The sequence below is a fragment of the Trachemys scripta genome, chromosome 6, assembly GCF_013100865.1.
Source record: "Trachemys scripta elegans isolate TJP31775 chromosome 6, CAS_Tse_1.0, whole genome shotgun sequence".
In the NCBI taxonomy this organism is placed as follows: Eukaryota; Metazoa; Chordata; order Testudines; family Emydidae; genus Trachemys; species Trachemys scripta.
In genome coordinates this window covers 128,091,440-128,235,618 of record NC_048303.1, presented here as the reverse complement: position 1 = coordinate 128,235,618, position 144,179 = coordinate 128,091,440, and positions in this window count along the sequence as shown.

Sequence of the window (144,179 nt, the reverse complement as noted above, 5' to 3'; positions counted from 1 at the left end):
TAACCTGTTCTTTCACTACTGAAATAGGTATGAACTTAAGCACATGCTTAAGTGTTTTTCTGAATTGCAGCCCTGATTCATAGCTTGTTGCATGGGAATCTTTTCACTGTGATGAGTGGGTTTTAGATCAGGCCCTAAACTCTGAATTTTTTGGCTTTTGTGGGATTAAATTTTTAATTTCACGCATATACAATTTAGTGACTTTCTTTCCTTTATGGTGTTCTATTTAAGTCTTTAGAATCTGGGTCTTAAAACTCCCAAACAGTTATTTATCCAAAAGCTTTCTAAGGTTCTAGCTGAGCAGAAGGTTAAACTGTAGGTGGGCTTTTTCCATTCAGCCCTATAAGGCAGTGTTTCCCAAACTTGGGACGCTGCTTGTGTAGGAAAAGTCCCTGGCAGGTCGTGCTGGTTTGTTTACCTGCCCCGTCCACAGGTCTGGCCGATCGCAGCTCCCACTGGCCGCGGTTCGCTGATCCAGGACAATGCGAGCTGCTGGAAGTGGCACTGCCCTTCCCGCAGCCCCCATTGACCTGAAGTGGCGAACCGCAGCCAGTGGGAGCCGCGATTGATCGGACCTGCGGACGCGGCAGATACACAAACTGGCCTGGTCTGCTAGGAGCTTTCCCTGAACAAGCGGTATCCCAAGTTTGGGAAACACTGCTATAAGGAAACAAAAGGAGATTTTTTATACAAATACCTTGGTGTCTTTTCAGTTTTTTAAAGGTGTACTGTCATCACACATTTTTGTAATTGTAAAGTATATGTGCACCTATACTAGGGTATATTTAAAAATCTGGATAATTACAGCAATCTTTCAAATATATATTTGAGAATTTTTTAAATCCATGTATTATTGACCCAATGGACCAAGCCGAAATACAGACGTGAGAGCTTCTCATCCTGTGAATTTGCCTATGGCAGACTGGGCGGTATAATAGAAACAGATGCATGAGCAGGCTTCCTCTACTTGCTTTGCCAGATTGTTAGCCTATATAGATAGTACTAGGCCTATTTGTGTACAGGCCAAGTACGTCGGGAAGAAGGATGCCAGATGTCTATTATTATTTGCAACATAAAGTGATTTTGTGATGTAGCCCCACTCGGAACTAAGGATGATGAACTCAGTTTACTTAGTATTCTCTAGAGGCATAACCATAGTATCATGTGGGCCCGTGTGCATGAGAATACTAACGAAGCAGAGCTCTGAGAAGATCCCCTCAGGAGAAGAGACAGCTCAGCATGTGCATGAGAAGCAACAGCCGGTTTGTTTCAAACTGGGGTAGGCAGCTTTTTCCAGAGAATATTACTTTCTCTTGCAGGAGAGTGTGTGTGTATGTCCGTGTTAAGACATTTGGACACTCAATTCCAAGCTTGTTTGGGTGCCTTAACTGTGCATTTTCATACCTCAGCATATTTTGATTTTTATTACATTTAATCATAGCTCTGAAATTCCTGGGTTTGTAATGGTTGTTTTAGGGTTAATGATAATATTCTTGCTCTATTTTATACTCTTAAATTACTAATATGAACCTCTCAACATTAATTCTAGTTTAACTTACTTTTTGGTACACGAATACATAGGTGTATTCATGTGTGATTGATATATATCATTCCTTCATTTTCTGAAATATGCCTAAAGGAAGATTATGGGGATCAGGTTGTTCCATGGTATGGAGGTCAGGTTGTTCCAGAAATGTATTATTAAATTATAATATTCAAAGTCCTTGGAAGCAGTGATAAGGAAACAGTTGCATTCCCAATGTTCTGACTCACTACTTTATGCTGATGCATTCTATCTATGTCTCAATTGATTGTTTTAGACAGTGAATGTATGAGAAATCTAGCTAAAGGGCACACCATAAAGATTCCTGCTGAGGACTGTACCAAGCATTGAAGCATCTGTGCTATATCACATTAAAGAAATACACCTTGAAAAAATTATTTTAAGCCAATGTGGGCTGATTGAAGCCCATCTTGGCTACTTTCACAGCTACTTTTCTTTATAACAGCCTGGATAGCTGATATTAAAGTGAGTGATGGCCAAGATCTCTCTGAATTTCTGAAAATGTTATGCTGAATGGTATATACATTATATACCATAGATTGATTATCATTTATTGTTACTATCACAGAAGCACTGACAAGCCCAACCCACATCAGGGACCCATTGTGTAAGGCCCTGTACAACTAGACAACTTCCAGTCCAAATGGACAATGGATGGGAAGGGAAACAGTGGCACAAAGAGGTGAAGTGACTTACCTAAGGCAAAGCCTGAAATAGGACTCCCAAGCCAGTGCCCTGTCCACTAGGTCACAAATAGTGCCTTCCCAACAAGCTTAATCCCACCGTATCTCCAAGATTGAAAACCAGCTACTTCCTTACATGAGCATAATCTTAAAAATCTCCAATGTGAACTGACAAAACTACTTTTCCAGCTCTTAATTCTGGCATGTACAGAACACAACCAGTCACTCTTCACTAGGGGTGAGATACTGGGGTGAGGGCAGACACTGGAGAGTTATAATCCAACTCCTGATATAGAGAAATGACATGGAACTGCAGCCCACATGTTCCTGTGGACACCACCCCTTCCATTGGGCTGGAATAGCCACCACAGCCCTAAGGATGAGTTGCACAAGGTGCTAGCGTCACTGGATCCACAGAACAACAGATGCCACAGTCCCTCCTCTGACCCCTTCCTGGCCTGTCCCCAATGATTACCTGAATCTCCAGAGCAGCTGCTTTGCAGCAACCCTGTGTATATAGGAAGCTTCCCCCTTCTCCCTAGGTTCTGCTAGCCAGAAGCAGAACCTATGTGTTATTATTTTGCCAAGGTTCTCATAGGAGTTCTGCTGACAGAGGCTACTGAGGGTGTGCTCTGAATCTGAGCATCCTTTGGCCATTTTACTCAGGCTCTCCCCCAGGCCAGAAACACCCACTCTTGTGACTCTGCTAGATAACGCCTACAGACCTTCCGAATGGCGAGAAGGTGGCAGGTGTCTTGTGCCACCAAAGTCTCTCCTGACCCACCTCCATGGTTTTATCACCCTGGTGAATTTGCCTCCTCATCGCTCTCCACTCAAAATCCATGATTCTAATCAACAGAAACAAAGTCCTCGTGGTGCTCCTCATTCACACATATAGATCAAAGAATCTGAAAGCTGGCTGTATAGTACCATCCATATTACAGGGTATTTCTAAAATCCTATCAGTGCTGAAAGCATCACATAGAACAACCATTCCTTGTATTACCCATTGAGGTTCATTGGTCCCCAGTACCAATACCTCTTGCACAATTCCCCACACATAGACACCTTCATGGAACAAGACAAATTCCCAGGGCAGATGTCTAGGGCAAATTTGGCAACTTCACTTGACATTTTCCCCTTTTGCCTATCATGAAACATTTCTTTGTTCCCATCCATTTTTTTTGTCCTCAGAAGCCACTGGCATCAGCCACTGTCAGTTGCAGGATGAGATGAACCACTCGTCTACTCCATTGGATATGGGAATTCCTAGAATGGCTTCTGGTAGGTGAGAGATATGCTGTGTGGAGACACGTTTGTTTGCAGAAAGGCTGATTCACTGCTGCTAAACCAACAAGAAGTTGCTTCTTCAAGAAAGGATGAATCAAGTGTGGAAAGGGGCACAGCCTCGCCCAGAGGGCAGGTAATGGAATAGATAAACATACATCTCTCTTACCGGTGGCTATTTCCACAGTACTTATAGTATTCCTATATCTGACAGTCTCCAAATCTCTACAGGCATGTCTGATGAATTCCTACTCCCAAGTATACAAAGGTGTGGTGTGACTCTGAACTGTGCTTGAACCAGACCTAAGATGACAACTAATGCTTGGGGTGAATCATTTGGCATTTCAAGTTTTAAGAATGTTCCCTTTCCCTGTCATCTCAGCCAGTGGGGAAGATGTTTAATCAAACATGCAGGGGAAAGACAGCTCCTGAACTCCCGAGAGGAGTGGGTAAGGAGTAGTATGCTTTGTTCTGTGGGGCTTTCCCCATTCCCAGAATACACATGGAGATCATGTCTGATCTGGGGGGGAAGGAAGGGGGGAGGAGAGGAGACAACTTCCTCCTTCTCCTTCCTGCTATTGGCTGGGGTGCGGGGGTGAGGGAAGAAAGGAAGAGTTAATTGTCTCTCACACCCACCTCCTGTGTGGAAAGTCCTCAGGGCGTGTAGTTGCTGCCCTGAGCTCCCTAACCTATAAAGTAGGTATAGTTTGAGCTGGATTTCCAAGATACTGTGGGACTAACTGAGCTCTAGTTTTTGGGATCAGGAAGGAATTTTTCCCTTGGTACACAACTGACAAAGTGTCCGGTGGTTTTTTTTGCCTTCTTCAAGGCATCTGGGAGATGTTAAACAGCTTTAGGTTAATAAGCAGAAAGGAGAGGATTTTAAAGTTGTATGTTTATACGTGAATTAATCATCTTGTTGCTGATCCCAGTGCAGGTGAAAAGCACAAAGGAGCTCTCTTCCAGAAGTAAACATGAGACCTGGGAGATATCTGTTGGACTCTGTTACTCTGGAGGAAGAAGGGGAGATCTTAAGTCTTCATAGGCTGAGGTACCCTACATGTGTCCTCTCATTTCCCCTCACTGGGGAGTGTAAGAGGAATTGGACGTGGGCTGAATCCTAGGAGTTTGGATGAAGGAGGCCAACACTGAATATTAATTATTTAGTACAGAGGCCATTTAACAGAACAGTGGACCCAAATAAATACCTGGTATTTGCAGGTGGGGCACCTTAGCTCTCCTAAAAGAAAATTAAAAGTTATAAAATTGCTTTTTAAAAGCCATCCCTGTGTCTGTATTTCATTCTCATGATCAGCCTCTCATACTATTTTATTGGGGGTGCAGAACTAGTCAGAATTTGCTAATCTGTCATTTAAACCTCTCTCTCTTTTTAAAGGGTGATTCAACTACAAAAAATAGCAGAGAAAAACATGTGTTCTGTTTTAGACAGAGAAAGATTCCCATCGCCACCAATCCCACCCACAAGCAAAGCCAATCAGATCATTTCCCACATCTTTATGGAAACCAGAAAAAATATTGTACAAAATTTTTCACAAATTTCCCCCCCAATAATTTACCAGATTACTGAAAGGCTAGGTTAAGTGCTGGTGGCTTCCCAATGTATGGTGTATAGGATACACTGTAATATGCTAGGCCAGATCCTCAGCTGGTGTAAATTAGCATAGTTCCATTGACCTCAGTGCAGCCACATCAATTTACGCCCGCTGAGGAACTTGGCCATATTTGTTTTTTATCTGCATGCTGATCTCTTCCATCTCTGCTTCTTTCCCCCAGCCACTCTGGTTAGTTCTCAAGCTGCCCCTTTTCTTCAATTTTCATTGGATTTTTTTCTCCCTGACTGCTTTTTTCCTACCTCTCCCATGTCCTCCCACAATCTTTCCTAGTAGAATGCAACCAAAATACAATTTACATTCGAGTCAAATGCAGCGGGAACATATGAAAATTACAAGTGAAAAAGTCTACAGAGTTCAAACAAAGCCTTGTCCATATTTAATACAAAAATTTATATTATGTAGTTTATCTTGGAAGTAAGAGAAAACTTACTATGTTCACATGTTTTATCTTAGCTGAGTTGATAAAGAACAGGATTTTTCTTACATTTTACCAAGAGTCTCATTAAAAAGGTTTATTTTTCTGCTGTGGCTGTAAAATAATACCACAAGAATAAAGTCCATGACTGATCATTCATTCACCCAGTGAAATACCAGGCCCCTTTTAAGTATCTCAAACTTAGCACTTAATAACTGAGGCAACCCAAAATCATTATTCACTTTTGAAAATGTGGGTCCATGTTCTTGATATTGTCAGGGAAATAACCCAGATTCCATAGCAAGTCTGAACTTACATAAATAACTATAATCAGGCTTTTTGTTTTCCCCTGATTTGGGGCAAAACTTGCATTGTCTCCAGGAGGAGTTGGCTTTTGTCCTTAGTTTGAGTCAGCGCTGTAACTTTAATTTAAAGTTGCATGGAATTGACATCAAAATGTGTGCAGGGAACAGAGTAGTAATATTCTGAGTGTGATTGCAAGCAACCTCAAAGAACACATATTTGGAATGATCATAAAACACATAAAAATAAGTGTGGTGTGACAATGGTGAAAAACCACAGAAATCACACTTCCTTCTAGCCATGAACAAGGAAAAACAGTAATATCCCTAAAGCTATTCTTCCTCTGTCTTTGCTTCACAAGTAGACGTTCTTCCTACAACATTCCTCAGCCTCTCTCTCTCTTACTACAAGCTTAAAGGACTAGTACTCATATTCTCAGATTCATATACTATTATCTTCTCTAACGAGATAAAGGAGATATTTACACTATCCAACTTCTGAATAAAAGGTTAGTTCATGACCTTCCCAAAACTAAAAAACAATATTAAGTGAGCACGATACAATAGGACTCCTCTGCATCCAAACATGCCTTAAATAGCTAATAACCTTATTACCATTAAAAGTTCCAAATCTCTATTTCCCACAAATGAATCAGGCCACCTCCTGATTCTTATGAGAAAAGAAAAAGAACTTGGGTTGAAGCATGATAAATTACAAATCTCTCCATGTTAAGAAAGTCTCAGGATGACAAATGTAAAATGTGAACTGACCTGAATCCATCCTTCAATGCTGGTTTAATAATCATACTAAATAAAGAAACTTCAGTGTTTTAAAATTAAAGGTTTGTTTTTTAATATTCAGCACTGAATGTTTTCCTAATGCTTGTCTATCCAATGTTACAAGTGGGAGACATTTTTCAGCCTGGCCCTTGTAGTCTGAGACCCAAAAACATAATTCAGCAGAGAGGGGCAAAGGAAGCAATGTCCAGATGCAGATCATCTTAGTCTTGGGGTTTAGGACTGAAGCAAGTTAAGGTGAAGTTTCAGATTTGATAATATTGAAATCTCATATGTTGTTCCTGTGAGATTTTAGCCCCAAGTGGTAAGAATCTCCTCAGTTCAGATGACTTCATGAGACTCAATCAGGGCCGGCTCCAGACACCAGAGCAGAAAGCAGGTGCTTGGGGCAGCCAATGGAAAGGGGCGGCACATCTCTCAGTCCCACTCGGAGGGAAAAACCGGCCGCCGAATTATGAAGTGGTGCGGTAGAGCTGCCGCCGATCGCTTGGGGTGGCAAAAAAGCTGGAGCTGGCCCTGGACTCAATCATCTTGAACTACATGCAAACCAGAACTAAAGAATGAGACCAGACCTGATATGGATCCAACCATGAACTGTAGGGGTAGGTTCAGATATGACTGGGTTCAAATCAGTGGTTCTAATTCAGATATTTCTTGGGGGGAGCAAATTATGGTCACTCCATCTCCTGGCAGGGACTGTATTTCAGTTCCCGCTTGTTCCCCTTCCTTCCCTAGGGTCCCCAAGTCTCCCTCAGCCAGGGAGTTTCCCCTCTCTCTTACCCACAAGGTGCATGAGCTGGTGTTTCCAGGAGTCAAGTTCTCGGCGGACTCCCCTGCACTCCGCTGTACAGGAACAGCGTTCCCATGCATCAGGTCACAATGCCATTTGACTCTGCTGCCCCTCTGTCTGTATGGAGGAACAGCCTGGTCAAATGTTAGTAGTGTGACTGGAGTGTATCTAGTTAAAAAAAGAACTAGATAAATTCCTGGAGGATAGGTCCATCAATGGCTATTAGCTATTAGCCAGGGAATAGGCGACAGGGGACGGATCACTTGATGATTCCCTGTTCTGTTCATTCCCTCAGGGGCACCTGGCTTTGGCCACTGTCGGAAGACAGGATACTGGGCTAGATAGACCTTTGGTCTGACCCAGTGTGGCCGTTCTGATGTTCTTATGTTCCATGGCCTATGGAACTTTGAGAAAATGCAAAAACCTTGGGGAGGGACATTCCCCCTCTGTCCTATTTCCCTGCTGGAAACATTAAGTACAACATCCCAGGAGTGTGTTTTACCCAGTACTCATGTATTTCATCATGTTCACTGTAATCAAGATGGTTTAATTGATGCCTTATGATTCTGTTAGGCCTTGCTCATTTTTAAATTCTTATTGGGTTCAGTTTATTCTCATTCAAGTTTTAGGGAATAAATAATTGAGTTTCTGGTTGGGAACCCCATAATTTATTTGAAGAGCATTTGGCATGCATATATTTTTCATGTATTTGTTTTTTGTGTGTCTGTCTTATTTCCAGCCTACACACATGCATGCACTTGAGGTAATAGCTTTTATAACATCTACCAATGCTGTCAACAGTGTTGGGGGACCTGCCAGGAAGAAAATACCTTTCTATTATGTGACCTATTTCCTCCTCTGCAATAATCTCTCTTTAATTGCACACTGCGTTTAGCCTCTATGCAGCCTCAATGAGTCACAAGAGTAAACCTTGGCTTGAGCTTGTGCCTCCAGGGTCCATCTCAATTATCATCTGGCACCCTCTAGTCTTGCCAACTTTACAGAAACTTTTGTCTCTCAAAGCATGTCAGGCCCAGCGTGAATCATTTTATTATTTTTTTCTGACCAGTGTCAGTAACATCATCTACTTTTCCATGTAAAACCATTTTACTCTCATACCATTGAACATAACACACGCCTTATTGTGACATTAGGAATAGAGATGGCTATAGTTGAGGTCGCAAAGTGATTTCCCTTCTAACTCCTTTTCTTTAGTCCCTCATGATTTTTTGAAACTTTCACTTTCAGGCTGAAATGTTCCCGGCATTGTCTTTGCCCACAGGACTATTTTAAAAGTTTGAATAAAATTGATGTGGAGTGGAAACCTCGGCTCCCTTTGTTCCCCAATATGCAAAACAAACATAGGATGTTGTCCTCAAGATATCTAGTGGCAAAGTAGAGAGGTAGAATGATGACATTTTGCATGGAAAAAACTCTAGAGGTGGAATAATTTCAGGTGTTCTGATAAAAACTGGTCTTGGTCTGGCTGTGTCATAGTTCTTTGAAAATCTCACTGTGCACATGCACATGACATTTTGTCTTACCATGTTTTTTTTGCTAAGCTCAGTAAGAACATAGCTGAGGAATACAAGACTGCTCATGCAAATGTATCTGCTGTAGACCCTGATTCAGCAAAGAACTTAAGCACGTGCATAAGCCGAGAATGTATTTATGTCCAATTGACTTCAATGGGATTTATGTGAATGCTCAAAGTTATGCACATGCTTAGATACTTTGCCGAATAGAGATGCTTTTAAGAAATTGCTTAGGTGCTTTGCCTTTACCGTGCTGTAAAAAATATAGTGACCAGTGAATAAAGGCGATCTTATTCAATCCCTACATGTATTGCAAGGTGCCCTATTTATTGCATCTTTTCATAGGGAGTACATAATATTTTCCATGTGAAGTAATGGATCCTAAGCTGTTGTTTGCTTTTCCCTCAACATCATCCTTCCCTTGACAGTAGCCAGCAAACCACAGCCCTAAACAAACCTATTGTTTTCTTACTCAAGGTCCTATAAGTACTTTATGAGAAGTTTGACGGACACTGCGTAAGTCTCCCTATGCCAAATGGTCTCACCTCCTAGGGAGACTCCTGGCAGTTACTGACCTGATGCAGCTCGCATGGACATCAACAGAAAATATCCCATTGACTTTAATGGCAAGCAGAGCAAGGCCTAAATCAGCATGCTGAGAGGAGAATAAAGGGAGAACGGTATTATATTGTATCATCTCAGCTATCCTGTATGATTTTGCAGTTAATGAATTGGGGTGACAAGTGCATTCCTTCCCCCCTCCCCACTAAAATGACAGACTATTGCCAGCGGAAAGGACCCACACTACATGCTAAAGTGAAAAGTTCCTTTTGCTCCGTTGTTATTTTATCTCTTGTTCTGCTTGGAGGAGAATGGAAGAGCTAGATTGAGCTAGATGAGTTCTGATCAATATCTATTTCCCATTCTATTAATTAAACGAATTCTCATTCAAACTGTCCGGCATGCCTCCAAGTCTGTTGAAGGCCATAACAAGGTTCTCACTGATTTGAATAAGCATTGGATTAGGTGCTCAAAGGGCAGGCTGTAGTGTGAAGCACTCCTGAGGAATTAGCTTGACCAGGTTTTGATCTAGGCTAGTGTGATTCTCGTCAGAACCAGAGCTAATGGAGGTTAGATGAGGACAGACAGTAATGAGACAAGCTGGGCTCTGTATTATATACTTCCTGTGCGGCCCTATTGACTTCATCTGGTTGCACAAGGTGCAAGCAAAGGCGTAATTTATCCCGACAGCTTTGCACTCCAACTCAGCTTTCAGAGGATGTTTCAGAGTCTGATGTCTAGAACAGGTCACCTCTTGTGTTTCCTAATATTCTGTTGTTCCCCTCGTTCCATTTACCACTGGGGAATATAGCTCTGGGGAGAATATACAGGCATGGCTAGAAGAATCAGAAAACACAGAACACCAAAAAAGGAGAGACAAAGCAAGAAACATCAGAACTTTGAAAACAAATAAAGCAATCCAAAAATATGTTTCTATTAGTTGTATAGATAAGAAATGTACATTTGCTAGCCTGGCATTTTTCCAGTGCAGCTTGTCAAACCAGGTTACATTTGAAACGTGCCTAGAGCAAAGTATGTGAAAGATCGGCATAAAGATGTGCTGAACTATGCACAGGCTTGTTTGATTTGGGGTGATTTTCACTTTTCATCAAAGGAACCACCTGATCCTCTTTCATGGGTAATGTCTAAGTTCATTACTATTCCTCTGTTTGCTTTGGTTACTGGGGCTCATTAGCGAAAACTTCTTATTTAATTTCTTATTTCTCCATTAAGAGCCATTTCTTATAAAGATAAAATGTTCCACTTTGTTCTCTTGACTTCTAATCCACAAATCCCTCCCTGCCTGTGCTGTGTTTATTTACACCCAAGGGAATCTGTACTGCATAACATGTCACTCCAGGTTATTTTTTCATTTCCCAAGTTTTATCTTTTCTAGGGGAAAAAAATACCCCCAGACCTAGGAAAATATAATTCCTTTCATGCACGGAAGGGGAAAGCATATATGTACAACATGACGGACTTCAGCATGTGTAGGTCGCAAAGCATACTCAACTGCCTTGCCTAAGGCGGATCAGCAGATTCAAAGAAAGGTGGATGCATGACCTGCTAAATACACGGGCCAAAGCAGTCACAAGTGGGTCCCTACATTTAAGTTAATGATTGCACACTAGGCTCCTGAATAATAGAGACCTGCTTTTCCAGGTGCTGAGCATCTGCCGCTCCCCTTGACTTCTGGGCAAGTGGTGGTTAATTGGCACCTTTGAAAGTCAGGCCAGTTTTATTGAGGGGCCTAAATAAGGATTTAGGAGCTTGATCCAAGTCCACTGAAGTCAACCAGGGTTCTTCCACTGACTTCATTTGGAGTTGGGTTAGCTCCAAGGTGCCTAACTTCGAACCCCCCCCCACTCCCACCCCCACACACTGTAGGGGGGTTATGCTGCTGTCTGACCCTTGGTCTTCAGCTTTGTCATTGCTTACCCTACAAGGCTAACAGAAACCAGGAACTGGAATGTATTGCTTCTCTGAGCAGCATTCTGTGATGTTTTTGATGCAAATGTTGTTGGTTTTGGGGGGCTGGTGAGGGCAGGTTTTAGGTTTGCTCATCCTAGCTGTGAGCACAAAGAAAGGTGCCTATTGTGAGAAATATATTTATAAGAAACAGAGAGAAAGCTACATGCTTATTATCACCTGATACTCCAAGTATTTACATGCATGAGTGGGCAACTGAACTTGTGTATTTGCAGGATTGAGACCCTGTAAACCTATCCATGAAAAATGGAAAAAAAAAAAAACTACTAACACAAAACTGACTCACGGGAAAGAGACAAAACTGCCTACCCAAGCTGCTGTTCCTTCAAAATGGCTGCATGTTTCCTGCGACATGATTAAAGGGCAATGTTGTTCTCCTGGGAGTGATACCAGCTCATAGGAAAAGGCGGATTGGCAGATACTATAATGTCTCTCAGGAAAGTCTGTCATAGATTTTAAAGCCAGAAGGCCCCACCAGATCATCTCTCTGACCTCCTGTATATCATAGGCCACCAACACCAACCAGCCACCTGCACACTGAACCCTACAACCAGATATAGCCAAAATATAACTCTCAGGCAGAGAACAGGAGGGACTGAGGTGCATCAGTGCTTGAGGGACCTACAGTGGCAGGGAACTGATTAAGTGAGATATAACTACAGTACTTCTTTTCCATTGTGCACTAGTAGACACAGTAGGTAGTGACTTCGATACCTAAAGTATCCATTGGCATGCTAGATATTTTTGAGATATGTGGAGTACCCACTGTTACTCTGCTATGTTATATACCCACTACCTGCTCATAATAAATGATAGGGACTTAATTCTGATCCCAGCCACATGATACCAGTATAACTCCGTTGACTTTAATGGTGCTACCTTGATTGACACAGAGAGGATCCCAGGTATTTCATAACTTCATGCAGGTAAAGATCTCAAATTAAAAATATCCTGGAAATCCAAAATTTCAGGCTATCACACAATCCATAACTTTGACTAACATTTTGTTTCACAAGCTTAAAATATTGAAAACTAGTTGGTTGCAGTTAATTTCCTTGCTTTGAAAAGATTAATAGAATGTTGGAAAAAGTCATCCAGGTCTCTCAGACTAGCTTTGTGAATTAAATATGTATTTAGGCTCAACTGCATTAATATGTTTGTGTATCATCTAGTGTTGATTCTTTTCCTTCTGAGTTCCAAACTCTTGCATCATTCGTCTTCCCTTTCATCACTCATTATTTATTAATCTCTATGCGCCAGTCTTTCCTTCCTCATTCAAGCAAGCTTTACCTCTTCTAACCTCAACAACATCAAGATCTCTTGGCCTCTGTACCACTTCTCAATGACTGTAACCCAATCTCTCTTCTCCTTTTATCCTCAAAATTTTGAAGCACATTGTTCATTCACAGCTTTCAAGATTCCTCTCCCTCTTTCTCCTTCACACTCTTTCTCCTCTTTTGAATAGAACTCCATCCAACTGCTTTCTCCTTTTTCCTTCCATGTTGCTGTCATTGACCATCCACCCAAGTTCTCCCCCTCAGCCGTCCTGTCTGATTTTGACTCCTGGTTCTCTCTCTTCCTGTTCTCACAATCTTCCACATTCATTCTTGGCAACTCCAGCTTCCATGCTGAAAATCCATCTGACCCTTTAGCTGCACTTTCCCTCACCCTCACCATTCCATTCAACCTGCCACCCTAGTTCAGCTCCCCCACTCACCAAAAGGGCCACTCACTGGACTAGGTCTTCCCCAAGCATTGCTCTCTCTGTTTCCGAGTCCCCCTTCTCCGACCATCACCTGCTCTCTTTTAGCATCACCCATCAGCTCTATCCTTCATACTCTGTCACTCAACCGTACTTCTTGTTCACTCTCAGTCTCTCCTCCCTGCCGTCTCTTCCCTTTCTTCCATTAACATGATTCTTGACTCTTCCTGTACGTCACTCTCCTCTACCCTTGACTCTTTTGTCTTTCTCTCCTATTTCAAGGTTCGGCCAAAAATCACACCTGCCTCCCCCATCATCTGCTTCTGTCGTGCTGAGGAGCATCCCTGGCAGAAATCCTGTCACTAGGTTGATTACCTCCACTACAAATTTGTTCTCCTGCTTCAGCTCTTCCATCTTTCTTGCTAAACACCTCTAATTTTCCAACTTAACTGAGTCTCATGCCTGCAATTCCAATTGCCTTTTTGCTGCCTTTGGCTCATGCCTCAAACCCTCCCTTCTTCTTGATTCCAGTTCTCTTTCCACAGAAGGACTGACCAATTTCTTCCAAGAGAAAATTGACAAGATATGACATGAACTTCCCTGTCCTATCAGCTTGCCTTCCCTTTCCCCCACAACTCCTGTCTCCTTCTCCTCTGTCACAAACACATCTTCTCTCCTCCTGTAATCCCTCCACTTCCCTTGGTAACCCCATCCCATCTCCGTCATACCCCCTCTCATGTTCTCCCTTACTCTTCTCCTTAACCTATCACTCTCCCCTCTTTCCTCTCATAGTAAAAAATATGATCTAGTCTATCCCATCTTAAAAAACGCCTTTGACCCCACTTGCCTTTCCAACTACCACACCTTCTTCCTTTTCATCTCTAAGCTAACTGAATGTACTCTCTACAATTGCTGCCTGGAGTTCCTCTCTTCCAATTTCATCCTAGATCCACTTCAGTCTGGCTTCTGTTCCTTGCACTCCACTATGACTGCTCTCATCACTTGTTCTGAGGTCCCAAAGGAGGTGAAAGGCAGACCAATTTAAAGTTTTGGAAGGAAGATAAAAGGAGATAACATCAGGGGTGATGTCATGATAGGGATTCATTATAGATGACCAAATCAGGAGGAGGAGGTGGATGAGGCATTTCTACAGCAGGTAAAATAAATATCCAAAACATAAACCTGATAGTAATGGGGGACTTTAACTGCCCAGAGATCTGTTGGAAAAGTCATATGGCAAAACACAAAATCTCCAGTAAGTTCTTGGAATGTGTTGGGGACAACTTTTTGGTTCATAAAGTGAGGAAGTATCTAGGGGGACAGCCATCTTAGACTTGATTCTGAATAACAGGGAGGAATTGGTTTTAAATCTGAAGGTGAAAGGCAATTTGGATTGAAAGTGATCATGAAATCATGATTTCATGATTCTGAGGAAAGAAAGATGTGAAAGCATCAGTATAAGAACAATGGACTTCAAAAAGCACACTTTAACAAACTCAGAGAACTGGTAGGTAAGGTCCCATGGGGAAAAAATTAAGGGAAAAAGGAGTTGAGTTGAGCTGGTAGACAGCAAAACATCCTGATGAGAAGGAAAGACAGGAAGAATAATAAAAGGCCAATATGGCTCCATCAGGAGCTCTTTAATGACCTGAAAACAATAAAGGAATCCTGCAAAAAGTGTAAACAGGATGAATTCCTAAGGAAAAATAGAAAACAATAGTGCTAGAATTTTGGGACAGAATCAAAAAGACTGAGGCATAAAATGAGTTACACCTAATAAGAGACAAAAGGCAATAAGAAGAGGGTCTACAAATACATTGGGATCAAAAGAAAGATGAAGGAAAGTGTAGGTCAAATACTTAGTGGGAAAGGAGAGCTAATAACGGATGGCATCAAGAAGGCTGAGGAGTTTAATGCCTTTATTGCGTCAATCTTCATTAAAAAATATTAAGTGCAACCAGATGCTTAACACAATTAATATTAACAACAAGGGGGAAGGAACACAAGCCAGAATAGGGAAAGATCAGATTAAAGAATATTTAGCTAAATTAGATGTTTTCAAGTCATCAGGGCCTGATACAATTCGCCCTAGGGTACTTAAGGAACTAGCTGAAGCAATCTCAACCATTAGTGATTATCTTTGAGATCTCATGGGGGATGGGTGAGGTCTCAGAGGACTGGAGAAGAGCAAACCTAGTTTCTATCTTTAAAAAGGGGAACAAAGAGGATCCAGGGAATTATATGCCAGTCAATCTAACTTCAATAACTAGAAAGATACTGGAACAAATTATTAAACAATTGATTTGCAAGCATCAAGAAGATAATTGGGTTATAAGGAATAGCCAACATGGATTTGTTCAGAACAAATCAAGCCAAACCAACCCTAATTTCCATCTTTGACAGGTTACTGGCTTAGTGGATGCAGGGGAAGCAGTAGATTTTCTATAGCTGGATTTTAGTAAGGCTTCTGAGACAGTCTCACATGACATGCTCATAAGCAGACTAGGGAAATGTAGTCTAGAAGAAATTACCAAGAGGTGGGTGTACAACTGGTTGAAAAAACATACTCAAAGAGTACTTATTAATGATTTGCTATCAAACTGGGAGGAGGCAACTAATGCAGTCCTGCAGCGGTCTGGTACTATTCAGCATTTTTATTAACAAAGTGGATAATGGAGTGGAAAATACGCTTATAAAATTTGCAGATGACATCAAGCTGGGAAGTGTTGCAAGCTCTTTGGAGGACAGGATAAAAATTCAAAGTGACCTGGACAAATTGGAGAATTAGAGAGACAAGGTGGGTGAGGTAATATCTTTTATTTGACCAACTTCCGTTGGTGAGAGAGACAAGCTTTTGAGCTTACACAGAGCTCTTCATGTCTGAAAGCTTGTCTCTCTCACCAATGGAAGTTGGTCTAATAAAAGATATTACCTCACCCACCATGTCTCTGTAATATCCTGGGACCAACATGGCTGCAACAACACTGCATACAGATTGAAGAACTGTCATGAAGTCCATAAGAGGAAATTCAATAAATACAAGCACAAAAGACTATACTTTGGAAGGAAAAATCAATGACAACTACACAATGCGGAAAAACTGTGGTAGTACTGCTGAAAAGGATTTGGGGGTTATAGTGGACCACAAACTGAATATGAATTGTCAATGTGCTACAGCTACAAAAAAGGCTAATACGATTCTGGGGTACATTAACAGGATTGTTGTATGTAATATATGCAGGTAATTGTCCTGATCTATGCAGCACTGGTGAGGCTTTAGATGAAGTATTGTGTTCAGTTTGGGGCATCATACGTTAGGAAAGATGTGCTTAAATTGGAGACAGTCCAGAGGAAAGCAACAAAAATGATAAAGGTTTAGAAAACCTGTCCTCTGAGGCATATTTGGTCTTGAGAAAGGAAGACTGAGGGAGCACCTGATAACAGTCTTCAAATATGTTAAGGCCTGTTATAAAGGGATCAATTGTTCTGCATGTCCACTGAAGGCAGTACAAGAAATAATCAGCTTTATCTGCAGGAAAGGAAATTAAGGTTAGATATTACAAAAAGCTTTCTAACTATCAGGATGGTTAAACTCTGGAATAGGCTCACTGGAGGTTTTTAAGAACAGGTTGGACAAAAAAACACCTGTCTGGGTTTGTCCTTCCTCAACATATAAGGCTGGACTAGATGACATCTCAAGGTCCCTTCCACCCTCACATTTCTTCCTAACTGTTCTTGCTATTCTTCTGGGTTGTCTTCTCTCTGTCATCATTCTTTCACAAAGATTCACTTCTCAATCTTTTTCTCTTTTACAAAACTTGGTAAATACAAGGTTAGCTATTTGGTACAATGTCTGTGTATTTCATTATGTATTTTTGTTTTGACCGTAAAAAACCAAAGCTGGGATTTAGTCACTCTGCTCAACACTGGGTAGTTATTTAGTAGAGTGTCATGCATTTGAAAATCACAGCCCGGGGTCCTGGTTCAACTTTAGAGCTGGTTGAAAAAAAAATTAAAACTTTTATATCGTAAAAAATAGCTTTTTGACAAAACTATTTTAAGTATGATAAAGTTTCATTTTCACTGCATTGTTTTTTATCTGAAAACCTAAAACATTTTTGAGGAAAACATTAAACAAAAACAAAAATGTTTATTTTCATCCACATTATTTTCAGAAAAAAATAATCATTTCCTGACCAGCTCCATTTATCATTGCTAGTCAGTTTTATGCTGGTATAAATCCACTGATGTCAATGCAGTTGTAATCAGTGAAGTTTCATAAACTTAAAGCTGGAGTATTGTAGTGGTGAATCAGACCATTTGGCTTATGCACAGCTAAGGTTATTTTCTTTGAGAATGGATTTACTATGCACAATCCTTCATAAATGTATAGCCTGCTGTAACATAAACTCCTTAAAAGCTTTGTTTGTCACTCATAACTTCCCTTGGACCCAAAGATACTCCCATTAAAGCACCCAGAATCAAGCCCATTAGGAGGAATAGTTCTTATTTTAACCACACTGGGTAGTTATTTAGTAGAGTGTTATCTAATTTTCGTTTGTATGTTGAAAATGGTTTGATTTCTTGGGCAATGCTGAATTCTCATGACAGCAAGGCCACAGACAATAGGCATAGTAGGCCCTCCAACAGTCTCATGCATAACAATTTGGACCAATGTTATTTATGTTAAAGAAATCAGTACACAAGTGATACCTTTGTGCTTTATGTTTTGGCTATTTATCCCCCAAATAGATGTCTTGGCAGTTTCAATCTACGTCATAAATATTCTAAAGACTTGAAACCAAATTCAAGAAGGGTGGGAGACCACCTAGATAGGAAATCCTGGAGAAAACAAATGATGTACTTTTCAGCTATAGCCACTGAGTATTTGCAGAGCCCATGTTTGCAGATCAGATGCGGATACAAATTTTGTATCCACGCAGGGCTCTAAGTATTTACACTGAGATTCAGGCTCTTTATGGATTTCACACAAAGGATGAGTTTGTGATGCCATTATGTTGAACAGTATCTTACTCCACAAGTACAGACGCTCCCCGGGTTGCACAAACCTGACTTATGGAAATCCGGATTTACGGAAAAAGTTCCGTAAGTGCCTTTTTTGTGTGTGTGTAATTGTTGCGTAAAACTCGATTTACGCAAGGCTTTCCGAAACAGAACGCTTGCGTAAGTTGGGGAACTTCTGTAGTCCCATTAGTGTTAATGGGTCTATTTATAGAGTGCCAGTCAATCTATGTAAGGGTGTCACAGTCTAGCCCAAAGGAATCACAACCTTGCCCTCACGATTGGTTAGGGCTCTAGTCTGGGAGATGGGAAAGCCAGGTTTAATTTTCAGCTCCTTCACAGACTTCCTGTGTGACCTTTGGCAAATCACTTAGGCTCTCTGTGTTTGTTTACAATCTGTAAAATGGGGATAATAGCACTACCCTACCTCACAAGGGTGTTTGTGGGATAAATATATTAAGGATTGTGAGGAGTTCAGGGCAAGTCTACACTACATCTGGGAGTAAGCCACCCAGCCTGGGTCCACAGACTTTAGGAGCAGGGCTTGTGCTAGTGCTCTAAAAATAGATGTGTAGACAATGCTTGGATGCTGCGTGGCTGGAGCTGGAGCTCTTAAGCTCCCCCTGGTCCAGGCTTTGGAGCCTGAGCCGCAGTGTCTACACAGCTATTTTTAGAGTGCTAGCGCAAACTTCACCAACGTGAGTCTGTGGACCTGGCTGAGAGACTCCCTCCCCCATGCAGTGTAGACATACCCAGATACTAGAGTGATGGGGACCAAATAAGAACCTGGCACAGGATTATGCTTGGAGCTGTCCAACCTTAACTTTTTAGCTAACCAAATTTCAACTAGATTTGATGATACCACCAGCAGCTTGCTGCTTGGAGAGCTGATCCAATGCAAATATGTCCCGATTCTGCCAGCTTTCCTCACAGCAAGTAGTAACGTATTCTGTACATAGTCCCGCTGAAATCAGTAGTGCTAGCACAATGTTGGCCGCTACCCAGAGTCAAGGTAAAACTAAAAGCGTTCTGCCCTACTGGAGAAAAAACACTAACACCCATCCAAAGAAGCCAAACTGGGGACAGATGCTATTTGGAGTAGTAACAGTGCAAAATAGATGAGAATGATCCCTTGATACAGGAATCTCAGACAGCATCATGTTATTTCCAAGGAGTACATCATTTTACATAGTTATAACCTACAATTATTTCTCCCCAAGTAAACATCTTTTACGACAGCCCTTAATGTTGGCACCCGGCCAGTCACATTTAAGAGCAAGGTGCAAGTGTTACAAAGGCTAGAACAATCATTCCTCCATGAGGGAGATTATGTTCTCTGAGGTCAGTGGATAGGCTAGGGTAGAACATTAAAGAGCAAGCAAACAAGGATAGCATTATCACACTCAAAGCCCTTTTGTGTTTGGCAAGAGGACGAGGACTCGTCATGAGAACGGTGCCCAATGTGGTGCCCTCTGCAAACTAATCCGCGCAGTTCAGATTAAGAGGAACTCTTTGCAATAAGAGGCTTACGGCCCAGTGCCAAGCCTCACCTAGGATTGGATGACTCAGAACTTCCCACACATGCACGGAAATTATGCCAATACTTTCTTCTATGATAGCCATGTCCTTGGAGCCACACAACAAACCTAAATTCTTCTCTTAAATAAACGTTGCTCGGGTGCTTCCAAAAAAACAAATATTGCAGCTAAACTGCGGGGTTGGAAGGCAGGTTACCAAAGTGATCAGAGAGACGATGGAGAAACATAGCTAACGAGGAGTTTTGACTGAAAACACATTTTTTGTTTTCTTGGCTCAGTAGGATCCTTTCCCCCCGGCACTGGGCAATGCATTCCAATATTATTTCAATATGTAACTAATATCATGTGGTTTAGGTTTCACTCTTTCTTCCTTGAATAAACACAAACTAAATTTTGACTCCACACACTGAGAAATTAAAAACAATGTTATGTTCCCATCACAGAGGGCTGATTTGAAAGTTGCTGGTGGAAAGAAAAATGACAGAAGATTGTTGAGATGACAGGAGTGCTAATGGCACCTGAACAAATGAATGTGTTCTCTTTCTCTAGTGGTAGATTTTCTGCCAGTTTATACCTTGTATAGACATTTCTAGTAGTGCAAAGTTGGTGTAAAGTGCTACCAAATCCAAATGGAAGTGATTTGCACATATTATGCACTTATATAGCTGACAATGCAACATGCAAAACAATCAAACTTTCATTCTTTAAACACACAGACAAGAGGAACTAGATATTTTCAGAGTTGTTAGCACGTAGAAGTTATAATCCTCTCTGTAGCTACTCCAAAATCCAATGCAGTCCTTTGCCATTACTAAGAGAACAGTGTATGTACTTTTGTGGTCCCATCATTCTGTAAGCACAGAGACAGGGCAGTTGAGTTGATCTAAAAGGCAGTAATATAAGTATTCATGCAATTTTAGCACTGGAGAGAACTAAGGCAAATATACTTGGCAAAAGCAGTCATGACAATACTCTGGATAGCCACTCAGAAATGATGTCCCAGATGTGTTAAATTTCCACCACAAAGAAAGGGCCATATTGTGCCAGATTTTCATATGGATGCAGCATTAAGATGGCACCTGGAGTGCTCCCTGTCTTGTGCATGAAGTGTAAAGGCTCCTGTTAAAGCTTCTGTGTTCTCTCCCCAACTGCCCCGAGGGTACCCAGCATCTTAGTCATTGGGCACGTGAATGTTTTAAAAAAATAAATCATGATTGGGATTTACCAAGAATCCTAAGGGAGTTAGGTACCCAACTAGAATTGAATTTCATTGGGAACTGGGCACTGTTGTAATAATTGGGGCCTAGCAGGCTTCCTGTAATTGTGAGCCTAACTGGCGAAAAGTGGGTAAAGGTTCACGAATTGTCACAATGAATTATTATATAAAATTGTATAAGAAAAGCTCTAAGAAGGAGACATTTAAACAAAGAGGTCTACTGATTCCACCCAAGGACTGTGTTAAGATCATGTCTGGTAAACAAGAGGAGTGTGGGACCAGAAATTAGGCCTAACTGGTGGATAAAATAATGAGGAGATAAGCTGTTCTGCTCACCACTCCTTTGGGAGGCCTTTAAAAAGAGACTCAAGGGAAATAAATGACTACTACCATCACTACGACAGCCACTGCTAAGGCATTTTTCATTGTGACACCCAGACCTTGGCACAACTCACCATCACCACTGCACCAGCAAGAACGCCTCCCTTGTGCATCCCTTTCTGTCCTCCAGTAGCTTGCTTCTGTCCTAACTCTCTCTGTCAGCTTTTCACCTGATCCTGAAATCAACTTCACCGCACAGCACCAGCATTACAAGATGAGACCACCCATCCAGTTATGCTCGGCCTGAAAAGAATTAATGAAGGGGAAGGACCTACCGGACCAACCAGATGACGTGTCTCACCGGGTAGAATCATAGAATCTCAGGGTTGGAAGGGACCTCAGAGGTCATCTAGTCCAACCCCCTGCTCAAAGCAGGACCAACCCCCAACTAAATCATCCCAGTCAGGGCTTTGTCAAGCCTGACCTTAAAAACCTCTAAGGAAGGAGATTCCACCACCTCCCAAGGTAATCCATTCCAGTGCTTCACCACCCTCCTAGTGAAATAGTGTTTCTTACTATTCAACCTCGACCTCTCCAATGCAATTTGAGACCATTGCTTCTTGTTCTGTTGTCTACCACCACTGAGAACACCCTAGCTCCATTCTCTTTGGAACCCCCATAGGTGAAGCCTGCTATCAAATCCGCCCTCACTCTTCTCTTCTGCAGACTAAATAACCCCAGATCCCTCAGTCTCTCCTCGTAAATCATGTGCCCCCACCAATCATTTTTGTTGCCCTCCGCTGGACCCTTTCCAAATTGTCCACATCCCTTCTGTAGTGGGGGGACCAAAACTGAACGCAATACTCCAGGTGTGGCCTCACCAGTGCTGAATAGAGGGGAATAATCACTTCCCTCAATCTCCTGGCAATGCTCCTACTAATACAGCCCAATATGCCGATGGCCTTCTTGGCAACGAGGGCACACTGCTGACTCTTATCCAGCTACTCGTCCACGGTAATTCCCAGGTCCTTTTCTGCAGAATTGCTGCATAGCCAGTTGGTCCCCAGCCTGTAGCGGTGCATGGGATTCTTCCTTCCTAAGTGCAGGATTCTGCACTTGTCCTTGTTGAACCTCATCAGATTTCTTTTGGCCCAATCCTCTAATTTGTCTACGTCACGCTGGACCCTATCCCTACCCTCCAGCATATCTACCTCTCCCCTCAGTTTAGTGTCATCTATGAACTTGCTGAGGGTGCAATAAACCCATCATCCAGATCAGGGGTCGGCAACCTTTCAGAAGTGGTGTGCCAAGTCTTCATTTATTCACTCTAATATAAGTTTTGCATGCCGGTAATACATTTGAACATTTTCAGAAGGTCTCTTTCTATAAGTCTATAATATATAATTAAACTATTGTTGTATACAGAGTAAAGTAAATAAGGTTTTTAAAATGTTTAAAAAGCTTCATTTAAAATTAAATTAAAATGCAGAGTCCCCAGGACCCGGGCAGTGTGAATGCCACTGAAAATCACGCGTGCCATAGGTTGCCTACCCCCGATCAAGATCATTAATAAAGATGTTGAACAAAACCGGTCCCAGGACCGACCCTTGGGGCACTCCGCTTGATACCAGCTGCCAACTAGACATCGAGCCGTTGATCGCTATCCGTTGAGCCCGATGACCTAGCCAGCTTTCTATCAACGTATAGTCCATTTATCCAATCCATACTTCTTTAACTTGCTGGCAAGAATACTGTGGGAGACCGTATGAAAAGCTTTGCTAAAGTCAAGATATATCACATCCACTGCTTTCCCCATATCCACCGAGCCAGGTGTACTGGGGTACAGAGCAACGCTGTCATGTCTGACCTGCCACCCCAAAGCATCCATCCTTACTGACTAGCTGCCCTCTATCCTGAAAACATTGACATAAGCTATACTTCCCCCTATCTTTACTATCTTATCTCTTCTCTCTCTTCTTCATCTATCTGTTTTGTCAAAAGCAGGAAAGTGACTGTTATTCCTGACTCAAAACTGAAGAACAGAACTAATCTTTCTTCCCCAACAATAAGGATCAGTTGGCAGAATAAGAGTCTCTAACCAACATTCACCCTCTCTTTAAAAAGAGACTTTGATAGGTTTTGATTGTTGCTTTTGCATAATCATTCAATTTCAGTTTCACTGCTTTTTGTCTTGTCTTGATTCTTTTCCTTTTTTTTTGTTTTTCAGTCTATAAATTGGTAGCCGTTGGTATGAATGTCCTCGTGTATTTCCCATGGTAGTAAGTAGGCTGAGGTCTCTGTATACCAAACCCCAAACTTTGTTTAACACTGGTTAATGTTAAACTGTGACAAGGTCATATTAAGAACTTCGACTCTCACCTCACTCCATTTGGCTTCTTAGAAAATCAAGGCACTAATTTCTTTTGAAATATTAATGTACAGCATCTGCTTTCACTTTCCTCAATACTGTATTTATCGATGCTTAAGCGCTGTAAAAATATATTTAAAAGAAAAATGAAGTGACCCTTTCCAGGATAGCCATGTTTGTACTCCTGGAGAGAGAGAGAAAGAGAGAGAGAGATCTTTGGGTGTAGGCATTGTCCTGTTCTATACATTTGCAATATGCCTTATGCAATGGGTCCCATATCTGGTTGGCCTGTAGGTGCTATCACAATATAATAAATACATAAAATCTCTCTCTCCTTTTCCTTCTCCATTGACATAATTCAGTAGTAGAGTTGCATTATACACATCTTTTAAAATGTCCTAAAGCAAACAGTGATCTCATCCTGAATGTTACCTCTCATTTCTGCTGCTTTCCAGGCTCCCTTGATTACAATACTTGGAAATTCCAGTCAGGGTTCAGTGGATTCAACAAGACTCCCAAGCTCATCCTGCTGAAGAACGAGTTTAAGGGCTATGGATGGCAGTTCGTGGGATTTCCTTTGAAGCTTTGGCAATTTGTTCCCAGCAACTCAAATTGTGTCATGTTTTATCATCATGGCACCATATCTATTATTTTCAGTCCACACTGTAAAGCTGGGTAGAGTATATATGTTTGTGTCAAACAGTTCATCCACTGTGAGGTGTCTTATTCTTCAGATCTAGCTCACCCTTTCATACAGTTAATAGACCTCCACTTCAAACATCTTGGTATTTCATGGTGGCCATTTCATCAGGGTCGTTCAAGGAATAAAACATTGACTGTCATATATATTTCATCGTGGCATCAATAAATCTTGACTCGTACAAGTACAAAATAAGACTGTCGATTTCCAGTTCCAAATTGCACAGATGTGTATATGTAGAGAGTCAAATAATAATTAATTGAATAATGTATTCAATGAATTTCACAATGTTTATCAAAGAAATTACTCAACAAGGCTGAGATTCAGGAAGCATTTAATCATGGGCTTAAATTTCATTGACGTCAATATGAGATATATATTATCAACCAGGACCCATAAGATAGGCAAATGGAACATATAGGTGTAGGCGTGTGTATCTATATCTAAATCTATATAATTTGCTTATTTTATGGAGCAGGGCTGATAATTCAATGACTATAGTCATAAATTATTTATTCTGTGAATTTTGAAACATTTTTGAATCAATTATATATTAGAGTTGGTTGAAATTTTTTTGATTGAACAATTTTCCATAGAAAAATGTAGTTTTGTTGAAATTGAAACATTTTGTGGGAATAATTTTGATGAAATTTTCAATGGGAAAAAGTCAAAATGGTTTGATTAATTTTGTTTTGACTTTTATATTAAATTAGAATATTAATTTAACATTATTTACATATAATAGTTAACATGATATATATACAATATATATTATATTTATCATTTGAATATATAAAAAGTCAAAAAGAAACATTTTTTTTAATTTTAATTCAACTTTTTTGGAATTTTTTCCCTAAAGGAAATTTCTAAATTTCAGTTTTTCAATTACATTTTAGATTTTTTTAAAATGTCATAATTTCCTAGAAAATGGAAATTCCCATACCTGACTAATTCTAATATAAATATAACTATTTGCCCAATTCTACTAATAGGAACAGATTTTACTTTGCAGGATGTGTTCATATAATTTAGTACTTTACCAGCAGTTGAACATTTTTCAGTAGGTCTATTTTCATGCCTGCTATAATTAACCAGGGCCAAATTCTCTAACCCGCATCCTAACTTGATATTTAATGATCTGAAAAGAAGTGTCCAGGTTTTGTGCAGCTCACATGGACTTCAGTGGGAGCTGGGGCTGCTTAGCATCTTTGAAAATCAGCCCATTTCTAATTAGGCAGCAAATATTTAGGAGCCTAACTTTAGGCACTCGTGCTTAAAAATACTGGCAAACGTCTCAGTGAGAAAATATTCCCAATAAGCTCTTACAAGACCAACTTCATTGATAAACATGGGCCAGAGTGTTTCAGCCCAAAATAAAAGGAATACAGTGAGATCATTTGGCACCCCTTTTCCTATTTAAGTCATTAGAAAGCATTTGCTGAAAAGGTTTGATTAGATAAATCCATTGCATAGTGATAACATGGTTGTTGCTGATGAAAGACAGAGCTGCTGTACTGTGAGTACAAAAGGCCAGATTAGAGCTGAATTAGAGACATATTATTTGGATCCCAATCCTGATCTCAAGCACCACAAAGTTTGAGGGATGGTTTGACCTAAGGTTTGATTCGGTCCACAATGGAGGCCATTAGAAAAATTCAGATATGGCTTCAGATTTCAAACACGCTCGAGATGGGTTTTTGGTTCAACCCATGTCTAGTCTGGACATTTGTGATTTACCATCATTTCCTGATATAGTCCTGTTGAGTCCTGTTCAAAACCTTCTTAGTTAGTTTTATTCCTTTTTAATATACATGTTGGCAAGTTATGTCTTGCAAATCAATCCCTCTATTTCCTCTGGCAATATGTACTATAAATATCATAGAACGTACTGAAATAGTGTGAGAACAAAGCACTTATTCCTTTCCAGCGCATGATGTGGGAAACAACTATTGCTATTAATTATATTCAATTGTATCTGAATTCAGTAGGTGCTCTACTTTACAATCTCCATAAACCCATGTGGTTGTTATCCAGTACTGAGATTAACTTTTCATTGCGAGCCTTTAGAGATGACTGCCTAGTAAATCTATGCCACAGTCGGTGTAATTTTTGCTGGTGACAATGATACTTTGTCTCCCCACTGAGTTTACATCCTCTGCATTTGGCAGGTAACCCTTAAATGACAGGAAGAGCTTTGTTGTGGTCCGTGATTCATTTCACTTATCCATCTACCACTCCCTGGGTGTAGTTTTATATGATCTAGTTGTTTCACAACGAGAGCCAGTGCATCTCCGTAACAATGTGGCACTGCATGCAACGTAAAAGAAAATCTAGTGATTCAGCAGCTCTAAAATGAGGCAAAAGCAACATTCATTTACAAGTCTTCTACCGCCTGAGCCACCCTGAAACAAGTCTGACAAACTAAAATGCTTTCAGTACACACCTCTCATGTATCTTTCGAGAGGTGTCATTCCTTTTAGACCCAGAGTTACGTGCACTCCATGAAGATTTGGCGTCCACTCACTTTTATTGTTGCAAATGATTTACATCAGATATAATGAGTCCTGAAATGGAGATTTTAGAAAGAGTTATTTACACGAAAGGAATTAACACTGCAGCACTTGCAGTGGGAGCATGCTCTAGGGTAGGGGTTCTTGAACGGCCACAACAACTGGTTTTCTGCATATAAAAGCCACAGCTGACATTAGGGGGTAGCAAGCCGGGCAGTCGCCTGGGACCCCACGCCATAGGGGCTGCTGTGAAGCTACATTGCTCAGGCTTCAGCTTCAGCCCCAGGCAGTGGGGCTCAGGGCCCTGGGCTTCAGCCCTATGTGGTGGGGCTTCAGCTTTCTGCCCTGGGCCCCAGCAAGTCTAACACTGGCCCTGCTTGGAGACCCCCCCCCAAAACCTGCTTGCAGCCCTCCCACCCCCAGGAACCCGTACCCCTGGTTGAGAACCACGGCTCTAGTGGATAGGGCACTGGACTGGAAGTCAGGGAATTTGCTTCTTTTTCCAGATCTGCCACAGACCTGCTGCCTGGCCTGGGACAAGTTATTTCACCTCTCTATGACTCTATTTCCCCAGTCCACCCTTGTCTATTTAAACTGTAAGCTCTTTGGAGCAGAGATTGTCTCTCATTCTTTCTTTATATAGTATTTAATGTAATGGGGCCCTAATCTTGGCTGGGACCCCTAGGCCTTGCTATAATATATAAAAACAATTATTTTAAGTATCCTGAATAAATATTTTTGGGTCCCTCCTTATTGGGGTTTGTCCATACATTGCGTCACACATCTGGGCCCTGTCAGGTTGAGAAGTATGTGTCGAATGGGGCATCAATTAATGCATAGATGTTATAGGTAGCAACTCTGATCAAATTTGGGAACCTCTTTTTTTTTGGGGGGGGTGCACTACTGACTACTGCAAAAAAAGGTGTGTTTTTTACCAGGAATTAGTTAGCCCAGGTTAAAATCTTAGTAAAGATACAGCAATATGGGTTTTAACCCTATGCTCCCCTACAAGCTTTAACTCAAGCTGCTAACCTCAGTTAAAAGCTGAGTTGGTGTGTCTTCACTGCTATTTTAACTTGAATTAGCTAATGTGAGTTAAGGTTACGCTCCCCCCGCCCAAGTGAAGAGGTGGAGGTACCATAGAAAGGATTCTAACCCAGAGTTCCAATCCTCTAGGTGAGCGCTAAGCCCATTTTGCAAGAGGATTGCCCTTGTCTTTGCAACAGACACCCTAATTTGCATGATTCTGTTACAAAACCAATAGTGAAATGAGTAAAGTATGACTCAAGAGCAATTTGAGGGGTAGGGCTTATGTTGACATTAGCACCACTGCATGGATCAGGGGTGAGCATACAGGTTACAGAACAGTAGATGTGACTCCGTGAGCACCTTTCCTTATTGTTTTGGGTTTTTTTGTAAGTGCAGTCTGGGCTTGTGAAAGGTTCCAGGCCTGTTCACAGTCACTCTACAGACCACAAATTATTTGTAAAAAGTTATTTGGCTATAAATTTTGAATGTTGAAAAATAATCTGAAAACACTGTAAGCTGTTTGTGAACAAAAGAAGAGGCTAATTTCATTGAATGGTTTATTTGCTACGAGTTACTTGATCAGCATGAAGGACATTATTTTGCTTTCTGTTTGAATGTGCCAGCCACCTCTTGGGTGACCTCAGGCAAATCACTTCACCTCTCAGCGCCACAGTTTGCCCATCTATAAAGGGGTGGGGGGTAATACTACTGACTTCCCTTGTGAAGTGCTTTGAGATCTTATTGATGAAATGTACTATATAAGAACTTGGTAGTATTAATTCAATCTGTCACTCAATCAATGAAAAATTAGCTCATGATGGATATAAAATCTAAATTCAAGCATTTCTTGTGCCATTATACTTCATAATAGTAGTGGTAGCCTTTCTGGAGAATGGCAAGGGAAAATGGGAAGCCAGTTATGTATAATCATACAGAGAACTTAAAAATCATGCGTTGGTTCAAGGTTTTCCATATTTGTTTTAAACGTGTATAGGATCTTGCAATGTACTTGGGTTTAAAAATATAATTCAATCATCATCAATAATAATAGGAATAAAAATTGGTTTACTTTTATCTTTGTAGCACATTGCACTCCATTTAATCAGATATCCCCAAACTGCTAGAAGGCAGCCAGTATTCACACAGAATTTCTATTCTTTAACTCTGCACAAATACTGAACCGTACTCATCCGAAAAATCCAAAGACAAACAATCATTTGTAAAGCACTCTTGGGCACACTGCACAGCAGCAAGGTGTATTTGCCTGATTCTCCAGACACACCCCTTTGGATGGGTCACGTGTCTTAGTGTCACGAGATAATTATGCAGAACTTAGTACATCCTAAGAACGGAAGTTGGCTTTACTTGGTGCTTCATGCCACATTTGAACTTTTTCCCACCAGCTTCTTAATTCAAACAAATATAGTTGCCCCAGACTTAAATTCATTTAATACTATAGGCTTCAATTATTTTCCTGAATAATTTAGTCCCTACTGTATGGCTGATTTAGGAAGGTACTTACATATATGTAGAATTTTAAGCATGAGTTATCCCATTGATTTCAACAGGATTACACATTCCGATTGAGTCAGAGTTCGTATAAGCAACAAACCCCAAGGAAGCCATGTACATAGATATGGACATTTTGGGGTGGTTGTCTTACTAAAATAGCCAATTATTTCATGCCATTTTGGCCCATGTGCACTCAAACAGTTCAGTAGTTTATCTAATACAGGCCATAAATTATTCCTTATTTATTCTGATCACCTGCATTTCTATAGCTGCTGTTTATTTATTCCACCATAGATTTGACATACATGTTTTGGAGGCAGTTATAAGAATTCTAAACAGGTGTCTTTATGGATTAAATGCCAGTTTTCTTTAATCAAAGGTTATTAACTAAGCACATGTGTAAGCGGTATCAGGCCCTAACTTTATTTTCATAAGTATCCCGTAGGCTTTAGAAGGACTACTCAAATGAGTACACTTAAGCATCTGACAGGATCAGGGCCTAAAGGAAGCAGTTATTTCTTCCTGTGCATAGAAGAATATTCCCAGTGGGTGTTTAGTTCCCCTCTTCAGATCACAGCTGTTACTCCTACCCAGGCAGTAATTAATATGGCCACTAGATGACAGTACTGCATGATTAAAACAAGGTTCTGCTTTTAACAGATTGAATATTTCTCTGAAGGTCAACAACTTGTAAAGAAAACTTCAGAGCTTCTTGTAAATTAAATCTTCCCCAAGCCACCTTTACAACAGGCTCCAAAGAGCAGCAGGAGATTACAGTGATCAAATCAGAAATATCTGTAGTATTTTTGCATTTGTACTTAATACGTATAATTGATAACTGGATAAATTCTAATACTAATAAAACAAACATTTTTAGCTGTAAGTAGCATGTATGGAGATTTTAAAGTTAAAAGGACTATATACTATTTTAGGCATCCTAAAGTGTTCATCACTGTAGTGCCTTGCTCGTAAGGTCTCTAAAACGTTAAGAGAGACAGTAAGAGAGTACACCAAAGTACACCGGGGTTGGACATTTTCAAGAGTGCTGAAATTTTCCATTGAAATTTTGAATTTCTATGGGGAAAAAGGCAACGTTTTCATGATTTTTTCCCCTCTAAAATGTCCGTATGTTTTTCAGACCAGCTCTACTCCCAAGTCACTGAAACTGGTGTGGAAGAGAGCAGGATTGGCTTGCCATGAATTAATTGAACTCTGAAAAGATCAAAATAGTGCAGCACTCATCTTTCTTATTTAGCATGATGGAAAAACTTCTTTACCCCTAACAGAAATAGTCACAGGAAGTTGTAAAATAGAAAAACATTCTAATAATTAGAACACATTTTCACTGCAAATCTAGTAATCCAATCCTGTCTGAATACCGTATTTTGTTTGGTAGAAGATGCCTCCAAATTGCTTTAAGACAAGAACTACACTGACTTCTGTAAAGAGGGGAATGAAACTCCTAGAGGATAGAAATGACAAGCCTGGACCAGTGCATGACAGCAGGCTGGAATCACTCTGTTTTCTGCTTGTAAGCGTGCTGGAGACTGTGTGTGTGTTTCTTCCATCCGTAGAATGTCAGAGACACGTAAAGCCCACTACGGGCATTGTACGTGGCTTTTGCGACTTCTGTCCCACTTTTATTGGGGAGGGGGAAGAGAGTTTACAAAGTTATTCAAACATTGCAGGACACAGAATCCTCCTATTAGGACAGTGCACTGCCAGCAAAGCTACTCCACAGCCTCTGCACCCCTTTCCTCCCCAAATTACACACAGAGAGAGTTTGTCATGTGGGTACATGTAGTCACTGGTGCAGTGGATGTGATCCCATGTTACCCCTTTTCTCCAGGCACCCACTCTGGCCCTGATTCAACATCTATTGGAGTGAATGGACAGAACATACTCCACTGAGCACTGAATTAGGACCTCTGAGAGCTTGCTGCAGAGATTACCTTGAGACCATGCTTCAGGGAGTTGAGGGAGGTATGGGAGCTCCCCCCAAAACTTTCCATACAAGTCCCATGCCTACTATATTGGAGTCACACTGGCTTCGTGGGCTCTGTACATTCTGTAACCCTTATTTGGACCAGATGATTTGGGCCTCTGTTTTTCACAATACAGATCAAATATATAACTGCCCTCAACCTAATCGATCCCAAAGGCTAAAGTATCATTGCAAATCCAGCAGGTTTCCTCATGCAGAACTGCCTTTGAAATCAAAGGGAGCTCGGCGCATGGCTCAACCACGGGATTGGATCTTTAAACCACCCGTTTAATGTTTACGGGCGTGGCACTCAAAACACTTCTGTCTCCTAAAGCAGAGTAAAAAAAAAAATAGTCCTTTTTTTCTGATCCCCTTCCAAGAAAAAGATACATCACAAAACAATAAAAAACAAGAGAAGCAAGATCATCCACCTGTCCGTAACAAACACTGAGATTAAAAGCACAGTGAAGCACTCTTGTTTTTGGTTTGATTGATTCATGTTCTGCTCCTTATATTGCATTTGACCTAGCAGATGACAGCTCTTGCTGCGACCGAGGTAGTGTCCTTTCTCAGATTAATAAAGGGGGGAAATGAATTGCAAAGAGCTTGCAGCACTATTCAGCAGGCAACATCTGATTCTCTGAGGATCCAAAGTGATAGTCTCACTGACAGTGTTTACTCTGGAAATCATCCAATGCAAAGGAACAGTCAGCACGAAAGGAGGCAATGCACAGTGCGATCAGATACATCGCAGAGCATGGTTAAGCTCTAATTGAGAAAAATGCATTGCTTTGCAATGGCTAATATGAAGAGATATATGGATGTTGGCGAGGGAGGAGGAGGGGGCTATTTTGTTATTAAGTTTTGGCTAGGGGGAATAGGCTGAAGCAATCCAATTGGTTTAGAGGACCCATAACAATAGCTACAATAGCAGGCGGCTATCTGTTGTCTAATGCATGTGATGATGTGATAATCACAGGGCGCAAGGATTTATGCACTGCATAGTAAGTAAAGTGTCATCTTAATCACGTTCATACAATCACACTCTCCTTTGACTGCTTGCCCATTTCTGAAAGATTTAGGGCCATCTTTTCTTCCTACAATGTTAGTTCATCTACTGGCTCTGTGCATCTCTAACACATTCTGCACTGGATAGAAATAAGAGGCGAAAGACTTATCAGAACATCTGGTTCATCTCTGCAGATTATCCCATTCCATTGATGGCAATGGAAGTACCATCCACGGAATAAGGCTCTGAGCCTCGGGTTTGGCAGAACTGTCACTGAGGCAGAGCCACAGCTGGAGGAGAGAGGAGGCCAAAGTGGCTTTAAATCACATTTGAGCTCCTCAGTCCCTGGGTCTGCTTTAGCCCCGGTGCAATTTAGAGTGGACTCAGAGTTACTCTAATTTGTGTTGGCCTCCAAGGGGCTGTCAATGACAGAGAACCATAGAGTACAGCCGGGGTCGGCAGCCTTTCAGAAGTGCTGTGCTGAGTCTTCATTTCTTCATTCTGATTTAAGGTTTCGCGTGCCAGTCATACATTTTAACGTTTTTAGAAGGTCTCTTTCTATGTCTATAATATAGAACTAAACTATTGTTGTATGTAAAGTAAATAAGGTTTTTAAAATGTTTAAGAAGCTTCATTTAAAATTAAATTAAAATGCAGAGCCCTGCCTACCCCTGGAGTACAGTAACACTCCACCTTGCCAGCCTCTGGCCACAACTCTGGCATTCCCTCTGTGCTGGGGGGTCCAGAGGGATGACTATGTTGCTTCCTTCCCTAGTAGGGCAATAGCCAGCTGCTTGATTAGAGACACAAGAGACCTATTGAGGGTGAGGTTCTGGTTCCAAGTGGACAATATGAGATAGAGATTCATGCTGCAGGTAAAAGAACCACAGTGCAGCCAGGAGAGGGGGATCTATCACTTTCAGGAGGTTAGTCATTCACCAAGTGCCTAGTTATTCATTGATTATCACATTGATATGCCGACCTCTATTACAATTAGAGATTTATGGAAACCAGAATTTCCTTCCTGTAGAAAATTTAACATTAAAAAAAAAAAGTTTCCCCCCAGAATCTTTTGATTCTATCGAATCATCATTTTCCAACAGAAAACTGACCAGAAAATTTTTGACCGGCTCTAGTTACAATCTTTAAATCCTCCTGAGATAGAATATAGTTAATGGGATTCATTCACTTTAGAAAACAAAAGTCCGTCAGTGGGCAATACCAGTGCCTCGCACAAAGGAATCCTGAGTAGAGCGAGGCAGGAAATAGTTTTCATGTCTTGAGAGAATTTTTGAGACTTCAAAAGAAATCTCATGACCCAAATTGTGTCAAAAAGTCAAACTCTCAAAAATCTTTGCAAAACAAAACAAAACAAAAAAGTGTTAGGTCAGTCAAAATCTTTCAATTTTGTAAGTTTAAAATATTTTATCTAGATTTCAAGCTTTAATTTTTAATTATTTACTTACTATAAGTTAACTTCAGTTTCTAAACAAAAGTCATTTTTACCCAGAATTGAAAATTTTGAAACTTTTTTCCAAAATTTTGGGGAAATGTGAAATTTGCCAAAACTAGTTTCAATGAATCAGCATTTTCCAGCAAACACTTTGCCGAAATGTTCAAGTCCTGGTCCAATAAATAATTATTCATGGAGGCGAAGGTGTGTTAAATGGAGGAGAAAGAGCTGAAAACAATCAAAAGTACTGTTTTTTTTTCATAGAATGCAATGATTCCGTTGGCCAACGAGGATAATTCCTGAACAATTTGCTAAAATCAATATCTTTGTCAATGTAAACTAACATCCCCAGTTCCCAATAGTTTTCCAATTTGTTTTTAGTAATTGACCTTAAAATTACCGTCCACATCCGCACATAAAGAAACCCCACCTCCAGACTACATGCACAAACATATGTTGCCTATGCCTTGATTTTCAGCAACCACATATTAAGGTGACATCATAGAAGTGCAAATCTTTGTAATGGTTCTTTGCTTCTAGGAAAAGGCTTAAGGAAAGTACACAAGCTCACCCATGCATTTTAAAAACTAAGCAGAAATGTCATGACGGGCTGCCTTGAGTTGGTTCCAAAAAAGCTTTACAAATTATAACCATCAGCACATATTCTGCCAAGAGCAGAGAATGAAACACCATTAAGACTAGCTGCTCCTCCTTTCTCTCATGCAGAGTTTAGTGTCCATCATAGAAATACTTCCTTTTAAATGCAATGCACTAACTGTAATTACCATGATTATGCTGCAAAGCCAAAGTGGTTCTTTCTCTTCTCACTGTGACCATATCTCTTCCCAAATCCAATTTTGGTAATTTACTAAACATGTCCATAAGCTGAAAACTCTTATTAGAATCACTTTGAATAGGAAGTGGGGGTGGGGAGGGTGTCAGCTTTAAAACCCCAGGTCAACATTCTTCATTTGTTCCAGCCTGGATCCAGGCCTGATTTAGAAAGAGCTGAAGCATTGCAAGAATAGGCATTCTTGTGAGATTTTCACTCAAGATGGCAGAAATGTCAGTAAATCAGCTGATCTCTTGAGATTTTACTCTACTTTGGGACAAAATCTTGCAAGAATAGTTCACAAGATTTTATCTCTAGGGTAAAGCTGACAAGTTTTGAGGACAAAGGCGTCAGCTAGGGATGACAACAATACAAGGGAAATACTATATTTGATACTAAATGACAGGAGAGAAATTACATCTCTAAGCCAGATCCCTGACCCAGTTCTCTGCCCACCTGCTTTGTGCCTCATCAGTAGAAACAGATCTGATAGGCTGGGTATTTCCCTATCTAGGTGAATATGAGATGACAGGGACACAGACGCTTCTCTGAAGGAATATTGTGCCTCCAATCAACTAAAGTTCTCAGAGCATGTCAGCACCAGAGTGGATCAAGGGCAACTGGGTTGAATAATTTAGTTGGACTTTGAGAACGAATCTTTTCAAGAGGCTATTAGGAAACTGAGTAGTCATGAGGTGAGGGGACAAAGTGGATCAGAAACTGTCTGAGAAACAGAAAACGGAGTAGGAATAAATGGTCAGTTTTCATCATGACAAAAGGTTAACGTTGGAAACCACTAGGACAGTTTGATGGCAACAATGTTACTTGCCAATAAATCCACAGCAGCACATACTTTCACCTTATGGGGATGCACCTGACTGCAATTACAACTACAAGTGGCAATGGTCATTTCTGAGGGGTTATGCAGTGGAAACTATGCAAGTTTTCCAAGCAATGACGCTTGTCTAGAATGACTGCTCTCCTTCCAGCCAGTTATATCCCTTCATTTCCCATTGGAGCTCTAACCATGTGGAGTTCATAGGGAGAAGTATTTTTTTCTGGACCAGCAGGAGCATATAGTTTAGTTCTCCAATTCCCACTACCTGCTGTGCATACTAGCCGTTACTAGCAGAATAATTGCAGACAGATGTTTTCTCTCCACAGCGCCATGGAGAATTGACCCTTCTGTCACAATTTAAAAGTGGCCATGGGCAAGGCTGGCTGAAAATTTTCCATCAAACCTCTTGTTTACCAGAAAGTTTGGGGTTAGATGGAATATCAGATTTTGAACAGAATGAAAATTTTCCACAGAATTTTTCAATTTTTCTGTCAGGAAACCAAACACTAGAAAATGATTTTTTCCCCAAAACCCAGTTTGGGCTACATTCAGCTGAAAATTTTTTAATGAAATGTCAACATTTTCCACTGAGCATTTCAATGGAAATTATATACACAACACACACACAAAGAGAGTGTTGAAGCAAGGATTGGAAATGAAGGGGATATTAAATGGAGAAGGAGAATGTGAAAAATGCTGCACAGCAGACAAATAATTTACATATTTGCAAAGGAACTCAATGTTCGTCAAGCCATTGATTTAACACTGCGTTGATTTATTCACTGGATGAGTTCATTCACTTATTTGCATATGGTTATTTTTTGCTTCTGAGTGAGCATTTGCAATTGTAAATCTAATTAAATGTTAAGAGCTCTTTATTGGTATTTACATCTAAATGAATGTTTTATGAAGATAATTCAAACATTTAAAAAATGTAAGAATTTGGCTTTCCAAAATACAGGGATACATATGAGTGGTAGAGATCCTATCCACACACCTTCGACTGGGAAAAAACAGGGGAAATCTTAGAAAAAGAAAATTTCTTGTGTGATTTCCTGGGTATTTATTTGGTCAGCCACAAGATTCGCCTTCTTTATGGTATTTTAGAATTTCCACTTCCTGTTCTGGATGAAAGCATCAATTAGAGCACATGAAAATGCTTGTTTAAAGTGCATTCAGACTGCTACCACTTAGATGATTAAAAATGCAATGATCAGTGGTTAATATTGCTGTTATATACTCGTCAATGTGTTGTTCGGACACTGTCCTACTGTTGAGCAATACAAACGACCACAGTTTCATTTTGTGTGGCAATCGAAACCCTTCCATTTCAAAGAGCGATGGAAGTTTAATAAAGCGTTCCCCTACTAACCATTTAATGGTGTCGTATTTCCATCCGCAGGTTTGGGCAAGGAAATCTCTCGCTTTTGTCAGAGGCAACTGAATAAAGGACATGTCATCAAGAAGCAGCCCTTTTCTTTGAGTTTTGCAATCACTGCATAACAGACTTAGCCTAGCAGGATTTGTGTTAATAGTCAAAAGGATATCCAAGTGCTGCCTGTCCTGGAAGTGGAGGTCAGACCCCTGTGATATTTTGTACAACTAGGCTTTCTTTGTGTATAGGAATTAAATGTGCACCATCTGGGGAAAAACAAAGGCTGCAGGAGGATATGATAAGTACATAAATGATGCCACATGATGTAGCGGTTGCAAGGACTTCCTCAAGTGCAGATTGTAGAGGAGACCTCCTGCTGGTGGAATTTGCCCACAGCTGACCTACAGAGCCCCAGAAGAACGTGGTAGCACCTAAGCAGTGTCTATGGCCAGGGCATCCACAGATGCACTCGTGCACTGTCCCCAAGCCATGTTCATTAGTAGCATGCTCCTGGAGTGCTACGTCCAAATTCCATGAGGATCCCCATAAGGGGCAGCGGTGCAAGTGTAACCCCTGGTGATTGTGTATTACTACAGGTCTTTCTCTGTGCCCAATACACAGTGGATAGCTATAGTGTTGGCTCTTTTAGCTCAAGCTATAGCAGCTCATGCTTTTAGTTCTGGGGGTCCCTGGTTCAATCTCTTGTGTTTTGGCCATGGTGGGAGTATCTTGGGAGTAAATCCCCTCACTGGTGCAACCTGCTGGCAGAGAAGTAAAGCAATAATTTAGAGGGGCAGAATTGAGATGAATTCAGATAGGGCTGCAGCAGAATTCATTTTTAAGGAACAAAGATTCCAGTTCCCTGCAAACATCTTTACTAATTAAAAACAAACAAACAAACAAAAACAAAACAGAAGCTAATTCAGAGGCCAGAAAAAACAGGGCCAATTTCAGAGATAATGGTGCTTTAATTGTGTAGTGACCTCAATGCAAACTGGTGTAATCAAACAGACATTAAAATGATTAAAGCCAATTCACTGGGAGCACCTTCTGCACTGATCCTTGGGCTACCGGCATCTCTGGTGGAACTCTATTGAAATCCCTCTGTGTTTAACTCTTCCACAGAGTTTCAGCTCCTATTTCCTGGCTGACGTTGCTGGTTTTGTGTGCGCACACTTTTTATATCTACAAAACCAGGAGTATTTGAAACTCCCTTTGGCCATTTTACTACACTGGAATTTGATGATAGTTCTAGTGATAATTCCTAATTTCATATATTTTTTAAAAAATACTATTTTCAAATCATTGAACATCTTTGAATTTTTATATGCAATCTGAGCTACATTTAAAAACAAAACAATGCAATGTGCTATTTTCCTGCCCTTGGCCTAAAACATAGGCTTAAACTGATCCTCATGCGCCTGGAGGACCCAACTAGTATCAGGGTCTAGTCTTCTAGGCATTGTGCATACACACAGTAAGAGACAGTCTCTGCACTACAGTCCAAATACTCAGGCCACAGGATGGAAGGGGAAAGAAAGCCATAGAGAAGAGAAATGACAACTCAAGAATTATCTCATTTTACAGACGGAGAACCAAGGTATCTAGAGATTAAGTGACTTGTCCAAGGTCATGGTGGGAGTTTGTGGCAGAGACAGGAATTAAATGAAATTGTCTCAGTGCCTAGTCTAATGCCTCAGACACAAGTTCCATATACCAAACTCCCATAGTTTTCAATAGGAGTTTTTTCTGACACTGAAGGAATGCTGTAGATAAGTTAACTGATCTATGACTCCTATAAGGCACCCCAATCAAGATATTGTGGGTGTCAATTTTTCATACAAAACTCAAAATTTTCTGTGGAGAATTGAAATGAATTTTTTTTAAAAATCAAAGTTAGCCATGGGGAACAACATTGGAACGTTGGAGAACATTATTTTTCCAACCAGCTCTAGTCTTAAGGCTTGAAAAATATTCAAAGGCTTGTTGACTTATTATATTTTACAGTTCTTTTCCCATAAAAGTAATGGAGGCTGTTTGCTTTGTGACTCATGTGTTCTCACATTCCAGAATGAAACATCGTTCAAACTACAGTTAGTTCTGCAGCAATCATGCAAATTCTGGTCGGTGTCTCTTGACTCACTACTTTGTTTTTTGAGTGCACTGACATATGAAATGCATCCTGCACAGAGGACACTGCTAATGACTAGTGTGATGGCCAGCCTGGGCTCCCTCACCCTGCTCGCTGCGCCACAATTAGGCCTGGTTGAGTTACTGGTTGCGATTAGTTTATCCATGAGTTAGACACTTTTTTTCTGTACCAACAAATTCTCTGGCTCTGCTGCCACCACTCAAATCTTTCTCCACCTATCTTCTGTACAATGCTCTGCAGGTTGCTGCAGAGCTCAGCTCTATCTTGAATAGGAAGGGCAAGAACATCCTGTGCTTGGGGCACTAAAATCTTGCTCTCCCCCTTGCGTGGAGGAGACACAAGATCCCCCACCAGTGAGCCCTCCGTGCTATGGAGTACAGGCTGAATTGACGCCTCCAATTCTCACTGAAGGGAAGGAATGCAGTAATGAGTTCCATGGGTGAAATCCTGACTCTGTTGAAGCCAGTGGGGGCTTTATGATTGACTTCAATGGGGACAGGATTTCACTTAATGCATGTAAAACTTTTTGAAAACAAGAGAAAAAAATCTCACTCTTTGCATTTTTTTCTTTTTCTTAAAATCCGTTTCAACATGTGAAAATATTAGACCAGGAGCAAACTTTTTAAGAATACATTTTTCAAAAGCGACTTCGGCACTTGCAAGCCTAAGGGCTTGTTTACATGGAGCAGCAATGCGCTCTACAGAGGTGTGATTTCTCAAGCGCACTAATGCCTTGTGCATTAATTGATCTGTTTAGACTCTGTCAGTGTGCACAAAAGTTTCCTTAGTATAAAAATATAATTAGGAAGGCCAAAAAAGAGGAGGATAGGTCCATCAATGGCTATTAGCCAGAATGGGCAGGGATGGTGTCCCTAGCCTCTGTTTGCCAGAAGTTGGGAATGGGTGACAGGGGGTGGATCACTTGAACTGTTCTGTTCATTTCCTCTGGGGCACTTGGCACTGGCCGCTGTCGGAAGACAGGATACTGGGCTAGATGGATCTTTGGTCTGACCCAGTACGGCCATTCTTATGTTCTTATGTTATGTTCTAGTAGTGTGCTTTAACATAATACTGTTCAAACAGAATTATAGTAAAGTGCACTAGCACGGTCTACACCAGGGGTCAGCAACCTTTCAGAAGTGGTGTGCGGAGTCTTCATTTATTCACTCTAATTTAAGGTTTGGCGTGCCAGTAATACATTTTAACCTTTTTAGAAGTCTCTTTCTATAAGTCTACAATATATAACTATTGTTGTATGTAAAGTAAATAATGTTTTAAAATGTTTAAGAAGCTTCATTTAAAGTTAAATTAAAATGCTGAGCCTCCCGGACCGGTGGCCAGGACCCAGGCAGCGTGAGTGCCACTGAAAATCAGCTCACATGCTGCGTTCGGCACACATGCCATAGGTTGCCTAACCCTGGGCTACACTGACCAATTAATGTGCAACATGTGAGTTTGCTTTTGAAATCATATTCTTGTAGAATGCATTACCCCACATGCCTCATTGAAAGTCAATGGGACCTAAGCTGTTAAATGTCTAAGTCACTTTTGAAAATGGGACTTAGGTGCTTTTGGAAATTTTAGGCTAACTTTATAATTGGTGAAAAAAGCAGACACAATTTTTCATGTACAAAATATCTCTCTAACGGTTTCCCCATTATGTTTCTTTGTTTTTTCAAATTTTTTAAAACTCTCACCCAACTCTAATGTTTAAAGAAGAATTTTTCCAGCGAGCATTTAGAAATGCCTATCATTATTTCTGCAGTGTCCATTAGTCTTGGCACCTCTCTCAGTGTATTAAGTCACTGGGTTGCCACATAGACATAGGGATGTGAGCTGGTGGTCCCAATGCAGTACTAGGCATGGCGAGTACAATGAAAGGAACAATCTAATTGGATTTGGCCAGTGGAATTGACTTGTGTTAAAGCTCTTAGTTTGCAGTCTATAATCCAATCCGTCAATGGCACACAGTGGGGTACATGAAACACATACATGTACCACCTATTCCTTTTGCTTTGGGATACACACACACACACACACACACACACACAAGGTGCAAGGAAAAAAGAATATCTTAGGAGCTTATGTGGCCCCATCAGTGTAGTATTTGAGCACCTCACAGTATTTAATATATTTATCCTCACCACACCTCCCTGAGAAGTGCTATTATCCCTATTTTACAGATGAGAAACAGAGACAATAAATGACTTTTGCAAAGGTCACACATGAACTCTGTTGCAGAGTAAGGAATTGAACATGGATCTTAAGTCCTACGCTAGTACACTAACCACTGGACCTTTTCTGGTTGTTTGAAGAAAGCTTCAGCAGAGACATCCACAAGAAGACGATCCAACGGAGAAATTGTAACCTGTTTCAACATTCATTGTTGTTTTCCATTTCCCCAGGGTTTGTGTAGTTTAGTTTACACTGTCACATAGTAAGTTCAACATTAAATCAAAGTACTTAAGCATATGCTTAACTTCAGGCTTGATTCAGTGCTTTACTGAGTAGGAATGGACCGAGTGCTTGCAATATCCGCAGAAGTTGCATTGGTTTAAAAACTGATTTTGTGAAACTGATGCAAAGCGCTATCTAGATTTCTTATTCTTTTAAGAGTGGCTCATTTTGATTTAGCTTAAGTTGGTAAGGAATTAACTTAAAGTATATGAATATAAATCACTAAAAACAAAATAAGAGTGTCTACATACCAACTTGCACTGGTTTAATTAAATCACTTTAACCACACATTTTTAATTAAATCAGTGCATATTTGTATGTAGTCAAGCCCTAAGCATGCACTTACAGTTAAGCATGTGCTTAAGTGTTTTGCTTTGAATGTGTCTGGTACACAGTTCTCTTAGGTTTTTTTTATTGTTTGTCTGATTCAGCGATAATTGCATTATACACATTATGCACATGAATAACAATGATAGTTACATCAAATGCATTTAGTGTAAAGAACTCCATCCCTCAAGTTAATAGCAATGCATTCAAATGGCTATTAATGGAAAACACTCTGCCTCACTATGGATATGGATAACAACTTGTATTAGGATGAGAAAATGGGCTCTGGAGTTGCTGAAATGATTTTAAATAATTCAGTTCATAAAGGTCATCTATAAAATTAACATACCTTCCATTTCTTGAAATCAGAATTACCATCCCAAAGGGGTTGCCAATTTAAATGCTACTTTCTGACAGATGGCCAGTTTGAGGAGGCAAAATAAAATGAAAAGTGTCCGCTTCCTCTTTATAAAGCATTGGAAATTAGATCATTTCATGTATATTCATCTGTAGATCCCCAAATGCTATACAAAGGAAGATATGTATCATTACTGTGAGGACATTAAAGAACAGGGAGGTGACTTCTCCAAAGTCACTCAGCGGGTCAGTGGCAGAGGCAGGAATCTACTCCAAATCTCCTGATTCCCCCCCTCAGTTCAGTGTTTTATCCAACCACTAGATAATGTTCCACCCAAACTAGCTACTGAGAAATCAATGACACATTTTGATTATTATCTGTTATTATTAATATAAAACTTACTTTATAGTAGCTTTGAAAAGTCCTGATTCACATTGATTTCTAATGGGAAAGGAAATCTGTTTAATTATACACTGATATTTCATATCATTAATTGTCAAAATGGCAGTTTACCACTTGATTGGGTGTTATGATTAATTATTTATTATTAATGATTTATTATTATTTTAAAAGGTACAAATATCCCATACAGGATATATGGACTTTTTCTGCTTGAATTAAGTTTACTCTTAGTAAATGTTGCATGTCACACTCACATCGCCAGAGGCCATTAGTATATAGGGTCAGTTCATGACACTTGGATATGCATTCCACCTTGCCACCCAAAGGAATTGCTAGGCTTTTCAGTCTCCAGCTGCTTCCACAGGTTGTTCAAATTTCACCCCTTTTTTCAACTATCTATAGTCACAGTTAATTGTTTAACTTTTGATCCTTGGGGAAACTTGTAAGTGATATACTGTAAAAACCAGCACAAGTGATGATCCTTTTAGGTAATACCCAGTCTTAAGGGACCAAACTATCCCTCCTCAATATATTGACTACACTTATTGAGACTTTCATAAGAAGGTCATTATGAAACTAATTGTCATCAGTTTCTCATTTGGTCGCTTAAGACAAGTTACACATTACTTTATTTTCACCTGTAAGGAATCTATCTTTTCACAGAGTGCTCAATAGTCCCTTGTACTTCTATGGTGCATTCCATCTGATTATCTCAGTACGCTTTACAAACATTAATTAATGTAGACTACTGAGGAAGCTAAGTATTGCAGTCACCATTTTTTCAGATGGGGTAACTAAACTAAAGATAATTCCTAGATTCCAAGGAGTAATGGTCTCAAGTTGCAGTGGGGGAGATTTAGGTTGGATATTAGGAAACACTATTTCACTAGGAGGGTGGTGAAGCACTGGAATGCGTTACCTAGGGAGGTGGTGGAATCTCCATCCTTAGAGGTTTTTAAGGTCAGGCTTGACAAAGCCCTGGCTGGGATGATTTAGTTAGGGATTGGGCCTGCTTTGCACAGGGGGTTGGATTAGATGACCTCCCGAGGTCCCTTTCAACCCTGATATTCTATGATTATGATTCTATAAGGCCAGAAGGGAGCATTGTGATCATCTAGTCTGACCTCTTGTAAAACACAGGCCAGAGAACTTCGCCAAAATAATTCCTAAGACATCTGTTTAAAAAAAACATCCTATCGTGATTTAACAATTTCCATTGATGGAGAATCCACCATAACCCTTGGTAATTGTTCCAATGGTTAATTACCCTCACTGTCAAACATTTCCACCTTATTTACAGTTTGAATTTGTCTAGCATCAACTTTCAGCCATTGCATCATGCTATATTGCTAATCTCTGCTAGATTGAAGAGCCATTATGAAATATTTGTTTCCCATTTAGGTATGTAAAGACTGAAAACAAGTCACATGTTCATATTCTCTTTGTTAAGCTAAATAGATTGAACTCCTTGAGTCGATCACTATAAGGCATGTTTTCTAATCCTGTAATCATTCTTGTTGCTCTTCTCTGAACCCACTCCAATTTATCAACATCCTTCTTGAACTGTGAACACCAGACCTGGACCTAGTATTCCAGCAGTGCGTGCACCAGTGCCAAATACAGAGATAAAATAACCTCTTTCCTCCCACTTGAGATTCCCCTGTTTATGCCTCTCAGAATTGCATTAGTTCTTTTGGCCACAGTGATGCACTGGGAGTTTATGTACAATTTATTAGCCACCGCAACCCCAATTTTTTTCAGAGTCGCTGCCCCCAGGAATAGGGTCCCCCATCCTGTAAGTATGGGCTATATTATTTGTTCATAGACATATACATTTGCATTTAGCTGTATTAAAACACATACTGTTTGCTTGCACCTGGCTTACCAAGTGATCTACATCACTCTGTACCAGTGACCTGTACCCTTCATTATTTACCACTCTCCCAATTTTTGTGTCATCTGCAAACTTTATCAGTGATGATTTTATCTTTTCTGCCAGGTCATTAATTAAAATGCTAAATAATGTAGGCCCAAGAACATACTAGAAATGCACCCACACAATGATGATTCCCCATTCACAATTACATTTTGAGACCTATCAGCTGGTTTTTAATCCATTTAATGTGTGCCATGTTAATTTTATATCATTCTAGTTTTTTAAGTAAAATGTCCTGCAGGACCAAGTCAAATGCCTTACAGAAATCTAAGTATATTACATCAACCCATTACTTTTACCAACCAAACTTTTAATCTCATCAAAAAAGTATCAGTTAGTTTGACAGGATCTATTTTCCATAAACACATGCTAATTGGCATTAGTTATATTACCCTTCTTTAATTCTTTATTAATCAAGTCCCATATCAGCTGCTCCATTATCTTGCCTGGGATCAATGTCAGACAGATTGGCCTATAACTACCCAGGTCATCCCCTTTATCTTTTTTAAATATTGTCACAACACCAGCTTTCTTCCAGTCTCCTGGCACTTCCCAAACGAGCTACTTTCCAAGACTTATTGAAAATCAACATTAATAGCCCAGCAAGCTCCTCACCAGATCCTTTAAAATTCTTGGATGCAGGAGAGACCCACCCACTCCAGACTAGCCCATAGCTCTGTCCTTAGGGCAATCACCTAGGCTCGGAGACACCCGATTCAACTTTCTGATTTGGATTGAATTTGGGTCTCCCACATCCTAGGTGAGACCCCCCTAACCCGCAGGCTATAGTGTCAGTGTCTCTCAATGTTGGAGCTCTTCCACTTGGTTAAGTAATTAAATATTCATCGGATCAGAGAAAGACTGACTCCATAGCCCAGCGGTTCTGATGTGGATTGAAAACAAATGTTGAAACTTCAAAATATTTCATGAAATGGAGCTCTTGTTTTCCAGCCAGCCCTACTATTGAATTGCTGGGAACTGAATTCAGGTCTTCTGATTCCTAGACATGAGCCTTGATCACACAAAAGCCCATCCATTTTTCCTCTTCTTTAGCGATATGAACAAAGCAGAAGAAAATCCAGAGGCCGAATTCTGCTCTGTCACATGCATTCAACCAAGTTGTTTCCACTGGGGTCTTGTGTGCGACTGAGAGCAGAATTTACCCCAATATATACAGCAATATGTGTATTGTCAATTCCTATAGAAAGTGCATGAAGAGTATTTTCACAATTTTGAATCCTGTATTTATGATATTGTATCATCTGATTAATAGAATATGATATATTCTATTTTTTTTTAAATCCATTCAATTATATTCCATGACTGATGTGTAATCATCATGAAGAGTATCACATAAAGATCTCACATACTGTAGGTATGACAGGTGACTGTCAGTGCTCCATTGCACTAGGCGTGAAGATATCACTTGCTATGCAGAGGACAAACCTAAAATTGCACAACAGCAATTACTAAATCTTCCCCACAAAAGAATCTGTAGACACACCTTGCCTTCTGTAGTAAGATCAAAGAGTTATACAAACATGTTGGTCAAGTACTTTAGAGTGCATTATCCCCAATTCACCTGGAATTTCTGAGTGACATGTCAGGTGCTAATGCCCTTGCTGACATATCTAAGCTCCTCTTTGGGAAAGCACGCAACTCACATCCATAGCTAAACAGAGAAAGAAAGAAGCAACATTAAGAAAGAACCTTGAACAACCAGATCCTCAGCTGGTTAAAGATCAAGGAAGTGTCAACAAAGCTACAGCAGCCAAGGATCTGGTCAATGATTAAACTGTTATTATTAAAACCTAATCTGATCATTCTGACCTATATTTTTATTTTAAAATAAATACTTCTCCACCAAGGGTTTGCTCCAATTGACTTCCTGGTGAAAGCGACTGGCTCCCCGTATAGCTTTGCTTTTTCAAAGATGATTTAACAATCTGTCTGCAAGAAAGATCTCTATTTCATGTTCTGTACTGTCTATCTATCTTAGGTGCTAATATATGGCTGCATTACTGTAGTAACTGAGCACCTCACAAACTTCACTGTGTATAGCCTCCCAACACTCTGAACTGAATCACAGCGAAGTTAAATGACTTGCTCAAGGTCACACACAAAGTTTGTGGCAGAGGAAGGAATTAAACATGGATCTCCAAAGCCCTCAGCTAGCATCATAGCCAGTAAACCACTTCTATCCTTACCTCGTGTAATTGTCCCCTGGATAAGACTGGAAGTAACGTGTAATGAGTGGAGAACATGCAATAGAGAATCGATGCTGGTGGTAAGAGAGCTGGTGGTGTGTAAATTGAGAAACATTTAGATTTTACATTAATTGTATTCATCTTTAGATTTTAGTAAAAAATAAGGTAACTGGACCAAGATCAATTAGGATATTAAAGTTTTTTATTCACCCCGAAAATGGCTGTCCAATTTTATAGCCATACACAACTAGCCACATGCCCTACACTGAAAGTAAATGATGTGCTGTAACAGTGAAGGGAGGCTGGTCAGTTAGGGTTGGAGCTTCCCATTCAGGTGACCCAGGTTCAGTTCCCTGCTCTAGCTCAGACATCTTGTGTGACCTTGGGCGAGTTGGTTAGTTTTTCGGTGCCCCAGTTCCCCATCAGTAATATAGGTATAGCTGCTCTTCCCTATCTCACACGGGCAGGGGTTGGAAGGATAAACGTGGTAAGATTGTGAGGTGTCCTGGTACTACAGTGACAGGGGCCATATAAGTATTTCTGCTAGATAGATCAGCAGAGGGGGAATTTAGAAGAGTAGTGCACAGATCACCCAATTTCATGCTACCATTCTGTTGCATTTAGCAAGGAATTTCAGGTAGAAATTAGTTTTCTATTTAGCATCATGGCACATGATGTCAGTGCATCCAGGATTTGTTGATCAGCAGCATGTCCAATAAGTGAAAGAAGAAGAGATAAAAACAGTGAAAAAGAAATAAAGCCCAAAGTCACTGTTTGTGTAAGTGGGTGACATGCCATTGAATTTAATAGAGTTTCACCCTCTTGAGCTGTGTGGTGCACTCCACCAAGAAGGCTTCTTACCTCACTTTTAAACTCTCTCTTTCTCACAAAATGCCACTCACAGCTCCTGCTAAGCATTGTACATTGTGTGGGAGATATTCCACAAATTTGCAGCTGGTGTGAACATTTTTCCCAATGGTATATGGCTTTTTTGACATGCAAATATTTGCAAAATCTGTCCATGTCTGTCAAAATCTGAAAAATGTTATGTTTTTGATTAAAAAAGCAAAACATAAAAGCTAAAGGAAATTTTGATGAAAACGGAAAAAAAAAATCACGGGAAAGAATTTGTGATTCTTGCTCCTTGCTCCGATTGGGAGATCCTGTGCTGTGAAGCACAACCTAGGGCAAGACAGTACAAAGGAGCCCTTCTTTTGAGAGCCTTCCCTCCTTCCGAGCACTGGCCTGCAATCTGTCTCTGCCACCCTCTTCCCAGTACAAACGGGCTCTGCCTTCCCCATTCTTTTCTGCCACTACCCCTTATCTGCCTCCCCCCGTCACAACAGCCTTTTCCTTCCAAACCCCATTCCATCCCGAAAAGCTATGTACTCACATATACATAACACAGATTTTTAATTATAAATATGTGGTGAGGGGATTAATTATATAAGACAGAGCCGCTATTGAGTGGATGTACAGGGACCTCTAATGTGTTTGAACTGGCCCTCCTCACCCCAACAGAACAATATGGGGGATATTCAGTAAGAATTCCCCCTCATGGAATTTTTCTTCCACACACAGCTTTCCTCTGGGAAGGAGTGATCTGATTCCCTTTCCTTCTCAGAATACCACTGGACAGGCTCAGAAAGTGAGATTGATCTTCTCTCTACCATTAAGGATAAGAGAGCTTAATTGCCCATGAAATTTGTGGAATCACTTAGTAGTGTGATGGAACACGTGTATCATTTTAGATAATTATCTAATCAAAGAACAGACTGACTGAAGCCAAGTTAAAACAAGAGCACTGTCATTATTACAAAAGCAAGACTGAACTTGATGGGGAATCTGGGCTATTACTCTGACAATATCAAGCCTTCAAACTTTCTTTTTTTGGTCAGGTTTTTGCACAGAACTAATCACTCTAACATAACACTGGAGATTTTCAGTGCTAATAGGTGCTTTATTGATCGAGGGTAGAATTTTCAAAAGCACCGAAGTTATTTAGGATCTTAAGTCCCATTCACTTTCCGTGAGACAGTCCCAGAGCCAGATTTTCAAAGGGATTTAGGCACCTGAGGATGCAGATGGGCACCAAATAGGATTTTTCAAATTGCCTAGGTGCCCAACTCCCATTAATTTCATTAGGAGTCAGGCACCTAGGAGCTTTTGAAAATCCCACTGGGTTCTTCTCTGAATCATTAGCCACATAAATACTTTGAAAATCTGGCCACTGAGTCACGACGATGTTCTCGAAAATTTTGTCTGAAACCTTTATACTGGAATTACAGGAAAATTCTTCTCCATTATTTTCTCACCATTTCATTGAAGATGATAATAAAGTAATAGTCAATTAGTAAAATAAGACCCCAAACTAAACCTGGTTTGCATACCCCATGTTATTAATAACATGGCTTAGTCAGAACTAAGCAACAGGCTGTAATTAAACACTCACTATTAGGATCCATTTTCTATCGGTGTTTCCCCTGTCACAGTATTTAAGACCTTATCCACATGCAAAAGTTGCACTGGTTTAATTAAAATCAATTTCAAAATCTATGTAATTAAATTTGGAGCAGTTACCAAATTAAGCTAAACCAATATGATTCACCTGCAATGAGATTTAAAAGAGTCCACGAAGAGATTTGCGCTAATTTAACTAAAGGAGTTTGAAAAGCAGTTGCACAACTTGGACGTGTTCTAGGAAGGCTAAATAGAGTGTGTGATGCCGAATAGTTAAAGATGCTGCCGGAGGACCAACGCTAGCTCCTGTTGAAGAATGAGGTCCACAAGGCCAAAGCATGGAACTCTCACTCATCTGAGCATCATTGAAGTTAATGGGGCTACTCACAGGCCTGATCCTGTAGGATGCTTTCTGAGAGGTGCTTAATACATGGAGCCAACAGAAGGCAGCACTTGCCCATTGGCTTTAACAGAATCAGGCCTGTGAGTAGCCCCATTAACTTCAATGGGATCCTCAGATGAGTAAGATTAGCGCCCCCCCCCCCCCAGGCGCCCCCCCCACGGCAGCCCCTCCCCCCCCCTCCGCCCTGAGGTGACCCCCCTGCGGCAGCTGCCCCTGGCCTGGGGAGCCATGTGGCAGCTCCCCGCCCCAGCTCACCTCTGCTCTGCCTCCTCCCCGAGCACGCCGTTTCCGCTCCACTTCTCCCATCTCTCAGGCTTGTGGCGCCAATCAGCTGTTTGGCACCACAAGCTTGGGAGGGAGAGAAGCAGAATGGGGCGCCGTGTTCAGGGGAGGAGGCGGAGCAGAGGTGAGCTGGGGTGGGGAGTTCTCCTGCGTGTCAGCCCCCGACCTTACTTACTGCAGGCTGCCCTCCCCGCGCCCCCCTGCCCCACCTCCTTCTGCCTAAATGACGACGACGACCAAGGCGGCCGAAGATCCTGCCACCGCGGTCGCCACGGTCGCCGCTGAAGGATCCGAAATGCTGCCCCCCTAATGCTAGTGCCCTAGGCGACCACCTAGTCGCCTACTGGGTTGCACTGGCCCTGATTGCACCCTCAGCAAGTTTGCAGATGACACTAAATTGGGAGGAGTGGTAGATATGCTGGAGGGTAGAGACAGGATACAGAGGGACCTAGACAAATTAGAGGATTGGGCCAAAAGAAACCTGATGAGGTTCAACAAGGACAAGTGCAAAGTCCTGCACTTAGGACGGAAGAATCCCATGCACTGCTACAGACTAGGGACCGAGTGGCTAGGTAGCAGTTCTGCAGAAAAGGACCTAGGGGTTACAGTGGACGAGAAGCTGGATATGAGTGAGCAGTGTGCCCTTGTTGCCAAGAAGGCTAACGGCATTTTGGGCTGTATAAGTAGGGGCATTGCCAGCAGATCGAGGGATGTGATCATTACCCTCTATCTGGCATTGGTGAGGCCTCATCTGGAGTACTGTGTCCAGTTTTGGGCCCCACACTACAAGAAGGATTTGGAAAAATTGGAAAGAGTCCAGCAGAGGGCAACAAAAATGATTAGGGGGCTGGAGCACATGACTAATGAGGAGAGGCTGAAGGAACTGGGATTGTTTAGTCTGCAGAGGAGGAGAATGAGAGTGGATTTGATAGCTGCTTTCAATTACCTGAAGGGGGGTTCCAAAGAGGATGGATCTTGGCTGTTCTCAGTAGTGGCAGATGACAGAACAAGGAGCAATGATCTCAAGTTGCAGTGGGGGAGGTCTAGGTTGGATATTAGGAAAAACTTTTTCACTAGGAGGGTGGTGAAGCACTGGAATGGGTTCCCTAGGGCGGTGGTGGAATCTCCTTCCTTAGAGGTTTTTAAGGCCCGGCTTGACAAAACCCTGGCTGGGATGATTTAGTTGGGGTTGGTCCTGCTATTAGCAGGGGGTTGGCCTAGATGACTTCCTGAGGTCCCTTTTAACCCTGATATTCTATGATTCTATGAACATCTTACAGGAGTGGCCTATTTTGCAATAAAGGTGAGATTTTCAAAAGCACTCAGCATTGGCCTCACTCAGGGTGCATTGACTTCTGTGGGTACAGAGTTAGACATGAAAATTTAACACTGAATTCCCTGACTTGTTAATGTGTCATTAGCATTTCATGTTGTAGTAACATAGCTTGTCATATAACATCGACGGCTTAGTGCAAAAGCAGACTGTTAAAGCGGGAATGGAATTTGACCTGTCATTGTTCCCCAAGAGCAGTTTGGCACACCTTTTGTTGCTTTTGGATAGATGGATAAACTGTAGTCCTCCCCCTCCCTTGCACCTTTCTTTCCTTTCAGAGCTTAAAGCTCTGACATGTTTTTTTCAGTTTGACATATCTGTGTTTGTTATATACCTGCTGAATGATTAATCCCGAAGATTGAATGTGCTAACTCAGAATGTACAGCACTGGTAATTCTTTCATGGCTTTTGCTATCAGTCAGAATAATTAACACTGTAGAAACACTGACAAAAACAAGAATCAAAACCAAAAATCAACTGCAAACGTGTTTGGTAAATAGTAGTTCAGAGATTCTTCTCAAGCTGATGAGAAGGTAGCATTCAGGCAATGATAACTACAAATTGCTATTCCAACAGTATGTGCTGTACCATTTCCACTTTCCAGGAAAACATAATTCCAGAAATGACACTAGATCTACCATACGGTTTTGCACAGTCACTCATCACTGAAGTATCTGAGAGCTTTCCACCTAAAGAACATTGACAATAGCAAGGTCCCTAGTGGACTTCTTGGAGTCTCTATCTCTTCTTCCATTCTAGGTTATGGAAATCTGTGCATGGGGTAGTTCTAAGGGTATTCTGAGAGAGGGCAATGGTTATTGATGTGAATGGTATTCAGGTAATGGTGGAAAAGTCTTACTGAATAGGAAGGTTTTGTCATGTTGCCTTCATTGGTGTCAAAATATTATTCTCTCTTTCCTGCAAGAAGGCAGTTTAGTAGGATATAGCACTGTAGTCTTTTGCAGCTTTAACTCCAATTAGTGATGCCTCTCACACTGAGGCACTAGAACCTAACCCTGAGGTTCTAAAAGGTTGTCTTTCTCCCCTCCCCACGCCTGTGTTGACTTTAAACACTAATTTGTCCACTGACATGTCTAGTAAAGCACCATGTGTTCCAAGAGCATGATATAAATAGTGTCTGCTTGAAATCAAGGTCCTCAAAATCAGGGCCGCCCAGAGGATTCAGGGGGCCTGGGGCAAAGCGGGGGAGCTGCGGTGCTTGTATTCACCCGGTGGCGGTCTGGGTCTTCGGCGGCATTTCGGCAGCGGGGAGCCCTTCAGTCGCTAAGCGTCTTCGGCAGCACTGAAGGACTCGCCGCTGAAATGCCGCTGAAGACCTGGACTACCGCCGGGCCAGGGCTCGTGGGCTCCTGCGGGGCTCAGGGCTTGGGGCAAATTGCCCCACTTGCCCCCCCCCAGCCAGCCCTGCTCAAAACAGGGCTCATGTGGAACTTAAAGTAGGGCATAGCTCATCCACTGGCCCTCTGGACATAGGTGAATTATAATGACAATTATTTTAATATTAAAGAATGTGCCAGCTTCTCAGCTGGCTTCAATGGAACTACACTGATTTACACAAGCAGAGGATATGGCCCAGTGTATTCATTCATAGATTTTCAACACTGAAGGAGCCATTCTGATCACCAGGTTCACCCTCCTACATAACACAGGCCATGGAATTTCACTTAGTTGTTCCTGCATCAAATGTAATAACTTACAGTGGAAGAACAGCACACCATTTAGAAAGACATCCAGTCTTGATTTAAAGATTCCAAGTGATGAAAACTAGAGCTGATAGGAATATAGAATCATAGAAGATTAGGGTGGGAAGAGACCTCAGGAGGTCATCTAGTCCAACCCCCTGCTCAAAGCAGGACCAACCCCAACTAAATCATCCCAGCCAGGGCTTTGTCAAGCCTGACCTTAAAAACTCTAAGGATGGAGATTCCACCACTTCCCTCGGTAACCCATTCCAGTGCTTCACCACCCTCCTAATGAAAAAGTTTTTCCTAATATCCAACCTAAACCTGTCACACTGCAACTTGAGACCATTACTCCTTGTTCTGTCATCTGCCATCACTGAGAACCACTTAGCTCTATCCCCTTTGAAACACCCCTTCAGGAAGTTGAAGGCTGCTATCAAATCCCCCCTCACTCTTCTCTTCTACAGACTAAATAAGCCCAGTTCCCTCAGCCTCTCCTCATAAGGCATGTTCCCCAGACCCCTAATCATTTTTGTTGCCCTCTGCAAGACTCTCTTCGATTTGTCCTCATCCCTTCTGTAGTGGGAGGACCAAAACTGGATGCAATACTGCAGATGTGGCCTGACCAGTGCGAATAGAGGGGAATAATCACTTTCCTCGCTCTGCTGCAATGCTCCTACTAATGCAGCCCAATATGCCTTTAGCCTTCTTGGCAACAAGGGCACACTGCTGACTCATATCCAGTTTCTTGTCCACTTGAATCCTCAGGTCCCTTTCTGCAGAACTGCCATTTAGCCAGTCAGTCCCCAGCCTGTAGCAGTGCATCCTAAGTGCAGGACTCTGCACTTGTCCTTGTTGAACCTCATCAGATTTCTTTTGGCCCAATCCTCCAATTTGTCTAGGTCACTCTGCCCCCTATCCCTACCCTCCAGCATATCTACCTCTCCCCCCAGCTTAGTGTCATCCACGAACTTGCTGAGGGTGCAATCCATCCCATCATCTAGATCATTAATGAAGATGTTGAACAAAATCAGCCTCAGGACTGACCCCTGGAGCACTCCGCTTAATACCGGCTGCCAATTAGACATCGAGCCGTTGAGCCCGACTAGCAAGCCAGCTTTTTATCTACCTCAGGGGTCTCAAAGTCCCGGTCCGCGGGCCATCTGTGGCCTGAGAACCTCCCCACTGTCACCCACAGAGGAGAGACGCATGCAGCCACACTGCCCGCAATGTCTGCTGTAGGCACCACCACCCACAGTTGCCATTGGCTGTGGGAGAGGGACAGAGATACCATCATTAGTTGCCGGGCAGAGTCAGTCATGGAGGCAGCGTCATTAGTCAGCCATGGAGTAGCCATGGAGTCAGCATCACTTTTTTCCACAATGAATATAAACAAGTCAAAATACCAACACAACTATCTGATGCACACTTTGCTGCAATCCTGAAGGTTTCAACTGCACAGTCACTGAGGCCAAACATCAACAAACTGACAGAACTGAAGTGTTGCCAGGTGTCTGGCAAACACTAAAAACTCTGGCAGGCGAAGAATTGTATAAAGTTGTATGACAGTTTTATGATTTCTAAGAAATTCAAAATAAAAAATACAAATATAAACATTTTCTTTTCTGAACACCATCTTCAGTGACATTATTGGCCCGCTGGGAGGATTTGAGGACTGGCACTAGCCCTAAGGTAAATTGACTTTGAGACGCCTGATCTACCTTATAGTCCATTCATTCAATCCATACTTCATTAAGTTGCTGTCAAGAATACTGTGGGAGACCATATCAAAAGCTTTGCTAAAGTAAAGGTATATCACGTCCACTGCTTTCCCCATATCCACAGAGCCAGTTATCTCATCATAGAAGGCAATCAGGTTGGTCAGGCATGACTTGCCCTTGGTGAATCCATGTTGACTGTTCCTGATCACTGTCCTCTCCTCCAAGTGCTTCAAAATGATTCTTTGAGGACATGCTCCATGATTTTTCTGGGGATTGAGGTGAAGCTGGAAGCTGACCGGTCTGTAGTTCCCCGGATTTTCCTTCTTCCCCTTTTTAAAGATGGGCACTACATTAGCCTTTTCCCAATCGTACGGGACCTCCCCCAATCACCACCAGTTTTCAAAGATAATGGCCAATGGCTCTGCAATCACATCAGGAAACTCCCTCAGCACCCTTGGATGCAGCACATCCAGCCCCATGGACTTGTGCATATCCAGCTTTTCTAAATAGTTCTTCACCTGTTCTTTCACCACTGAGGGCTGTTCAACTCCTCCCCATACTGTGCTGCCCAGTGCAGCAGTCTGGGAGCTGACCTTGTCTGTGCAGACTGAGGCAAAAAAAGCATTGATTACTTCAGCTTTGTTCACATCATCTCTCACTAGGTTGCCTCCCCCATTCTGTAAGAGTCCCACACATTCCCTGACCTTCTTGTTGCTAACATACCTGTAGAAACCCTTCTTGTTACCCTTCACATTCCTTGCTAGCTGCAACTCCTGATTATACCCCTGCATGCTTGAGCAATATTTTTATACTCCTCCCTAGTCATCTGTCCAAATTTCCATTTCTTGTTAGCTTCCTTTTTGAGTTTAAGCTCACTGAAGATTTTTCTGTTAAGCCAAGCTGGTCGCCTGCCATATTTGCTATTCTTTCTGCACATTGGGATGGTTGTTCCTGCTCCCTCCAAAAGGCTTCTTTAAAATACAGCCAGCTCTCCTGGACTCTTTCCCCCCTCATGTTAGCCTCCCAGGGGATCCTTCCCATCAGTTCTCTGAGGGAGTTAAAGTCTGCTTTTCTGAAGTCCAGGGTCTGTATTCTGCAGCTCAATATCAAAGGTTTCCTCTCCCACAAGAAATTTTGAACACAAAAATGAAAAAAAAAATTGGTTGGAATTGACATTTTTTCTAAAAAATAAAAATAAAACATAAGCAAAATTTTGACAAAACTGGATTTTTTTTCATAAAGAAAACTTTTTTCCCCATTAGCACTAACAACAACTTGACCACAGCCCTTGGTAAGTTCTTCTAGTGGTTAATTATCCTCAGTGTTAATATTTGCATTTTATTTCCAGTTTGAATTTTTCTATTTTCAGCTTCTACAAATTGATCTTGTTATGCCTTGGTCTTCTCTATTAAAGAGCCTTCTACTATCAGTCATCTTCCTTCTGAGTAGATACTTTCAGATCTTGAGCAAGTCACTAATTAACCTTCTCTTCTTTTAGCTACCATGCGTCTAAATCCAGAAAAAAGTCAAATTTAAGAGGAGATAAAATATTTACCTGTATGTTTAGTCAAGTAATTATTAAACAACTCTCCTTACTACACTGGTTTATTTAGTACTGTGTCCCTAAAACATGGAGATAATTATCTTGTACTTTTTAAACAATCCCTTTTCTAAGTATAATAATGCAACTCATAATCTTCACATACAAATCTGTTTTCACAGTCCCTGGGCTGACTGTAATTTACTTAGATGACTAATTAAATTGCTAAAGGACAAACCTTTCATTAGCCATAGTAAAAGAAGAGAACTGGTTAAAGAGGCCGCATTACAGTATTTCAACATCTCCTAGAGAAACCCAGTCACTTAATTAATTATTTTTTAAAAAGATCAACAAGGAAAAACACGTAAAACAAAAGCAGTGGCTCTTTTTCTCTCCCTTGAAAACTGAAGTCTCAACAACTATAAATGCTGCTGCTATTCTTGTTTCTAGATTTCTGTCCCTGATGTTTTACCCAGTCTTCCTTAAACATGCTATTCAAGAAAGCATTTCAAAAATAACAATAATTGTTTTGATTACTGAATTTAACTTACACTGAATAAAACCCCTATTGCTAAAGCTTTTGACACGTGGTCATATTTCAGAGGGGTAGCCTTGTTAGTCAGTATCAGCAAAAACAATGAGGAGTCCTTGTGGCACCTTAGAGACTAACAAATTTATTTGGGCATAAACTTTCATGGGCTAAAACCCACTTCATCTGATTTATCACAAGGACTCCTCGTTGTTTTGGGTCATATTTTGTTTCATTCATAACATCAATCAATAAACTGGGATTTTTCACAGGACAAAAGCTGGATCTTTTACCAACCCCTGTCCAATGTTATCACTATTCCCACTTTTCTTGTTTCCAGAGGTATTTTATAAACAAATTTAGTACTCTTGAAGTGACATAGCGAGAAAATGACTACAATGGTGAGGATAGTCCATTCTGTTCTCGGCCTTTCTGTTCAGACTGCCAACAATTATTATTATTATGATTGGACCAACTTCTGCTGGTGAGAGACAAGCTTAGGAGTTTACACAGAGCTCAGGAGCCCTGAAGAACAGCTCGGTGGCGCTCGGAAGCTTGTCTCTTTCACCAGCAGAAGTTGGTCCAATAAAAGATGTTACCCCACCCCCCTAGTCTCTCTAATATCCTGGGACCATCACAACTACAACAACAATCATCATCGTCCTTATTTGTATAATCAGTACCCGGAGGCCCCAACCAAGTTCAGGGCCCATTGTGATAGTTTCTGAACACACAGTGAGAAAATGCCTGACCCAAAGAACAAAACAAAGAAAGATAAAGAGTCAAAAGTGAAACAAAGGCATAGAAAGGAGAAATGAGTTTCCCTAGGTCACATGACAGGTCAGCGGCAGAGCCGGAAGCAGAGTCCAGGTGTCGTGAGAGCCCAGGCAGTGTTCTATATACTGAGCCACACCGACTCGCTAATGAGGGTGCCACTGCACAAAGCCACTGGTTATCCTGCGCAAAGAACAGTTAGGCTGCTGGCTCACTGAAACCACTGCCTGCCCTGCTGACCAATATTGTTGCATTGCTTCCTTTTACTCTCCCATCTGTATCTATCTGTTGTCTCTTGTCTTATATTGTAAACATTTTGGAGCAGGGACTGTCTTTTTATTCTGTGTTTGTATAGCACCTAGCACAATGGGGTCCTGGGCCAGGACTAGCGCTCCTAGGAGCTACAGCCATACAAATATAAAGTGCCGAAAAGTAAGTGCTTGGTAAAACCGCTAGCAGAAATTCTGTTGAAATGTTAGACAGAATGTTATATGCAGACTGGAGGGTAAATATTACAGGTCATTGTCCTTAATGTAAGGGCTCAACCCTGCACAATGCTGAGCATAGACAGGAATCAGTTCCCATAAAGGGAGGTGATATAAATGCATCAGACACTTATAAGAGACACAAGGCAGGTGAGGTGATGTCTTTTATTAGACCGACTTCCGCTGGTAGACGGTACAAGCTTTTGAACTAAACAGAGTTCTTCAGATCTGGGGAAGGAAGCAGTGTCTGAGCTAAATAGAAGACAGATTGTTGAGCAGAAGGGGTAATGCACATTGGCGCCAGAACCCAGGGGTCCAGAAGGCCATGGCCCCCCCACTTTTAAAAGTGGGAAGGCCATGAACCCAACTTTTTAACAAAATAAACAAGTGCAGAATTCATGTCCCCCACAGATTTTTCCCCCCAGCAGAATAATAGATTCCGCCAGAGAGACGCTGCAATTACACCTTTCACCCACCAGAGGATGCTGTGGCACCAGAAGAAAGGGCAGATGGTTCACCGCTGGAGCAGCCAGCTGCCAAGAGGGAGTGGGCACTCTGACCTGAGCATTCCCAACTTCTACAGAGGTTCCGGCACCATCAGTAACGCATGTCTGAGGCAGTCACTTGAAATGAAGTGGGAAATTATGGGTTAGATTATCATGCATCCAGGGTCTGAAATGGACAATTAAGGGTAGCAGACACTCAAAGGAGAATCTTCAAACTGCCCTTAATTGCTTCTCTGAAGCTTACAAAAGCCTAGGGCTATCTCTGAACATCAGCAAATCACAAGTTTTCCACCAGTCAGTCCCTGGTCAAGCATCAGACCCAGCAAGGAAGATCTATATCAACAAAGAAGAACTGGAAAATGTAGAATGCTCTGCCTAGCTTGGCAGCCATCTCTCACAAAGGGCAGATATAGATGTCAAGATTCAACACAGAATTTGCTGTGCCAGCCTTTCCTTTGGCAGACTGTCTCTCTGGGTGTTCAACAATGACAACATCAGAACACACACTAGACTTTTAGTTTACAAAGCTGTGGTAGTCCCAACTCTCCTCTATGGCTGTGAGACTTGGGTGACCTACAGAAAAAAGCTGAAAAACCTGGAACATCAGCACCTGCACTTTCTTTGGAAGATCCTCAACATAAAGTGGGAGGATCATCGCACTAATGTCAGTGTCCTCAACATCTTCAGTGCTGAGACCTTGATTATCCAGCACCAGCTGAGGTGGAGCGGGCACTGTGTGTGCATGCCTGATGTGCGCTTACCAAAAAACTACTGTCTGCCCAACTCACCAAAGGAGAAAGGAAATGAGGAGGCCAAAAGAAACGCTTTAAAGACACCCTCAAGATAAACATCAAGAGATGTGGAATCGATACCACACACTGGGAGACAGCAGCCCAGGATAGGGATAACTGGTGAAGACTTGTCAGAGGGAACCTCCACTTCTGAGGAAAATCGCTGTGCCCTGGTCGCAGAAAAACACCAGAAAAGAAAGAAAAGACGACAGTCATGCAGCAATCGCGGCCCAACCCTGTCTTCCAACAAAACCTGCAATGTCTGCCAACGAGCCTGTGGCTCAAGAATCAGGCTCTTCAGTCATCAAAGGACCCATGAAAAATAAAACCTGTGAAAGAGATCACCCTCGACCCCAAGGGATCGCCACCGCCAACAAATTGTTGTAAGGAGCCATAAAATCAGTGTCCCTGCTAAGTCCATAGTCTTTGGTTTCTAATAGGTTATGAACTTAAGTTCCCAGGCTGAACTTTTGAAGGTATTTGAGGACAAGTATTCCAAGATCAGGCAGGGGAGTAAACCCCAGATGGGGGTAGCAGGACCACCTCTCTTCATTTGGCCATCTCCACTCCACATATCCTCCCTACTTCCTTTGCATGACTCCATGGCTCTGAATATTGGAAGAAGGTGCTATAGCATAGCAACCCACAGTTGCTTTGGAAAATGAGCAAATTCCTGTCTTCTGTCTTGTCTCATTTGATTTATGACTTTGGAATGTTACTCGAAGGCTTCAGCCTGTTGCCAAAGGATTCTGTTTGAAAATGTTGAAAACGCCCCCTCCTGCATCTCACTTGGGGTCAGATTCTGGTACCAACGTTCACACTGAGTAGTGCCTTACTTCTCCAATGTCACATTGGAATCCTGCGTCATTACTGATTTCAGTGGGTCTGCTCAAGGAGTACGGTACTGCTCAGGGTGAGTTATAGTTGTCCCCTATTTGTTTGTTGCTCATGGGACTTAACCAGCTGCTTTTATCTGTGAATAGCCTTCTCTGGCCTGATGCTTCCTGACTACTGGAAGTGTTTCTAGACAGCATTCCTTGCTGCAGTGCGGCTTCGCTAATCAAAGCCATTCTGATATGGAACGGGGCCCTGGTCCCAAGTGTGCCCCCAGACACGCTCCTTCAGGGGCTGCTAGCACTGTCTCCGGCATTAGCCAGTCCTTCCCTTGTGGCCCCAGTACTAGAAGAAAGATCATGGATACCCCATACATGGGTGTGCTGGCTGGTGGGGCTCTCTCTTCCCTCTAGCATTCAGGCAGAAGCATAATTTACCCCCTTTACTGGAGGCAAAGAAAACCACTGGGGGACTGGACATTACACAGAAATATGAGATCTGACATACTTCATCAGATCAGTGCTCCATCAAGCCTGGTATCCAACCTCCAGAAGTGCCAGACTTCTCAGCGAAAGGTAAGAGCTTCCTACAACGGATCTGACCCACTCCACAGTGCTATCCATTGGTGTGGGGAAGAGAGGCCTATTACCTCAAATTTCCATAAAGCCGACACAAGAATAAAACTATTTTCCCTCCCAACACTTTTCCTGGGAAGCAGGGCACAGCGAACTAACAAAGCATACCATCTCTCAAATAAATACCTTATAAAGCCATTTAAAAGTGTTGATGTAGCCACACGGCAACCTTAATAAGCTTTTGAAATTCTTGTGGCAAATACTTTATAAAGAGTTTGACCATCTTCTAAATAAACATTCTTTGAATGCTCTCTGTGTGTATGTACGTGTGATGTCTATTTAGATATTGTCTGAGTCACCCAGCTCTTGAAAGACACACTGTACAGAGCAATTAATAATCACTGGCCAACAGAAAGGAAAGTCTTATCATAGACAATTAGAACAGATAGGAAGATAAATAATGCCTTATGTATTCATGGCAATGTAGAGAGGAATGTGAGCCTGGGAACTGGATAGGCACATGTGAATGAATGACTAGAGGATGGTTATAGTTTTGAAGGTTTTTTTTTTTTAACCTAGAGTGATTACTTGCTAAAATTGCCTATTCTTTGTTCATGGGGTTTTGGATCATGTTGGCAATACCCATTGGTGTGAAATAGAGCCTAGTAAAATATCTCACATCAAAAACAAAACAATATCAGGACTTATTATTAGACCAGATCTTCGAAAAGTCTCAGCTCCCACTTAGGCATCTAATAAAGTGACCAGAATTTTCAGTCAGACTGCTCAAGATATTTCTTTGTGCTGAGCTCTTCAGAAAATCTGGGCTCTTCATTTACATGCCTACATGGAAGCTGCTGGGCGCTCCAACCCCTGTGGAAATCTGTCTCTTGGCTTACGGTATGTCTACACTGCAATCGGGGAGTGAGTACAGCATGGCAGACAAACCTGCGCTAGTTTGTATCTCGCTAGTGTTAATAACAGTAGCGGTGATGCTGCTGCCACATGGGTGGCAGCACGGGCTAGCAGCTCAACTATATGCCCAGCCTGTGCTGCTGTAGCTTCACTGCTATTGTTATTGGAGTTAGCTAGATCAAAGCTAGCTAAGGTACGTCTACATGAGCTGCCATCAAACCTCTGATTGCAGTGTAGACCTATCCAGAGTAAGTTTCACAAATAGTAGATTTGCACCCTCCCAAGTCCTTATACATCTTCTTCCCCAATGTAGTACGATTAAGAACAAGATCAACAGACCAAATAAATAAACAAATAAATAAATAAATCACCATTTGCTTTTTTCCGGAATGTTCCATTTTGGAAACTTCTGGGAAAATGACAGTCAAGTTGATAGAGAAACAAGGTAGGTGAGGTAATATCTTTTATTGGACCAACTTCTATTGGTGAGCGAGATAAGCTTTTGAGCCACACAGAGTTCTTCAGGCCTGGGAAAGATATTCCCTCACCCACCTTGTCTCTCGAATAGCCTGGAACTGACACAGCTACAACTACACTACATACAATAGTAAAATACATAGATAGAATAATCAGCACCATTTTGTAAAGTGCTGGCCACATACAATGTAACACAAGAAAGCCCAGGGACTGTAGCCATCTTTCATATGAAACATTTGAGAAGCGAAAACCCCATTCGTGCCACACGCTAAAGCATTACGCTGAAACCGGCAGTGGGAGTGTTAGGAGGAATGCTGGTTAGGCTGGCTCAGCGTGTTTTCTGGTTTCCCTCTGAGATTGCTTCACCCAACGTGTTGTTTTATAGGTGGATATTGCATGAGATCATCATCTCACAGCTGTATCGAATAATATTATAGCTACCTGCCAGGATGGAAACATAAACCGCCCCTTTAGTTTGTTGTGGTTGTGATAGTACAGAGGAAGCAGAATTTTCCCTGATGGGCATGTTTCCTGCCTAACATCTGGATTTCAAAATGGAAACCTCCAACTCTGAAATCCATCATGTAATTTAGTGGTCAATACACCTGCAAACCCCATAAGCCTTGGTTAGGAAATTAGGACTGGAAGGGACCTTCTGGTTCACTGAGTCCTGTCCCCTGCTATCACAGGAAATCCCATCACATAATCCTCTTTATAGGCTTTTCAAGCTCCATCTTAAAACTAGTTGGGTTGTTTGACCCCCACTACTCCCACGGGAAGGCTGTTCCAGAATGCCACTCTCCTCATGACTAAAAACTTCTTCCAGTTTCCAGACTAAATTTATTCATGGCCAGCTGGCAGCCCTCTCCAGCTAGATCTTCTCAGTATGGCTCAAAGTAGATTTCAATGTGAAGAACACATAGCACAGCATAGATAATATAAAATAAATCCACATACAATCTTCCCTGTAAGTAGAGGAAGAGAGAAAGATTGAAGGAATGAACCACATGGGACAGATGCTAGTTGTGCAACTTAACACCACTACTGGGATACGCTCATACACCACGTTGATGGGTGGGGTGTAGGGACCTGAATAGAATATGTCTGTTTGTACCCATCTATTGTTTCTTGTCTCACTTTAATTGTAAGCTCTTTGGAACAGGGACCATCATTTTATTCTGTTTGTGCAGCTCCTAGCAGAGGGGGGTTCTGAGCCTTGGCTGCAGTTCCTAAGTGCTATGCAATGCAAAAAACATATTTCTTATTCTTGTTGTTTTGTTAAATATTTAATCAGAGGTAGTTCAGAGACAGAGTTCTGAGCCCCTTTTGAGTGGCGTCATGCAAAGCCTGGTGGTAGTTCTAATTCTGACTTGTCTTTAGTGAATGTGCATGTGTGATACCTACAGATGGCTCATGCTGCAAAGTTCAGATGGCGACCTGAGGTTATTGAGATCTGGGATTTTGCTTCAGCCCGTTAAAAAAATTATTCGGAGGCCATCCGCAAAATCCAGGTCTAAGTTCTATTTTCAAGTACCCACAACATTCAGCAATGGTCAAGAGTTGGATTGCGGTTGAGGCCCATCTCTAATTGTGAAGCAGCACACACATATTAGAGCTATTAGAAGCTGCTGCATATTGAAAGGGTGCGTCATCATGTGTTGGCTGCTGCTACTCTGAGTCAGCCTTCATACAAGTACATGAAGTGCTAATACAGAAGGTACACACTGAGCAAAGGAATGAAACAAGGCCAGAAAGGTGCTGATGTGGCAATGAGGAGAAAGTGAGTTGTGTGAACTCAGTGATTTGGTGATGGCTGGATTGCACGTTCTGGAGCTGACAATGGAGAATGAAGCCCTGGCAACTGGGAAGGAATGGGAATGGAAAGTGGGAATGGCTGTTTCTGTGTGTTTAGCAACCTGTTCTTAAACTTGCATCTACTGCCTTTGCAGAGATAATAACCCTATGAGAATACAGTTACTTTAAAACTATTTAAAAAAAATCTTTCTTTGAATCCCCTATCTGGAATCTGAACTATAGATGAAATTCCATCTTCCTGTGTAGTTTGTATCAGAAACGTTTAGCTTGCACTGACTCCAATGGGAGGAGTGCTGGATGGATGGCGTATAGCTAGGCCCATTGTTTGCCTACATAATCCTATTGAGTTGCTTGGTACAATTATAGGTTTCAAAATGAAGTTAGAGATTACATGTAATAAACCTTTATTTATCTATGCAGAGATAGTAAACAAGGTAGGCTACAATAAAGGACACCAATATCAAAGGGATCCATTAATTTAATTGATGCACAAGGGTTGAGGAAGATACAGTGGCAAGAAGAACACAGTCCCATCACCCCTGGAAATGTTTTTTATCCTGCTCTTTCAAATCCCTTTAATAAGATCAGTGATTTCTGTGGACCTTGTTTAATGAGCAGTTCAATGTTTCTATTTCTCCTCAGTCAATAAGTACATAAGGAAATAACAGTGGTGAGAAGAAGATATCTTCTGTTCTTGCTCCCAGGAGTGCATTACAATGTTCCCCAGATTAAACATGTTACCAGACCTTGACCTGAAATTCCAGTGTATCTGTCAATTTTGGGGGCTTACAGATCATGGGGAGAACTTTTTCCCCCCCTCTAAGAAATCACTGAAGTAAATGGATGATGTCGGGTAGTTTTCTTCTGTGCTAAATATTTACTATCTTTCATTGTTTCAATGGAGACAAGATTTATGTTATGCATCCTTGCATTGTGAAATCTAAACACATAGCACTTTCTGGAGCAGGGAACTTCTTGGAAGCAGAGATTGTCCGTGTTACTGTAGTAAGGTTTCTTTCAGAAAAATTCTGTTGGCATTAGGGTTATATGGAGGCAGCCTTATATCATAACACCTGTTAGGGCTGTATATTCAGTCTCTGCAGGAACCTGAACAAAGCAGAACATTTTAGTATTTGAGGATAATTAGTAGAATATTGCAGAGTTTCCCAGAGAAAGGGACAAAAGCGCTGTTACAACACTATAGTTACGATTGCCTAACACTTTCCATGAACACCTTCTGTTTTCAGCTGGTTATAACTTTGCCAAATGTATAACTAGACTGAAGGAAACTCAGGGAATTGTGATATAGGGGACAGACCCCCACTGGTAAAGGGATGAGCTAGATCATAGATTCTCAACTTGCAGGTCGTGAACTGGTGTCAGAGGGCTGAGATCAACATGACCTTCCGATATTGCTAAATGGGAGAGGCTCCCAAAGGACTCTCAGTCTGTGAAATATAATCTTTTCCATAGTGGGCTGGGACTAAGACCTGCTGGGATAGATGGCTTGATAGGTCTTTGCACCACTAATGATTTTATAATAAATCATTTGCACTTATGCACTTTTCATTTGAAGATCTTAAAAGAGCTTTACATAGATGGGTTAATATTCTATCCCCCTTTTACACATGGGAATATTAAGGCAGGGAGGGATTAAGTGACTTTCCCAAAGTCACCAAGTAAGTCTATGGCTGAGATGGGAGCAAAATAGAAGTTGCCAAACTCTCAGATCCTCTCTGTTCTAACTGTTGGAAAAATAAGTTTCTCTAAATATGACACAGCATGTTAGAAATCAAACAATGTGCTTAGGCTGCATTTTAGACATCGAACAGAATTCTTGTTCTGCCTGTACTGCCTGCAAGGTATTTGCCTGAGATTGTAAGCCTACTGAATAAGTCCCTCTTAGCTACCATTTGTTTGATGACGTTCATGGGAAACCGGGCCACATGGGCAGCCCAGCTGCCAGAAAGTTTCAAACTCCTAACAGAAGCTGTGCCAGTGATGTTCTTCAGCCTACAAGGGAACACGCAGAACTAGATCACAGTGTCTTCATCTTTTGGAATGCAATGGCTTGTTTGGATTCTCTGATGCATAAAATATCTTTGCGTGCCAGCCCAGCCTGAGGGTTATGGAGGCTGAGAGAGAAAAGCGGGGAGGATGTACTGATCCCCAAAGGAGAATACTGATAGGCACTTTCCCTATGGAGGATCTTAGAAGGAGATTATTGCCTGTGTCCTCAAGGAAAATGCCCACCTTTCCCCTGCAGTGTGACAGAGTGGGCCATCACTGAGAGAGTTTGGTGACTGGCTGGAGTTTAGTGGGGGTGAAGGTTAGGAACTATGAAACTTGCCCAGCTTTGAAAGAGTCAGTCTGCTCAGGGAGCATGAGTTAGACAGAGGCCTGCTCCAGTTTTGGAAGGCTTAGTCAGCCCCGGAACTGAAGATAGCCTGGAAGCCTGGCCTAGGCAGAAGCTTACGCAGTTTGAAAGATTTGTTCCAGTCCTGAAAGACTTACTTTAGGAGCCTATTTTGGGCAGAGACCTGTTCCAGCTTTGGAAGACAAGCCAGTTTGGGGCCAAAGTGAACCTGGTTTAAGCAAAGACCTCATTCCATCCTTGAAAGACTTAAGTGCAGCCTAGAAACCACTAGTCTGGAGAGACTGTTAATTAGCCTAGACAATGGCCTGTTTCAATTCCTGGGAAGAGGTTAATTTATCTTAGAGCAATATTGTTGTAAAGTTGTAATGTAAGTTATTTCAGTTACCGTGGCACCTTGGGTTAAAAGTTGTGTATGTGTGTGTGTGTGTGTGTGTGTGTTTGTGTGTATCCTATATTTTAATGCTCCCCGATCTTTTTATTCCTTTTTCCTCTTCAGTTTGAGTCTACAACCCAGTGTGTCAACCACAGTCTGATGTGGTAAAATGGGTTCCAACTCACGTTTAACAGATTTTTCTGACATTGAGAAAGGCCCCAAAATGATCTAACAAATGTAACAACCTTGAAATAACCAAGATTGCTGGAATCCTCTTCAATGCACTAAGGGCTAAAACCAAAACAAAAAAACTGTGCATTATAACACGTCTATATGGAGGTAAGCTGATAGGTCAATTTGAGCAGATAGAATGTCATTATGGTGACTTCAAGTTAAGATAATCAGTTAACTGAATTATCATGCAACTTACTGAATAGCTCAGAGTGCTTTCTCTTTGGTAAAGTTAGGGCAGGTAATTATGATGTAAAATAAATCTTACAGCTCAATTTAGCTTTTCCCAAAAGGCTCAGATTGATCCAGAGCCAATGTAGTGAATGAAGAAAATCCAACACCCGATCTCTCATTTTTTTATTACTATTGTTGGTTCATTGCTTCTTTCCCCATCCTTCCTCATATTAACACAGTATGTCAGCAGTCCAAAGAATAGGATTAGAACACTATTGCAAACTCACATCTATTCTTCTGTTTATAAGAGAAACTCAAAAGGTGCTTTATGCATCAAACTTTATGGTCTTGTAAAGGTAAAGATAATTGTTAGGAGACAAAGTTTCAGTTACTGAAAAAGTGAAGTAGACTCAGTTTTCCAATGAGTAATGGAATTTTTTTTGAGGAAATCAGACACTTTTCACAAAACAATTCATGTTGTCAGAAAAATCAATTTTCTGATGAAAAATGAAAAAATATTGGACCAGCCCTACGTGATCAGAATACAGAAGAGCCATTTGTATAGGATTTAAGTAGGGTTCATTTCCATTCCTGGCTCAAACTCAGAAGTACAGAGGAACAGGAAAATAAAGATTAAAATTGAGTCAATTTTTCAATATTAATATTAATATAATATTAATAATATAACAATAATATAATTATAATAATCCATCAAGGGTCATATTCTAACATCCTTCCTCAGATTGAGTGACATCTTGTTCCTTAAGAGATACTACTGATGTTAATGGGACCTGCTTGGGAAATAAAATATTATTCAGCACAGGTAAGGGTAAAATTGGTTCATTTATTTTTACTGAAACACTATTTTTTTGGTGGAAAAATTTTGTTTTGGTTGAAATGTTTTTGTTTTGTGGGTCTCATCAAAAAAGAGAGTGAGAATGATTTCCCCCATTTAACTCCAAACCAAAAATGACACAATTTGGACAAAATGAACATATTCCATTTTGTTCAAGGTTGTGTGTGTTGAAAATAGGTCATCGTTTTTCAACAAGCTCTAGGTAAGGGTGACAGACTCTGACCCAGAGTTAGTTTCTCTAGTTGTGTTTACCCAGGGGCCTCGATCTGGGCCCCAGTACAGCAGAGATATATGGACTCACCGTGAGTAGTTCTACTGAAGTCAATAGAACTTTTCAGAGTGCATGAATGGACACAAGTGCAAAAGACTTTGTAGAACCGAAGCCTAGGTCAGGCCTCCATTGCACTAGGTACTGTATAGATATACAGTAAGTAACCAATTTAGCCCTCCTCTTACTTTTCCAAACCTATTTGCCCCTTTCTATTACACAATTACCATTTTTGATGATGGAAAAAAACACCCACAGCAAGATGATTATATTTGTAGACCACTGCCAGAGTTCTACATAACACTTCAGACAACAAAAGCCCAGCCCCGAGAAATGTCAGTCTAATTAATATGGCTATGAGATACGAGACAGCAGTTCATGCTTATATATTTTTTTCCTGGATGGACCAAGTTTTGCGCTGACTTCTACCTGTTGACTGAACACAGTTTTGGTTCACTCTCTTAAACGATGTTTTCAGTGTCTGTTCACTTATTACTACAATGCTTTTAATGATCCCATGTAAAGATAATTTCTCATGATAAACAATTGCCATAGAGTTCAGTCTAGCTACATCTTTATGTTGTGGTTTAAAGGTTCCTTCAAAGGTATTCTGTAACAGTATAACCCTAATAATTTTAAGAATGGAATCTTGATATCATATTTGTTCCTGTACCAGAAAGTAACGGATAAGAGTAAATTAGGGACTTTTTCTCTTTTCAGGTACACTGTATAATTGCTTTTGTATTTTTGTTGTTGTTTTTAGCTGTCTTTTTTTTTCAATAATAGCCATGTAGTTCATATTTAAGGCACAGTCAACTGGCAAGCTGCAGGTCGTGGTCTCTAAGAGTGAAATTTTAAAATTTCCATTACATGCGTCTGATGAAGTGGGCACTCACCCACGAAAGCTTATGCTCCAATACATCTGTTAGTCTATAAGGTGCCACAGGACTCTTTGTTGCATTTAAAAAGTGCCCTTTAAAAACCTGCCCCTGAGTCACATATTCACAGTTATCAATAACTGATAAAATAAATCTCCTTTAAACCCTCTTTTCACATCAAAACCAAGGGGCGGATTTTGCCAGCTTTACTCACTTGGATGAGTACCTCTCTCTGGGCCAGTGTCCATAGGTGCTGGAACTAGGGGTGCTGGAGGTGCTGCTGCACCCCCTGGCTTGAAGTGGTTTCCATTATGTACAGCTTCAGAGTAGCAGCCGTGTTAGTCTGTATCCACAAAAAGAACAGGAGGACTTGGGGCACCTTAGAGACTAACAAATTTGTGAGTCTCTAAGGTGCCCCAAGTACTCCTGTTCTTATTATGTACAGGGTTTTCAGTTTGGTTCAATGGTTCTCAGCACGCCCACTATACAAATTGTTCCAGGCCCCCTTCCAGTGTCCGATGCCCTTACTCACTTCACAGTGTTCCGGACTCCAGCAGTGGCCCCATCTAAATCAGTGCAGCCAGGCACAGCATAAAGTGCTGCCTAATGTGACAAACAGTGACAGAAACTAGCCCCATGAGTAGTTCCACTGAGGTCAATGGGATTATCTGCAGAGTGAGATCCAACTCAGTGAGAATGAGGATAGGAACATCCAGCTCTTAAACAAAACATGGTCCACCTGTGAGAATTGGGTAATTATATGATTCTTACGGGTATTATGGTAGTTCATCAGAGGTCCCAATATTCTAGGCACTGTACAAACATAGTCCCTGCTCTGAAGAATTTAAAGTCTAAGGTCTTGTCTCCATGCAAAAATATAATACGTTATCTGCACCAGTATAGTTAAATTGATACAAATCTCTGGTGTAGATGTAATTCTAGCGATATAAAACATACCAGTAGAGTTGTTCCCATGGGGAAGGGGAATAAGTTAAAACTGTATAAGGCACCTTTATACCAATATAACTACATCCACAGTAAAGGTGGTACTGATTTAACTATGCTGGTAGAAAAATCACGCCAAGCCCCAACTGAAATAGTTAAACTGGTAGATAAGCTGTATGTAGACCAGGCCTCAATAAACATGGCAGAGAATTTCTCAAGACCACAGGCAGAGCCAGGTACAGAACCTCTGATTCCAAATTCCTCTTGGAGGTCCTTATCCATGGGGCCATGCTGCCTGCCAAGTAGCTGATACAGCATCATTGTTATTCTGTTTGACCATATGGAACAGTAGACTATTTCTGTGATGTTGCCACAGTCAGTGCTCGCATGGGTAACCACGAGCCACATCAAAAATTGCCAAAGACTTTACTTTTCCACCAGTGGGTGCAGCCATTAGCACAAACAAAAGTAAAAGAGAAGACAGATGACTGACATGAAAAAAAGATGGGAGGTTAATCTTCAAATCAGACAGACACCTTAATACCAAGCTGTTATTTTTGTTTAGTTTCTGAACCACTTAAAGCTATCGACGTTGTCTTTCCCCACTGTAAAATCTACGGTAGATGTTAACATGTTCAGCTTGATAAACCAAAACACCACTTTAATAGCAGTTGGCTGGCACACTGTATATTTGCCTAAAGTAAGAATTACTTAAATTTGGTGTTGTGCCAAACGCTTAAAGAAATACTGGCTAGTACCTGTTATGTGCCTGCAGCAGCATCTATCTAATGCTGCTTCTTTCTCTACTGTAAAATGTCTGAAAGGGCTGCTCTGTCCGTTAACTCTTTGCGGCTCTGGCTGCAGACCTATTTTAGTGGGAACTTTTGCTAGTGCAAGTTAAAATATTGTTCACATTTATTCAGTACTTCAAAAGGAAGGGTGGGTTGCTGGTTAGAGCAGGAGACTAGGGTTGGGGACTGGATTCCCTGCCCCACCATATCGACTTTTCTCATGTGACTTGAGCAAATTAGACAAATCTGTGTCATATCTTCAGCTGGTCTAACTTGGCAGAGCTCCAATGAAGTCATTCAGACATGTCCTTCTCATAACCAGGTTAAGGTGGGGCAGTACTTTTAATAAATTGGATTATTTTAGGAACCCTACCATTTATCTTCCTTCTACACCTTGTCTCACTATCTGTACGTCCAAGCTGCCCACCTACCTGATGCCTTTCTGTTTCCTTCTTCCCATTCTCATTCTAACCCCATCCTCCATGCAAGTCCCGATACTTGGAACATCCTCCAACTCTTCTATGACAAAGGACCACATTCTCCATGTCCAGATCTCTTCTTGTGCAGCACTCATCAGGGTTACCATTGAGATGTGTTGAGACTGAACTATTTTCTTTTACTGTTATATGGTAAAGTGAGACCAGGGGATTGCCACTAGAACTGGGAATTTCTCATCTACCAGTAAGAAGATTAAAAAAACCCTGCACCCACTCTAATCTGCCAGGCCATATTACTTCACCCAGTGAAAGAGTTTATCAGACACCACCTGACCACAGGGCCACCAAGAGCATTCAGGGGGCTTGGGGCAAAGCGGGGGAGTGGACATAAAAAAAGGCGCCACTCGCTGTGGCACTTGTACTCACCGGGCGGCGCTCCGTGTCTTCGGTGGCGGGTCCTTCACTGGCTCCGAGTCTTCCGTGGCACTGAAGGACCCCCCCATCTCTGAAGTGCCACTGAAATCCCGGAGCGAGGTGAAGGACCCCCGGCTGCCGAAGTGCTGCCAAAATCCCAGAGCGAGGTGAAGGACCCCCTGCTGCCGAAGTGCCGCCGAAGACCTGGAGCGTCGCCGGGTGAATAAAAATTAAAAAGACACCTCTAGCCAGGGAAGGGATTCTTGGCCAGGGCTCGTGGGACCCCTGCGGAGCCCGGGGCCTGGGACAAATTGCCCCACTCGCCCCCCCGGGCAGCCCTGTCGGACCATCACTTCATCATCTCATGTGTTAGGTGCCCAAACTATTGCCCTGACCCTGTAATCTGATTCACAAGGGTAGATTCACATTGGGTTCATACAGTTATGTTCACATACAGTCCCACTGAAGTCAGTGGGGCTCCCCACAGGGATCTGCCTGCAGTGAGGTAATTGCAGAATTGGTGCTGTACTGTCTCATGGCAGCACAAATTCTTTTCTTTGCTCTGTAAAGCACCAGGCCCAGTGACAGCACTCGGTGAGGCCCAGATCTTGCAAATGGACACAGTAGCACAGACCCCTGCGCTGACACAGAAAGCACTTCAAAGGAGCAAGTGGATCCAGTTGTAGAATTGGGGCCTAAATAATGTATATTTGAAATAAATCCACACATCTTTAGCTGAAATGAGTTTGATACAAGGTAGCCTCAGAAAGTACCTCCCTTGTTCTGCTGTAAAATACAGTTTACTGGCACCTGTCTTTACATGTCTCATATTGCAAGACTGTTCCATAAAAACTCCATAACCAGTTATTCCAGTGACTAGTATTTTCATATTCTTAGCCTTTGACTACAAAACATTCCTGTCAATGTAAACCATAATTAAATAATGCATTTCACCCACGCAAGAACATACCATACAAGCATGCGATTGAAAACTGACAGCATAGCAAAGCTATGGCCCCTTCATACTGCACAGTTGTCACAGTGACAGCTGCTTGGATCTTCGTAATAACAGTGCAGATAGAAATCAGATCCTCCTGCTCCCAAAGCAGCTATTGCCTTTATCTGCTTTATTTAACATAAGACATATGATGCACAGCTGTTTGATTCTCATTCCGACCAGTAGAGAGGAGTGTTGCATATAAGAACTAGATTGTAAAGCTGGCTGGGAATTTTTTTGACAATATGGAAACTTTCTCAGGTCTGGAGTTGGAGAGGAGGAGTCATAAACCACCACTACCAATAAAATATCCAATAGTCCCGTGGTTAGGCTGCTCACCTGGGATGTTCATGTTCCTGCTCTGCCTGGTTTGGATCAGGGAATTTAAGATGGGTCTCCCATATCCTAGGTGAGTGCCTTAGCAACTCGGATATTGCCTATTCTAGGCTGACTCTCTAATTTTTCATGAACAAATTTGAAAGGTCTCACTTTCACCACAATGCAGAATGGGAAAAATTTTGAAACCTCAACAGTTTTCCTGGGACAGGAAAACAAATCTCCCATTTCAGTGGAAGACTTCACATTTATGTGGCTTTATGCTAAAATGGATCAAAATGGCACCAAGAGAGAACAATAGATGGGAAATAAAAGTTCACGAATATGTATTAGACCCACAGGGTAGGTGAGCTAATATCTTACATTGGACCAACTTCTGCTGTTGGAAGGGATAAGATCATATAATCATCATAGAAGCATAGAAGATTAGGTTTGGAAGAGATCTCAGAAGGTCATCTAGTCCAACCCCCTGCTCAAAGCAGGACCAACCAAAACTAAATCATCCCAGCCAGGGCTCTATCAAGCCTGACCGTAAAAATCTCTAAGGAAGGAGCTTCCACCACCTCACTCGGTAACCCCTTCCAGTGCTTCACCACCTAGGAAAATAGTGTTTCCTAATATCCAACCTAGACCTCCACCACTGCAACTTGAAACCCATTGCTCCTTGTTCTGTCATCTGCCATCACTGAGAACAGCCTAGCTCCATCCTCTTTGGAACCCCCCTTCAGGTAGTTGAAGGCTGCTATCAAATCCCCCCTCACTCTTCTCTTCTGCAGTTACTGCAATAACCCCAGTTCCCTCAGCCTCTCCTCATAAGTCATGTGCCCCAGCCCCCTAATCATTTTCGTTGCCTTCCACTGGACTTGGATATTAGAAAAAACTTTTTCACTAAGAGGGTGGTGAAGCACTGGAATGGGTTACTAGGGAGGTGGTGGAATCTCCTTCCTTAGAGGTTTTTAAGATCAGGTTTGACAAAGCCCTGGCTGGAATGATTTAGTTGGGGTTGGTCCTGCTTTGAGCAGGGGGTTGGACTAGATGACCTCCTGAGGTCCCTTCCAACCCTGATATTCTATGATTCTATGACTCTCTCCAATTTGTCCACATCCCTTCTGTAGTGGAGGGACCAAAACTGGGTGCAATACTCCAGGTGTGCCTCACTAGTGCCGAATAGAGGGGAATAATCACTTCCCTCGATCTGCTGGCAATGCTCTTACTAATACAGCTCAATATGCCGTTGGCCTTCTTGGTAACAAGCGCACACTGCTGACTCATATCTAGCTTCTCGTCCACTGTAATCCCCAGGTACTTTTCTGCAGAAATGCTGCTTATCCAGTCGATCTCCGGCTTGTAGCGGTGCATGGGATTCTTCCGTCCTAAGTGCAGGACTCTGCACCTGTCCTTGTTGAACCTCATCAGATTTCTTTTGGCCCAATCCTCTAATTTGTCTAGGTCACTCTGTACCCTATCCCTACCCTTCAGCGTATCTACCTCTCCTCCCACCTTAGTGTCATCAAACTTACTGAGGGCGCAATTCATCCCATCATCCAGATCATTAATAAAGATGTTGAACAAAACCGGCCCCAGACCGACCCCACATGATCCCTGAAGATTTCACTGTTAAGCCAAGCTGGTCTCCTGCCATATTTGCTATTCTTTCTGCACATCAGGATAGTTTGTTCCTGCGCCCTCAATAAACCTTTAAAATACAGCCAGCTTTCCTGGACTCCTTTCCCCCTCATATTAGCCTCCCAGGGGATCCTGCCCATCAGTTTGCTGAGGGAGTCAAAGTCTGCTTTTCTGAAGTCCAGGGTCCGTATTTTGCTACTCTCCTTTCTTCATTTTGTCAGGCTCCTGAACTCGATCGTCTCATGGTCACTGCTGCCCAGTTGCCACCCACTTCTACTTCCCCTACCAATTCTTCCCTGTTTGTAAGCAGCAGGTCAAGAGGAGCATGGCCCCTGGTTGGTTCCTCCAGCACTTGCACCAGGAAGTTGTCCCCAACACTCTCCAAAAACTTCCCGCATTGTCTGTGCATTGCTGTATTGCTCTCCCAGCAGGTGTCAGGGTGATTGAAGTCCCCCATGAGAACCAGGGCCTGTGTTCTGGAAACTTCAGTTAATTGTCCAAAGAAAGCCTCGTCTACGTCCTCCCCGTGGTCCGGTGGTCTATAGCACACGCCCACCATGACAGCACCCTTGTTGCTCTCGCTTCTAAACTTAACCCAAAGACTCTCAACAGGCTTTTCTCCAGTTTCATACTGGAGCTTGGAGTAAGCATACTGCTCTCTTACATACAGTGCAAGTCCTCCACCTTTCCTCCCCTGCCTGTCCTTCCTGAACTGTTTATACCCATCCATGACAGTGCTCCAGTCATAGTAGAGTTTTTCCTTTTGCTTCAGTCACTACTAAAATCTTTACATTTTCATCTTTGAAAGTAACATCCCAGTAGTGTGTATAATGGGTGAAATTCACCCCATGCAGAGTGTTCTCACAAGGACTTGCATCGTTTTAATCACAGCTCAGCACTCTTTGAGGGCAGAAGTAGGATGTAACTGGTCCACATCCATTGAACAATCTCTGCAGGCAGGTGAATTTCACACACTACTCCCTGTACTTACAATGTCCTTAGCACAGGGAATAGCAAGGCAATCTTATGGATGCAAAAGGTCAGATTCTGGTGTGTGTGTGGGAATAAATAGCTAGATCTACAAATAGAGGTGATTCCAAAGGTTTTAATGGTGATCATTGTACTATAGATCCAACATTATACACATACCTATATTTCATCACTTATTTAAAAAAATGTTACAGGATTCCAAAAGTGATGGACTAAAATGTTGTAGGGTGTAGCTTCTTCAAAGACACAAAGGGCAGTTAGGTGTCCAATTCACATTAGAAGTAAATGGCAGCTGGGTTTCTAATTGCCATTGCAGCCTTGTAAGTCTCCTCCTGTGTTAGCACTATTATGAGATGCAAAATTTTGAATCACTGTTGTAGTTATTCATAAGGGATAAGCAGTAAAAAAATGCCAAAAATGTTATTTGTTTGCTTTCCACGAGATTAAAATGAAGAGAAAATGATCTAAGGGTTTTTTTGGGTGTGAAAAAAGTGAATTTATATCTTTGTTAAAAAAATATCGAGGATATTTTGGAGTAGAGAACATACTAACTTCATCCCTTCACATACATCTGGGATGGGAAAAACAGTTTTAGAGTTCTTACTTTAAATATTGATGGCTCAATTCTCATTGGCCTCAGTGGGGATACTCCTGATTTACACTGCTGGGAGAGGAGATGCTGGCCCTGAACATTTATATCCTGAATACAATGGGGAGAAGGAGTCAGAGAGTCACACATGACTAAAACAGATTCACTTCATCATCAGCTATAGGTAACTTACGCCAAGTGCAGAGTCAAGAGACAGAAGAGGAATAGGAAGGTATTTGTAACACAAAGGATCAACATCAAATTCCTTTCCAGGGGATTGTGTTCCAAATGGCTTTCAGACAAGCTGATTGGTCACTTTGGTAGGTGAGAAGTGAAACAAAACAGAGAAGCTAAAACGTCAGCGTTTCACTATATTGCATATACATATTATAGCAATATGGGGGTGTTGAGGGAAATGACGATAGTAATTGTCTAATAAGAGGATACAAATGAACATTTCAGACAGGGAAAGTAATTGTTTAGTGGAAAATGAACATGATGAGCCTAGAAAGGAAGAAATCAGGATCATTTTGTGAGTAGGAGGAATAAACCTGGTTCAAACTCCAAACTAAACTCCAACCCTTCTGTGCAAGAAACAATAAAGCTGAGATTTTCAAAGACACCCAAATCCCATTAAAACGAAAGGTGTTGGGCATCTCAACACTGTAAATGGTTTTTCAAAATCTCAGCCTAAAAATGTGTTAGAGCAAACGAGTAAGGGGATGAAATAGCATTTCTCTTTGTGTTTATCACACCAGAAATCAGTCCAAATATAAGTGGCTCTATAGCCCCATTACATTTGTAGTACTACTATTTGTTTAGATTCTTTATTTTCTATATTTGTCAAGCAAAAAAAAAAAAATCTCTGTGCTTACCTATTGCCTTTCAAGTTCTCAAAACTGCTTAACAAGCATGAATGAATGACTCAACACCTCTGAGAGGTAGAGTTTATTGTATTTTTTCCTAAGGATTTCCCATCCATCTGAGGATGAACGATTTTACAAAGGTGGGTAAGATATTTTCCCATTTTAGAGGTAGGAAAACAGAGGCAAAGAGTATCAGAGGGGTAGCTGTGTTAGTCTGAATCTGTAAAAAGCAACAGAGGGTCCTGTGGCACCTTTGAGACTAACAGAAGTAACAGACTAACAGAAGAGGCAAAGAAAAGTTCAGGCATTTATCCAAGATCTCAAAACAAGTCTGTGAGACAGCTTCATTTAGAACTCAGGGGAGCCTTTATTCTTAATTCTGACCCCTGCTCTAAGCACCAGACAATCTATAAAGGGATTTATTGTCTAGATTAAATACTGACTCACAGCAGCACAGGAAGTGGCTTGGGCTAGCCACTCGAGTACAAGCCCATCTGGGATCCCAGGGACATACTCAGGTGGCTAGTCTGTGTACTGCCCATGGTGCTGTAGCTTCATTGCTTTTTTCAGTGAGATAGCTCGATCAAAGCTAGCTCAGGTAAGCCTGCATGCTGAAAACACGCTTCCTGACTCCAGAAAGAGATGTGCTGTTGAAGTAGGTGCAGAATCACTGGATGAGCATCATTGGCCTGTGTTATGCAGGAGATCAGACTAGATGATCATATTGGTCTGTGATGGGGTGTATGGGCTCATTTTGGGCTCAGCCAGCCCCACCTGTCACACCTGCAGCAAATGCTCCATCTGCTGGAGGAATTAAAAGGCAGCGAATTACCTCAGTTGAGGAGCAGCGCTGAAGGTGAACAGACCTGCAGCCCACAGCTCCAGCAGAGCAGAGCGAAACCTAAAGGCTCTGATGCAGCTGCCCAAAGGGGCCCTCTGTGAGGGAAGGGAGGACCCTTTGCAGAGGCAAGCAGAGAGGGAAGTATCCTGTGACCCTGGACAGTGGTGACTCCCACTTGCTTTCTTGTGATTTGGATTTTCCCACCAGGCGAAGGCCTTGGACTGAAGTGACCCCAGATGGGGAGCCAAGAGGAAGAGGCCCAGGGAGAACAGCCTTAAGTAGTCTTGGTTGCCAGGTTATTGGTAGCTCAAGGGGCCCTGGGTCGGAGCCTGATGGAATGGGAGGGCCCAGGCTCCCCTCCACACACTCCCTTTGGCAGTCTGGGGTTGTGGCTATGACCACTAGGTCACGCTTCCCAACTAGACCCATCTGCCCTTAAATATATAAAAGCCATACTACCTACTTTGTAAAGCACTTTGAGATCTACTGATGAAAAGCACTATATAAGACCTAGGTTTTATTATTTACTTTAAAAAGATGCATAGTAAAATACGAGTGAATGGAAACATAAGGTGCATCTTTGAATAACAGAACAGAATACATGTACGTGTGTAAAGAATGACTGCGTAGGCTGCATATTAGTCATGGGTAAGCAAGATTTCTGAGTCACTTTATTAAACAATTATAAAGTGCAAACAATGTCCTTCTATACTGGGCCCGCTGTATAACAAACAGATTCCCTACAAGTACCACATCACTGCCTCACCCCTTGGCCACTGCTTTCATTCACATAGGCAAAGTGGCTATTCTGAGAAATTATTGCTTAATTAAACTAAGGCTTAGGGAGGAAAAAAGCTTTCGTTAACCCCTTCACTGCTGTTTAATGTGCCACATGTGATGGTGAAAATCTGCCGCTAGCTGCTACACCAGACACATCAGCTACATCGTCATATTCCATTGCAGTTTTGGTACCATAGGGCGTTGATACAATGTTGCTATGCATCATTATGATGGTAAGTTCCTACAAGTCAAACTGAAATCAGGGACTCATTGTGCTATGCACTGCGCAGCCTCATAATGAGATAGTTCCTGCTAAAATGTTTACATCTAACTGGATGAGACACTCCAACATTGGGAAGAGAAAGAGAGGTTGAGAGCTGAAGTCACTTGCTCATCGTGGAACAGCAGTGGTGTAGAACCTAGATCTCCTGATTCCTAGTCCAGCCTTATCTTCTGGACAATTCTGTCTCTTGTGCATCACTCCAGTGAAGATGTTTGAGAAAGGTGCAGTGGCAGAAGTGGCAACATCCGCTTCAGAAGTTACACAGAAAAAACCCTTCTTCTGTTTCTCTGGTGCACGGAGCTTTTGAGCATCTCCACCACATATCATTCACACCCAGATTATCTCCTTACTTTTGATGAAGCAAGGACTGTATTACAGACCTTCCATTTTAATATGTTTGTTGCTGCTCTGTATCTGTATGATTTAGGGTCAGAATGTCCCCAACACAGGTTATTCCCTTAGAGAGAACTGGAAACCCTGGATGTTTAAACTCGCTGAGTTTCTGTCTCAAGGTTGGCCCCCTGGCAGTATCAGAGGGTTCAGCGCCTGACACCCACACGTTGCCTGTGTCTCAGCACTGCCTCCCAACACCCCACCAGCTGCAGTTAGCTGCGAGGAGATGAATATTGAGGGAACTGGAGTAAATTCAAGCCAATGGGCTCAGCGGTAACTTATACTGACCCTTACCCCTCACAGCTCAACCCACCTCCCTCTATGGAGCCAGACCCCGTGGAGCACCCACAGAGGGCTTTTGTGGTATCCAGCAAATGGAGGAACATGCTGTGGAATGGCACTCCTCTTTCACGTGCCCCCAGGAGCAGCTCTATGTGTTTTGCCGTCCCAAGACCGGCAGGCAGGCGGCTTTCAGTGGCCACGTCATCGGCGTCCCCCCCACCGAATTGCCGCCAAAACCGTGGGGCCAGCGGACTTCCCGCAGGCATGCAGCCAAAAGCTGCCTGCTTGCCGCTCTCGCAACGACCGGCAGCCGCCCCCCGCGGCTTGCCGCCCCAGGCACATGCTTGCTGCGCTGGTGCCTGGAGCCGCCCCTGTGTGCCCCTCACACATGCCTCAGCCTAGAGCCACCCAAAGTCCATTCCCTCCTTTCAGTCCAGTTCTGTGGGCCATTCTTAAGAATCTGTACTCATTCACTTAAATAGCTAGCAAGCTACTAATAAGAAAACACTGAAACAGGTAACTAGAGATAAGCTTAAACCTCAAACTCATCATCAGATCTGAATCCAAGCTGCACTGAAGTTCACGAGAGCTCAGAGCCAAGTCTGCAGTTGAGCCTCATCTGTAGAGCAGATGCACCATTTCATCATGGGAAGGATCATCTTAGATACATGGCTGGGTTTGCATTAGAGCAGACTGGAAAATGCACCTACACACACACACACACACACACACACACACACACACACACACCAAACAAACTTTTGGTGAAAACAAAAAACTTCCACCACAATCTCTCCTCTTGGTGAAGGGAGATGGTGCTAATGGGAGTCCCTGGTCATGCTGCACCATGGGAGATGCTCTCCAGTTTGGGAGCCCAGCCCAGCCCACCCCATAGAATAGAATGGGGATTTGAGGCTACCCAATTACAACTCCCATGAGGGACCACAATGGCATATCAAAATCAAAATACCTCCATTATGAGGCATTCACTTTTTTGTTGAAACAGGGTCTATTTCTGTTTATTATACATTGTTTTATCCATTCTAAAATATACAAAACTCTTTTACGTAGACAAGACTCTGGCTTTCTAATATTTAAAACAAATTCTAAAGAGCCACTGCTTAAAAAATGAAGGTGGTAAACCATGCCCTTTAGAATATAGAGCATGCTTAATGCTTTTAAGAATGTGTTATGTATAATTTTACATCCGGTTTGCTGCTGCTGCTCCTATCTTCCAGAACTGTAGTATATGTGAACTGAACAACTCAGACTTTAGTCTAAGCAATAAATCATAAGCCTAATGGGTAAAAGGCATTTGTGATAGTTCTGTCTGAACACTCAGTCCTGTGGCACACAACTTCAAATCATAAATACATAAAATAAAATAATGATACTCATTAGTAAATACACAATGTGAGTTCCATATGTTAACAGATGGAAGGATTTCAATGCAATCTCCTTGCAGTTGTCACTGAGATGATGGAGGTAAGCTAAGAACATCCAACATTCCTGTAAACAAAGGCTATTATTGTTTTTATATAAGCAATAAGACTAAGAGTTGACTCATTCACTAGTACGTGTGCCTACAAATCAAGTTTCACAAGTTAATGAAAGCTGACTGGACTAACAAGAATTTAGCAACAAGTCACTTTTTCCACCTTTCATCTTCAGCTACCAAATTTGTCCTGCTTTGCAACTGCCAGTTGTTCTAAGAAATACATTTATTGGATAATAATATTCTTCCTATATCCACGTCCACTACAGCCCAGACTACCCAACTCTGAATTCTTGGGATAAAATCTATTTCACAGGAGGCTCTTTAGCTGTAGGTATTACTGTTACCCCTCGTGTATTGTTACTGGAGACAATAGTTTAAGGTTCTCACAGATTTTTTTTTGACTGATTAGTAAATTCACTGAAAAATGTGTTTTTCAGGGCATCAAACTATTTGCAGATATGGTTTGAATTCGTTTAATAGTTTCATCCAGAAAAAAAATGAAAAGTTGAAATTGTTTGTTTTGACTAGTATCAGGGGGTAGCCGTGTTAGTCTGTATCTACAAAAACAACAAGGAGTCTGGTGGCACCTTGAAGACACATCCAAAGAAGTGAGGTTTTTACCCACGAAAGCTTATGCCCACATAAATCTGTTAGTCTTTAAGGTGCCACCAGACTCCTCGTTGTTTTTGTTTTGACTATTTTGCTCTGAAACATTTGGACTTTTTGTTTCAAAACAATGTTTCATTTTGAAATTTAGGTATATTTATTTAAAAAACAAACAAAAGGATAAAATCATTCAAAAACTAAAGAAAAAATGGAAAAAAAGGTCAAAGGAAATGTGTTTGACCCAAAACAATTTTTTTCCAATTTTTTGTTTCAGTCAGAAAAAAAAAAGTTTCAGTGTGAACCAGTTTTTTTTCCAGGTTTTTCGATTTAGCACCTGAACCAAAAAAAAAAAAAAAATCAATTATTCACTCAGCTAAGTTATATGCTCTAGGGGAGCATATCTAGTGGGTACGGCAGAGAACAGGAAATTACCAGGACTACTCCCATCTCAGTGGTGTGAATGGAGCCAATTCAAATTTTCTCTGTACCTCAATTTTTTCATTTTTAAAATGAAGTCAATGTAAAGCTGTTGAATTTTTGTGTGAAAGCATTTCCCCCCTAAGAAAACATAGCTTTTCAACCAAAATGAAAAGAATATGGAAAGTCTTTATAGACAATTATAGCTTTACAATTTTTAGCCTGTATATCACAGAGGTTATGCCCATTTTAGAAGTGACATTTTCATGGGCAATTTTCAATTTTCTTGAGAAAATTTCTGAATTTTTGACCAACAAAATTGAAATAAAAACCAGAAGCTTTCAATACAAAAATATTTTGGGGCCACCCCTGCCCCCCAGTTTTGGGATAGCCTGTGAAAAATAATTGGCATCTTTTTGACTAGCTCTAGTTCAATTGTATTACCTACATTTGTCCGTTCATTTGACATCCTTAAATGAAAGATGAAAATACTATTAGCTGTTATTTGTAATATTAATACTTAAGGATGAGTACCCTTCTTTACAGACCAGAGGTCACTATGTGCTGGAGGAGGAAAGAAGCAGTGCCTAGCACTTGTATCCCCCTTTTCAAAAAGCTTCTTAGGTTCTCTGCCAGCCTCTGAGCCTTTTCGCCATAGGCAACTATAACTTCTCCATGTTAGACCCATTTTAAAGTCTTCAGCTTGTATGTCAGAGTTCATGCCCACTTTAGAATTGAAGTTTCCATTACGCAATCAGATTTCCCCCTCGCTGAGCTGTTCTTTTTTGTTTCAGGTCTCCATAACCTCAGCTAGACGATGCTGGTTTACCCCAGCTGAGGGTCTGGCAGTGTCTCTCTTATTTTGTTCCATGAGCTTGTTAACTTTGCACATACTTAAAAGAAAAGAATGGTTTGCCAACATTGGCATGTGCAGCATCTTGTTGAGACCAAGGAATCAATTTTATTCAGTACGGCTAGAGTTTGAGAAAAACTGATAAATATTTCCCCCCACCCAGATCCTCTCCAAAACAGAGCACACAACACATTCAGCAGCTCGCAATACATCTTTAGCTAATCCTTTGTGCAATTTGGCTTTGTCTCAAAAATATTTTTAATCTCAGAAGGTCTCCTTTGGGCATTTTGAATAGAAGAAATGCAGTTCTGTTTCCCAGCTCTATTTTTAGGAGGGCTGCTGGACTCTGCCCCTCAGGTCATACACACTGTATGGATGATAAAAAGATTAGACCCCAGTTAACTTTTTAGAGGGTTTGTTGGATACATATTAAAAGGCAAACTAAGTCCTAACATTTTAGCAGCCATGTAGAAACTGCAGCCTGCATGGAAGGAAGGGTTTATGGTGAATGAATGATTATTTTATAGATGTGTTGTAGTACTAGCTAGGCACTTCAACCAAGTGCCCATTATGCACTTTACGGACAACTTAACAAAGAAGACAGTTCCTTCCCCAGAGAGCTCCGAGTCTGGATGCCAGCCAGGACATGGCAGATAGACAAAAGAGATGAAATGGTGGGATGGGTGGGAGGGAGGATGAGGACACAAAGCGAAGAGATTTCAGCAGAACACCACAAGTCTCATCTCACTGCTTCCCTACCCAACGTCTGTGGGCGGACACGGAATGGACGAGCCATGTTCAGTTTGCCAGATATGAAATTGCAGGAACTTGTATCTATCAAAGTTTCTTGCATGGCCCCATTATTATACTATCTGAGCACCTCACAATCATCACTATATTTATCCTCCACACCCCTGTGAAATAGGGAAATTCTACTCTCCTCATTTTACAGATAGGGATCTGAGGCATGGAGAGATTAAGCATATATCTAAGGTGTATTCTTAGCTCGGGTTAACTAACCCAGGTTAAAATAGCAGTGAAGACATGCCAACTTGACTTTTAACTTGGGTTAGCCGCTTGAATTCAGCCCCAGGTTCCCTGAGATGCTTTAACTTGAGTTGTTATGTATTCACTGCTATTTTAGCTTGAGTTAAGAACACGCCCTTTTTGGCAGTGTAGGCATACGCTAAGAGAGTTGCCCAAGGTCACACAGAAAGGGTGTGGCAGTGCAGGTGCTTGTAGTATCCACGTATTAGGCTAGTGATCTAACCACAGGACCATCCTTCCTCTCTATTTTTGCGGATTTCACTGGTGTTTTACTGTTCTTTATTTTGTTCATAAATGATCTAGAAAAAGTGGTAAACACTGAGGTGGCAAAATTTGCAGATGATACAAAATTACTAAAGATAATTAAGACCCAGGCAGACTGCGAAGAGCTACAAAAGGATCTCTCAAAACTGGGTGACTGGGCAACAGAATGGAAGATGAAATTTAATGTTGATAAATGCAAAGTAATGCACATTGGAAAACATCATCCCAACTATACATCTAAAATGATGGGGTCTAAATTAGCTGTTACCTCTCAAGAAAGAGATCTTGGAGTCATTGTGGATAGTTCTCTGAAAACATCCACTCAATGTGCAGCGGCAGTCAAAAAAGTGAACAGAATGCTGGGAATAATTAAGAAAGGGATAGAAAATAGGACAGAAAATATCATGTTGCCTCTCTATAAATCCATGGTACCCCCACATCTTGAATACTGCATGCAGATGTGGTCGCCCCATCTCAAAAAAGATCTATTGGAATTGGAAAAGGTTCAGAAAAGGGCAACAAAAATGATTAGGGGTATGAAACGGGTTCCATATGAGGAGAAATTAATAAGACTGGGAGTTTTTCAGCTTGGAAAAGAGATGGCTAAGGGAGAGATATGATTGAGGTCTATAAAATCATGACTGTTGTAGAGAAAGTAGATACTAAGTGTTTACTGCGTCTCATAACACAAGAACTATGGGTCACCCAATGAAATTAATAGACAAATGGCTTAAAACAAATAAAAGGAAGTATTTCTTCACACAATGCACAATCAACCTGTGGAACTCCTTGCCAGAGGATGTTGTGAAGGCCAAGACCATAAGAGGGTTCAAAAAAGAACTAGATAAATTAATGGAAGATAGGTCTATCAATGGCTATTAGTCAGGATGGGCAGGAATGGTGTCCCTAGCCTCTGTTTGCCAGAAGCTGGGAATGAGAGACAGGGGATGGATCATTTGGTGATTGCCTGTTCTGTTCATTCCCTCTGGGGCACCTGTCACTGGCCACTGTTGGAAAACAGGACACTGAGCTACATGGACCTTTGGTCTAACCCAGTAGGGCCATTCTTATGTTCTTCCTTTATGTCTCTGCAGGATAGATATATATACCAATTTAAGTCATATAAAAACAACTTGCTGGAATATTTTTTTCTATTAAAGCAATGTCATTTCCATCTCCTGCTGACTTGTCCTCCTTTGCAGTGTCTTGGAGGACAGAGGATACAGATATTTAAAGCCAATATATGAGGGGAAAGACTCCGAATCTCTTTATTTCCCACTCTTCATTTCCCGAAGATGTACTATAGACACTTTACTTATAAGCCTCACGCTTAGCTCTCTCCATACTACAGGTCATGAACCTGATCCAGACCTTGGGTGTGCCTGCACAGGGGGTTTAACTGGAAGCTTTTTGATGAGTGTCAGGTAACCCCCATATGCCAGTCACACAAATGGCATGCACACTCCTATTCCGTTTTCAATTTACGTTGTGTAAACACACAGCGGCAGTTTGCTGCAAACTGAGGGCACAGTGGTCTCCAGGGGTATACACCAAGGTCCTTTGCTTCACTGCTGAGCAGCGTGCCTCCTGGGACTGGTTTTGCTGTAAATTGTGGGACGCCAGATGGGTTCAATTTTTAAAAAATCCCATGATTCCACAGTCTCTGCCCCATACTGCTTTCCTTGGTGGGCTTGTGTCATTTCTGAATTGCTTTCTGTGAGCAGGGACCCTACAATGCTTTAGGCCACATGGTGACAAATGCGAATTCGCAGAGGCTACTCAAGCTGTATTACAGTAGTCAAAGATGGATGAATTAGGCATTAGAATTCTCCCATTGCACCACCAAGCAGATCATTCAGGAGCAGAAGAATAGTCTACAGCGGCAGCAGCAAGAGCAGGAGGAGGACACTCTGTGGTGGTGGCAGTAGGATGAAGAGGATAAACAGTACGGCACTGAGCTGTTGGAATAAGAGAACCAGTTCCTGTATCACCAACACAGTGTTCAGCATGGATTGGTGGGAGAGGATTTGTTCTGCAGACGTGGGACGACCAGCACAGTGGTGAAAGAACTTCAGGATGGGGATGGCTATCTTGTTTGAGTTCTGTGCAGGACTGACCCTGGAGCGTCAGGAACAGCATACCAACATGTGGGGCCCCAAACCTGTGGAGAACCGGGTAGCCATTGATATTTGGAAGCTGGCCATCCCAGAATATCATCAATTCCAATTGGTGTAGCCAACCAGTTCAGCATGGGGAGATCAACTGTTGGGGCCATTCTCATGCAGGCCTATTATGCCAGTGACAAGGTGATGTCTAACTGGGTCATACAGTTGGGCAGTGCTCAGGAGACTATCAATGGATTTGCATGCATGGGGTTTCCCATGGGACAACGGATGCAACCCATGTGCCTATGATTTGCCCATGTCCCACCTTCTGCCAGGGTGTAGAATTTATACACAGAAAGGGTAATTTTTCCATGGTGTGCCAAGGACTGGTAGACCACCATAGCAGATTTACAAACATAAATGCAAGGTGGTCTGGAAGGGTCCATGATGCTAGGGTCTTTTGGAACTCAGTACTATTTCGATGAATGGAGAAAGGACAGTTTGCCCCTAGGATCACTTGGACATTAATGGTGTGGAGGTTAGTCTGTTTCTTATCGGAGAACTGGCTTATCCTCTGATGGGCTGGCTAATGAAACCACACACAGGCCACTTGGAAGGAAGCAACATTTTAACTATTGCCTGAACAGCTGCAGGATGGTGGCTGAACGTGCATTTGGCCATTTGAAAGGCTGATGGTGCTGATCATGCAATAGGTAGGAAGCAGAAAAAACATTCCGATCATTATAGCGGCATATTGTGTTCTGCACAGTATTTGTGAGGGCAAGGGAGAAAGCCTTAACCATGGGTGGGAGGCTGAGGTTCAGAGACTTACTCAGCGGTTTGAGCAGCCAGCGATGTTCCCACAGAAATGGCTAACGCACGGTGAAATGCTGTCAGGGATCCCCGTTGCTCCTCATTGGAAAAAGAACAGTCGCTTATTGTTCATATTCCAGACAGGCTACGATAGCAGTTTTTTCATATGTATATGTGACTTCACCTCCTTGAGACTCTTCCCATTCTTTGGGACTCTCAGAGATGGTAAGCGATCCTGGGAACTGAAAACCAAAGCAGGGAGAGCACACAGGTAAATGGATAGGTCAGGAATGGTCTACATGCAAAGCCCTGTGGGATAGCTGTTGGCAGCATGCAAATAGTGGTGCACAGCAATTGTGTGCACATGAACAAAAGAGCTACTAATTCAATCTGGAGCAAACCTAGTCCACTTTGCAAGAGGATTCCGGAGTTTGTGATAAAAGCAGAGTTAATGCACAGTGATACATTGTGTCGTCTGTACGCAAGCATTTTCAAACTAGATTAACTCGATTTGATTCAGTTTAAAACCCCTGTGTACACAAGCCCCTCAATTCAGGAGAGCACTTCAGTACATGCCTAAAGCTAAGCGCGTTGTCTTGAAACACAGCCCTACTGGCAATTGCAACTAATACTGTATTGCTTTCCCCCCTTCTTTATTTCTACAGGCAAATAACTTCTGAGCTTGAACCAAGGCCCCACTCCTAAACACTTTGAACTTTGAGAAAATTTAGATCAAGATCTGATAGTTATAACTAGCCTCTGTGTTTTTTATGGAGTGACCCAAAACCCCGGATGGAAAATGTGTAACTGGATTTGGCTCTGAACTTGGTGATGGGAGCCTATCTCAGTTTTTTAAGGAATTAATAATAACTTCATGAAGAGCTAAAAGAAACTGAAAACCATCACAGAGAAAGTGACACTGCTGTGATTCTGGATCTCCCAGTCAAGCACTATGAAATGTCCTTCAAACTCTTGGGCGTGACATCACTATGTTAGATAATGCACTGATCCAAAGCTCAGAAGGGATGGATTCAAAGTTCAGTGAAATCAATGGAAAGATTTCAGTGGGCGTTGGTTAGATCAGAACCTTAATGCATGACTACTGTATCCCCCAGCAAACAGCAGACGGTAAAAGCAAGAATAAGAAAATTGGGCTTCATGTAGAAATTAGTGAGTGGCTTCCCTGGCCTGTGTTATGTAGGAGGTGAGACTCGATGACCACATATCATTTTGAATGGTTCCTGCTGACCTTAAAATCAGAATTCAAAGTGACACAAAGGATAAGAATTGAAAGCCCACATAGGTGTGTTTCCTGTGCAGGTATGGAATGTTCAGGGTGTGTACCTGCTCACCCACAGCTATATTTATGTTCCATAAAGACAAAATACAAGTTATTGAGCTAGGAGGGGGAAATGAGATAAAAGAACTTGCCTAATTACAAATGCACCTCTACCACCATTTTCCTTAATCCCTGACTTGGTATAATCAGATTCATGCACACTGACATTTTTGTTGCTTTCCACTATTCAGATTTACTCAGCAAATATTAAAGCATAGCCATATTTTTTATTTTTTTGGTTGGATTTTGGTTTGGTTTATAAATTAAAACAGTGGAGTAAATTTTGCTCTCAGATAGACCTGAGCCACCCCACTGCAGGAGCTGGGGAGGTACAGCTGTCACAAAGGGCAGAGCTTGGCATAGGGTTTGCAATTTTTCCTCCATATTTCGATTGGAAGATGGCTATTAAACATGTCACCACTCCTCATTTTGAAGGAGTTTTGTGTTACTCAAGGTTGGGTGAGGCAGAGATGGAAAAGGTAAAGGGAGAAGTGGGTAGGAGGTGAACACAGTAAATGGGATCATAGGAGGACACAAGTATGGCTGGTTATCCCCCAGAATTCCTGTACTACAGGAAATTTCAAATTTTAAAAAATAATAATAATTCCACATCCAAACAAAGTTTGTTTGTTTAACAAACCTTCAAAAGGGAGGTTGTGGAATCGCCATCCTGCGAGGTTTTTAAAGCCTGGCTTGACGAAGCCCTGGCTGGGATGATTTAGTTGGGGATTGATCCTGCTTTGAGCAGGGGGTTGGACTAGATACCTCCTGAGGTCCCTTCCAACCCTGATATTCTATGATTCTATGAAAATATTCCATGGAACAGGACTTCCGAAATTTCATTTGGAAAAAAATTCAAAACATTTAATTTAGACTTTTAAAAATGAAATTGATGAGGCTCATGTGAATGACTGTCAATGGGATTTTGTCTCCTAAGTGCCTAAATCCCTTATGAAAATGAGACGTAGGCTCCTAAATCACTCAGATGATGCAACACCTAAATACCTTTCAAAATCTTGGTCTCAATCTAACAGTATTTGGAGTAAGATTCTAAGGTACGCTGCTCTGTTGTCACTTGAGTAACACGTACAGACTTATTGGCTGCAGCTCTGCCGGGGTGTCTCCCTAATATTGTGTGTTGTGGTCATGCCATCACACCCCCGTCCCATAGCGACGCTCCCTATGAAGGGTCTGCACTCAGTTCCTTCACTAAGAGTATTGTCTCCCAGCCATATCCAGGGCATGTAGGGGCCCTGTTTACACTGCTCCTGCCCCTTTACCCAGTATAAAGGAGCTGGAGCAGGGGTAAAGCGCCGACTCTTTGTTTATGGCAAAAGGACTATCACCAAAACAAGCTCAACAGCAACAGCTTCCCCCTCAGGCTCTGTGACCTTACTGGAGAGTTTGTTTGTAGTAGCATCGCCCGCGCACATAAGGGAAGGAGGTGTCAGTACCTTGCCCTGGACATGTGTGAGGAACCTCTAAGTAGCTTCCTCTTCATCTTACTCTGTAATAAGAGCCTGTGGTGCAGGAACCAAGCACAGCCAGTTTCACGTAGCAAAGTGGGGAAATTACAGGGCTAGCAATGCATTTGGAGGTATGTTGATTTACACCATCTGAAGAACTGGCCCCTAATGTCTATATAGCATTTTCCATATTTGAATTGCAGTACAATTAATCACCACAACACCCTTGTGAGACAAGTAACTAAATAGAACTTCCATTTTATACATGGAGGCTGAGACCCAGGGAAGTTAAGTAACTTATTCAAAGCAACGGCACAGAAAGGGAGTATCAGAATGACACTGAGGTGCATACAAAGCCAACTAGTTCACCCTGTGTGCAATCACATAACTTCAGAGATCAGAACTAGAGCTGGCCGAAAAGTCCTATTCGATTTCCATGGACATTTGATTTTTCAGTAACAAACATATTGAAAAATAGTTAATATTTTCTTTTGTTTAGAATTCATCAAAACAGAAAATGTTGTTAACATTGAACTGTTATTGCCAAATGTTTAGATGTTGACAAAACTGCTTTTTCCCCACTAAATATTTCCATGGAAAAGTTTTGACCATCTCTACTTAAAACTAAGGCCTGGTCTACACTAGGCGTTTATGTCGAAGTTAGCGCCGTTACATCGAATTAACCCTGCACCCGTCCACACCGCGAAGGTATTTAGTTCGACATAGAGGTCTCTTTAATTCGACTTCTGTACTCCTCCCCGACGAGGGGAGTAGCGCTAAATTCGACATGGCCATGTCGAATTAGGCTAGGTGTGGATGGAAATCGACGCTAATAGCTCCAGGAGCTATCCCACAGTGCACCACTCTGTTGATGCTCTGGACAGCAGTAAGAGCTCGGATGTTCTGAACTGCCACACAGGAAAAGCCCCGGGAAAATTTGAATTTGAATTCCTTTTCCTGTCTGGCCAGTTTGAATCTCATTTCCTGTCTGGACATCGTGGCGAGCTCAGCAGCACTGGCAACGATGCAGAGCTCTCCAGCACTGATGGCAGTGCAATCTCAGAATAGAAAGAGGGCCCCAGCATGGACTGATCGGGAAGTCTTGGATCTCATCGCTGTGTGGGGCGATGAGTCCGTGCTTTCCGAGCTGCGATCCAAAAGATGGAATGCAAAGATCTATGAGAAGATCTCTAAAGACATGGCAGAGAGAGGATACAGCCGGGATGTAACGCAGTGCCGCGTGAAAATCAAGGAGCTGAGGCAAGGCTACCAGAAGACCAAAGAGGCAAACGGACGCTCCGGATCCCATCCCCAGACATCCCGTTTCTACGAGGCACTGCATTCCATCCTCGGTGCGGCCGCCACCACTACCCCACCACTGACTGTGGACTCTGAGGATGGGATAGTGTCCACGGCCGGATCCTCGGACATGTTAGCGGACGGGGAAGATGAGGAAGGAGATGAGGAGGACGAGGCAGTCGACAGCGCTCACAACGCTGATTTCCCCGACAGCCAGGATCTCTTCATCACCCTTACAGAGATCCCCTACCAACCCTCCCCAGCCGTTACCCCGGACACAGAATCTGGTGAAGGATCATCCAGTAAGTGTTGTAAACATCTAAACATTTATTTGTAACAGAACATGAATATTAACAATTTAAAAAATGGGTTTCTCATGATTAGTTTGATTAACTTTACGGTTCAGTCATGGGCAGTGCAACTATTGAAAAAAAATCTAGCAATGTCCGGTTTTGCATGATTGTCCTGCCCAAGCCGCTCTACTGTTTAGTCCCTGCTACTGCAGCTACAGTAAGATGCGGTCTATATGTCTGGGGATGGAGCAGAAATCCTCCTGGGACATCTCAAGGAAGCTCTCCTGCAGGTAATTTGAAATCCGCTGCATTAGGTTCTTGGGGAGAGCGGCCTTATTGGGTCCTCCGTAGTAGGACACGTTGCCGCGCCACGAGACTAGCAAGTACTCCGGAATCATTGCTTGGCACAGCATGGCGGCATACGGCCCTGGTCTTTGGAGGCTTTCCCGGAGCATTCTCTGTCTGTCGCTCTCAGAGATCCTCATGAGGGTGATGTCGCTCATGATGACCTGCTTTGAATGAGGTAGGGGAATGTTAGTGTTGGGACTGCTTTACCGTTCCTTTACAGAACTGTAACCGCTGGTTTGCAGCCACGCGGTGGAGGCGGGAGAGGGGCAGCCGAAAGGGATCGTTCCCGGGGACAGCCGCGAGGGTGTGGCACAGGAGCAGACTTCCTGCTTGCCGGATTGCTGGCAGCAGGGACCGACATTGATTTCAATGTGAAATGAGGCCATTGCTAATATTAAAGTTTTAAGCTGCCACGAATCTACGGCTTACCATGTCTGCGTGCAAGAGCAATTCCGTTGTCCTGACACGGTTCTCAAATGTGCTCTGCAAAACCCCAGACACTGAATGCGAAGGCCGAGAATTCGACCTTGTGCTGAGTGCGCATGTGATAGGTGCTGTGCATGGTCCTGTTCACAGAGAAAGACTATGTTCTTTGTTCACAACTACATTTATCTTTCTGAGGAATTCACTCCCTTTTTCCCATTCCCACAGCCCCATCTGCGACTGTCTCACAACCTAGCCTGTCATCACACTCCCAGAGGCTAGGGAGGATTAGGCATAAGAAGAAGAGGACACGGGAGGACATGTTCTCAGAGCTTATAGCCTGCTCCAGAGCCCAGGCAGCACAGCAGACCCAGTGGCGGGAGAACTTGACCCGAATGCACCAAGCCAACATGGATCGGGAGGAGAGGTGGCGTCAGGAAGACCAGCAGGCGACTCAAACCCTGCTTGGACTACTGAGGGAGCAAACGGACACGCTCCGGCGCCTTGTGGATGTTCTGCAGGAACGGAGGCAGGAGGACAGAGCCCCGCTGCAGTCCATCTCTAACCGCCCTCCCCCGCCACCAAGTCCCATACTCCCCTCACCCAAAGTGCACAGAAGGAGAGGCGGCAGAGTCCCTGCTAACTCTCACTCCACCCCTGCAGAGAGCTCGAGCAGCAGAAGGCTCTCATTCCCCAAAGTTTGACAAGTTCTTTCCTTCCCGCCTGACACAAGCCCCCGTCCAAGTTTCACTTCCCAGTTCCATGTGTAGTTGATAATAAAAAATATGTTTCTGTTAACTACTGTTTCCATCATGTTCTTTTGGAGGAGGGGGGGAAAGTGGGTTGGTAATTGGACAGGACAGTCACCTTTGGCAGGGTACATAGTCGGGGGCAGGCACAGCAGCAGGGCACATACATAGTGCAGTGATGCAGTGACTACTTACCCTGGTTAGTCTGGGAGGTTGTTTTCATGTTATGTGGTGGGGGGTGGGTTGCTCTGTGACTTTGTGGCAGGGGAGGGCAGTTAGAGATCTTAAGCGGCGGTCCTTAGGCAGGATCACAGAGCCACACAGCAGGGGATCTGTAACCGTCCTCCCCCTGCCACAAAGTCACATAGACCCCCCATACACACAGTCCCTATCAGGAGGGGTGACAGGCTCCGTTGAAACAACCATCCCACCGCAGCGGAGCCTGTCAGTCCTTGAGTTTAGAAGCTGCATTCGCGCGACTACACTACACCCGCTCCGCACCACAGTCTGCGTCCCAGTTTTAAAAAATTCCCGCGAAAACAGTATTAAAGAAAACGGTGTGCTTTAACAAAGTAGAACTATTTTTATTTTGAAACGTGTGTTGGAAGTGGGGTGAAGGGGGTATGTAACTGGGTAGGATAGTCAACATGAACTGGGTAAAGAAACGGGGGCAGGTTCGGCTTCTCTGTACACAAACTTTAAAGTCACAGGTTACCCTGCTCACTCAGGAACTTTGCTTTCAAAGCCTCCCGGATGCACAGCGCTTCCCGCTGGTCTCTTCTAATCGCCCGGCTGTCTGGCTGTGAGTAATCAGCAGCCAGGCTATTTTCCTCAACCTCCCACCCCGCCATAAAGGTCTCCCCCTTGCTCTCACAGAGATTGTGGAGCACACAGCAAGCTGCTATAACAATGGGGATATTGGTTTCGCTGAGATCACAGCGAGTCAGTAAGCTTCTCCATCTCCCCTTGAGATGGCCAAAAGCACACTCCACCACCATTCTGCACCTGCTCAGCCGGTAGTTGAAGAGTTCTTTTTCAGTGTCCAGGGCACCTGTATAGGGCTTCATGAGCCAGGGCATTAGCGGGTAGGCTGGGTCCCCGAGGATGACTATAGGCATCTCCACATCCCCAACAGTTATTTTGTGGTCCGGGAAGTAAATACCTTGCTGCAGCCGTCTAAACAGACCAGAGTTCCTGAAAACACGAGCGTCATGAACCTTGCCCGGCCATCCCACGTAGATGTTGGTAAAACGTCCCCTGTGGTCCACCAGTGCTTGCAGCACCATGGAAAAGTAGCCCTTTCTGTTAATGTACTGGCTGGCCTGGTGTTCCGGTGCCAGGATAGGGATGTGAGTTCCATCTATGGCCCCACCGCAGTTTGGGAATCCCATCGCTGCGAAGCCATCTATGATCGCCTCCAAGTTTCCCAGGGTCACTACCTTTGGCAGCAGTACATCAACGATTGCCTTGGCTACTTGCATCACAACAACCCCCACGGTAGATTTGCCCACCCCAAACTGGTTCGCGACTGACCGGTAGCTGTCTGGCGTTGCAAGCTTCCAGAGGGCTATGGCCACTCGCTTCTGGACAGTCAGGGCTGCTCGCATCCGGGTGTCATTGCGCTTCAGGGCAGGGGACAGCAACTCACAAAGTTCAAGGAAAGTTCCCTTCCGCATGCGGAAGTTTCGCAGCCACTGTGATTCATCCCAGACCTGCAGCACTATGCGGTCCCACCACTCAGTGCTTGTTTCCCGTGCCCAGAATCGCCGTTTCACAGCATCAACATGACCCATTGCCACCGTGATGTCCTCGGCGCTGGGTCCCCTGCTTTCTGAGAGGTCTGTGCTACTCTCAGACTTCAGGCCATCACCGCGTTGACGTAGCCTCCTCGCCTGACTTTTCTGCATCTGCCTCAGGGCAACCTGTATGATAAGCTGCGAGGCGTTGAGAGCGGCCACAACTGCAGCGATGGTTGCAGCGGGCTCCATGCTCACAGTGCTGTGGCGTCCGCGCTGTCAATGACTGGAAAAGTGCGCGAAATGATTTCCCGCCGGCGCTTTCAGGGAGGGAGGGAGGGCGGGAGTGATGGACGGATGACGACAGTTACCCAAAAGCACCCTGGCCCCTTTTTTTTTTACCCAGAAGGCATTTGCGGCTCCACCCAGAATTCCAATGGGCGGCGGGGACTCCGGGAACTGTGGGATAGCTGCCCTCAGTGCACCGCTTCCAATGTCGACGCTTTCCCCGTTAGTGTGGACTCACAAAGTCGAATTACTGTCCTTAGTGTGGACACACACGTTCGACTTTGCAATATCGATTCCAAAAATTCGATTTAAGTAAAATTGAACTACTCTCGTAGTGTAGACAAGGCCTAAGAGAAGAGGAGAAGGGATAAGCATGAGCAAAGTGCGGTTTAAATGCCGTTTTGACATTTTTGCTCTGTCCCCTCTTGTTTTATTGTCTCAATTTCTTCTGTTTGGTTACAGAACTGTCCACATTGAATGCCAAAGAGGATGTGCCACCCACACACTTGCCATCAGTGAAATGCCTGATGGTAAATTCCCACTGGAATCCAAAGACTTCTTCTTTCCCTAATCCCAAGGGAACTCAATAGAGTATAGTAATTTCCTCTGGCGCACATATTGCAATGAGTGAGACTGCGAGTCTGTTACAGAGGTCATGGAAGACATGGATTCCCTGACTTTCCGGGACCTATGGTCCCAGGCCGCCCCTTCCACCCCCCCTGCCGCAGCGGTGGTCCCGGGCTGACCCTCTCCCAAGCCTCTCTCTCCCAAGCACCAGCGGGTGTTCCAGAGCCCCCCCCCCACAGTACCAGTGGGTGCTCCAGAGCCTCCTCTGTACCAGAGGATGCCCTGTACACCCCTCCCAGCACTAGCTGGCACCTCGGAGCCCCGCCAGCACCAGCAGCATCTCCAGAGACTCCCAGAACACCCAGGATTTAGTCAGGGGTATATAGTACAAGTCATGGACAGGTCAGGGGCCGTGAATTTTTGTTTATTGCTCTTTTCCCAGCATAAAGGAGTTGGAGCAGGGGTTCATGACTTTTACTGTCTATGACTTTTACTAAAAATACCCATGCCTAAATCTTAGCTTTAGCAACGAGTACCTTGGGTTTGGATGCTGAATTCGTAGAACTAGCAAATGCAGTGATGCAAAATCTGGGTTTAATTCATAAAAGTCTAGGAGTCTCACTGTGATACCATAAAGGGATTCAATGCAGTTACACCAAACTAAACTGGACTATTGCAATGGTGAATCATACCCTAGATTTCCAAATGGATTTTTTTTTACTGCACCTATTTCTAATGTAGCCCTTTCTCACAGAGACTTAGAACATACATACCGTTTTAGTCTTTGATGGTGCATTTACACTAAAATTCATGAGGTAAACATTAAAGTGAGAATCTGAAACCACAAGAGAATGATAATTTACTTGAGAAGATCAGAACGAGCACGCTGGAGATGTTTCTTATTCAATGGCTCTATAAAGCCAAGCGGAGTGCCCCAAGCTTCAAGCGGAGTGCCCCAAGGGTCGGTCCTGGGGCCGGTTTTGTTTAATATCTTTATTAATGATCTGGAGGATGGTGTGGACTGCACTCTCAGCAAGTTTGCAGATGACACTAAACTAGGAGGCGTGGTAGATACACTAGAGGGTAGGGATCGGATACAGAGGGACCTAGACAAATTAGAGGATTGGGCAGAAAAAAACCTGATGAGGTTCAACAAGGACAAGTGCAGAGTCCTGCACTTAGGACGGAAGAATCCCATGCACTGCTACAGACTAGGGACCAAATGGCTAGGTAGCAGTTCTGCAGAAAAGGACCTAGGGGTCACAGTGGACGAGAAGCTGGATATGAGTCAACAGTGTGCTCTTGTTGCCAAGAAGGCTAACGGTATTTTGGGCTGTATAAGTAGGGGCATTGCCAGCAGATCGAGGAATGTGATCGTTCCCCTTTATTCGACATTGGTGAGGCCTCATCTGGAGTACTGTGTCCAGTTTTGGGCCCTACACTACAAGAAGGATGTGGAAAAATTGGAAAGAGTCCAGCGGAGGGCAACAAAAATGATTAGGGGTCTGGAGCACATGACTTATGAGGAGAGGCTGAGGGAACTGGGATTGTTTAGTCTCCAGAAGAGAAGAATAAGGGGGGATTTGATAGCTGCTTTCAACTACCTGAAAGGGGGTTCCAAAGAGGATGGAGCTCGGCTGTTCTCAGTGGAGGTAGATGACAGAACAAGGAGCAATGGTCTCAAGTTGCAGTGGGGGAGGTCTAGGTTGGATATTAGGAAACACTATTTCACTAGGAGGGTGGTGAAGCACTGAAATGCATTACTTAGGGAGGTGGTGGATTCTCCTTCCTTGGGGGTTTATAAGGCCCGGCTTGACAAAGGCCTGACTGGGATGATTTAGTTGGGAATTGGCCCTGCTTTGAGCAGGGGGTTGGACTAGATACCTCCTGAGGTCCCTTCCAACCCTGATATTCTATGATTCTATGATAATATGCTGGACACGGAAGAACATTGGACACCATTTATAACAGAGGACTTTGGTTGGTTTGGAAACATACTTCTTTGATTGGCCAAGGACTCTTCTTATAATTCATTCATCCTCAATGATGAGGAATCATATCTTCAAACCTGTGAGAGGGATTGAAACTTTGATGCATCTCAGCTCTAAAATTGCTATTTACCTGTACTTTGGATTGCTCCTCTCTTCTTGGGAGAGAGGTGACAACTATGCTGGAGTACACAAACATTTATAAGAGTGTGACTTGAAAAAAAAAGTACAATATTTTACAGCAACAGGAATCCAGAGCACTGTAGTAGACCTACTATAAAATGTGGTGGGCGTTTAGGGTGGGATTTTCAAAAGTACTTTAGTGACTAAGGAACAGAGCTGTGCAAACGATTGTCAGTTTGCTGACAATTCCAAAAATAAATTTAAATACACTGCCCTTTATCCAAATGGCCTGGGGGACATCCAAAAGTTTTGGGTAACCGGGCATTTGGATAAACAGAAGGGCTATTTTAAGCTGCAGTTTCACTGACACAGAAATAGAGGGAAGAAGGCAGTAATGCTGGTGTTTGCTTAATACTTTGTACTGTATCAAAGAGTAAATAAACCAACTAACAACTTTGAGTTTATTAAAACACCAAAATTGTATTAAAACCATCGTAGACACAAGTTACTTCCGATTAATTCAAATTAAACACAATTTAATTTGTCCTGCCAAACTTCCGTTGCTGTTGAAATTAGATTAGGTCTCAGTAACTGCTCAGAACCACTATACAAACACAAATCCAATGATTAGCCTTAAACAAGAGCTTGAGGCTAATTAAGACATTATTAGTGGATGATTAACTAACACAGGGCTACATGGGGGAAACACTCTGGATTGGGATAATTAGGATTCTCAGATCAAGGGAAGTCAGATAACTGGAATTATACCTTAATCCCTTTTTGGTCAAACAAAAAACAAAATGTTTTGATATTTCTGGCAAGTTGGAAAATAATATGTTTTGAGTCTGTGGAGTGGTTATAGAGAGAGTTCCTGGTCCTCCACAGTTACCAGATGGGACGAGGATGTATTGCATTAGGGAGCTTAAAAATTGTGTGAACTTCCTAGTCAGGGAGTTCTCTAGTTACTTCAGGTTCTCACTGTGCTTATCCATTTATCAACATTTGCATTGTCAATTCATGGTTAAATCCCCATGTATACAAAAGATACCATCCTCTCTTTGCTCACTAGATGGTGCTGTTTCTAGCAGCAATTTAAAACCCCTCAAGTTTCAGTGAAACTTAGGAAAAGATGAAAAGTTCTGAAAATACCTTCAGGGGTTTACATATGCACATTTCATAGTGATACACTCTGGATGAACTGTTTTACTCTTCCCATGTTCACACACTCCCCTTCTTCATCTGTGGTCTCCCAGCACAGATAACCCTGGCAAACTATGAGCACAGGGATGGCAGTTATGGATCCTTCCTGCAAACACATACACACATGCTTAACTTTAGTCCACTGCTCATTTATGTAGAGGTAAGCACGTGCACAGAATATTTATAAAATAGAGCCAGTAGTGTGCAAGTAAGAGAAATAAGAGGAAATGTTGACCCCCAAGGTAGAGATGAAGGTTTTGAATGTTTCAGTGTTATTTTTCACAGAACATCTAATTTTCGGCAGATTTTGATCAGCACTATCCTAAACTCCTATACAGCATGGTATATTCTTTCCAATATCCTTGGATTTGTTCACAGAGCTGTAGCCACTGTTGTCTAAACATCATGTTTGACACTGTTAGTTGGCATCAAACATTTTTCTGAGAAAGTTAATAATGTCCATTTGAATTTTCTGTATTTGAGTTTCTTTACAGAAAGGAGGGTGGAGGGAAGGTGTATATTTATTTGGAAGGAAAGGATAAAAAGGGAACAATCCTGTACAAGGAGCAATATGGATGAGAAGTCTTTTCACTAGTAGCAACTCCATTATTCAGGTTCTTGGATCTATTCCACAGTAACTCAATTCCCTCAAAAGTACTGTAGTGTTTTAACCTTAGCACATGTACTTGTCAGGAATTTTGGTCTTTTCTAAATGTTTTCTTTTATTTAAAGACTTTATTGTTGGTAAAAAGTGCCAATCTTCTGGCCTTTCAGCCCAGAAAAGTTGCCGCAGTTTAGCCAAAATCAGTTTTTAAACTGGTTTATTGCTACTGGTGCAAAAGTGTGGATCCACTGACTAGGTTGCCAGGCATCCGGTTTTGGACCGGAATGCCTGGTTGAAAAGTCAGTCTGGTCAAAACACCTGTCAGCAGCGCAGTGGGGCTAAAGCAGGCTCCCTGCCTTCCCTGGCTCCAGGAAGTGGACGTAGGGGCAGCCATGGGGGGCTGGGCGTGCTGGTGCCTATGGATGCAGGCAACAAGCAGAGCCCTCTGGCCCCTCCACCTAGGAGCCAGACATGCCAGCCGCTTCCCAGGAGCTGCCTGAGGTAAGCGCCACTCAGCCAGAGCCCGCCCCCTCAACGGCCTCCCGCAGTTCTAATCATCCATCAAACAGGTATAGCAGATGGATCAGCAATGCAAGTCTCCTCAGATTGCTGCTAGAATTATGTTCCATACCTGACATCAAGGGCATGAGGGGTTATCCATATTTATTTTGTCTTTGGACTACTATTTCTACTGAGACAGACACCTGAGCTGGGGATAATGTAAAGAACTATACATTGAGACCACCAACTTATTTTGCACAGGCTTGCAAATTGGTTGCTCTGGACGAGATGGAATGGTGAAAAATATATCTATTACAAATCACTGGAGAAAGCCAAACCCTTTACTGCACATATTATCTAAGCAGTTTTGTATATTCTCATTTTCTTTAAAGTTGTCTGCAATCGGGATATTGCAGATTATGTTTTTTTTTAAAGCTCGTTTGCCATCTCTGTGCTTTCACCAGTCCAAGAAAAGATGAACAGAACCAAAAGCCAACATTTTCTTGCCTTTTCTCTTAAGGCTGGCTCAGATACAAGCAGTATATTACATATGACAGCATGTATTCACAGACAATAAAGCTCAATTTTATACCTGAATGACTGAAGACTCCCTAACATTCCCATGCTAACTAGACTGGTTTAAAAATGTGCTTCTCTGCAGCTTCTACAAATTCCCTGAATCTTTTGTTGTGACTGAGAAAGTATGCTCAGTACTTCGATTTTAATGTCTTAGAAGTATGATTAATTTCATGACCTTTTTTTAATTCTTGCATAAACGAAGATTAATTTTAATCAGTGAAGCAACTGAGATCACTGCAGATAAGATTCTTAGGGAGCAATTCAACATATCCCCAGCAAAAATACCCAAACAAACAAACAAACAAACAAAAACACCCACCCTTAGTTAAGCTATAGTCAAGTTGGAAAATACATAAAGAAAAAAAATACTTTAATACACATTGTAGTTTTTAAAAACATCAGAAATATTTCATTTTGATGCAAATTAGTTTGTAACCACAACATAAAATTTGCCCTGTGCATTTCTTAACAATGTGAAGTATAATACACTTGTTAGATACATAGATTTATTTAGTGGTAAGTAAAATCTTAAATAGTTTAATTTTTTCCACATTGTATGAATAGATCCCAAGTCAGAGCATAACATGGATACTATAATTGGATACTAAGGAAAACTTCTCATATCAAATCTGTCATCCCTGTTACAAATACAGCAGTTATTTTCCTGGAGTCCCAGGACCACATCTTGCTCTCATTGAATTAATAGGTGTTTTATCGTTTTAGTCCTTAATCCTGCAAACGCTTCTGCACGTGCTACTGTGATTAGTCCACTGATAGTAAAGGGGCCACTAACAGGAGTAAAGTTAAGCATATGAGTATGGATTTGCAGGATTTGGGCTTTCCTTTCAAGACTTCGAAATGTAGGTCATGTTTATCTAGCTACCTGGGGTACTTATCACCTCCTCATTACTGTGTTATCACAGCACCTCACAATCTAAAACATCCCTGTGAGGTGGGAAGTGCTACTGAGGCCCAGAGAGACTAAGGATATGTCTACATTTTTTAAAAAGTGTGTTGTTAATTCAGGTTAGCTAATCCACATTGGTTACCCGGGATTAAGATAGGGTGAAGACGTGGCACCTCAGCCTGGAACCTTGGCTTGCAGCTCGAATTAAAGCATGTAGGGAGCCTGGGGCTGAAGTGAAGCTGCTAAACCTAGTGAACAGCCAAGTTGCTATGTCTCCACTGCTATTTTATCCCAGGCTAGCAACACACCTCTTTTTTGCACCATAGACCTACCTAGGGTGACCAGGTGTCCGGTTTGCGACCGAACAGCCGCTTGAAAAGGGATCCCAGTGGTTCTGGTCAGCACCGCTGACCGGGCCGTTGACTATCTGGTTGGCGGCTCTGTGCAGCAGGGCTGGCAAGCTCCCTGCTAGCCTCCACGCCGCACGGCTTCCGGGAAGTAGCTGGCATGTCCCCCCTCCAGCTTCTATGCATAGGGAAGGGGTGGGGACCCTAGGGCACACGGGCCAGATCCGGCCCTGTGGTTAGTTACATCCGGCCTGCAGCAGCCCCCCCGGGGGGCAGGAGCCGTGAGCGCTGGCTCGCCCCACTGCGGGGGAAAGCCCTGAGCCTCCATGTCCCCCTGGGCAGATGAGTGGCCCACGATTGATTTTTTTCTGTGGGTCAATAACCTGTGACAGAAAAAAAGTTCCCTGCCCCAGAATCTGCATCCCCATCCAGAACCCTCACACTCCTCCCCCCAAACCCTACCCCTGTGCCCCGGGCCAGAGCCCCCTCCCACACTCTGAACCCCTCAGTCCCAGCCCGGAGCCCCCTCCTGCACCTCAAATCCCTCATCCCCAGCCCCACATCAGAGCCTACATCCCCAGCCAGAGCCCTCATCCCCCCACATCCTAACCCCCCTCCCCAGCCCAGAGCCCCCTCCCACACCCTGAACCCCTCATTTCTGGCACCACCCTGGAACCACACCCCCAGCCCAGAGCCTGTACCTCCTCCCACACCCCAACCCCCTGCCTCAGCCTGGAGCCCCCTCCCATACTCGGAACCTCTTGGCTTCACCCCCCAGCCTGGAGCCCCCTTCTGCACCCTAAACCCCTCATCCTAGGCCCCATCCCAGAGCCCGCACCCCCAGCCAGAGCCCTCACCCCCCCGCACCCGCGCACCCCATCTCCCTGAGCCAGCCCAGTGAAAATGAGTGAGTGAGGGTGCAGAGAGTGAGCGATGTGGGGGAGGATGGAGTGAGTGGGGGAGGGGCCTTGGAGAAGGGGCAGGGCATAGGTGGGGCCTCGGAGGAGGGGTGGAGCAGGGACCGGACAAGAGTGTTTGGTTTGTGTGAGTAGAAAGTTGGCAACCCTAGACCTACCCTAAGTGACTTGCCCAAGGTCACGGAGGAAGGCTGTGGCAGAGGATGCTAACCATTGGAACTTCATTGCTCCCTGATCCCTTAGGTAGCTAAGCCTCCTTTGAATTTGTAACACACTTTGAAGATGTAAAACAGTATATAATGCAGCAGTATACAATGCAGCAGATACGATAAGTATTATTATTATCATGCCTGCTAGATCAACGTTCAGGAGGGCAGAAGATGCCAACAGCATTTGCATCATGCTCAATATGGTTCAGGGAGCTCTGTTTTTTTTCTTTAAATACAGCATTTTGTTTACAACACTGAACACACACACACACACACACACAGAGTCACTCAATATTAACCCTTTTATCTTGGCACACCATTTTGGTGCCCTGGCTGTAGATAAAAGGGTGCCAAGCATGCCCAACATGCTGCAATCCCTAGCTCAGAGATCCCCCAGCAATTTTTGCAGCTTCTCACCCCCGCTACTCCCTTTGAACAAGCTACATTAAACTGAGGTCAGGTAAATAAAAGAATCATGAGAAAAGCCTGGCACTTGCTGATTTGATGAAATGTCTATTTGTTTTAGTGAATAAACTGGCTGTAAAATCCTATGGCAAGTGTCAGATTTCTGGAACAACAGCTTGGCAACATAGTCACCATAACCTGCAAGCAATGAAACTAACAGGTCAGCATGACCCAATGAATCACTTTAATTGAGAGTCAGGGATGACTCAAGAGGTCTCCTATTTTCTTATACCGCGCTCATCACTGTAGTATCTAAGCTTCTTCCAGTAGCACATTAAGCAACACGACTAACATCTGGGAAGTGGTGTTTGTTCTCTCATCTTCTCCCCGGGGGGGTAGAGTGTGTGCAGTGGAGTGTCTTGTTTGGGCAGGCTTTTTTGTTTTGTTTTTTTAAAATATCTAAATATACCTTTTGCTATGTGTTCGTGTTAGTAAGACAAGGTGAAAGAACCGTGCCTCAGTTTCCCCATCTGTGAAATGGGGATAGTGATACTTCTTTGTAAAGCCCTTTGAGATCTCCTGGTGAAAAATGCTGCATAAGAGCCAGGTATTATTATTTCTATTATAGAACAACACAAGCTCTTTGAGGCAGGAACCATCTTTGTACAGCACCTAGCACGATGCAGCAGGCTCTCTAGAGGCTACATAAACAAATCCATACAAACATGACATGACTTTGTAATAACCACTTGTTCAGTGTTTTGGGCCCATTCCCACTAGCAAAGTTTTTACTTTCTTACCCCACCTCCTCTCTGGCAGCTGTGGGACCTTCCCTGTGCTAGGTGAGACACATATTCCCTGCAGAAGACAGTCAGCAGTAGCATCTGTGCACCAGCATTGGGCAGCCTGCCTCTATAGTCCTCACTTGATGGCTCATGCAAGGGGCAGATTAAAGTGCAGGTACTATAGCCCCATGTCTAGCCGACCCATAGGCCACCTACTGGAGTCACACGTTTACATCATCTTTCGTTTAAAATAAAATAAAATAAAATCACGTTTCCTGCCCTCATGGACATGCACAGAAGCTTGACAATGGGATAAGGTGGGGAGGCCATCTGAATTGCCACACAGCTTGGAATTTCAGCTCTGATGGGTGCAGAGTGACTCATTGATCTTCATTAAAACTGGTGCAGGGCCACAGTGTTGGTGATCAGGGACATAGGCTATGTGACTAGGATCCTGGATTAATTTAATTCATTACTTCCCCCATCATACCTCCATGCCCTTTCTCCCAAGGCCTCTCTGCATCTCTCTCCTCAGTTGTTTCTACCTCCCCCAGCCCTCTGGTTTCTTACTACCCCTCCACCTTTGGGTAAATGGGCTTAGCTAATGATGGCCCAAACCCATAAACATTGATCCTGAACTTCAAGAGCAAGATCCTTAGCTGGGTTAAATCAGCAGAGCAATACTCGTTTTAGTGGAGTGGCGCCAATTTGCATGTGCTGAGGATCTGGCCACATGCATTTAGATGACCACCATCCAGATCTGGACTGAACCTGTTTCTGGTTTTGCAATACCAATACTCCTAACAAAAAGGTTTTCTACCAAAAACACCCCAACCAACCAACCAAAAAAAAAAACAACAAAAAAAAAAAAAACCAAAAACAAACAAAAAAAACAACAACAAAAAAACCCCAAACCAGTCTGGGTTTTGCCCATCTCCAGTACCAGCAGATTCATTTGGTTTCCTATCAAATCAGTGTTTGTTTGCAGTAATCTCATTCAATTTTAATTGCTTATTCACTGGCATCTATTTGACATTTTCTCCCCCTCTAGTGATCTGGCTAATCAGTATCAGTATGCTTTGCCATCCTGAGTTTTGACTGTTTTGAGGATGCCAGCTGCTTTCCTGGCACCTACCATTCCAGTCCCACTTTTCTTTTCTTTTCTTTTTAAGATTTAGGTATCATTGTGTGGTTGTTAAGCTACTGAAAATATGTCTCCACATCCAAATAAATGGAAAGCAACAAGGGTATGAGATTTGATTCCTTGCCTGTTTTGGAAAGAACATGAGGTGGATATTGGGCCATAGTCTTTTCAGCAGAACTCCTCACTGATTTGGGGAAGGATTCTGCTGAAAAAACGGGTGCACAATATGGCCCCATGGATCTCTGAAACCATGCAGGACCACAGTTTTGAGAGTGCATCGAAGGCTGGATTAATTACAATGGGAAAATTTCTACATGTGATATGCCACTGGGTATTGAGAAGGCCTAATTAATTTGTTTCCAAAGTGCTTTTGATTTCTTTGGATGAAAGCTTCTATAGAAATATTACTGTTAAACATGGTTTGCTGATATATGGCCAAACTCTGTTTGAATTTACCATGATCAGGATTCAGTTCTGTGTGTCCGAACACTAGGAGTATGGAAAATTATCCAGAGTAGCCAAAAGTGAAATGACAGAAAATAGGAAATAGTGGGCATTAAGGATCATGTTGTTAATCTTTTCACAATTGGAATCTCAATATTGATGGGTACAATTTACTGTACAATATAGAAGATAGACTGAAAGAATTTTCAAATTTACAACACTTACTCTTTGAATACAGAATGTTTTTTTGATACTGTCCAAGTAAACCCGTTAATTAGTATATGAGTTAAAATTAATTAAAAATTAATATGTCCTTTCAGAAACATAGCAGCTTTGTCACTCTTTTCTTTTCTCCCTAATTATTTCAACAGAATAATTCAAACACTGCAGTGCAACAACAAGGGGATAATTTTATCTTAATGAGTTTCCTCTAATCTGGAACCACAAACATTAAAATGCCTTACTCTTAATCACATGACTATTCCATGCAGGACAGAGTGAAAGTTCTCTGGGTACCCTTCTCGAGCATTTACATACCTTCATGTCTTTGGATGTCTTTTAAATTGAACCTGAACTCTGAAATTCCTGAATTTACAGTGCTTGTTGTTGAGATGACAATATCCCTTGTAATGTATTTTACCCTAAATTACTGGCATGTACTGTGAACCTTAACTCTGTTGTGATATAAATGGGAGCACTGAATGTACTTATAAAATCAGTGAGGCAATATGCAGTGAGTGAATGAGCTAGGAAAGTGCTCAAAAATAGCACAGTTAAATAAGTGTTTGCTGATATCTGGCCATTCTCTGCAATCTTTACTCAAGCAAAAATGCCATTGAACTCAGTGGGAAAAACTTAATTTTCTGTTCATGTTTGGTTCTCTCAGCGACATGAGATTCACGACAAATTTGAGAATATTCAGATTTGGAAAAAAACATACTGGACCAATCTTTCAAAAAATGCTTCTTATTTTACCTCTTATAAATGAAAGAAATAAAAATACAGTTATTCGGTACATGAAAAACCTGGCATGAGCAATTGCATCATTTGCTTGGACAAGTAAGGCAAATAGATTGACACTTACCATACACACACATGCAAAATTAGAAGCAAAGTGGAGACTGGTTGAAAATTGGGCTATGCATGGAAATAATGGGGCTACATTATGAATGGGCAGAAGAATGAGAGGAGTAGCAGAAACTTTGTAAAATGGCAACAATTTGTAGCACTCACAGGTAATATCCCATTAATGATCCACCATCCTCCATCAAACACCAGCTGGCTCACAACACATGGTTTAGAGGACGTGTGGTATTCCCCAGCATGTTGCTGTCCAATGGCATTCATAACTACAATTAAATAGCAGTAGAGGAGCCGGGCACATACCGCAGGCAGCGGTGAAGATGGTGGCAAACCGCAGCATCTACGTGAGCTCCGGGCATTAAATGCACTTGGGTGAAGAATGGAGAGGGCAGCAGGAGTTCAGTCCATCTGATTGAAGTGAATGGCCCAGAACTGGCTACAAGTCAGTAGCAGAGGAGAATGGAGCAATGGAGGAAAAGCACACAACAGCAGCCTGGGCACAAGTTGTGCTCGAAGCAGAGGGCACAGACAGAAATGTTTAGCAGACAGATAAGAACAGCTCAAAGTAACAATCACTTATATGGCCCCACTCAGTGCCAGACACACCCCGATTGTAAGCAAGTATTTATAATACATAGGTCTCAGAGTGCTTCTTCTACCGACTTGGGTGCTAAACTCACAGACTTATTACTGGGTGACATATTAAATGACTCCTTTTATTGCTGTGTCTAGGAGCTCTGCTTTTACCAGTCCATCCTCAAGCCAGCAGGGCAGGAGAGGGGAGGAGTATGGCTAAGGCACACTCCACTCCAGGTCCCACAAATGCTAAAAAGGGGACGAGAAGCTCTCAGAATGGGACCTCTGCTACCTCAGTTGGTTCTCGGTGGATCCTGTCCCTCTCCTTTTCCCTCATTCAGGGATTGTGGATGCCACTTTGCCCAGGGGCAGCCCCTAGACCCGCTGGCACAGGGGAAAGCAAAATGCCTGGTGGCAGGATTTCTCAGTGTATGCCCCTCCAGGTTCAACACTTGTGAAGAAGTGTAGATTAGGGGTGTGGTTCATCTTCTATTATCCTGGCAGGGAGGAGCTTGTAGGGACAATAGGCACCCAACTGCCAGATAGCAGCTTCATTCTGGAGCTCGGAGACTGCCCCCTCTCTCTCTGCCTGATTGTTAGTCACCCAGATAGACTCCTCTCCCTTAACAAGGCTTGGATGATGCTCTGCTTCCTCGCATGCCACTCCCCAACATCTCCACTGCTATAGGTAGCAGTTGCAGACTACCCCCCCTTTTCTTCTCCCTCCCCCCAGGGAATGGCATGGGGCTGGGTGACCAGGGAGAAGTTACAGTCTCTAGTTGCTCCTTATGGCTGGAAGCAGTGATACATATATGCAGACTCACAATGGTCTTGTAGATAAGACACTGGACTGGGATTTAGGAGCTCTGGGTTCAATTTCCGGTCACTAATTTCCTGTGCAACCTTAGGCCTCCGTTCCCTCTCTGTAACATGGCGATAGTGATCATTTCTTTCTCCCAACCTTCGTCTGTCTGGTCTATTTCGACTGTCAGCTCTTTGGGGCAGGGATTGTCTCTTACAATGTTTGTACTTAGCATCCAGCACAGTGGGACATAGATTTCAGTTGGGGCTTCTAGAGGCTACTGTAATAAAAATAATTAATAATAACTGTTTTTTTAAAGTAAGCTCATTTACCAGGGAAGTTGTCTTCATCTTGCTCATCCTTTCAATTACTTTAGTTAACATGCTTTAAATTAATGATTAATGTAGTTTCTCTTTTTTTTCCCTAGAAGAGAAAGGATTCTTTTCAAACAGTTATTGTCTGTGGCACATGCCAGCAAGAAAACAGTAAAAATAATAATTTGATACTAACCATCTTTTATAATAATAATAACAATAATAATAATAACAATAATAACCACAACAATAATAATAACTACTCAAAGCTTAAATAAAAGATAAATCAACATTACTATTGCACTTTGAAACATCTGGATTAATTAAATTTAAAATGTTTTCATTTGTCTTTAAATTTTTAATTTAGACACAGGCAGTTCCAAAACAGAATGCTTTCTAGCCCTACTTTCAAGTTCTTAATATCACCTCACTTGCAACTTTGCATTGTCACAGCCTGCACACACAGTAGGTATAATGAGAGGGTTAGGTGCAGAAAATGTGCTTGAGTAGATTAGCCTAGAGCAGAACCCAAACCTACATCCCACAATGCACTAGGACAGACAGCAGCTTCAAAGAGAAAATGCTTTCCCTAAAGGGATAGGGTAAAATTGGAGTTGGGTGAACCTCAAAGGGATTTTGATCTCACAAACATTGCTTGTGTTTGGATTTGGAATTAAAGTTGGCTCCAATGGTTGGCATCCCCTCCACAGGATGTGAAATGCACCAGCCACAGAGAAACGGAGCTTGAGGGAGAAGACTGAAATGCAGAGTTGACTTTCTGTTAAAATTAATGTGCATGATGATATAATTATAGCATTATTTACATTTAATTTGCTGTTTATTTTTATAATTTAAGAAAGTATCCTCTCATTTTCCTTCCCTTCTAATACTCTTCCAACGCTTTGTATTGATTCCATCTCTTTCCACTCCACTCCCCATCTCTGTCCTCTACTTATTTGCACCTCCAGAGTAGCACAAAATAAGTGGAGACTACCTATAACCCCCTACTCTTCCCCATCCACAGCCCGTGGTGCAGGGAATGCATAGAGACCAGGGCACATTTTCCCAGCTGTTCGATAGTCCCTTGGAGACATTAGCCAGCTGGTGCAAATTACATCAAACCCCTCACTGTTGTTGTAACATGGGCCAGAGAATCAAGCTCTTTACTCAGGGTTCAACCCAGCAAGCCCTTCATGTGTACAGCTCCCAGAGATGTCAACGGGAGCTCCAGGAATAGAAATCTCGTAGGATTAGCCCTATGTATCTACACTTCTTCTACTTCTGGAGTTAGCCTACTCAGAACAAAAGCACATGCAGGGTGCAAAAATTCACCCAAATGGTTGCCTACAACTTCCTAAGTATTGCTGAACTTAGCTCCAAGGTCCTGCTTACTCGGGAAATTTACAAAATAATTCTCCCACTTGAGAGAGAGAGCTGTGACCTAGACACAGCTCCAATGTCCAGACACATTTCATTACTGTACAAGTTAAACCACATGAAAGTAACTCTAATAGAAATAGCAGCACAAGTGGGTATGGTCATGAGAACTTTGCCTCCCGTACAGCTCTCATAATGCAGCTGAGATGGAGTTTCAACCAATGGGGATTTTTTTTTCATTATTTTCCCCAGTAGAGATCAGGCCTAACTTGTCTATGTATAGCAAGAAATTGGAGGAACCTCCTGGGACACATCCTGCCTGCATAAAGATATAGGATAAGAACTGTAACTTCATAGGGGAAAAAGCAGTGCAAGGGCAAAGCTAGGTGCAAACAGCTCAGGGAGGGCAGTAACCATCATTATAAAAAGATCAAGGACATGGAGTGCTTCGTAGCATAGGTGCCACTGCATAAGTCACTTCTCTCTATGCAAAGAGCACACAGCTGCAACAAGTGGGCAGAATGGTAACCAACGAACACCGGAGCCATAAAACATCCCCAGGCCAAGAGTGAAGGAAGAGAGACACCACAGCCATGGTGGAGGAAGCAAGGAAGCAAGACGAATTGTTATTGTTAGACCAAACAGCACATGCGCGTGACCTGAGGAGGTCTTTCATTTCATACCCATCTCCCACACACATTATATGGTGGATCCAGCCAGCAGACCATAAGGCTAACATTGCTGTACCTACACAGAAAGAGCAGAACATGCACCAGCTCCCTCCATTCTCCACTTTCTACTAAAGAGAAGAAACAGAGGGACTCCAATGTAGTCTGTCCCCTACGTTGTTTAACCTGTTTGAAGCACCTTTCATTTTGCTCAGTGCTGCTACTGAACATGCCTTGTAAGGCAAATATACAGTGCAGCGTTCATTCTTCTGATCACACTCCTTTTTCCTGTGACCACTCCTTTGACAGGGCTGTACACTGACCTAAAGAGTGCTGATAAGCAGAGATTCTAGTTCCTTGTTGTGGCTCCAGTCCTATAATAGACTACTTTGTAAAATAAAGAGCCACTTGGCCAGAGCATGTAGAGGATGACAAATTAATTAAGTGATGGGAAGATAAATCATGGGAAGCTGTAGCGGGGTGGTCACCCCATTCCTGCCCCAAAGAGCTTAAAACAGCCCAGGGAGAGGGATGCGGTGGGGGAAAAGCTGGGCTGATGGGGGGAAGCTGCCACAGGTGGGGCCAGGCTCCAATCAGGCCACAGCTGGCCCTACAAGAGGGCTGAGGGCCAGAGACTGAAAGAGACACTCTCTCTAGGTTCCTAGAGAGAGAAGGACCTGGCTGCCTGGGAAGCTGAGGAGGGGACCTAGGATGAAGCAGTGCTGGGGAAGGGCAGAGGGAGCTGGGGAGCTCCAGCCTAGCAAAGCCCCAGGCTACAGGCCGAGTTAAGGGCCGACAAAGGTACTGAGGCTGAGAGGGGCAGCTCAGAGATAGGCAGAGGCAGCTGGTCCAACTCCCCCTCGCCGATGTGAGTGGTTTACAGACTGTGTCTGCCCCAGGGAGCGGGGGCGAGATGGAGACGGGCAGTAGCCACTGAGACAAGGTGGGAATAGGGGGCTGGGGTTCCCCGGACGGGAAGACCCAGCTTGTGGGTTACTGCAGGGGCTGAACCCTGATGTAAAGGGCACTGGGGTCCCGGAGGGACATGGGGGCCAGTGGCAGGTGAGACACCGGCCTGCAGAGGGCGCTCTAGAGGCTGGAAGAGCTAATTCCTGGGACGACCAGCAGGAGGCGCCGCGCTGGTGAGTCATCGCCCCGCCACAGAAGCAAGGAGTTGCATTCATCAGAACTGCTCCACAGAGTGAAGAGAAGTAAATACCAGTTAGGTGGTTGATATTGGGACAAGTTGTTATTTAATAGCCATATTCACAACATGAAGGAGGAAGTGCAGAAATCAGTGAAGATTGCTGATGACACTAAAATGCTCAAGTCAGCAAAACTATAGGGCAATGTAGGACTCCTACACATTTCGACACATTGGAAGGTTAGGTAGCTTTGATGGTGCATTACATTTTGCTTGAAGAAATAAATGTAAGGTAATGCACACTGGAATAGATAGGCAGCAAAAGCTGAAGGAGGAAAAAATTAGACTAAGATTGGCAACAAAAAAATACAAGGATCCTAATCAATGTAAGTACAATCTTCAGAAAGTAAAATAGGTAGTATTATATTAAACATGAGTGCAGTGTTCAGAACATCTTAGTTTCCTTTACTATGATGAATTCCAATCTTACAAATTATTGTGCAACATCGTTCAGTCCGTCCTGCTCCAGAGGATTCTATTTAAAGATACATTTTGATAGCCCGAAAATGTAGTATAAGGACCTCATGGAGCAGGTCCTCAAGGAATCAATTATGAAACACTTAGAGGAGAGGAAAGTGATCAGGAACAGTCAGCATGGATTCACCAAGGGAAAGTTGTGCCTGACTAACCTAATTGCCTTCTATGAGGAGATAACTGGCTCTGTGGATGAGGGGAAAGCAGTGGATTTGTTATTCCTTGACTTTAGCAAAGCTTTTGATACGGTCTCCCACAGTATTCTTGCCACCAAGTTAAAGAAGTATGGACTGAATGAATGGACTATAAGATGGATAGAAAGCTGGCTAGATCGTCGGGCTCAACAGGTAGTGATCAATGGCTCCATGTTTAGTTGGCAGCCGGTTTCAAGCGGAGTGCCCCAAGGGTCGGTCCTGGGGCCGGTTTTGTTTAATATCTTTATTAATGATCTGGAGGATGGTGTGGACCGCACACTCAGCAAGTTTGCAGATGACACTAAACTAGGAGGCGTGGTAGATACACTAGAGGGTAGGGATCGGATACAGAGGGACCTAGACAAATTAGAGGATTGGGCCAGAAAAAACCTGATGAGGTTCAACAAGGACAAGTGCAGAGTCCTGCACTTAGGACAGAAAAATCCCATGCACTGCTACAGACTAGGGACCGAATGGCTAGGTAGCAGTTCTACAGAAAAAGACCTAGGGGTCACAGTGGATGAGAAGCTGGATATGAGTCAACAGTGTGCTCTTGTTGCCAAGAAGGCTAACGGCATTTTGGGCTGTATAAGTAGGGGCATTGCCAGCAGATCGAGGAACGTGATCGTTCCCCTTTATTCAACATTGGTGAGGCCTCATCTGGAATACTGTGTCCAGTTTTGGGCCCCACACTACAAGAAGGGTGTGGAAAAATTGGAAAGAGTCCAGTGGAGGGCAACAAAAATGATTAGGGGTCTGGAGCACATGACTTATGTGGAGAGGCTGAGGGAACTGGGATTGTTTAGTCTCCAGAAGAGAAGAATGAGGGGGGATTTGATAGCAGCCTTCAACTACCTGAAGGGGGGTTCCAAAGAGGATGGAGCTCGGCTGTTCTCAGTGGTAGCAGATGACAGAACAAGGAGGAATGGTCTCAAGTTGCAGTGGAGGAGGTCTAGGTTGGATATTAGGAAACACTATTTCACTAGGAGGGTGGTGAAGCACTGGAATGGGTTACCTAGGGAGGTGGTGGAGTCTCCTTCCTTGGAGGTTTTTAAGGCCCGGCTTGACAAAGCCCTGGCTGGGATGATTTAGTTGGGAATTGGTCCTGCTTTGAGCAGGGGGTTGGACTAGATGACCTCTTGAGGTCCCTTCCAACCCTGATATTCTATGATTCTATGATTCTATGAATCTCAGGAAGATGGACATGTTTTAACATTTTTAATAATGTTATTTTTAAATTTCCTGCAGCATATTGGAAGCTCTTTTTACAGTAACAATAAGAACAGTACTAACTCTTATCTAGTGTTTCTCATTATTAATTATTATTATTATTATTATTATTTGTATTGCTGGAGCACCAGGAGTTCTAGTTATGGAGCAGGACCCTGTTGTGCTAGATGCCGTACAAACACAGAAGAGAAAGACACTCATCTGTAGATCTCATATCACTTAACAAGAGGAGGAAAATATCATCATTCCTATTTTACAGATGGGGAAACAGGCACAGAGAGGTGGTGCAGATACCTTAAGGTCAGCTAACAGGCCAATGGCAGAGCCAGGAATAGAACCCAATCTGGTCCCCTAGACCATACTACCTGCCCAGGGGGTCCTTGAGAAAATGCACTTCGTAAACGGTAAATCTACACTGAAAATGGATTTTAGCATTTGCTGTTTGCTGAAGCACAAGTGAAATCCTGTTGGCATATCACAGATTGGGTGGCTTGGACTTCATGCTTTCTGCAAGCTACAGGAGGACTACATAACTCGGTGCTCAGTATTACTCTCAAACAGAAATAGGGCACTTATAACTGACTGGTGTTGTTGGATACCTCTCCCTACCCCAGCACTTGCTCGTTTGCAAGATTCACTAGGTAACCCTAAGCACCTCCCAAGAGTGAGGTCCTCCCGAACATGTTTAATGCAGTATTTTTCATGGTGGTGGTAATGTCTGCATATATAGTATATAAGACCCAAATTCAGGAATGCATTTGTGCAAGTGTTAAATCCATCCCTGTTCAGCAAAGTAGGGGAACACACACTTTACTTTGTGTTTAAGTGCCATTTAAGTTTCAATTTCCCCATCTGTAAAATGGGTCTAAGGATATTGACCCTCCTTTGTAAAGTGCTTTGAGATCTACTGATGAAAAGTGCCATATAAGGGGTAAGTATTATTAGTATTAGTAACAGGATTTAAGAATACTGAAGTGCTTTGTTAAATAGGTTGAATCACAACCTAAGCCACAAGAGCCAATGATCCATAGTAGGTTTCTTTGTCCTTAGTGCTCAGTAAGACACTTTCACTATGTATCTGATGGTAAATGAATTCCTCGTCAGTACGACATAAGCCAATTATAGTAAAAAAGTTTTCACAAGGGAAAATTTAAAATCACACAATGCATCAACTCTTGGGATTACTGGCTTCTGTTCCTTTCCGTTTAAGGATGGAGGGAGAATATTTTTCCCCACAAGAAACTTAATTATTTCTCAGCAAAGTCCAACATATTTTGAGAGTCTAAAATGTATTACTAGCCTGTCCCAGTACAGGGTAACACAATTTCTTCATTGCACCACATATTCTTCCCACAACCAACCTGGCTGTAATGCAAACATTTGCTATTTCAAAAGATCATAATCTTTTAGACGTGATCTAATAGAATATTGGCAAAAACAAGGTGTCTGGGAAAGAGGAAGTTTACCTTGTGTTGTAACACTGTGTCACACAGGTTCTATTTTGGGCACTGCTAACTGGCAGAAGTCCTGTAAGAAAACAACAGAGCTGGTTAGCTAGTATAGTTAGCACCAGATTCACTGCCAACCTGAGTGAAGGACAGTGTTAAAAACAGACGGCACTTCAAGTTAGCAAGTGGGAAATTTAAAAAAAAAATGTGAGGTGATAAATTCACTCATTTGGATAAAAGCTGAGTTGTTCACAAAGATTCAGACTGGTGAATAAGCCCCTGCTATACTCCTTTGAAAGAGTTCACAAACCCATTGTGTCTGGCTCTTGGGGAAAAAGAAAAAAAAAACATGGTTCATGGATTTTCATAGATTCATAGATTCATAGATTATAGGACTGGAAGGGACCTCGAGAGGTCATTGAGTCCAGTCCCCTGCCCGCATGGCAGGACCAAATACTGCCTAGACCATCCCTAATAGACATTTATCTAACCTACTCTTAAATATCTCCAGAGACGGAGATTCCACAACCTCCCTAGGCAATTTGTTCCAGTGTTAACCCTGACAGTTAGGAACTTTTTCCTAATGTCCAACCTAGACCTCCCTTGCTGCAGTTTAAACCCATTGTTTCTGGTTCTATCCTTAGAGGCTAAGGTGAACAAGTTCTCTCCCTCCTCCTTATGACACCCTTTTAGATACCTGAAAACTGCTATCATGTCCCCTCTCAGTCTTCTCTTTTCCAAACTAAACAAACCCAGTTCTTTCAGCCTTCCTTCATAGGTCATGTTCTCAAGACCTTTAATCATTCTTGTTGCTCTTCTTTGGACCCTTTCCAATTTCTCCACATCTTTTTTAAAATGTGGCGCCCAGAACTGGACACAATACTCCAGCTGAGGCCTAACCAGAGCAGAGTAGAGCGGAAGAATGACTTCTCGTGTCTTGCTCACAACACACCTGTTAATGCATCCCAGAATCATGTTTGCTTTTTTTGCAACAGCATCACACTGTTGACTCATATTTAGCTTGTGGTCCACTATAACCCCTAGATCCCTTTCTGCCGTACTCCTTCCTAGACAGTCTTTTCCCATTCTGTATGTGTGAAATTGATTTTTCCTTCCTAAGTGGAGCACTTTGCATTTGTCTTTGTTAAACTTCATCCTGTTTAACTCAGACCATTTCTCCAATTTGTCCAGATCATTTTGAATTATGACCCTGTCCTCCAAAGTAGTTGCAATCCCTCCCAGTTTGGTATCATCCACAAACTTAATAAGCGTACTTTCTATGCCAATATCTAAGTCGTTGATGAAGATATTGAACAGAGCCGGTCCCAAAACAGACCCCTGCGGTACCCCACTCGTTACGCCTTTCCAGCAGGATTGGGAACCATTAATAACAACTCTCTGAGTACGGTTATCCAGCCAGTTATGCACCCACCTTATAGTAGCCCCATCTAATTTGTATTTGCCTAGTTTATCGATAAGAATATCATGCGAGACCGTATCAAATGCCTTACTAAAGTCTAGGTATACCACATCCACCGCTTCACCCTTATCCACAAGGCTCGTTATCCTACCAAAGAAAGCTATCAGATTGGTTTGACATGATTTGTTCTTCACAAATCCATGCTGGCTATTCCCTATCACCTTACCACCTTCCAAGTGTTGGCAGATGATTTCCTTAATTACTTGCTCCATTATCTTCCCTGGCACAGAAGTTAAACTAACTGGTCTGTAGTTACCGGGGTTGTTTTTATTTCCCTTTTTATAGATGGGCACTATATTTGCCCTTTTCCAGTCTTCTGGAATCTCTCCCGTCTCCCATGACTTTCCAAAGATAATAGCTAGAGGCTCAGATACCTCCTCTATTAGCTCCTTGAGTATTCTAGGATGCATTTCATCAGGCCCGGGTGACTTGCAGGCATCTAACTTTTCTAAGTGATTTTTAACTTGTTCTTTTTTTATTTTATCCGCTAAACCTACCCCTTTCCCATTAGTATTCACTATGTTAGGCATTCCTTCAGACTTCTCGGTGAAGACCGAAACAAAGAAGTCATTAAGCATCTCTGCCATTTCCAAGTTTCCTGTTACTGTTTCTCCCTCTTCACTAACAATGTACAATGACATTTTGAAAACAGGCACTGACTTTTCAGGAATGTGCCCACTGATTATTAACCAAATAGCCAAAGTTCCCAGCATGGCCAGAACCAGCCCTGCATTTCTGTTATGTGCAGGGATGTTCTCCCATTTATTTGTAGGTGTTTTAGACTCAGAACATGAGCTGGAGAAGTGTCACTATTCTGGAGTTCTGGTCATGGCACGACCCATTCCATTCTGACACCGACATGCTAACCTCGTCGAGCTCTTCTTCACACACTCAGTCTCTTTGAGGAAGAAATGGATCATGCTTATTTGCAACACAAAAGAAGACTTTTTGGAATGTTTATTTAAAAAAGAAACAGGCTTTTTTTGTGTTTTTAAAATGCAAGTTGTGAAAGAGACCTGCTTTTCTCTTTTAACTAATAGTGTTAACCACAATAATATTCCACACTTAAAAGTGGCTTTGTTTGGAGTGTTTTGGGGTCAGAGGATGAATCAAACATTCTTTGATTTTAAAAATGTAAAACGTCAATGGACCAATAATATGTTTGAACTCACTGGCCCCAGTTCTGAACCCCACCTCTCAGCAGACACCACTCAGGAGTGACAGCTTGGTGGGACTGAGGACATGCACATGCTTTATGCCACCTGCTTAAACAAGATGAAACCGAACTCATCTTCCAGTGGTAGCACTGGCCTGGCCTCCCTGCTGCCCAGGATGCAGGAGAGCCAGTGTACAGACCGGTCAGATTTTGTACCCTGGGATAAACTGGAGCAGCCTTAGTCTTAGGTAGAATTGTCATGCCGGGGCTCTGGCAGCTCTGAAGCACTGGAGTATAGTGAGTTCTAACCACACATACCCTGACTTTCCCAAAACACCACCCTGGTATGGCCTGTCACTAGGTGCCGCAAGTAAGGGCTGTGCGGAGCTGTAGCCATCTCTGTGCCACCTGGAAAGTCCCTCTGGATCAGGGGAATCCCTGGATGGAGAGCTCTGACTGCATTCCAGTTCCTGTGTTAAGAAACAATGTGAGGTTCATTTGTGGTTTCCATGACATTGTTTCCTTGGAGTGGAGGGAAAGCCGTGTTTTCCCCACCAAGGAATGATCAGTAGGTTGTGTCTCTACAAGCCACAGCGCCCCAAAGAGCCAGAAAAATCTTTGGTGATGGAAGCCCTAGGCCCAGGCCCCGGAAGGCCCCTTCCGCTCCCTAGCGGCCCACCTCTTAAAGGGATCATGCTGTTAAATTCTTGTTCTGTCCAACATGTTTTCCATGGGAGCTGAGTAAGGAAAATACTGAGCACTTTGGAAAATCCCACCCAAAATTCTTATTCTACCAATAGGACAAGTAGGCAGAATCCAAGCTTGATTCTGATTAAAACTGCAAACAAATCCATAAGAAAGGCTTGTTAAAGCCACATACACATATCTCATGTTTCCAGCCTGCTTGCAGACTTAATCTCAATAGTAGGGCTCTGTTGACATACCAGCTCTGACTAATTAGGGATTTCCAATAAAGCCTCAATGATTTAGTTTAGCTCATTTTAATTTTAGGGTTTAAGAAAATAAAAGGGATATAACAATACAGACTAACCATAATTAAATGCCATCATAGCTTCAAATGGGATTAATCTGTAATCTGAGTTAGTTTATGATGCCATGGAAGTGGGACAAATGTGCTCACATCTTCTTCAGTGATGAGATCTCTTCTTTAAATACCTCCTCCCCCTAAATCTGAATCTAAATCTATACACAAATTAATGGGCTACATTTAACCCAGGATCTATGCCCACTCTGCCCCCCACTGAGGTACTCAATTCACCAGAGAAGGCTGGAGCAATTTCCTGTTACTGGAAACAGCTAGTGCAAGCCAAGAAGTGGACAATGATGTGCAGAGAAGGGGCATGTCCAGAGATCTGAGATATGGACTGTATGCAGTTCAGGAGAGAGACCCCTATTTTGTTATGTGTTTGTATAGTGCTTAGCATGAGGAGTTGGGAACTTCTAGGCACTCCTCCAAAACACAAAATATATCATAAGCATGATTCAGCAAAGCCTGTCAGCAGACTCCACTTTCAGATCCCCACTGAATCCCAACCATGATCTAGAGCTGTCCTACCTAGCAGAAAATCTTGTCTCCTCCCTCAGATCATTTTTTCCTAGGCCCCTGGGGATCAGCTGTCCCAAGGAGGTGACAATATATCATATCTTATAAAATATCCTCACAACATTACATTGTGGTATTTCAGTACGTCTAAAGACCCTGCTGGTGCAGATGTACGATTCACAGTCTGAGAGTATGCCCTTCCTGTAATGGCTTCAAAGTTTTCCCATGAAGTTGTATTTTATGGATGAAATCCTTGGCCCCATTGAAGTCATTAGGAGTTTTGCAATTGACTTCAATGGGGCCAGGATTCATTCTATGTATCTCTGACCTAGAGAAGAACTTGAGTGAGATGTGAAGGCACCAGCCTGTGCAACCAAGAGTACCTGAACCGCTGAGGCGTGCAATGATTGTTTTAGGTTACTGGACATTCCCACTGTTGGCAATCGGCTACTTATCGTAGGTGCCTGTACACGAATGCAAGAAGACTGGGAAACAAGCAGGAAGAATTGGAAGTCCTGGCACAGCTAAGGAACTATGATGTGACTGGAATAATAGAGATTTGGTTGGGTAACTGACATGACTGGAGCACTGTCTTGGATGGCTATAAACTGTTCAGGAAGGACAGGCAGGGGAGGAAAGGTGGAGGACTTGCACTGTATGTAAGAGAGCAGTATGATTGCTCAGAGCTCCAGTATGAAACTGGAGAAAAGCCTGTTGAGAATCTTTGGTTTAAGTTTAGAGGCGAGAGCAACAAGGGTGATGTCATGGTGGAAGTGTGCTATAGACCACCAGCCCAGGAGGATGAGGTAGACGAGGTTTTTTCCAGACAACTAAGAGAAGTTTCCAGTTCACAGGCCCCGGTTCTCATGGGGGACTTACAGGGAAGAATTGGGAGGGGAAGTAGCAGTGGGTGGTAACCTGGGCAGCAGTGACCATGAGATGGTTGAGTTCAGGATCCTGACACAAGGAAGAAAGAAGAGCAGCAGAATACAGACACTAGACTTCAGAAAAGCAGACTTTGACTCCCTTAGGGAACTGATGGGCAGGATCCCCTGGGAGGCTAATATGAGGGGGAAAGGAGTCCAGGAGAGCTGGCTGTATTTTAAAGAAGCCTTATTGAAGGTGCAGGAACAAACCATCCCGATGTGCAGAAAAAATAGCAAATATGGCAGGCGACCAGCTTGGCTTAACAGCGAAATCTTCGGTGAGCTTAAACACCAAAAGGAAGCTTATGAGAAGCGGAAACTTGGACAGATGACTAGGGAGGAGTATAAAAATATTGCTCAAGCATGCAGGGGTGTAATCGGGAAGGCCAAAGCACAACTGGAGTTGCAGCTAGCAAGAGATGTGAAGGGTAACAAGAAGGGTTTCTACAGGTATCTTAGCAACAAGAAGAAGGTCAGGGAAAATGTGGGACCCTAACTAAATGAGGGAGGCAACCTAGTGAGAGATGATGTGGAAAAAGCTGAAGTACTCAATGCTTTTTTTTCCTCGGTCTTTACAGACAAGGTCAGCTCCCAGACTGCTGCACAGTATGTGGAGCGGGTGAGCAGCCCTCCGTGGCAAAAGAACAGGCTAAGGACTATTTAGAAAAGCTGGACATGCACAAGTTCATGGGGCTGGATGTGCTGCATCCAAGGGTGCTGAGGGAGTTGGCTAATGTGATTACGGAGCCATTGGCCATTATCTTTGAAAACTCGTGGTGATTAGGGGAGGTCACGGATGATTGGAAAAAGGCAAATATAGTGCCCATCTTTAAAAAATGGAAGAAGGAGAATTCGTGCAACTACAGGCCAGTCAGCCTCAACTCAGTCCCCGGAAAAATCATGGAGCAGGTTCTCAAGGAATCCATTTTGAAGCACTTGGAGGAGAGGAAGGTTATCAGGAGCAGTAAACATGGATTCACCAAGGGCAAGTCATGCCTGACCAACCTGATTGCCTTCTATGATGAGATAACTGGCTCTATAGATATGGGGAAAGTTGTGGACATAATTCACCTTGGCTTTGGGAAAGCTTTTGATACGGTCTCCAACAGTATTCTTTCCAGCAAGTTAAAGAAGTATAGATTGGATGAATGGACTATAAGACTAGAAAGCTGGCTAGATCTTCGGATTCAACGGGTAGTGATCAACGGCTCGATGTCTAGTTGGCAGCTGGTATCAATCTGAGTGTCTCAGGGGTTGGTCCTGGGGCCGGTTTTGTTCAACATGTTCATTAATAATCTGGATGATGAGATGCATTGCACCCTCAGCAAGTTCGCAGATGACACTAAGCTAGGGGGAGAGGTAGAGATGCTGGAGGGTAGGGATAGGATACAGAGGGACCTAGACAAATTAGAGGATTGGGCCAAAAGAAATCTGATGAGGTTCAACAAAGACAAGTGCAGAATCCTGCACTTAGGACAGAAGAATCCCATGCACTGCTACAGGCTGAGGACCAACAGGCTAAGCTGCAGTTTTGTAGAAAGAGACCTGGGCATTACAGTGGACGAGAAGCTGGATATGCATCAGCAGTGTGCCCTTATTGCCAGGAAGGCTAACGGCATATTGGGCTGCATTAGTAGGAGCATTGCCAGCAGATTGAGGGAAGTGATTATTCCCCTCTAATCGGAAGGTGGTGAGGCCACATCTCGAGTACTGCATCCAGTTTTGGGCCCTCCACTACAGAAAGGATGTGGACAAATTGGAGAGAGTCCAGTGGAAGGCAACGAAAATGAATCGGGGTCTGGGGCACATGATTTATAGGGAGAGGCTGAGGGAACTGGGATTATTTAGTCTGCAGAAGAGAACAGTGAGGGGCGGAATTGATAGCAGCCATCGACTACCTGAAGGGGGGTTCCAAAGAGGACGGAGCAAGGCTGTTTTTTTCAGTGGCTGTTCTCAGTAGATGACAGAACAAGGAGCAATGGTCTCAAGTTGCAGTGGGGGAGGTCTAGGTTGGATTTTAGGAAAAAACATTTCACTAGGAGAGTGGTGAAGCACTGGAATGGGTTACCTACGGAGGTGGTGGAATCTCCATCCTTAGAGGTTTTTAAAGCCCAGCTTGACAAAGGTCTGACTGGGATGATTTAGTTTGGTTTGGTCCTGCTTTGAGCAGGGGGTTGGACTAGATGACCTCCTGAGGTCTCTTCCAACCCTAATCTTCTATGATTCTATGACATTCATAAGAAGAAAGTCACGAGGGAATCATAAAATCTGAAAATCTTTTAGGCTTGGTTTGGGGATGTTTTCAATTTTTGCTGAAGGAGTTTCCCCACCCCAAGTTACAAATGTATCCAAACATGCAATGTATTTGTATATGTACATGTTAGAAATTCTGCAGATAGTAGGGCAATTGCCTGTAGAGATGAGTTGATTTGATTGGCTCACAGTATGTTTTTAAAGAGCTCTGCCTCAGAACAAGAATACTCTTTATCTTCATTAATTCTTTTGATCTCACTCTGTCCTTTACAATTTCTAGATGATATTTTGTTAAGTACTATTTATCCTTAAACATAGCACTTTGTATTGAGGTAGGTGAACATACTTCGCAAAAACATACCAGCTCAAAGTCTGGATGAATTTTCATTTTTTCCCCCATAAAAACATTCAATTTTTTCTTGCAAAAATAAATGTCACCATTTTTAACCAGCTTCAATCACCTGTTAGAAATGGGTCAATTTCTTTTATATCACATATTTTATTTCTCTAGGTACAGAGTATTTTTCAGATTCTGTCTCTTTTGGATATTGTACACTATTCACTAGTCTGGTTATCAGAAATGTATATCTGAAAGTGTAGCTCTGTTGGGATAAATAAGTAAAAGCTCCAGTCCAAATTTTCAGTCTGGACTGCACAAAGTTAGGCACCTACCTTTATATTTAGTCTTGTCAAGACGGCCCATAGAGGACAATGTAGGAATGAGGGACCCAGAACTACAATTCCCATGATTTGCTGAGACAATACAGGCAGATGCAGACATTAATGTTGATCCAACTTGAAACAAAACATTTCATTTGGATTTTTCTCATGGAAAATTTAACTGAAATGTATCTTTTTCCACATAAAAAATTAGTCTTAACAATGGGAAACATTTAGTTCGAAATTTTTCAACCAGCCGTAGAATACAGAAAGAATACAGGATCTCATCACAAGTCCATTTGAAATTAATGGAAAGTCTTATGTTGATTTCAAAGGCGTTGGCTCAGGCCCCAGATGTCCTCTAAGGTCTTGTCCATCTCTAATTTCTGTGGTTCCTTTAATTTGCAAGAATTAAAGGGATGAGTGGATTTCTTGAGCCCTACTCTGACCCAGACTTTCAAGACGCAAGTCTTACAATATCTGTTGCTCTTATTAAAGCCCCAGGTGCTGGAATAAAGATATGCATGAGAAGCTCAGCTTTCATGAACAAAAAACCAACAACTTCTAGTCATCATGGTTGCCAAGAAAAGCTTGAAAATGTGAAGCAAGTGCACCCCAGAGGCACAGAGATGTGAAGCAACTTGCCCAAGATCATGCACTAGATCATTGGCAGAGAACAGAACACATCTCCTGAATGTCAGGTCCACACTATTTTGGCTGGACACTTCAACAATGTCTACATTTAATTTAAAACTGCAAGGTCTGTATTTAATTCCGCAGCCAAATTTATCATCATTATTATGGATTCCTACATATCTTCTGCCTTGGATTTTATATCCTTATTGAACTATGCTGGAAGCAAAAATGTAGCTTTAATAATTAGAGAACTGTGATCTCAAGCTGTAGAATTGATTGCATTTATTATTTTTTACAATGGGATACCTTTATTTATTCTCGGATGAGTATTACTGCAGCAGTCGTCTGCAAATTTGCCAAGATGAAAGAACCCACACTCAAAGAAGAGAGTCCACGCAAAATTCAAATTTTACATCAACAATGCAGCATTACGTTTCATTAGGATCTTAATTACACTAAACCACAACAAAACACAGACATACAAACAGACACACACACATACAGGCATATTATTCAAAAACAATAATCATAATAAAACTCAACAATCTGGTTGTAAAATATTTGCTATAGAATAATATCATTTCTTCAATAGCCGAGTGATGATAATTAATCTTAGATTTTATGATTGTACTGAGGCAGTGCAGCCGAGTAGATAAAGCATTAGACTGGTCTTAGGACCTGGCTTCCACTGCAGCTCTGCCATTGACTTCTTGTGTGAGCTTACACAAGTCACATTGTCTCTTTGTGCCTCAGTTTCTCTCTCCCTTAAATGGGAAAAATGATATTGACCTCTTTTGTAATGTGCTTTGTGATTTACTTAGGAAAAGAGCTAGGTATTATTATTATTATTATTATTATTATTATTATTATCTAATTCTGTAACTTAAAATATAATGTAAAAACCATTGTGCTGCAGATACACTGCTACAGCGTAGGCACTTTCTACAGTAAAGGAAGGGTTCTTCAGTCAGTGCCGTTCATCCATATCTCCAAGAGGCGGTAATGAAATTGACAGAAGAATTCTTCCATTGATCTACGTAGGGGCTAGGTCAGCTTAATTACACAGGGCATGACATTTTCCACCACCCTGAGTGATGTATTTAAACCAACCTAACTTTGTAGTATAGATCAGCCTTTTGTCTGCAAGGTCTCTGGGACATGGATTGCCTCTTACTATGTGTTTGTATAGGGCCTAGCACAATGGGGCCTCAATCACAATTGTGCTTGTATGAGTGTTATTATATTACAAATAAATAACCATGAGACAGTCTCTGCCTTAGAGAACATACAATCTGCATGACAGGCAGGATATAACAGGCTGAAAAAATGAGATCTAGACCAAGAAGGTGGGGAGTGGTGAGTCAGTTGGGCTGATGAATTAACAATAAAAAAAAGTTTAGCAGAAAAAACTCTGCCTGGGGATTTTCCTACAAATATTCACTTGTGCTCCTGTGCATACACAAAACCTCACTCCTCTGAATGATGAGTGAAAGAAATAGGCCATGAATAGGAGTGAAGAGAATATTCACCAATCCTCTTTCAGTGCGTGTGTCTTTGGCCACAGCAGCATAATCTAATTTCAAAAAGTCCTGAGGCTCTAATAAAACCAATTGTATAATAAGAGTGTATTTCTGGCTTGTCAGTTCTCAGAATTTCAGTGCAAGCATTGCCTCTTTCAGGCTAGATGTGGGTTTCCCAGTGACATTTTTATGTTGATTGTAACCACTAGCAGATGGATTCAGTTATAGTAGCTGCTACCTCTTCTTAACCATTTACACAAGGCTTCTTCTGGAATGGCAAAGCTCTCAGTTCTATCCAATGGCAGCCGGCCACTGACAACACATAAAAGGCAGGTTTTTTTCAAGAACTGGTCCTTCATTTAATGAAAGACAGGGCCACTTGCAACGCCAAGTATAAGGCACATACCAGGACTTCCTCACAAACCAAAAATGAATATTCTCCAGGCAGAAATTGTACTTTAAATAAACACGGGAATATCACAAATGAGCTCCTCCCAGTTCAGAGCAGGGAAGAAATCCCTAACTGAATGAAGAACTAAGGCTTCCCCCATTCTATGCATGTGGATGTCCTGAGTGGTACTGAAAATGCCCATACTCATTTTAAAAATAAGGATCCCAAAATTGCGGTGACCAAAATCAACCAGCAAGGACGTTTCCATTGCTCTGATCTCCTTCAAAAATCTCTAGACATCTTTGGAAGCTTCTGGTCCCCATTTGCATGTCAGCCATACCAAAGGATTTGGGATGCTATTGGTAATCTCATCTGAGATTGATGAGCTGGTGCATAGTAGAATAAAGGGATTCTGAGGTGACCCGTGTCTAATGCGGTACACTGGGCTGGGGAGGAAGTGTTCAAAACAACAAGCTGAATTGTGTTCTCGGTTACATGGGGGAAACAGCTCATTAGAAGTTGCACTTATGGAACTCAGAGCAGACTTTGGTTCAGTGTACTTGGCAAGACATGGAATAGTTCACCAAAGCAGTTTCATTAACTACTGGCTTTCTCTGGGGTGATTTTCATTTTATTTTGGGTGAAGGAGGTAAGATATTGTGAAGGAAACCTATTAGTAGAGCTGGTAAAATATTTTTTACTTGAAACTTTGTTTCCAAATTTTAGAAAATGGCTTTTTGATTAAATGGACATTTCTACTAAAAATCCATTTTCACCAAAAAGTATCAGGTTTTCACTGAAAAACGGAAACCCTCCAAAATAAAAATAAAAATACAGATTACATTTTTGGGGTATTGTTGTTGAAACCCAAAACGTTTTCCAATCCATTTAAATTTTGAAGAACATTTTCAGTGAAAATGAAGGGCTTTTGTTTTCATGGAGGTTAAAAAAAAAAAGTAATTCGCCAACCAACTCCATCCGTGACATTTTTATAAAGATTTTAGACTGCTGCACATATACATGAATAAATACTTCATTTACAAGAAAAAGGGCTTTCTAAAGTCATGAAATATGGTATATATTAAGGACATATCCTTCACAGATAGCAAACAATAAATCTGATGTCATATTGTATTATTGCTATATTTTCCTTTAATTAATTTTATTGTAAAAAAGCCCAGATGTAGATCATTCCTTCCTGCAGAAAACCTGGTGGAGATATCTTGGAAGAGTGGGGGAGTCTGGGTTTTAGCTTTGGGAGTATTCCTGGACTTAGCCCCTCATTTGACAGGTATATATTGAGATGGGGGCAGGCGGGAGTTTGGTAGCCTTGAGACCTTTTATGTATTCCTCGGGATCTACAGAGGCTGGAATCCCTTTCAATACCGAGAGCCTTCCTCAGGGCCACAGTGCTCACCATTCCATGGCAACATGGTGACAGCAAGGTGTGTGCTGTCATTGGCCAGAATGCCTGGAATTGCTCTGTAGTAGTTGAGTAGGGGATTTAGAGAGAGGTAACACAGCTTTGAGCTGTTTCCTCTTCTGTCCCCATTTCCTCTCTAGATGGACAATACTATGGAGGATGCTTTTCTGCTCTTCCTCTCCCTGGTACCCCACTCTAATGGAAGAGTATCTGCATACATCAAAGAAAGGGATGGTGGGCAAAAGATGGCATGATCTGGAGGCATGAACACAGATCTGAGACAGAAAGTCTTGAGTTCTAGTTCTATCACCAAATCCCAATATGGCAGATAATTTCGCTACCTTTTTTTCACAATCTGTAAAATGGGGATAGTATTGGGGATCCATCTATCTTACAATGGAGAACAGTGCATAGAAGGACTGCAATATTGAGAATTTCACGTTCCTTTTCCTTGTTGTTTTTTTAACAGTAAATATGACTTGAACTCTACTCCATTTAGTCGGCCTGCATAATTTTATCTTCTTAGATGCGCACTAGTTTATGAAGACATCATTACTCCAATGACGATGTTTAACACCCCAGACAGGACAAAATTATCAACACCCTACACTATAAAAAGGATACAAATGTCATTAAAAGTTCTTTAACTTTCAAAGAACAGAAAAGCCATTTTCTTCACTTCAACCACTGCTTGCAATTTTTCTAAATCTTTTATTTGTCAAAACCTTGGCAAAAAAGTGGTCTGCATTGTGCTCCAAATGATGTTTTTGGTTGGGTTTTGTTTTGTTTTTTTGCCACTCAGTAACTAAAAAACATATTGAAACTACCTTGGGCTTAAAAAGAGAAAGTCAAGATTTCATATGCAAAATCTAGCTGAGCCTGAACCATAGCCCACGCTAGCAGTGGCAGGGACACTTTAATTTGATACATAAACTGGTACAGACAATGATTCAGGCTTTGAGGATAAGAGTTCAAAGCACAAGTTTATGCATCGTGATGAATGAGATTTGATATTCAAGAAACTTGTTTTAAAAGCTTGCTTCAAGGGCCAGAATCTAATTCCAGATGTATGCAGTAATATAAAGGAAACATTAAACAAAGCAAGCCTGGGATTCCTAACAGCTAATCTCTCATTCTAGTAATAATTCTACAACCCTAAGTCACAATTCATCTATGCTCAGGCACTCTTATTTTGAATTTTCTTGGCTATGTCTTTTCATTTCTGCATCAGCGAGGACTAAGGTTGAACCTTGCCTCAGTTTGAAGGATTCACAAGAGACTATACATAGCTTCAATGGTCCTGACTAGAAACAATAGTGAGAAAATAAATAAACCTGATTTGCAAAGTTTTTAATAAATGAAAGCACCAAGATTGATTTGCTACAATTTGGGGCTCACCTTAGTCACAGGTATTTGAACAACAAAAGGGTATTTGTGAAAATGATCAGAAAATCCCAAAGGTACAAAAATTTCAGTACGAATTATTTGATCAAAAATTCATACCAGATGGGTTCTACTCAGCATTTGCTTGTAAGCAGAAAGCAATGACTACACTTATTTCATTACAATAGCACCTAGAGGTCTCAACCAAGATCAGGACCCATTGTGCTGGGCCCTCTATAAACAAGAGACAGTCGCTGCCCCCAAAGAATTTACAGTCTAAATGAACAAGACAGACAAAGGGTGGGAGGGGAAACAGAGGTAAAGGGACTTGCTCCAGGTAACACAGAAAATTATCACCAGAGCCAAAAGCAGAGGCCAGGTAACCAGAGTCATAGTTCAGCATTTTATCCATTGAACCACACCGCCTCTCAATGCTAAGGCTATGTTTACACAACAGCCTATGTTGGCAAAACTTACATCGCTCAGGGGTGTGAATATTTCACCCCCCGAGTGACATAAGGTACACGGACATCAGAGCTCTCTCCCATCAGCATAGAGCATCTTCACCAGATGCTCTGCAGTGGCACTGGTACAGGTGCGTCGTTGCAGCTCTGTACCTATAGACATGGCCTAAGAAACTTCGGTCACCATCCACACAACATGAGAAACAGCAAATAGGCAAAGAGAACAGTTTGTGAGCAACTCAGAGTTTGAAAATAATTCATTCTCTCTGACAAATAACAAATACTTCTAAAGAAAATCAGGATTTGAGCAGAGATAAGTCATTAAAATCAAAAGGGCTTCCTTTGTAATGAATAGTATCCTTAATGAATATTTCAACCATAAGAGAACTTCTTTTCACCACTGACAAAGTGTGAGTTGCACACAGTGAAGAGGAGCTCCAGCAACTTTTCAATAGATTTGTGCTAGCTTATGGTGAATTTGGACTAAGCATCAGTCTAAAGAAGACAAAGATTATGGCACAAGGTATGTTGACTGCACCAGAAGCTTTAATAGCAAACACCACACTAAAAGTTGTGCGTGTGTTGTGCTATTTAGGATCAACTGCATCGGATATCTCTAGATGATGAGCTTGATTCTTGCATCAGAAAATCAGCCACCACATTTGGCCAACTGAGCAAGCATGTAAGGGGGAACAGGAAACTGGCATTGAATACCAAGATACAGGTCTACCAGACATGCATTTTGAGCACGCTGCTGTATGGTGGCAAGACCTGGACCACCTACAGTAGGCATGAGAGAAGGCTAAATACCTTACATATCAGCAGTCTTTGCCATATTCTAAATATCAAGTGGGAAACCAAAGTTTCTGACATTGAAGTACCTGAGAAAGCAAAATATTAACAAGTCTAATCACTATTCTCAAACACAGACATCTCCCTTCCCTTGGTCATGTGTGCTGGGTGGATGATGAACACATTCCAGAGGATCTCTTGTATGGAGAACTTGTGGATGCTCCAAGGCCACTGGGTTGACCTAGGCTCAGGATTAAGGATGTTTGCAAGAAGGACTTGAAAATTTTCAATATCAACACAGCAAGCATAGAGATGCATCTAGCAACAGTCTACACTGGAGGGCTGTGCTGTACCAAGAAGTCAAAAAGGCTGAAGAGAGGTGGATTAGAGAGAGGGCAGTAAAGAGGAAAGTGCAGCAGGCCTCAAGTGCTAGTAGGCACAGGCTTCAGGTCCCATGCTTTTCACCTGCATCATCTGTGGCAAGGACTGTTGCCTGAGAATTGGATGTTTTAGCCATTCATGATGCTGTGGCACAGCACACAGTAACTGAACTGCTTTGGCGCTTACACGACCATCTTTCAAAATAGACAGTTGTCCTAAAGCTTTGTTCAACCACTTTCAGACCCAAACTTGTTTATATTGAAGTCAATAGGAAAATTCTCATTGACTGCAGTGGGAGCAAAATTGAGCTCAGAGGCCCAGATTCAGCAAAGCATTTAAGCATGTGCTTACAGAGCTTTGCCTAAACTCTGAATATGCAGTTTAAGCAGTTAACAAGGTCTTGGGCTGTCCCCTTAACCCAACACACACACACTCTCTCTCTCTCACTCTCAGTCTCTAGCTGTTCATAATCTGGTCCTTAGAAATGAAAGCCTGCAATACCAATGGAAATGGTTCAGCAAAGCACATCTATTTAGGAAAGTATTTCAAAATCATCTTCATGATTAATGCATCAGCGTTCTCTGCTGATACCCCACGCTGTACCCTGGAGCATTTTCCCACGAGGAGCTGCTGCCATAGTAGATATATCTCAAATGCTGTGAATGTTGGGATGTTGAGTAGCTTTATTTTTAAAAATTGAAGTCAATGGGAGTCTCTCCATTGACTTCACTGGCATTCGTGTCAGGTCCATTATGCATCACCCTGATTTCCTCTCTGTTGTTGCTGTCTACTTTTAGGACAACTAGTATTTTTTTAAGTGAGCATTAAAGAAGTTTTTAATAATTTTAAAATACAAAAACAATGGAGTTGCCTTGCAGAGCTCAACTTCAGGCAGTGTCAGGCTTTTGAAATTATCTGAAACATCATCCAAAAAGGAGAAAAAGCAATAGGATACAGGAAAGTTGGTGAGAAATTGAGAATCCACACATTTTGATTTTTAAAAATGAACATTTTCTGAGGATTTTTTCCCCTGAGCAGCTCTCGAGCTGGAAGAAAACTTTCCAAATTTGTGATAAAAAAGGGAAAATATTCCTGTGATTTTTTTTTATTTTTAGTTTTCAGCCCCATCTGTTTCAGAGATCATCTCAGGAATGTTGGAGAGCTGACTGAGACTGTACTTGTTTATATTCCCACTCCTTTAAAAAAAAAACTGCAAGAGATTTTTGTTTAATTTGTAAAAAGAAAAAAAATTGCTCCTTGACTGAAACTTTTTCTTTTTCTTTTTTCTTTTAAAGTTTCAGCAAAAGCATTTTTGTCTTTAAACGGCAGGGTGAATTATAAATTTCTAAACACTGACCCTTCAAAGCTAAGGCCACTAATGGGAAATGATCTTAAAGGAATATAAATGTGCTTAAAAATAACTAAAGAAGTAGCCAAATCAACCATTTGCTCACTTCCTCAACCTTGAACCTTCTCTCAAATAATCAGTGAAGGAGGAATATATGCCAAACCGATAGAAATTAGTTTAGCTGAAACCACTCTCTCTGAAGTCCAGTATTTCAGGTAAATATGGAGCTGGCCTGTATTTAGTATTTATGTGTATTTTTAGATGCTTTAGATCAGATATGGAAAATTAGTTTCTTTCTGGCCTTCAATCAGGGATGTAAGATTGAGGCCATATGGTGCTGTGTGGCAGCTTTGAATGTCTTCTGCAAACCATAGCATGTGTTAGTCAGCCCCAAACCACCAGTCTTATTAGATGCCTCAGATTCCAGGACCTTCCGTGTCTATGAATAAGCCAGCTTGTCAGGCATCTCCGGGTGAGCTTGGTCAAACAACTGCTTGATCTCCAAGACAGCACTTGGTTTAAAAAAATAAAATAACATGCTATGCTTCCCCTCTGCCTGCTGATTACATCTGTGCAGGAGAACGGAAGATGTCAACACAGAAACCACTGCCATCCACATTTCTCCCTATTAACCTGCACATTGTATCTATTAGCACACAGATGTTTAAAGTAATTATTGCTTTGATAGATTGCTGAGTTTGGGGCCACTAGATTAAGCTATTAGCCAAGATGATCAGAGATGCAACCCCCATGCTCTGGGTATCGCTAAACCTCCGACTTCCAGATGCTGGGACTGGGCGAAGGATTGATCACTCAATAATTGCCCTGTTCTGTTCATTCCCTCTGCAGGATCTGGCACTGGCCACTGACAGAAGACTGGCTATTGGGCAAGTTGGACTATTAGTCTGACTCAGTATGGCCATTCTTAAGTGTTATTGTGATCCTCTTATGCTGCAGTAATGTGTCTTCATTGTTCAGTACATAAGAACATAGGTTTTTCAGCACACAACAGTTTTGTTTTGTTCTCTTTTCTAAATGACAGAGTGAGTTCAAACTCCCTAAAACACTGGCTCCTTGAGTCTAATGACATCAGTGGAGACCAAAGGTCAGATTTTCAAAGGAATTTAGGTGTCTAAAGATTCACATCTGCCCTTAGTGGGATTTTCAAAAGTGCTTGGTGTCTAACTCCTATGGGAATCAACTGGAGTTAGAGCTAGGTGCTTTTGAAAAGTTCCACTTGGCAACTCTGTGCATCCTTAAGTGCCTAATACCTTTGAAAATCTGGCCCTAATATAGTTGAGTAATAGATAAAATTTTCAAAAGCACATAGTAGAGCTGATCGGAAGAAAGACTGCATTTTGCAGAAATTTTCAAGGTTTCAAAATTTGGTTTTGTTCTGCTTTGGAATCAACCTCTCTCTCTCTCTCTCTTTCTCTCTCTCTCTCTGAAATACCTTTTCAATGAACATGTTCTGACTAGCTGTACTTAGCAGCTTAAGTCTCATTGGGAAAATAATCACTTCAAACAAAATTGGTGAAATCCACAACTTGTTCACCTCCTGAATCATGCATTTTCCAGACTAAACAGTTACAATGGGATTAAGTCCCAAACTACATTGTACCTCTCCTCATGATCCATTCCCAAGAACTTTGCAAGTTAGAGTCCTGATCCTAACTAGGGGCTGAGCACCTCATGTATGGTATTTGTGATTGGATCCTGACCCTACTGACTGTTTCTTAGTCAGAGGTAGAAACAGACAGCAAAGGGTTAAAGGATGTGGCTCGCACGCAGTTGGGCCCAGCTATTAAGTATAAAAGGAGAAAGAAGCAAGTATTGATAGCTGGTTGTGGGCAGGTATTGATGGTGACTACCAGGATCAAGGGAAGTGCAAATGCTGTTCTCCAGCTTGAAACTTAAAAAGGACGTAACTTATTTCGAAGGGTTTTGATAGACTTTGCAGAGGGAAATACATTTAGCGAAACTTTTATTGAACCCTGAGAATCAGAAGGGCATTTTGTTTCATTGGATTATTTATTCTACTCCATGCAGTGGTAGATTTAGAGCTTGTTTAGGTGTTTTCTTCTCATACCACTGGGAGCATTAAATGTTCTCAGCTTGCCCTAGAATTGAGGGCACACAAGATCTTAGAAGACACTCAGCCCTTAGCGTGATTAGTCCTGATGGGCCCAGTCCGGCAGCCCTGTTTTATCAAAACTCCCACTGAATTAAATTGGACTTTTGACTAAGTAGAACTACAGGATCAGGCCCTCAATGCATGAGTCACTTGACCAGCCCTATCAAAATTTAGTTGGCTTTGTAGTTTGATGTGGCAGCTGTTTAACAGTGCAAAGGAAGCCTACGTAACAGCTGAGAGTGGGAAGTGAAGAAAGCTGCAATATCCAATTAAAACTAGATAGGGGTTTTAGTTAGGCAGAATTACCCAAATTTTAATTTGGCCAGAACATCATGGTAGTGCATAAACTGCTGCAAAGAGTGTACAAAGATCCCACAAGTGATCAGGATCATGGTTTTATGACTCACCCAAAACCCAGCACCTTCATCAGCACTGCATATCCTGCAACCATGTCAACAGTGACTCAAAGGGAAAAGAGCCACCTGTTGAATCATCAGCACCAAATATTTTCCTTTGGGATTTGCTAATTCACAACACCTTTCCCCCACTTAAGCTATATTATGTTTTGAAGCACATATTTTTTTGTTAATCACCTTCTAAATATTTGTATTTATGTAGGACATGAAATATCTTTTTAATTGTATTGCAGTATTAGTCTGCTCATTACAAACCCCTTGAGAATGAAAATCACTTTTGTAAGAGAAATACAACCAAGAAGACGGTACCTGAAAGAATCATAGTTGATGAGTACCTGATGAATCAGCAATTGCCCCAATCATTCCTGTAGGTAGTGTCTCACTGACTTCATGGGTCTGCTCATTAGGTCTAAACATATTTGCACACGCACATGCACACACACGCACACACAGATCACTGCAAGCAGCTGCAATGATTTTGCTATTTATACCAAAAAATCAAATCAAATGTAACACTCACATAAATTACTCCTTGCAGTCTGCCCAAAGACTAAATTTGGTGACTTGTAGGGATATATATGTTCCATCTGATATTTCAGTGGAGGACATGCTGGAGATGAAAAGGTACAGTTGAACCTCAGAGTAATGCACACCTTGGGAATGGAGGTTGTTCGTAACCCTGAAATGTCCGTAACTCTCAATAAAACATTATGGTTGTTCTTTCAAAAGTTTGCAATTGAACATTCATAGAATCATAGAATATCAGGGTTGGAAGGAACCTCAGGAGGTCATCTAGTCCAACCCCCTGCTCAAAGCAGGACCAATTCCCAACTAAATCATCCCAGTCAGGCCTTTGTCAAGCCTGATCTTAAAAAATTTCTAAGGATGGAGATTCCACCACCTCCCTAGGTAACCCATTCCAGTGCTTCACCACCCTCCTAGTGAAAAAGTTTTTCCTAATATCCAACCTAGATCTCCCCAACTGCAACTTGAGATCATTACTCCTTGTTCTGTCATCTGCTACTACTGAGAACAGTCTAGATCCATCCTCTTTGGAACCCCCTTTTAGGTAGTTGAAAGCAGCTATCAAATCCCCCCCTCATTCTTCTCTTCTGCAGACTAAACAATCCCAGTTCCCTCAGCCTCTCCTCATAAGTCATGTGCTCCAGCCCCCTAATCATTTTTGTTGCCCTCCTCTGGACTCTTTCTAATTTTTCCACATCCTTCTTGTAGTGTGGGGCCCAAAACTGGACACAGTACTCCAGATGAGGCCTCACCAATGTCAAATAGAGGGGAATGATCACGTCCCTCGATCTGCTGGCAATGCCCCTACTTATACAGCCCAAAATGCCATTAGCCTTCTTGGCAACAAGGACACACTGTTGACTTATATCCAGCGTCTCGTCCACTGTAACCCCTAGGTCCTTTTCTGCAGAACTGCTTCCTAGCCATTCATTCCCTAGTCTGTAACAGTGCATGGGATTCTTCCGTCCCAAGTGCAGGACTCTGCACTTGTCCTTGTTGAACCTCATTAGGTTTCTTTTGGCCCAATCCTCTAATTTGTCTAGGTCCCTCTGTATCCTGTCCCTACCATTGATTTAATACAGCTTTGAAACTTTACTATGCAGAAGAAAAAATGCTGCTTTCCCTTTATTTTTTTAGTAGGTTACATTTAATACAGCACTGCACTGTATTCTTTTGGTTTCTGCTGCTGCCTGATTGCGTACTTCTGGTTCCAAATGAGGTGTGTGATTGACTGGTCAGTTCGTAACTCTGGTGTTCATAACTCTGAGGTTCTACTGTAATATTAAAAAGAGCAGAATGGTAGCTGGGGATTGAGATGAAACTCATGTGGTTCACTTACACGAACTATTCCTGGAAAACTCAAACTTCACTTTCTTGCAGTGTGAAAAGTCATTATGTTCTCATCAATTTTAAAATAAATTGACAGAAATTTTTAAAAATCTTTCAGGCTGAGCAAAACCTCGCTGCTTGCATCATAACGTGGCTCTCGGTCCAAAAACCATTTTACAATTCTACATGTTATGATCATTGGAACTTTATTTTGATCAGTAATAATAAAATAAAGATTGTGAAAAACAAACAAGCAAAGAAACAAGAAAAATCAGCAAAGGCAAGAGATGGAAAGTAGGAGCAATTGACATCTACTGTGCTACATTCTTGTATGACAGACAGACACCGATCTTCAGAATGGAGGAATGTTGATGAAGGTAAGAAGCTTGTCCTGGACTACGGGAATGACAGATATATAGCATTTATATTTCTAAAAATAGCAATAGTTATTTCACCAGCTGAAGTCATACACCACTTTGGGTTAGCATTTTATCAGTATTTTCAAGCCATGGCCAGGCCAAGTACTTTACTAGGAAACTTTCAAGGAAAATCCCAGTGCTATAGGAAGTGGTGGTAGTGACTCAGTATTAGTAGTGGGAGGCATGCTTCCTGTGAATCAGTTCTGGTGCTTTGGGGTGTTGTGCTGCTGGATTTGCTGTGTATGGAGGAGATCTAATTGACCACAAATGGTTTTACAACAATAGTTCTCTTAACTCCGATGTCCTGGCTTAATTCCAGGGTGGCTAATTACTGGCTGCTTACATATCTGCTGCATTTTCAATCTTTGCTTTCTGCACCGAGGGCTTGGCTACTCTGGTATTTTAGCCGCCCATGCATGTAACTGCACTGGTGTAGACATGATTTAGAGCAACAGAACAGCCCCAGTTTCAAGTACATCAGGGCAGCTATGTCCAAAACTAAAACCCCAGTGTAAAAAAGGCCTAAACTGTTGTGTAGTGTTTGCTCTACACTGTTAAACAGCTCCTACATTTTGCCCCCAAGGTAGCTGCATAATCTGCTGGTTAATCTGCTGGTTAAAGCTCTAGTTTATTCTTTAATATACAGGCAGAATGGAATGGAAGGATGATCTTGTGATTAGGGCACTGGACTGGAACTCAGGAGATCTAGATTCCATTCTAGCGCTGCCACAGACAGATCTCAGGCTAGTTATTTAACCCCTCAGTGTCTCAGACCCCTATCTTCAAAATGGTCAGCAAACCTACATTTACCGGCGATTTTAAAAGTATATTTCTTAACACACTGGAAAATAGAATGTACGCAGGGCTATGGTGTTTTTTTTTTTAAATTAGGCATTGCAGGAATGTAGCCCTGAAAGAAGCACGAAGCAACTGGAGAATTATTGCAACTATCCATTGGACACTGCTAGCATTTGCTCAGGTTTCAAGTTAAATTGTTGTATATTTAATTGCTGTTTTTTTTTTACAAGTAAATAATCAAAACTCAGAACATGGCACCACAAATGGACTGTTCTATTGGGGTTTGTACCTGGCTTCAGAATAAGACCAAGCCAATCCCCTGTTGTGCCGTTTGGTTTACTACAATTAGACAGGTGGCATGGTAGAGCCCCATGCTTTTGGTTCCTTTTCAACTTTGTTCTCCAATGCCATACTTCCAACAGTCAGTGCTTGCCTTGATCCACAAAAGCATCTCTTCTCCAGAATAGCAGCGAGGCTCGTGCTTAGCTTAAAGTCAATAGGACCAGCACCTGATTAAGTGCTTTCCTGAATTAGGGGCCATGAGAGAAGTTTTAACTCTAGTCCTTATTCAAGAGAGCTTCCCTTCTCCCATGCCAACTATCGTTACATTGTTACCGCAAGATCAAATGACGGACCCAGGAGGGTGGCTGCCAGAGTGAAATGGCTCACACAGCTAAAAGTTTACCTGGCTTGTTTTAGATGTATGAGACAGTTCTGTGTCCCCTTGTCCTCAAGAGTCATCTCTCGTTAGCCTCAAACAGCTGCTCTCACATTCCATTAACATCACAATCAATTTTTTTGATGAATACCTCAGGCCTCATTCAAAATAAAAATATAGTAAATGGGCTTGCCTGGCTGTGTGCAGAGTTTCTATATTTGCATTTCAATCTTATGAATCTTGTCATTTGTATGTGGCAAAAATATACATGTTTTAGTTTTAGACAAACATTGCAGTGGGAATTGTCAGGTATTCTCTTCTGAGTCTTTAAAGGGACTCTGTTAACATACTGTTCATATATTTTAAACAAATGTCATTCCTAATAGAACCCCAAATTAAGATTGAAATAATTTTAAAACTCTTGGGCCAGATCTTTGGGTTCTCTTGATCTACTCTTGGGGGGAGGGGGAGGGAAGAAAAGTTACAGGACTGCCATGGCAACACTTTTTTGCCACTCTTCCTGATACTGGGTACCAGGAGCTGGTCCAGACCCGACAGCATTTTAAAGCAGCCTCAGGGTTCCTCAAAGTTACAACCAGCTGGTAACAGGCCCCTATAGGCTGTTATGTCAGCAGGGATCTCAAGAGGACAGTATGTCCCAGCCACACCTTCTCCTGTCCCCCTACAGCAGGGTGGGGGAATATAGCCAGCTATGCAGACTTTGCCTTTCCTGAGGATATGCCTTTGCCAGGGAAATATTTTTAAACAGACAGCCACTGTCAATGCTTTTGCATGGGTATAATAGTTAACCCTTGCTCTGGAAATATTTCAAGAATAGAGGCATTTGCTTCAGCTCAGGGTTGGGCAATACACGCCATGAAAACAGGTTTTTTCCATGGCATTTCCTGGTCCTCAAAGTGCAGATATGCACAACGGGGGTGGGGGGGACATCACTGACAAAGTTTTTTGAAACTTAAAATTTGAGTTATGTTTTGAGAAAAGGTTCAAGTTGCTTCTAATTTATTCAGCTCAGTTCAGTACTCTGAAAAAGTGTGAATTCAGTTTGACCTGAACAATACTTCTCACCTGAAAATTTGGGACAAAGTTTCACAACTGGTTTTAATTTGCCATTAAACACAGACATTCCTCAGGCTGTACTCTCACACAGATCACATTCCCAAGGTGGCACAAACATGGCTTTCCAGAGATTGTGCAAGCCATAGCACTGTTCTCTCTCCAAAGTCTGAATGCTATCAATCAAAATATCTCATCAAAAGATGTCTGTCTTTTCATGACACCTTTATACCCATTCTGGAGTCAGGTTTCATAATTAATTTAAGCCAGCTGAAATACTATGAGGTTTGGCCATTTGTATATTCAGGTGTAAACTCTCCCAATTTTGGAATTCTTAACTGAAGCATTTCATCTCCACTTCATCCAGACCATAAGCTCCTCAGTATCCCAGACTTCTTCCTCCTTGAACCAACCATATAATTTCTCCTTGTTGCTTACTCCATCCTTCCCTTTTCCATTGTCTTCCAAATACTGATATCTGATTCTACTCTCTCCCTCCTTTCTTGCTGGGTCCAAAAGGGGATCTCTTCCAGGGATCTGACTATGTGGATTGGAGAAGGTTTTGACAGATGAGAGAACAGCAATTTATATATATTTATTATACATTACGTCCCTTGGCCCGTGCCGCTTCCAGCAGCTCCCATTGGCCTGGAGCAGCGAACCACGGCCACTGGGAGCCGCGATCAGCCAAACCTGTGGACACAGCAGGTAAAGAAACCGGCCCGGCCTGCGAGGGGCTTTCCCTGCACAAGCAGCGGAACAAGTTTGGGAACCACTGCATTATATAATACATTTTATAATACAAATATACATTATATATATTTTGTTTCCATTCAGGAATATAGTTGAGGTCTGGGCAACTCATATATATATAAAAGTTGCCCTTCCTACCACAGCTGTTCTCTCATATGTCAAAAATCTTCTCCAATCCACACAGTCAGATCCCTGGAAGAGATCCCCTTTTGGACCCAGCAAAAAAGGAGGGAGAGAGCAGAATCAGATATCAATATTTGGAGGACAATATATATATAACAACTCCCATGAGGCACTGCAGCTACATTTCACAATGGACATTTTCCAGTTTTCAGAATAACTATGTTGATTTTTAATTTTTTGTTGAAAACAATCCAAGTTTTCCATGAAAAATATAGATGGAAAATAATTTTCATCAAAGCTTTCCATGGAAAAAAAATCCATTTTCTGACCAGCTCTAGTCTCTATGGACCCAATTTTTGAAAGTGTGTAGTCACCTCATAACAATACAGATAGACACCGAGTAGAATTTTCAAAAGCACTGAGGTGCCTAACTCAGAATAATGTCTAGGGGAGTTAGGTACCTAGGAACTTTTCTAAACCCCACTATGCACTTATTAGCATCTTTAGACACCTAAACACCTTAGGCAAATCTGGCTCTATACCTTTTCACTCCCAAGCCTCTCTGCTGAGACAAGGATCCCCACTAGTGCTAATTTTTTATTTTGTATGGATGCTTATCCTGCAAGAACTGCACTGAGGTACTCAGCTCAGCATAGACCAACACACATCACATATAACCCCCGACACACACCTTTTGGGGAACACAGATCCCTAAATAAACGTACAAAGGAATGATCTCTGGGACAGTTCAACCTCATTAAGGACTGTATACAACTTGCTCTAGATTAAAAACGACTTGGCTTGTATTGCTTGTATTACAGTATTGTAATTTGAGACCAACACAGTTGTCCCTTTCTAAAAGAGGAAGAATAAAGGGGTATTAGAGTCCTCACGCAGTATACAATTTTCCTCCAGGCCTCTTATTTTGTTGGCCTCAGCTTGTCATTCTTGATAACATAATAGGCAGTTTTACATGAGAAATAAAGACTTTTGCCAATTTGGGTTTTTTCAATTGAAGTTATTACACGAAACAACATTTTTTTGCTTTTACATTATTCATAAATTGCCTCTAAGGGTTGGCATGTTCTTTAGACAAGAGTTTGGCTGAGGAGGACAATTAGAACTAAGACCTGTGACCTGATTATGCAAAGATGAAAGGCAGATTTTACAGGGGTCGTCCCTTCAGGCAGTGTTTCAACTCTTTTCCAAGATGTCTGGGGTGCTCAGGCTGGCAGGTGTCTGCTATAGTTGGCGGTGTCGGTATGCACAATTTCCCCACTCCATTGGGAGCTATGAAATACTGAAATAAATGTAGTTCAGCTGCACTCCAAGCTCTTAAAATTCACTGCATCTTGAAAGCAAGCGAATTATCTGAACCATAGTCAGTCAGCCCCCGACAGAAGACACGCTGGCTCCTCCTTGGAAGCCAAGTAACAGTTTGCAGTAAAATTAGGTAGGGCAAAATCATAGAATAATAGAATCATAGAAGATTAGGGCTGGAAGAGACCTCAGGAGGTCATCTAGTCCAACCCCCTGCTCAAAGCAGGACCAATCCCCAACTAAATCATCCCAGCCAGGGCTTCATCAAGCCGGGCCTTAAAAACCTCCAAGGATGGAGATTCCACCACCTCCCTAGGTAACGCATTCCAGTGCTTCACCACCCTCCTAGTGAAATGGATTTTATCCAACCTAGACCTCCCCCACTGCAACTTGAGGCCATTGCTTCTTGTTCTGTCATCTGCCACCACTGAAAACAACCAAGCTCCATCCTCTTTGGAACCCCCTTCAGATAGTTGAAGGCTGCTATCAAATTCCTGATTACACCCCTGCATGCTTGAGCAATATTTTTACACTCCTCCCTAGTCATCTGTCCAAGTTTCCCCTTCTTGTAAGCTTCCTGTTTGTGTTTAAGCTCACCGAAGATTTCTCTGTTAAGCCAAGCTGTTCACCTGCCATATTTGCTATTCTTTCTGCACATCGGGATGGTTTGTTCCTCCATAAGGCTTCTTGAAAATACAGCCAGCTCCCCTGGACTCCTTTCCAGGGCCAGTTCCAGGGTTTTTGCTGCCCCAAGCGGCAGGAAAAAAAACAACAACAAAAGAGCCGTAATCGTGATCGGCGGCAGCTCCACCGCGCCACTTTCTTCTTCGGCGGTACTTCGGCGGTAGGTCCTTCCCTCCAAGAGGGACTGAGGGACCCGCTGCCGATTTGCCGCCGAAGAGCCCGACGTGCCGCCCCTTCCCCTTGGTCACCCCAAGCACCTGCTTGCTGCGCTGGGGCCTGGAGCTGGCCCTGCTCCTTCCCCCCTCATATTAGCCTCCCAGGGGATGCTTCTCATCAATTCCCTGAGGGAGTCAAAGTCTGCTTGTCAGAAGTCCAGGGTCTGTATTCTGCTGCTCTCCTTTCTTCCTTTTGTCAGGATCCTGAACTCGGCTAGCTCCAATAGCACAAGCAGTGGGAAGGGCTAGCCAGCCAGGTATGCATTGAGAGTCTTGGATGGGATTGTATTCGAGGCAGTTAGCACCTCCCACTGCTTGCGACACTGCGCATATGCAATTTTAGCACACTAGCTTGATAGGAGCTAGCACGGATATGCTTCTTCAAGCTGAGAATTATCCTTCTGCTGGAACTGTAGACATGGCCACTTTTCCAACCTCAGAAAAACCTGAGGAAGGAAGTGCATGGTCAGCCAGTCATTGCTGAGCTTTTACATAGATGAAAAGAAATATTTTTTCAAAAGCTGTATGAGACTGAAACTTAGGCCTGATCTACACCCAGTTTTTGTCCAGGTATAATTGTTGATGAGGGGCATGATGTTTTATTGATATAGTTATAGTGGTACAAACCCCCCAATGTGGATGCAATCATATCAGTATAAAGGCGCCTTCTGCTGGCATAGCTTATTTCACTTCCCATATGGGAATAGCTATATCAGTATAAACACTTTTATACTGGTATAACTGCATCCACACTCTACTGCTTTAACAATACCAGTATAGTTAAAGACGTGCCACTCTTTAATCCATTTTTGTAACAAACTAAAATCCTTTTTGAACTGCCCTGGGCAAAGTTTTGGAGGATAGGATCTCATTCTGCACAACTGGTTCACTCTTCCACAGTATTTACATGAGATCTGTGCTTGTGAAAATAAAGCATCACTCCAAAATGCTTCCCCAGTTTGTCTGCACCTTATGAATTAAAGTAAGGGTCCATAGAAATAAAGTATCAATGAAGAATGAAAGACTATATGCACAGAGTGAAGATACTGTATTCTATTAACTATTAGCAAATCTGTTAAATCTAGATGGTGGGATGGTGTTCATGGTTATGTCATAGCCATGGGCTTCCAGGTGCCATTTCTTTTTCAAAGAACAAGAGCACATGGTTCCTGAAACTAAAGGTATTTCCTGCTGTTTTATTTAGAGAGGGACAGATTCATTTCTGGTGTAACTCCACTGAACAGAACATCATAAAATAACATAAGAACAGCCATACTGGTCAGTCGAATGGTCTAGCCCAGTATCGTGTCTTCCAACAGTGACCAATGACAGATGCTTCAGAGGACAAGAAAAGAACATGGAAATTCATAGAATCATAGAATATCAGGGTTGGAAGGGACCTCAGGAGGTCATCTAGTCCAACTCCCTGTTCAAAGCAGGACCAATCCCCAGCTAAATCATCCCAGCCAGAATTTTGTCAAGCCTGACCTTAAAAACCTCTAAGGAAAGAGATTCCACCACCTCCCTAGGTAACCCATTCCAGTGCTTCACCACCATCCTAGTGAAAAAGTTTTTCCTAATATCCAACCTAGACCTCCCCCACTGCAACTTGAGACCATTGCTCCTTGTTCTGTCATCTGGTGCCACTGAGAACAGTCTAGATCCATCCTCTTTGGAACCCCCCTTTTATGTAGTTGAAAGCAGCTATCAAATCCCCCCTCATTCTTCTCTTCTGCAGACTAAACAATCCCAGTTCCCTCAACCTCTCCTCATAAGTCATGTGCTCCAGACCCCTAATCATTTTTGTTGCCCTTCGCTGGACTCTTTCTAATTTTTCCACATCCTTCTTGTAGTGTGGGGCCCAAAGCTGGACACAGTACTCCAGATGAGGCCTCACTAATGTCAAATAGAGGGGAATGATCACGTCCCTCGATCTGCTGGCAATGCCCCTACTTATACAGCCCAAAATGCCATTAGCCTTCTTGGCAACAAGGACACACTGTTGACTCATATCCAGCGTCTCGTCCACTGTAATCCCCAGGTC